Here is a 107,862-nt window from a genome sequence, read left to right on the forward strand (position 1 = left end):
AACTGTCTATTTCTTCTATTTTACTATTCCTGCATTTATGCAGATGCACATTATAGAATGTTATTCTACTACCTGTTGACCGAAAATAAAAATTGTTTCTCCAAGCCCTAAGTCTCCTTCCTCTCCGCTGTCAGGTGGCCCTGCTGCTCTGGGCAGTGCCCTCCTATGCAGGCAGCCAAGGCCGGTGCATCATCCCCAGATGCTGTGTACCAGCGGTCTCGTGGTACTCTGGGCAGCTGGCTTTGTTACTTGACTGGCCTGAGGGCTGCCTTCTAGGTGCATGGGTAGGACATGAGAACCAGACGCTGTCCTGTGCTGCCTGGACACCAGTCTGGCTGGGCTGAGCTGCTTGAGGGCTCACAGGACCACAGCTGAGGCAAACTATCCTCTCCAGATCACACTACCCCAGACCAGCAGCTGCCACCTGAAGTGGCCAGCGTGTGCCTCCTCCTGCCCAGCTGCCCAGCCCTCACACCACCACTGCCCACTGCATCCATCTCAGAACTAGACTGGGGCCTGGGCCTGAATCAGGATGTGATGTCAGAACGCAGATGAAGTCCAGGGTTTCCCAAGATGGACAGCATCCCCGACAGTGGGCTCAGACTCACAAAAAGTTCGATGCAGTGAACTCCTGACAAACACAGGAATAATAAATTTATTATAAGAATCATATAACAGAGTAGTGCACATATAAAAAGGGGGAATTTCTTTTCATCAGAGTGCGGCCCATTGCTGCCCAGTGTGGCAAGTGCATACTTATGGCAGCATACTGAAGGAAGCCCAGACTCCTGGTGGTAGACAGAAAAAGAATATGGTGTTCTGAGGCTGTGGGTCCCAGTGACAGTCTCTGACTAACCACTCATGTCTCAGCACTGACACAGCCCTTCCTTCACCCAAGAGTGGCACAGGAATGTCAAGGACAGCCCCGACCCCAGCTAGTCCTCCTCAGAGCACTATGAGGAAACCCGTGGAGCTGAGGGCCTGCTGGTGGCCTGCTGGGGCCTGCTGTGCCCCAGATTCACAAGTACCCCTGTGATGTGCCCACATGCCTTCTGAGGGCTGTGACTAGAGAAGTGTGTGTATAGTGAGGGTTTCCTGTGTCCTCCCCATTCTCCAGACACAAGTACAGTGGACTGTGACAGAGATGCTTAGATGGGACCCGAGTTCTCATGCTGCTGAGTGGACAGAGTCCAGAAAGGCCGTGGAAGTGTGGGGCCTGACTTCTGGAAGAAACCAAAGGAAAACCTTCCTGGGAACAGCCCAGGCCCTTACGCAGCTAGCTCCACAGGTACCTGGTCAATACTGCACAAGCACGGGGAGACATGTGCCAGGTCCCCAGACAGAAGGTGGAAGCGGGAAAGCTAACCTAACCCAGGCCCTCTAAGCCAACACTAGTAACGTCTGGTAGGCGGTGTGAAGTCTGCAGCCTGAAGGGCCGCCAGCAGTCCTGAAGTTCAAGTCCGCTAGGCAGCCGAGAGGCAGGCCTGATGGATGCTCTGGGCCCAGGTGTTGAGCAGGGCTGTGACCGAGTGCTTGTTGGGGAGCTGCAGCAGCCTGGAGGTCATGCACTGGTGCACTGACTGCAGAAAGGGGTTGGCATCTGCAACACAGCGGCAGCCCTGAGTGCCGAGCCTGGCGAGGCAGCAGTGGCCTGGCCAGCTCCTGCAGCACTTCTGGGAAGGGGCGCCACCCCTCAGTCCCCTGAGCTCCACGGTGGTTGGTGCGATCTTCCAGCCACACATTCGCATGGGGTCCGGAGCCCCAGGCGGTCCCTGCTGTGTGCCGGCAGATCCTTAGGTACTGCTCCCACCCCAGGGGCTCTCCTGGGGGCGCTATCACACAGAGGGAGCTATAGGAGCTCCTGCTGGTGGCCCTGGGTCACCTTGTAGAGCTCCAAAGGAGTATCATGAACTTGACTGCCCTCCTCCACTTGACAGGTGCCCTGGAACTGTGGGCAAGGGGCAAAGGACAGAGTGGCCCTTCTATCTCCGGGCAACTGCTGTCCAGCCTGCCCTGCCCACTGGGGAGATGGGAGGCGTCTTTCTGCTGTCTGCCCAGAGATGACCCTGCTGCCTTGGTTTCTCTAGGTTCACCCACCGTACTGCCACTGACGGTCGATCCACATCGGGCTCTGGGCAGGGTAGTCAGCAGGCACACTGAGCTCCAGGGGTGGCACACTAGGGAGGTCCTTGTCATCTGTGACACAAAAACTGCACATGTGACCTGGCCAACAGCCTGGCAAGCACCAACACAATGCTGCCCACCTCATCCATGCTCCTGAGAGGGCTCTCGACCCTCCACAGGCTTCCACCGAAACCTGCTGCAGACCTAGAGGCCTCTTAGCTTCTCAGGCTCTAAAGCCAGGAAACACCTTGTGCAGAGAGGAGCCTGCCAATCGTCTCCCCGGGACCTCTAGCAACCACAGCTACTTTTGTGGAGAAAGACAGATGAGCGGACTCGGGCTGGAGGGTCTGAGGAGCTGGGGCGGGAATAGGAAGTGAGGCTACAGCAGCAGCAATGGCGGCGGAGGCGGCAAGCCGCGCGAGCAAGTGTGACCCCGAAGGCCCTGGAGATCGGCCTCCAGCAGGACGGCAAGGTACCCACTCCCACCCCGGACGCTCACCCAGCTTGCAGATGAGGTGGACGGTGCCGTTGTTGCTACAGTGAGAAGGGTCCAAGTTCACCAGGAACTTGGGGTCCAGCCTGGCCACTTCGCCTTGCAGCACACTGGGGATGCTCTGACGCTCATCCTCCTCAAATCTGCGCTTCCGGGGGCACACCACTGGGGACCTGGAGGAAGAGACCCGAGTGATGTGCAGACGCCACGGCCTCCGGCCTGCTGCTTATCGCTAGGCCCAACCTGGGGTACATACACGATAGGTGGGCCGTGGATGGCCATCATGGCTGGCACGAATGTGCGGTACAGGGAATGGTTGAAGACAGGGGAGCGGATGTTGGCCAGGACTGCGTCTAGGAGTGGCTGGCACAGGTCCTGCTGTTTGGTTGGAAGAACTGGTGGTGGTGGGGGTGTGGGCTAGAGACAAGACAGATGGAAAGGGTCAGTGGCCTGGGCTCAAGGCCTCACCATTCTGAGGAATCTTCCAGACCCCAGGGCCCCCAACAGCTTCTACCCTGGCAGAGTGCAAACAATGGTGGTTTTTTTCTGAATGTATTTCCAGCCTTGCAGCCTGACTCCCACCCCAGTGCCCGCCCTTATCCTCAGGCCGGGGTCTGAACAGAACTGGCAGGCGCAGGGGGACAGAGGTAAGGATTCGGGGCAGAGAGTGACTTCTCCCCTCCTTGCTCCCCCGGGTAGAATTTCCAGGTCAGGTCTAGTCCAGTCCTTGACAGTGTAACTCCTGACCATAAAGACTCCTTCCACAGGGTGGGGCCCTTGGGCTCCGCTCACCACTGCCATGTCGTTCTTGAGTTTCTCCAGGGCAATCTCACACTTCTGCAGGGTCTTCAGGGGACACCTGAGGAGAGGACACATGATCTGACACGGTGGAGGCTAGAGCGGGTGACTCTTGGGTGCTGGTCCCGGTCACCATCCAGGTAGCCTCAGCCACTGGAAACCGTCACAGGAGCCCCAGCCCTCTAACTTCTTCCAGAACAGACCCAGCAGGTCTCAGTCTCACCCGAGCCAGCTCTTGCCCCATCTTGGCCCTGTGGCTTGAAGGATTCCAACCTAAGAGGGCCTGGAGGACTGTGTAACTCCAATAGGCCCCACCCAACAGTGACTACAGACCCTGGGAGAATCCTCCTGAAGGACAGCGGAGCCTAAGGTGAGCTCAACTGACACTTGGTGTGGAGACACATCCATGTGCAGTCCTGAGCACTGCTGTGCACAGCACCCTGCGGCCGGTGGGCAGAAGCTGGAAGCCGGGCAGCCCAGGGTCAGCCATGAGCTTCTCATAGGTCCCACGGGTTCATCTTCACAACCGTGCACACAGCCGCAGCCGGGCCGACACACACACGGGGTGAGATGCAGCAGTCCTCCCAAGGCCGACTCAGCCAGCCTGTCATGGGCAGCTGAAGGCGGGGCCAGTACAGAACAGCACCTAGCACAGCGGCCCATGAACCAGCTATGACAGGCATGGGTGGACGTGTGAGGCCCACGAGGCCCTGAACAGGGTGGAAGGTGGGTGCTGGGACCGTGTAGACAGGGTTGACGTTTCAGCACACACCTAATGGTGAAGTCATCCGTGCTTCAAGTATGGCCCACAGAGTGCTGGGCTCTTTGTACACCCACATTGTCACCAAGTCTTGGGGACCCTCTGTGAGCTGTGGTACAGCACAGTCCTGCCCAAGGCCCAGAGCAGCACTCACCGCTTAGAGGGGTCAGTGAGAATGTCCAGCAGGCTCTTCATCTTACTTAGGTCCTTTTTCCTGTCTGGGAAGGAAGGGGGCACTCAGGAGCAGGCCCTGGAGCCCTGGCCCGCCCCGCCTGGGCCAGCTTACCCTCATTCTTGTCGATCTTGTTGATCATGCGTCGCAGGGGCTCGATGTACTTGGACAGCTGCTTCAGCTTGTCCAGGTACTGCTGCTCCTCGGCCTGGCTGGAGCCGGCTGGGCTCATGACCGAACTGGGGTTCACTGGGGGGACAGGATTGGTAAGACGGATGGCTACAACCTGTGGGCAGGTGCCACAGCAGCTCTGAGGATCCCGTGAGACCTCTACACAACTTGAGACCTTGGGAGGGGAAGGCGGAGTAGGCACCTTGTAGACTTGTCCACCCAGCCCAGGCCCAACTTACCAGGGGTGTTTAAAGGTCCAGGAGAGGGGACGCTGAAGTTCTGTGGGGTGCGTGCTGTCACTGGGCTCTGAGAAGGCTGTGGTGAGGGGCTAGGCAGGAAGCTGCTGGGGGATGGGGCAGGGCCGGAGCTGCAGCCAAGTAAATAGAAGCAGGTCTGAGCCCAGAACACCATGCCAGCTGAGGCCAAATGGGGTGAAGGGAGGATGGGGCTCGTGCGCATCCCCAGCACCCTACCTGACATTGGAGTTGGGCTGTGAGCCCGGCTGTGGGGATGGCTGCGGGGGAGGGGGCATCGACTGTGGGGTCTGCACCTGCTGGCCCGGTGATGGTGAGGACAGCATGGCGAGGTTGCTCTGGCTGACCTGGAAGTGCAGAGACTTAGCCGGCTCCATGCCACACACATCCCAAGCACCCAGTGCTCCGACGTCCCATCTTCTCCGCCCTTCTTCTCCTCAAGAGCTACACACCCAGGCACAAGCCCCTCCTCTGGGTTCACGTAGCACGTGGTATCCAAGGGGCAGCCTGGCTCCTTGGTGGGGCCCATGAGGATTTCAGGGTTCTGGGCTGGGACAGCTGTGGTAATGGCCTGCTTCTCAAGCATTGGTGTGTGAGGAGGGAGCTGTCTGGAAACATTCTCTGAGAGTCAGTGAAGACTGGAGACAGTCATCTTCCAGTCTGACTCTAGCTCCAAGGACAAGGCCTTGGACAAAGAGGCTCTGTGACCGGTGCGGATGCTGGAGGTGCTGCGGAGCCCCATGCGTATCTGCTAGTACTACACCGACTGCTAGCGCCTCTGGCTGGCCTAGCAGAGCCTACCTGAAGGGATAAGTGAGTTGTATCGGAGGCCCCTGGGCTCCGAGCAGCTCTGGCTTAGAGGCCTGGCTCTGTCCAGGTGTCTGCCCTCTGCCGTCAATGCACACCCGGACAACAGACACAGGCCGACTGCAGCGCCCTGAGCACCAGGGCCGCCGACTGCAGCTTAGGACTCCAAGGACTGAAAACAGAAGGCCGCAAAGGGCGCAGGGTGTACGCGCCCCACTTCTCAGATGGAGAGACAGCTGCCCGTTGGTCTCTTGCTATCCTGGGACACCCTGGCGGCCATACCAACTCAAAAGGCCCCAAGTACCGGGGAGCACCTCTTTTACCCCAGTCAATCACTACGCACCAACACCCCCACAGCCTGCTTCTGTGGCTCACAGGCCAGCCAGTTCTGCAGACCAAGTCAATCTGGTGCCTCTCCCGGTTTACTAGACACCGATGTCCATAGGGGCCACACCTCCACACCTTCCCACACCACCTCTGCCACATCACGAGGATTGCTAGGTAAAGATTACTGTGTGTGAGTAGGCTCCTAACTTCTCAGATTGGGAACAGGCGCAGATCCACCTCGGAAGATGATTCTTGCACTTCTCATCTGTCCACCCACACTGGCCAGGCCAAGGACAACATGGGGCCTGGCATGGTAGCCTGCTTGGCCATCTCAGAACCACTGACTAAGCTCACAGACCCAAGTTCAGTTCCTAGAAACCACCTGGAGCAGCTCACAACCACCTATCAATCCAGCTCCAGAGGACTCAATGCCGCCTTCTGGTTTCTGTGGGCATTGCCCTCACATGTACAAACCCCCACACAGATACACACACATAAACACATAATTAAAAATAAAACCTAAAAAAAAAAAAGTGTGGCCCAGACAATGCTGTGACTCTGTGTCCAAGAGCAGATTCAGGCTCTGGCTGCTGGGCACCCTGCCTTCCTCTGAGCAGATTCACCCTGACTTAAGTCAGAGTGGGGCTGCGTGGACACCACGCAGGTCTTTCCTCTGAGCATCCAGCATACCTGTGGTGCTGGGCTGCATTAGGAATCCAGGGACACCAGGGCACGTATAGGTTACACAGACCATAAAACCTGCTTGGAACCAACCATGTCCTAGCAAAGTCCCAGAACCACCCCGTTCCATGCAGACTACAGATGCTACCAAAAAAGGCTGTGGGCCAAGCAAGCCCTGCCCTGTTGGCCAGTCTTCCATACAGTGGGTTCTTGCCCCTCCCATGTTCCCAGAGACCCTGGAATCCCTTCTCTTTCTCTGTCCCAACCGCCCACCTGCACTTGACACTGGCTGCAGCAGCTAGCCCTGGTGGCTGTTCCTTAGCTACAGTTTACTACCTGCCACAGTTCGGTGCCCAGAGGGCCACAGGACTGGACAAGGCCACACAGTAGGAAGAAATCTCACAGTTCATGTCCCACCTTAACACTCACACTCGGGCACAGGACACACGCTTCGATACCTTCTGCCTTTGTTGAGGACACAACAGAGGTCAAAGCAGCTATCCCAAGCTATAACACAGCGGTCTATGACATGAAGGAGCAACAGTCAGTGGAGCATGGGGATAGAGAAGCCTCCAATGTACAGAAAACCCCAGGACCCAGCCAAAGGGTCATGCCTTTGGGGACAAGAGGGTCTCTCTCCTGTTGGGAAGCCTGGACACCAGTGTCATGATTCTCCCCCACCCCCCAATATGGTCTAAAAACTTTCTCTTCAAGAGTGCAGACTGCACTCAGCCTATTTACACACAAGGCTCTTCCGGAACTACCTGCGCGACATGTGCCCCAGCAAACTTCAGCATTTTACCAGGTCTGGAACTCCCAGAAGACGACCCAGTATGGGGTCAGCCTGGATTCTCTGGCTGCCCCCGGGCAGGGCAGCTGGCAGGCCCCAGAGGACGGGAGGCAGAAGAAAGATTTCTAACAGGAAGGAAGCCAATCAAAGGCGCCCTTTCACCTGCATAATTAGGAAACTACAGCCCCTCCGAAGAACCTTCTAGGAGTCAGAGCCAAGTTGCTCGTCTTAGGCACCAGATACCCCCTGTGCAAAGGAGCAGCCCAAAGACCATCTCGAGTCAGAAGTGACCTAGCAAGGAGCAAAGGTGTGGGGAAGAACCAGAGAGGGTTGCTGTTCCTTGGCTTCTGCTGTCAGGGAAGGGGCCGGGGGGGGGGGGGGGGGGGATGGGACGAAGGAGACGGGACACGGACGCTGGCTGTGCTCTCAGGTCACATTTTTAGTCCAGGGATGGGCATGTCACAGGTGCTGACAAAACCCACAGTGGCACCTGAGGCAGAGCTTCTGATAGACCCTGGCACACCATCCGTCACTTGCATGTTATAGGCAGGAACACGGCGTGATCAGTGAGGTAACTTGCTCAAGGTCTCACAGGGAAAGCCCAGGCACCGTAAACACAGCGCTTCAGCAATGGTGGCAGTCTGCTAGGGACAGCACGTGGAACTACCCAGCATGGCTGGGTCAGAAGGAAGAACCTGGGCAGATGCTGAAAAAACACAGGAGGTCAGAGGGACCACAGTTGGGGAGGGAGGCTAATCAAAAGGGCCACAGAGAACCTAGAGACAGGCTTTTCTCCACTGACCTCCCTCCCTTAAGTGTTCTTGGGGCCTTTATCCTCTGAGCAAAGCAAGTAAAAATGAATGTGCTTAAAAAAAATAAAAATCAAAATCAAACAAGCTGGATGGTGGTGGCGCACACCTTTAATCCCAGCACTGGGAGGCAGAGGTAGGCCGATCTCTGAGTTCAAGGCCAGCCTGGTCTACAGAGTGAGTTCCAGGACACAGAGAAACCCTGTCTCAAAAAAAGTTAAAAAAAAAAAAAAATCAAACCAAAGCAAAGCACCACCTTGCCTTAGATCCTCTGGCCACACGGTACTGCTCCAGATTCCTACAGCTGTTGCATTTGTCTTCAACACATGAGCCCACAGCTGTGTGGACATGTCCCCACCTGCTAGCACTTCACAGGAGGATGACAGGTAAGTCTGGGTAGACTTAGGTTGGCATCTACCAGAGACAGATAGCTCAGTCAATCAAAGCACAATGTTCTACGAGGGTGACCCAAGTTTTTGTGTTAGCCTTTATCTGTTTTTCTCTCTCCCTCACTTCCTTGCCTTCTGGGTTAGGAAGTGCTATGATCCTAAGTCCTACTCAGGTGACAACTCAGGAGCTACCTCGCAGTAGGCGATGGAGAAAGGATGAGGCCCAGGACAGAACCTGTTCCAAGAGATGCCCAGACGGGTTCTGTCACTCAGGAGAGCGCAAGGCCGTCAAGAGCAGCAACAAAAGCAGGCTGAGGGCTGCGAGGAGACTCTCCTGACAGGACCTGAGTCCCGATCCTCAACACGCTACCTCCCAGCCCCTTCCACTCGTGAAAGGAGCTAACCCTTGAATTCACCTGCCACAGTGTGAACGAAGATGGTTCTATGCACAAAGAACCTTGCTCAAGCTCTGACATACATCACATCCTCAGTACGTCGGGACCTTTTGTTTCTACAGAAACAGTCTTCTGTTAAGTCATTTATCCCTACAATTCCACCTTACTCTGAACCTAACGACCTGGACCACACAACTCAACAGCAGTGAGTACTTCCAACGTGGCCAGTACCATGGAGGATCTGGATGCTTGGTGGGAACTAAAGCTGTACACAGTTCTACAGCACAGGCAGCGGAGTCCTAGAAAGCCACATTGTTTGTTTTCCTTTGAGATCGAGTCTCATGTAGCCAAGGTTGGCTTCAAACTCACTTCAAGAGTTCTAACATTACCGCCACTCTCAATTTTATACATGTAGCTTGGTGATCAAACCCAGGGCCTTGTGCATGCTAGGCAAGCACTCTGCCAACTCGAGTACATCCCCAGCCCATGTCACCTGTTTATTTGATCATGAAAACAAAAGTACGACAATTTTAAAGCACAGAAAAAGCCCCTCAAGAAACTTCAGCAAGAGCTGAGCATGGTGGTGGTACAGGCCTTTCATGCCAGCACTTGGAAGGCAGAGGCAAAGTCAGGCAGATCTCTGAGTTCAAGGTCAGCCTGGTCTACAGAGTGAGTTCCAGGATGGCCAGGGCTACACAGAGAGACCTAGTAGGTAGCTACACAGGCTACCCTGTCTCAAAAGAAAGACAGACCAGCAGGGCTTGGCCTCAAGCAAAATTTAACACTTGTTTTACTGCTTTGAAAGCCACCATGAAGGAAGTCACTGACAAAGAAAAGAGGTATGTTTCATGAAGGGGCTCAGAAGAAACCCAAGCTTTTGGGCCGAGCCCTGTACAAAGCCCGATCTGTAAATACCTGTGCTGTGGGCTGTCCGCCCAAAGAGATGGAGCTTGACGGGCCAGCAGACATGGTGGAGGTGGGCGGGAACCGGGCTCTTACGTGCATCCCGCCTTGGGCCAAGGCTTCAGCAATCATCTTTGAGGACAGAGGGACAACAGACAAGGTAATTGCAACAAGAACTGCAGTGCATGGCGGGTGAGGGTGTGTGCAGCCTCATGGAGTGGGCAGAGGTGAGGCCCCTTCAAATGACCCAGACGTGGGGGGGATGGGGGGCTTGAGGACACGTTCAAGCACACATCTCTAGGCTCAGGGAAGCACCAAAGTCGAGAGGTACCAAGAATGTAAGCCAGACTTTCTATTCTACTAGCCAGAGTCCTGTGGTGGTTGTCCTGGACACACCTCTGAATCACAGGCACAGCACACCCTACGGCCAGACTGCTCAGATGGCAGTTTAGGGAGACCAAGTTCTTGGGACAAACTTGGAAAGAGGACATGCCAGCCAGGCTTGCCCAGAGCAAAGCTGGATGGCACGGGAGCAGTGACCTGCTATTCCAGCGTACCTGGAGCCCACGGCACACTCACCTATCTGGCCTCCTGGGGATGCTGGTTCTGGAAGTGTGGAGGAATGGGGGGGGGGGTGGCAGGAGAGCCTGGGGTTCTCCCAAGGAGCTTCCTCACTAAAGATGAAGGGCTCTCCACAGGGACATAAAAACAGCTGTAGAGTCAGGAGCTTCGGGGACCACAGAAACCTTTCCCTGGGTCAACTTCTGTTTCTTGATTCACACAGCCAGCCAATTGCAGGCTGTCACTGTCACGGCTTTGGGGCTGGCTGTCCTTACTGTGTTCTGAAGTAAGGATGGAGCCCAACCTAACTCCTGGAAAGCAAGGCCTACATGCAATCAGCATGTCACAAACTAGAACAAAATAACACAACCTGGTACAGAAAGTAGGACCTATCCACTAAGACAAACCAGACCAAACCCAGTAACAGATGTGAGAGGATCACTTCAGCCCAGGAGTTAAGGTGGTAAGCCCTCGGGGCAGGGTGCTATTGTAGATGATTCAATCTGTGCAGCAGAGAGAGCTGGAGACAAGGCTCCAGGACAGGCCTGTGAGGAGGACCCTGGGACATCACACACAGGAGGGAGGGGCCGCAGCAAGCACCACAGAAGACTCCAAAGAGAACATGGAAGAGCCAAGAAAGGCACAGCCCTCACCACTCCTGCCACACCAACCCGCTGGTCCTGAGGGGCTGTCCAACCAGGGGTGCTGTCCTGAACAGCCCCCCCCCCACCCCCAGGTCAGGGGTGGACAATGTTCGAGGGCCCTCTGCCTGCACTGGGGGAGGAGGAGATAAAGGTGATTGATTTCAGGGTTCAGGTAGAACTGGGGGGTAACTTAGGGAGGTCAATTCACGACCAGTGGCTACAGTGCCATCTCAGCACTCCTTCCAAATGAGACCACCTAGAGGAAAGCCACGTGACGTGGGAGGTGCCACCTGTCTCCAGAAACAAGAAAAGCCATAAGGAAGGAAACATTACGGACCTTCTGGCTGGTTTTCTTGTTTATTTATTTTTTAATATTTTAAAGATTTATTTTATGTTTATGAATTTTGCCTACATGTATATATGTGCACCATGTACATGCCTGGAACCTGCAGAGGTCAGAAGAGGGCATTGGATTCCCTGAAACTGGAGTTAAAGATGGCTGTGAGCCATCACGTGGGTGCTGGGAACTGAACCCAGGTCCTCTGGAAGAGCAACAAGTGTTCTTAACCCCCAAGCTGTCTCTCCAGCTCTATTTTATTTTTAAGGATTTTTTTTTTTTATTTCCTGTGTAGAGTGTTTAGCCTGCATGTATGTCTGTGTACCATGAACATGCAGTGTCCTTGGAGGCCGGAAGAGAGAGTTAGTTACACACGGTTGTAAGCTATACATGGGTGCTGGGAACCGAATCCAGATTCTTAACAGCAGTCAGTGCCCTGGCTGGTTTTCTTTATGAAGAAATTCTGACAAGGAGAGCTCATTTTCTTCCAGGCAGAAATCCAGGGGCAGGCACTGTAAATATTCGTAGGATCAGATGAACAGCCACCTAGTGCAGCTTACTGTCTCCGATCCTTTCTCTACTTCTCAATCCACTGCCACCTGCAAAGGAATTCTAACAAAGACAGAGAAGTCAGCCTGGGTCCCCGCTGTGGCCACCGTACAGGGGGCCGAGGGACACAAAGGCCTCTGGGTCAAGGTTTGGTCAAAGGTCAATTCTCAGTCAGTCATACTGTATGTGCACACAGGACAGATGTTTGTCCCCTGAACTGTCTCAGTTTGATGTGACTAGAACACAAAGTGAGGAGACCAGTGCACAGGAAATAAAGACAGTCTCTGCTTTTACAGTGGACCCCAGGAACGCCACTGAAGGAGACTTCATCTCTGCCAGCAACACGAGCATCTTCAGATAAAGACGGATACAACAAACAGCACAGGGCTAGGATCCTTCCAGAACACTCACTCCAGGCCAAGACTTCTGACACCACACCTGCCACCTGTCACCAGTAGACTCTTACCAGGATACTCGGCTACTGAGGGCACACTCCAGGAATAGAGCATGGACTCCTACTCAGGGCCTCCACACCAACAACTTCCATAGGGCTGGGTGGTGGCCTGTTTTGTGGCATGTGGTAGTTCACATGCATAAAGCTGCAACACATGGTTTTTTTCTTTTTCTTTTTTTTTTTTTTAAAACGGTTGAGGACAAGAGTTTTATTTATTTTTTTTTTCATTTTTATTTATTTATTTATTTTTCTATTATCAGCTTGACACAGTACAAATTCTTATCCTAATAGTGAAATATTTCATTGAGGCTTGCCCAGTGATTGAGTAAAACCAAAACTTATTATAAGCCACAGTCATCCTTGGGTCACCCATGCTATATATATAGCCTCCCTGTTTCTGTGGGTTGCAGTCTGATTGTTCTTTGTTTTATATCTAGAATCCACTTATGAGTGAGCACATACCATGTTTGTCCTTCTGGGTCTGGGTTACCTCACTCAGGATGATTTTTTCTAGTTCCATCCATTTGCCTGCAAATTTCATGCTGTCATTGTTTTTCTCTGCTGAGTAGTATTCCATTGTGTAAATGTACCACATTCTCTTAATCCATTCTTCAGTTGATGGGCATCTAGGTTGTTTCCAGGTTCTGGCTATTACAAATAGTGTTGCTATGAACATAGTTGAGCATGTATCTTTGTGGTATGATTGAGCATTCCTTGGGCATATGCCCAAAAGTGGTATGGCTAGGTCTTGAGGTAGATTGATTCCCAATTTTCTGAGAAACCGCCATACTGATTTCCACAGTGGTTGTACAAGTTTGCATTCCCACCAACAGTGGAGGAGTGTTCCCCTTGCTCCACATCCTCTCCAACATTGACTGTCATTACTGTTTTTGATCATAGCCAGGGGAGAAGAGTTTTATTGTAGAAATGAGGAGAGAACAGCCAGAGTCATCTGGAAGGGTCCAGACTGAACCCGGCCATGAGGAGAGAGAAGGGAAGAGGGGGAGAAGGAGAGGGAGAGAGAGAGAGGTGGAGGGGGGGAGGAGCTGAGGACCAAAGTGAGCCAAGAGAGAGCGTGGTGGAAATGGTTGGTTTATTTAGGAAAGAGAAGCTGGGTTGGTGATGTTTAGGATAGGAGGTGGAGTTAGAAATGTTGGGAGGAGCCACAGGTATTGAATGAGCCTTGTCCAGGATTTCTTTGGCACCATTCATTATTATTATTAATATTATTATTAATTACCATTTATTACTACTACTCTCTCTCTCTGTCTCTGAGACAATTCAGGGGACAAACATCTGTCTCTGCTGTGCTGTGCAAGAGCCCTCAAAGCCACCCTGTAACTCACTCCTGAAAAGCTACCAAAATACTCCAATAAGGCTGCCCAGGAGTCTCTGCCTGCAGAGGGTGCTCTTTGATCTCGAATCATAAGCCTTTAGAAGCTTGGTTGTGGGCTGAGGCTCAGTGGCAGAACACTTGCTTACCATGCTCCAGATTTTCTTTTTGTTTTGTTTTGTTTTTCAAGACAGGGTTTCTCTCTGTGTAGCCCTGGCTGTCTGGGAACTCCATTCTGTAGACTAGGCTGGCCTTGAACTCAGAGATCTGCCTGCCTCTGCCTCCTGAGCGCTGGGATTAAAGGCGTGCGCCATCACACCTGGCCATTTTTTTAAACTCTTTTTTTTTAAACTTGCTTATTTTTATATTATGAGCATTAGTGTTTTGCCTGCATGTATGTCTGTGTGAGAGTGTTGAGTCCCCTGGACTGGAGTTACAGACAGTTGTGAGCTGCCATGTGGGTATCAGGAACTGAATCTGGGTCCTGTGGAAGAGCAGTCGGTGCTCTTAACTGCTGAGCCATCTCTCCAGTTCCCAAACAAATGTTTTTAAAGCTCATTTCTCAGGTGGTACTACTGGACCAGTGTGTATAGAAGTGATGGTGTTAATTGTCAATATGATGGTCTTTAGAATCACCAGGGAGACAAGTTTCCAGTATTCCTGTGAGGGATTATCTTATTAGGTTAACTGAGAGGAGTGGCCCCACTCCCTGGGCCAGGGCCCTGAACTACATCAACAAGACAACAGAATCTAAGCACAAGCATCCATTGCTCTCTGCTTTTGTTTTGTTTGCAGTCAGGTCTCTCTCTGTAGCCGGAAGAGGTCTGGAACTTACTATGTAAACCAGGCTGGCCTTGAACTCAGAGAGATCTGCCTGCTTCTTCTTCCAGAGTGCTGGGATTAAAGTGTCCAGCACACACCGGCTGCTCACTGCTTCCTGACTGTGAGGTGCTGGGATTAAAGTGTCCAGCACACACCGGCTGCTCACTGCTTCCTGACTGTGAGGTGCTGGGATTAAAGTGTCCAGCACACGCCCGCTGCTCACTGCTTCCTGACTGTGAGGTGCTGGGATTAAAGTGTCCAGCACATGCCCGCTGCTCACTGCTTCCTGACTGTGAGGTGCTGGGATTAAAGTGTCCAGCACATGCCTGCTGCTCACTGCTTCCTGACTGTGAGGTGCTGGGATTAAAGTGTCCAGCACATGCCCGCTGCTCACTGCTTCCTGACTGTGAGGTGCTGGGATTAAAGTGTCCAGCATACGCCCGCTGCTCACTGCTTCCTGACTGTGAGGTGCTGGGATTAAAGTGTCCAGCACACACCGGCTGCTCACTGCTTCCTGACTGTGAGGTGCTGGGATTAAAGTGTCCAGCACATGCCTGCTGCTCACTGCTTCCTGACTGTGAGGTGCTGGGATTAAAGTGTCCAGCACATGCCTGCTGCTCACTGCTTCCTGACTGTGAGGTGCTGGGATTAAAGTGTCCAGCACACACTGGCTGCTCACTGCTTCCTGACTGTGAGGTGCTGGGATTAAAGTGTCCAGCACATGCCCGCTGCTCACTGCTTCCTGACTGTGAGGTGCTGGGATTAAAGTGTCCAGCACACGCCTGCTGCTCACTGCTTCCTGACTGTGAGGTGCACTGCGGCCAGCTGTACCAAGCTTCTGCAACCTTGACTCCCACCGCTGTGGACTGGACCTTGAAAAACTCCTTCTCAACTTTCTTTTGTCGCAGCATTTCATTCCAGCAACAGGAAAAGTAACTACTGTAGTATACAACCGCAGAAACTGGAACATGGGTCCCTCCTCTCTTTGATGTCCCAGTCGCCTCAAGTGGCAGCTCCGATCCACCACATGCTCCCTGTCACGATGCCTGCCCCAATACTGGCCCGAAAGCAGTGGAGTCAAGCAGCTGTAGATGGAAACCTCCACATCTATGAGCCCAAAATCAACCTTTCCTCTCTGTGCCCATCATGTCAGGTACTTTACTACCGTGACAAAAAGCCAGCTAACACACATCGTGGAAAACGTCATCTATAAACTGCACAGGGGCTGGGGATACAGATGATGGGGTGCTTACCTAGCACCCAGAAAGCCCTGGCTCCACCAATACTGCATACACTGAGTGTAGTGGTGCATGCCTGGAATCCAAACACACAGGTAGAAGAAGGTGGATGAGAAGTTTAAAGTCAGCCTCAGCTACATAGGAAGTTGAAGGCCAGCTAGGTCTTCCTGAGGCCAAGTCCAAATAAATGAATCTGCATAGACAATACAACCTCAGTGATATGAAAATACCAGAAACAACACACACTGTTTCCTGCTCTGGGTGCTTCTCTTATACCTCTCTCCAGGCATCACACTTGGTTGAGGTTCATACATCAGAGCACTACAGCCCTTTTCCTGACACTGAAGCAACCTGGATCTCAAAGATCCCTTGATTCCAGGGCCCTTCCCTTCAGGAGGGTCTATCATGCCCAAGCCACCCAGCCATGCTCCTTTCCCCATCCCGCCAGGACAAGGCCATGAGACCAGCCAAGTGGCCCCATAAAACTGTAACTTAGCAGCAGGTGAATACAGAAGGTGGGAGGAGAGCGAAGGGGCCAGCAGGAGACAAGTGATCCGGGAGGAGAGATGGGGAAAGGAGGAGGAGGGAGGTGAAATAACAACAAAGATGTCTGAAAAGACATAAAGAATCATACTGTTAACTATTCACCTAAACAGATAAATAACCAGCTAACCTACAAGCTAATTCTGTGTGTAGATATGCAAAAGTAAAATAACACACACAACGTTTTAATGAACTTTTCTCATCAGGGCCAGCAGTGCTCCCTTTAAGATGTAAAGACCATGCTAAGAGAACCCCAATAGTAGACATGAGAAGCCCTCTTTTGAGTTGTTGGCCAGGGCTGTCCAAGAGACTCCCAAAATATACAGCCTATTGCTGTTGCCCTTGGTTCCCACCCCCGTCCCCCGCAGGGGTGGAAAATGAGCCCCTATAGCTGAAGACACCATGCAGTTCAGAAACAGCCCACAACCTGATTGGAAATGAAATGACCGGCCTGCCCGCTCCCTGAGGACTAGCTTTCACAGCACTAGAAGACACCATGCACCCTCCTCCAAAGAGGAAGACAACAGACAGGCCTGCCTGGCTATGATGCCCATGAACCGTCTCAAGGACCAGCACGGCAGGATGCCCCTGAGGGCAGCAGTGGCACACACACCATAGTAACCAACAGACTTCACAAGAGGGAAACCAAGCCTCATGGGAACCCAGCCAAGTGTGGGCTACATCCCTCATCAAGCAAACTTCTCTTTCCAAGAGAGAGATCATTACAGAAAACGACAGCCAATCAAGACGCAGAGTTGTGCATCTACAAAATTCTCTCTCACCTAAGGCTCAGGGAACACTGCAGAAAAATGGACACAGATTGTAAGAGCCAGAGGACCAGGGAGTCTGCTGTGAGATTGTGTCTCATCAGAAGCTACATCCGTAAAGTCTCACCAAGATGACACCAATGAGCATCCAGAGTGCACAGGAAAAAGCCTATGAAGTCTCAACTCTACACAGAGGTGACTGAGGAAAGCTGGAAGCAGGAGAGGAGCTCTTCCCCAGGGAAAAGTACACCAACTGGTCATTGAAGGCTAAATGATCAGCCCCGGAAACATACAAGTAACATTATATGGACTGAATAGGTTATATTTAGAAATATATATTTATAGACATACATTTATATATACACACATATATATGCATGAAATAACAATTAGTTAAAAAAAAAAAAGAGCTTGTAATTATATTAATCTCAAAAAGAAAGAAAGAAAATCAGTGGCAGGACTGACTCCTGAGACATCACATTTGGACTGAGAAACACAGAAACACAAGGCCCAAAGAAGGCATTGAAGGCAGGTGGAGGACACTTCTTAAAACACTGATAGCACAGTCCTAAAAAACCAATCCACGAGGAAATCAACCGAAGCAGTGATCACCCTCTTGACTACCAGCTAAGACAATTTCTCGCTGTCCCACTCGATCAGAAAGGACCTACACCTACCTTAAGCTGCACCTGTCACTCATCTCCCCCTGGGGTAGAGGAGACACTGACACTCAAGCTGTGTGCTCCAGGTGACTGCTGACAGCTGGCCACGCCCCCACAGTGGCAGGGCAGGGCAGGGACTGAAGGAAGCTGTGCACTTGGCACAGGCTGGCTATGGAGCACTAAATACACATGACCACACCTGCTTCTGGTGGCTGATAAGACACCCACAAAGCTAGCAAGAGAGGATACACACTTGCTCCAGCAAGAAGCCAGCAAACAGTCAAACAGGCCTGCACCTGTGGCATTGCTGTCCTCCCATGGCTATCCACTGTCCTCCCTTCTTACTGAGCTGAGCCAGCCATGCAGAGGTTCATAGCTTCTGAATCCCAGGTCACCAGAGAGAAGGTGATAAAGGAACAAGAAAGATGTCTTCCAGCAGCAGGGCAGTCACTGTGTCGCCACACCGTGCTGACTCTCAGCCAGACCTCTGCACATCAAAAGGAAGGAGCCACCAGAAGCCAGAGACACACAGCAGTGATGGGAAATGGACTGTAACCCCCAGGTGCTCAGATTCCCCAAGCACACACGGGAAACCCATGGTGTTTTCACACAGGGTCACATGAATCTGAGAGTGCAGGTAGCACAAGAACCCTGGACCCAGGTGACTTGGTACAGGGATGAGAGAGGGTAACTAAACGCCTCTCCTCGGGGACCACAGCTGTGACACTGAGGATCAGGAAGGGCTGTCATTAAGAACTCCTCCCCAGTGTAAAATGATGTCTGACACATACATCCTGACCCAGGCTGTCATCTATCTGGACACTGAGTTCATCTGGCTCATGAACCTCAGCGCAGGCCTTGAGAGGGGACACAGGGTAGTTCTGGTACTTTCTGTGGACAGGAGCCTTGCCAGAGTTCTAAGCTAAGCTCCAAGTCAGGCCTCTCAGGGTGCCTGCCCACTTGCTGGGAAGAATTGTGGACAGCACAAAGACGAAGCCGATCTTTAAGACAATTCACAGGGACCCTAGATGTCCAATTCCTCAGACACCAAGAACAGCTAGCCCAGGCCTCCTGCCCACCGACATCTGATGTGCAGAGAATGGGCATGAACTGTCAGTGACAGGGATGCTGGAAACATTTTCCTCACACAGCACAAGCCCCTGAGGGTCGCAAGCCCAGGATGCTCTCTCCCTGTTCCTGTTGTGGCACAGGCCAGAGCATAAGATGCCACCGTTCCCGTCACTTTCTAAAAGAGCTGCTGTCCATCCCAGCTAGCTGTGCTCTGAGGCTCCAGTGGAAGCTGACAGAGGATGGAACTTTGAAGCTTTCCTCTCTAAAGCATCTCCTTCAAACGATATGAAGGAAGGAGGATGAGGGTACCCAAGGAGAAACGGAAACAGCACACACCAGGCAACGAGCAGGTCCCAGCAAGTCCCAAGAGAGAAGCCATTCTGTGCGTGTGCGTGTGTGTGTGCGTGTGTGTGCAAAGGATAGAAAATCCCTATACTTCACCACCGGAGCCTCTAATGAACCACAACTCTCATCACAGAGCTTTATGCACAGGCAGGCACACACCTGCTGGTGACTGCAGAGACCCTGGGCGCCCAAAGCCCGCCCTCACCTGGACGCCGGGAGCTACCATCTGGGCAGCCTGTGCTGTCTGCACTGCCGCCTGCACCTGCTGCACCTGGGGCTGCACCTGCTGCTGCACCTGCTGCACCTGGGGCTGTACCTGGGGCTGCACCTGCTGCACCTGGGGCTGCACCTGCGGCTGCACCTGCTGCTGCACCTGCTGCACCTGGGGCTGTACCTGGGGCTGTACCTGCTGCTGCACCTGCTGCACCTGGGGCTGTACCTGGGGCTGCACCTGCTGCACCTGGGGCTGCACCTGGGGCTGCACCTGCTGCTGCACCTGCTGCACCTGGGGCTGTACCTGCTGCTGCACCTGCTGCACCTGGGGCTGCACCTGCGGCTGCACCTGGGGCTGTACCTGCTGCTGCACCTGCTGCACCTGGGGCTGCACCTGCTGCTGCACCTGGGGCTGCACCTGCTGCTGCACCTGGGGCTGCACCTGCGGCTGCACCTGGGGCTGCACCTGCGGCTGCACCTGGGGCTGTACCTGCTGCTGCACCTGCTGCACCTGGGGCTGTACCTGCTGCTGCACCTGCTGCACCTGCGGCTGCACCTGCGGCTGCACCTGGGGCTGCACCTGCGGCTGCACCTGCGGCTGCTGGACCACCATCGGAGCACGGACCTTGAAGGAGGAAGGAAAAAGCAACTTGGAACCTGCACAGAGAGCAGAGCACCCACTACCTGCGTGGGAGCCTTGAAGAGCGGAAGGAACTTTCAGAGCTGGCAAGATGGCTGAGTGGTAAAGGTGCCCACTGTCCAGCCTGATGACCTGAGTTTGAGCCTTAGGACCCGTGTGGTAGGAGAGAACTGACTCCCGAAAAGCTGTCCTCTGACCTCGACACTCAAACTGCGGCACCGCAGGAAACCCCCTTCCCCTCACCAAAAAAAAAAAAAAAAAAAATTTTTTTTTTTCTTTTTTAAACAAGCAGCCTCTTTCTTGGGATGAGGGATGGGACTGCAATGTCACCATGAGCTATGATGTCCATACTATTTATTGTCTGACCACACGGGGTGGAAAGAAATATCCCACACCAGCCTGCCTATGAGTTGGCAGAGCCAAGTCCCACTCTGGCAAGAAAAAAGCCCTCCCGTGCACACCAACCACAACCACAAGCTAAGCAACAACTTCCAGAGCTGAGCACACAGCCTGCCTGCTCAGTCCGTAAGAGCGACAGTGAGAGCCCAGACTCCATGAAGGAAAGCAGGACAGCCAGACGGCGGACGGCTTAGCTGGAAAGATGACTTCGGGGGAGGGAAGACAGGAAACACATGTAACTGCGGGGTACCATGTGCAGATACCACTGCACGTACAGGGCAGGTCCCGGCCAGATGCACAACGGGAGTTCCTCCTTAGATCCCCAAGCTACCTGGCCCAATCTTGTAGGCACCATGTCAAGGAGTGCACAAGGTTCTGGTCCCAAAAGGCTGGTTCCAGGTAGTATGTGAACGACTCTACCTGCAACTCACAACCCTTCCAGCTGACTCTCCTTTACCCTGACATTCAGTTCAGGTGGGATCTCGGTCCTGATGTCACTCAATGAATCACAGGTAGCAAGGCCACAAAACCCAGAGATCAGAAAACATGCTCAAACTGCTTTTTTTCATGGCAACTAGTTTGGCTGTCAATAGTCTGTTTTCTGTAAATGCTATGAGATTTACTTTATATCGAGGTGCATATGAGGCAGGAAATAATCAAGTTTTACATAAATATTGTCTCAGAAGTATGGTAGTGAGGAGGCTAAAGGGCTGGGGCTGGAGCTTGGTGGTAGAGCATGTTTAGTTTGCATGAAGCTCCCAGGTTCCAGCCCGGCACCCACAGGAAAACAAACCCACAGAAATGGACAAAGCGTGCCCTCCCACGTGGTGAGGCTCCCTCTTAATCGCACCACGTGCACCAGACATGCCACCGGTACTGCTGACCACTCACAGCACCAGAGGAGACGCAGCTGCTCTGCCACAGGCATCGGGTACTCACAAATTTCAGCTGCTGCTGGGCAGCATACAGCATTGGTCCAGGGAGGCCTTGTGCTTGTGCCACCAAAGGCTGGCTTTGTGACTGGGGTGGGGGCTGTGCTGCAGGTTGGTTCTGAGCAACTGGGGACTGCTGAGCCTGAGGTGGTGGCTGGTGATGCTGAGGATGATGCATCTGCTGCAGCTGCTGGGGCAGGGCCTGAGAAGGGGGAGGCTGTGGCTGCTGCATTGGTGGCTGCTGCATTGGTGGCTGGGCCTGCAAAGCTTGCTGCTGTTGCTGCTGCTGTTGCTGCTGCAGCTGCAATTGTGCCATCCTCTGCAGTTGTTGCTGTTGTATCTGAGGACAAAATAGTAATATCCAGTTACTAGTCAACAGCCCCAAGGGGGCTAGCCTTGACCCCATGAAGCTTGGAGTAAGTGAAATGGACACAGCCTTCACCGCCTCTCCTAATGGGAAAGTCAAATTCAGGACTCAGCTCTTCACACCAACAGTAGCTGTTTCAGACCTAAGAACAAACCAAATGTGTTCTCGTGTCCTGGCCACTAAAGGGTGGTTCACAACTAACACGATTCAAGTGACACAGGTCCAGGAGAAGGTAATGAAGAATAGGCACCGTCCCAATAGCAGACAGGCCTCAAGTTCAAGTAGCTACAGTTGCTGTACCTCTCCAGACAGGCTCGCTGTCTCCCTCCTGGTGGTCAGCAGTCTGACCCTCATGAGGGTGACTGTAAGGAACATGTAAGGCTAAAGATTACCAGTCAGCATTGGGAAAGGAGAGTCCAAGGCCAGAGGAGGCCAGAAGATTGAGGAAGCCTCCTTGGTCTTTCTTCCTCAATCAACACTTGCTAGGAAAATGGATGTGAACATATCTAGATTCTGACTGCAAGCCACTTCTGACCAGCAGCACTTCTAGAATGACATACTGATGCCCTGCAGGACACTAGCTAACAATTTTGATTCTGCACCCAAACACTAAGAAACAAAACAGGAGTTCTAAGTGTCCTCAAAAGAAATGCCTGTTGTCAAAGTGTAGGTGAGCCCCAGCATCCACTACATACCGCTCTGGTCCTGCACTTTGCCTGGGCAAAACAGTAGAGCTGACCCTGGTGGTGTGAGTGAAGAACAGGAGAGAACATGAACATAGACACACAGACAGACAGACACACACACCTGGTCCTGCACCTTGCCTAGGCAAAACAGTAGTAGAGCTCGCCCTGATAATATGAGAGAGGGGGACCTGGATCTGAGGGCCTGAGAGCAGGAGCACTGGCCCCGCCCCTTGCTGCAGGCTGCACTGGGTGGCCTGGCCAAGGCAGTGCTGGAGAGCTCGCCACGCCCGGGTAGTGACGATGAGGGAAAGCTGGCGGGCTGACCAACCCAGCTACCACCCAGGCTCAGAACCAAGGCTGTGAGTTGGCCCACCCCAACATCCACCTCATCTATGAGCTGCTGGAGCATGTGAAGGGGACGAAGCTACATATCCAAAACATCAGAATCTCCATGACACAGGACATCAACAGGACATCAAAGAGGAGCCCCAGTGAGAGCCCATTATTAGTGGTGTAGCAGAAGCCAGAGGCCTCGATCCAGACCAATGACTCCAATGGCTCCTGGCAATAAACACTTGCCAGTAAAGATGAATGGACTAAAGGGTACACAGTGTGACTCAATGGCCCACACTACAGCTTCACAACAAGATTCTTTTCTTTGTTTGTTTTCTTTTTTTGTTACGGTTGGTCTTTGTTTTTTCTTTTAAATTTACTTTGGGGGGTAGATTGCAAGGATAGAGGGAGGATTTGAGGGGACAGGGAGATGAGTGGGATTGGAACGCATGATTCAAAATCTACAAAGAATCAATAAAGTTAAAAGAATTTTTAAAAAAAGGGGAGAAAAGAGAGAAAGGTGCCAACAACACAACTTAAGCGTCCCGAGTTTGGAGTGTCATGAGTTTGGAGTGTCTGCCTCCCTTCCTCCTTCTGCTGGCTCATATATGCTATAGACCCTGCTCCACACAGCGGGTTACGGTCCAGAGTCAAGAGCCCATCTGCGAGGCCTTCCTCCTGAGCCAGGCTCTACTTTTGCCACCTGTGGGGAAGCCCATGCAGGGCCAGCTTAGCCTGCACCGAACACCTTGGCTGACGCTTGCTCCTAGGTTCAAGGACTACAGGACTAAGGACAGCAGAGCGACAAGGGAACTTGGTACCTGTTGCTGCTGGCTTTGGTGATGCAACTTAATCAGGTGTTGCTGCTGCTGCTGGAGATGCTGTTGCTGCACCACTGCTTGGAACTGTTGCTGCATGGCATTCTGTTGTGCCTGGAACTGCTGCTGCTGCTGCTGTTGCTGCTGCAGTGCTGCCTGCTGTTGCTGGAACTGCTGCTGCTGCTGCTGCTGCTGCTGTTGTTGCTGCAATGCCACTTGCTGGAGCTGCAGCTGAGCTGGAGAGAGCATCTACACTTAGGCTGCGCCACCCTGAGGTGTCCCAGAGCAACATGACAAGGAGGGCAGTGACAGCCATTGCCTCCTGAGAGAGCTGCCTCTGGCTGCTGGACACTGTTCTGACTAGAGACACGTCAAGCAGAAGCTGCACTTGTACTGATGATGGGAGTTAGCCTCATGACTTACTCTAACAATCCGAGAAAGAAAAGGGCCATGAGTCTCTAGGGTGGACAGGGGACTCAGCCTTTGGAAAGCAGTACTATACTATTATCTGAACACGTCACACAAATGTCATTAGGAATCAGGTGTGCTCTCCTTTTAAAGGTCACTCAGGCTGTGGAAGGTCATGAGCCGCACGGCATTTTTTTATTGTACTCCCAGATTTGGTCTATTCAGTCATCAACTGGTAAACACTTGGGAAACTTCCATGTCTGAGCTACTGTGAATCCTGATAAGAACAGTCGGTAACCGTACAAGATTTTTTTAAGGTGAAACTTCTCCTGGAGCTATGACAACATTCTAAACTGATTGGGATGATAGCTGTGAAAGTGTGAATATACAAAAAACCAATACTAATAGTGCAGTGAATCTTGAACGAGTAAATTGTATTAATAAGAATTGTATTTTGCCAGGCGGTGGTGGCTCACGCCTTTAGTCCCAGCACTCAGGAGGCAGAGCCAGGCAGATCTCTGTGAGTTCAAGGCCAGCCTGGTCTACAGACAGAGTTCCAGGACAGCCAAGGCTACAAAGAGAAACCCTACCAAAACCAAAAATAAATAAATAAAATTGTACTTCAATAAAACTAATAGAAAAAAAAATAACAGATCTTTTGTATACTTAGCCCAGTGATATCATTGTGTAAAATTACAAGATCACAACCAGATCTGGATGGGTCCAGTCACCATCCCTGCAAGAAGACACTCAATAGTTACAACACAAGTATCCCTCAACTGTTACCTCCCACTCAACACCTCCCCTTAGGTCTCACATGTTGGAAGGAGTATCAGCTCCCAGAATTGTCTTCTGACCTCCCCCTAAAATAAAATATAACTTTTAAAAATGTAGTACAGAATCAAGAGCCCATCTGAGAGGCCTTCCTCCTGAGCTAGGATCTACTTTTCCCTCCTATGGGGAAGCCCAAGGAGGAGGACTAGCTTAGCCTTGCACCGAACACCTTGGCCGACACATTTAAAAACATTATTTTTAAATGAGGATAGTATGCACTCGTTGTGATTGGAGCTTACCCATTCCCACGGATCCGGTAACCCAGGTGCAGTGGTACTAGTGACGGTTCCTTCCTTCTACATAGTATGGACCCTCCTAACAGGACTATCACATGGGTATAAGAGCTGAGGGAGAGCAGGCCCAGGCTATTATAGATAACACTATTAAGGTTTGCATATGGAGTTTTTATGCAAAAGTTCATTCCTCTGGGACAAACGCCCTCAGGAGTGTGGCAGCTGAGCTACAGGCTTTTTTTCTCTTTTTTCCAAGAGTTTCTCTGTGTAGCCTTAATTGGTCTGGAACTCTCTCTGTAGATCAGGCTGGCCTGGAACTCACAGAGATCTGCCTGCCTCTGCCTCCTGAGTGCTGGGATTAAAGGCGTGTACCACCACTACCCAGCCTAGGCTTCATTTTTTTAATATTTATTTTCAGTTATGTGTATGTGTTATGAGTGTATGCCACATATGCCCACTGAGGCCAGAAAAGAGCACCGGATTCTCTGAAGCTGGAGCTACAGGTGACTATGAGCTGTCTGGTGTGGGTGCTGGGAACCAAACTCAGGTCCTCTGGAAGATCAGGAAGCACCATTAACTGCCGAGTCAGGTCTCTAGTCCCTGAATGCTTATGGTTTATTCACTCTTACTTTATATGTATTGATGCTTTGCTCACATGTGTTTGTGAACCTCGTGTGTGCAGTGCTCACAGACAGAAGAGGGTGTCCAACCCCTGGACCCGGAACTACAGATGGTCGTTAAGCACCACATGGGTGCCGGGAACTAAATCTAGGTCCCCTACAAGAGCAACCAGTGCTACTAACCATTGAGCCATCCTCCCAGCTCCCATGTGCTGGACTTCACATTCTCATCTGAACACACCAAGGACTGGCTCCACCACCAGCACTGCTGTCAGTTCCTTTTAGACACTGTTGGTAGGTTCGAGAACCTTTCCACTTCTCTTGTGTTACAGACTTCTCTGATACCCAGGAAACATATGATCAATTATAATACTCTGAAATTAATGAGGCTTACTTCATGGTTATTTTCATAAACATTTATTCCATCCTGTGCTTAAATTATCATTATGTCGTTTGAATCCTTTCTAATATATGGCTCAGTGGTTAAGAGCTGCTTGAATTAAGGACACCATTCACACCCCAGCATCCATGTGGCAGCTCACAACCACCAAAAGCTCCAGCTGAAGGAGATCTGATGCCCTCTTCTGGCTTTCATAGTCACTAGGTGATACATATATGGTACACAAATATACACGCAGACAAAACACTCAAACACACAAATAAAATAAAACAGAAAATATATTATCTAATGAACCAGTTTTTGTCTCCTTAACTAGCCATTACCAATGGGACTGGGGTAATTGTCTCCTCCATCTTTTTCATCTATGTTCACACTTCTCTGGGTCTTACACTTCCAGGTATGTCTCTTAAAATGTAAAAGAAGTATTACAGTCTATCTTTTATAGAAAAACTTGGGGATGGAGAAATGACTTAGCAGTTAAGAGAACTCAGCTGCTCTTCCAGAGGACTCAGGTTCAGTTCCCAGCACCTGTGGTGGGTAGCTCACAACTGTCTGTAACTTCACTTCCAGGGGATCCAATGCCCTCTTCTGGCCTCTGTGGACACACACACACACACACACACACACACACACACACACACACACAATCTTAAAAACAATCAAAGCGAAGTTCCTTTCATTAGGACTAACCCTGTGCACCCTGCCCTTCTCTGTAAGTTGAATGTATAGGACATGCACACTAGACAGGCACTCTTACCACTGAGGCCTTGTCTCTCATTTTTCTAAGCTTCTGCTTTTTTCTTCTGTTTTAAAGATTTATTTTAAATTGTGTGTGTGTGTGTGGGGTTGTACATAAATGCAAGTATTTGCAGAAGCCAGAGGCATTGGGTCCCCTAGAACTGGAGTTACAGGTAGTTGTGAGTCAGTCCATATGGGTGTCGGAAAGCGAACCTGGGTCTCTTCAAGAGCAGTACGTGTTTTTAACTGCAGTGCCATCCTTCCAGCCTCTGCTTTTTCAAACTGCAAGGATCTTTTTGGATAATTGTACTGGACTTTATATGTTGTTTGGCTTGTTTATGGCTTTTTTTTTTTTTTTTTTTTTTTTTTTTTTGGTTTTTCGAGACAGGGTTTCTCTGTGTAGCTTTGCGCCTTTTCCTGGAACTCACTTGGTAGCCCAGGCTGGCCTCAAACTCACAGAGATCCGCCTGGCTCTGCCTCCCGAGTGCTGGGATTAAAGGCGTGCGCCACCACCGCCCGGCATGGCTTTGTTTTTTACTCCATTTTTCCTATTGCTTTGAAATTTATAACTTACTTCTACTGTCTTATGAATAGTTTTCAATTTATTACATGTCATTAAAAGTACAAAGCTTGCTAATAAACTCTCTAATTTTTACATTGATTTAATGGGGGGGCACACGCATACCCCAGCACACACGTAAAGGTCAGAGAACAACTGGTAGAAGACAGTTTTCTCCAAAATGTGGGTTCTAGAGGTTAACCTTGGGTCACCAGGCTTAGCAGTAAGTTCTTAGCAACATTAAATTCCTTCCCAAGTCCCCACCACCACCAGTGCTAGGACTGCGCAGGGCTCGAGGACCTCAGGGAGGCGCTATACTGCTAAGAGTGTCAGCAGCTTCTACTTCTGGTACGACCTCTGACCTAGGCTGTGCCCTTTTAGGGACACCGGCTGAAGACCTGAACTGGGCTAAATGACATAGGAGTGCCTGCAGAAGGCATCAGGAGGAGAGAGCAGGAGGCCACTGGCACCGACTTCAGGTGAGCCCAGGAGGCAAGGGCAGAGACAGCAGGATGCAGAAGTGGAGAACCACTTCAGCCTTCACCTAGAGCCTCGGGCAGAGCAGCCCCTGGAAGCTGAAAACAGGATGTGGGCCAACATCAGACTGGAGAGGGGGTATGAACAGGATACCACAGCCTCTCCACTCAATGTCTGCAGAATAATTTATTTAAGACCAAGTCTTAGGAGTGGATTACAAGACAAATTGCAAATCACAAAAGCATTCCAATCCCAACATTCTAAAGCAACCTCTTGCTATAAACTAGCAAGTAACAGCCAGGATAGGGGCACAAGCTTATAACCTCAGCAGCACTCGGGAGGCAGAGGTAGCAGTATTGAGCAAGTTCAAGGCCACCTGGTTTACACGGCAAGTTCCAGGCCAGCCGAGACTATATAGTGAGACTTGGTCTCCAACAAATAAATGTACCAATGTAGCTGACTGCAACTTAAGTCCCATCCAGGGCAACTGCATGCAGGAATCAGGGCATGTCCTACAGAAGGTGTGAGGAGGGCGAAGCACATCCGTCAAGAGAGGAGAGCCCAACAGAGGAACGAATGACTGCAATGCACAAGCAAGACTGACCACGGGACAGTAGCAGCAGACACCCACAACCTCAGTGGCTCCCGTGTGGGCACAGGGTGCAAAGAGTATCAATCATCTGTGTCCACCAATCTCAGCAAATAGTTTCTATTTCACTAATAGAACACAGCCTTGCCAGGCGGTGGTGGCACATGCCTTTAATCCCAGCACCTGGGAGGCAGAGACAGGTGGATCTCTGTGAGTTCAAGGCCAGCCTGGGCTACAGAGAGCATTCCAGGACAGCCAAGGCTACACAGAGGGACTCTGTCTTGAAACACCCAACAATCAACCAAACAAACCACAAACCTCCAAATAAGCAAGTCTCTCCGCATGCTCACAGCCCCAGCTAGGAAGGCCAGCATTACTCACTCCTCTACGCTCAGAGAAGGCTCGGCTTTTCCTCTGTATACCCCGCTATCCAGGACAGAGCTATCTGGTGCTCCTTGACACTTTTCCCAGTAACACTTGGAACACAAGAACAGCATGCAGTGTCATCTGCCCAGGAGTACAGTACTCACTCTGTGGAGCTGCTGTAGATACCACAGCCATGCCATGAGGGGCCATCCCAGAAGTTCCAGGGGGTGGCTGCCCAGAGAGGGGCATTGGCTGTCCCATGGCACCAAGGCCACCCATCCCGCTCAGGGACTGTCCTGGGCCCCGAGGCGGCATGCCAATCCCAGCTGCTCCTGGAGTGGGTCCACCAGTGAGGCTCTGCAGTGCATTCATGGGGTCTGTGGGAACACAAGGGCATGGTGTCTGAGGACGAAACCCCAACCAGGCAAACTCACAGGTAAATGGCTCCTGGGGCACGGATCCCCTCCCTCCTATGTGTTTATTTGGCCAATTCAAACTCCCAAACAAGTAGGAGCCAGAGGCCTGAAATTCCCCCAAATTCCTGGGGTACAAGACTCTGGGTACTGCTGGAACATGAGCCTCAGGACCAGGGAACATACTCCATGTATCAGCCAGCCTGTGCCAGTCCCACTGCTGGGTTACAGTGGAGCCCTGTGATGTGCACAGCTTCCCTTCAGGTCACTAGCGACCAGACCCTTCTTCCCTGTCCAGACCTCCTATGGGATAAGCCCACAGCAGACTCCAGAGACACAGAGTATGAGACTCCTCTTCCCAGCAGGCAGGGAATACGGTGGCTACACGAGAGCAGAGAGCACTGGCAGGCTGACAACCGATGCCCTATTTTTTGAACACCACTCCAGCACAGACATGAGACCAGGAGCAGCTCACCAGAACAAGTAAAGGAATGTGAGAGGGCTCCCTCCACAGAGTGCTGAGGGGCAAAGCCATGCCCACTAAGCCTCAGGACAGCAGGTGTAGGTCAAAGGTCAATGGCTGAGAAGCCAGATGCCATCATCACAGCAGACAACTGCCTCTACACAGGCTGGTCATCTGGCCACAGAACTGGGTGGCGCCCACTGAGCTTCTGCTTCAACAGGACAGGGGCCAGGCATTCCCCAGGCCACATGTTCTTGACCAGCCCTGGCTGCAGGTAGGGAGCCACCCAAGCAGAGGCACCTAGAGCGCCAGGTAAGCCACAAGGCCACACAGTCGGCAGTGCTAGTGCACACTTTTTTTGGGGGGTGGGGGGTGGGTTCTGCAGACGGAGCCCAGTACCTTGCACATGCTACATAAACACTCTCCACAGAACCTCATACCCTTCTCTGACAGGCTGAAGATCAGCTGGCCAGAGAGGATCTGCAAACTCCATTATGACAGCTCAGAAGGCAGAACTCAAGAGTTCAATTCAACGAACACAATTCCCCTTATATGATAAACCTTGATATTAAAGATTTCTGAATTCACAAACAATTCTGTAACTTAAGAAAGTGAGTACACCGGACGGTGGTGGCACACGACTTTAATCAAAGCACTCGGGAGGCAGAGGCAGGCGGATCTGAGTTTGAGGTCAGCCTGGTCTACACAGCAAGTTCCAGGACAGTCAGGGCTACACAAGGAAACCCTATCTCAAAAAACAAAAAACAGGGGCTGGTTAAGAGCACTGGTTGCTCTTCCAGAGGTCCTGAGTTCAATTCCCAGCCACCACATGGTGGTTCACAACCATCTATAATAGGATGTGATGTCCTCTTCTGGCATGCAGGTATACATGCAAAGCACTCATATATAAGATATAAATAAATTAAAACAACAACAACAAAAAAGTGAATACAGTTCGGCGTGTGGGGTTGTATATCTTTTGTCCCAACACTCCAAGAGGCAGAGGCAGAGCTCTATGAATTTGAGGCCAGCCTGGTCTATATATAGTTCCAGGACAGCCAGGACTACATAGAGAGAACTTGTCTCAAAAACATGCCCCCACACCCAAAAGAGAAAGAAACAGAGGCAGTGAATTCCCACAGCTATTATCTATGACATATTACTATGGGTTATTACACTAAAATGCCACAATACAATGGTTCCTCTAGGAAATGTACAAAGCCTTCTAAGTTTTTATGATCTTTCTGCTAAATAAAACAAGATGGAAAAGCATTGGTAACTTCAGTCTACAAGAAAGCAAAGGGTGAAGAAGACCTGGGACACAGCTCATCAGCTGCCACTCCACTTGAGATCTTTGGAACCTTCCAGTCCAGTACGTGGTTGACACTCTCCCCACCCCACCCCCCGCCCCTCCATGCAAGGCATGGACTATCTCATTCCTGCCATCCCACACTGGAAAACTTACCACTGACAGAAGCTTGTGATTTCTTGTTATCTACAGAGAAACACAAACACAAAACCCCAGTGTAAACAGTTTTGCACACACACACATCCCTGAACAGGTCAGTTCTGCAGGTGTCTGACCAGGGGTCATTTGCTGAACTGAACTGACCATGCATAGAAACAAGGCTGACAGAACCTAGAGCCTCAGTCCCAAGGAGCTGCTGGTACTCTAGTGAGTAGTGAGGAGATGCCAACCCAGCACTGCTGCGCACAGACAGTCTGGGAGCACAGGGCTCCACCTCAGTGAAATGTCCCCAAGGCTAGCACACCCCGAGCTTAGCAACCCTGGGCCTTTCCTTTCTTCCAGGTCCAAAGTCACAAAGAGCAGTGACAGGAATCCAGGCTGGGGCTAAAAGAACAGCGCTGAGGACTGGAGCACCTCCACTTTCAGCTCACTCCAGTGTGATGTCATCTCCATTTTCTAGGTGAGGGAACCGAGTTTACCGACCCAGTCCCTACGAAAGAGGAGTCCTAACAATTGGTGGCCCAGGGCCTCCTGCTTAGTCCTTCCATGTGAGTAAGTGGGCTGTGTGCATCCCAGGATACTATCCTAAAGAGCTGGGCATGGAAATCCATGCCAGGATATCCAGCTGCCTACTCTCCAGACTTTTTCTTCTCCTAAGTACCTAAGTACCTCCCAATACTCCAAAAAAAAAAAAAAAGCAAGATTGGTGAAGTCTACCTTGCTGGCCATTCTGGTAAAGACTTAGTGAGGAATTGGCCTGGAGTGATGGTTCAAAGGTCGTGGCTGGCTAGTTTTATGCCAACTTGACACAGCTGTCGATTTTTTCTTTGGGGGGAGGGGTTTGAGACAGTTTCTCTGTGTGGCCCTGGCTGTCCTGGAACTCACTCTGTAGACCAGACTGGCCTCAAACTTCACAGAGATCTGCCTGCCTCTGCCTCTCTGGGATTAAAGGTCTTTGCCGCCACACTTGGCTAAGAACGCACCATTCTGGCAGAGGACCGGAGTTTGGTTCCTAACACCCACATCTAGCAGCACACAACTGCCTGTAACTCCAGCTCAAGGGATCTGACGCCTCTAGGCTCCATGGGCACCTGCACTCACATGTGCACACTCATACAGAGATACACACACACACACACACACACACACACAATTTAATAATCTTTTTTTAAAAGTTAGTGTGGAGTAGCCGGGCATGGGTGCACACTTTTAACCCCAGCACTCAGGAGGCAGAGGCAGGCGGATCTCTGTGAGTTCAAGGCCAGCCTGGTCTACAGAGTGAGATCCAGGACAGCCAAGGCTACACAGGGAAGGCCTGTCTTGGGGAAAAAAGAAAGGGAAAAAAAGTTAGTGTGAAGTAATTATCACTGAGCATTGGAATTCACAGTGTCTCCCCCCGCCCCCCCCCCCCCCCACTGCTCTCAGTGACCTGACACCAGAGACTGGACTGCCACTACAACCTGCACTCTGCCCCCAACCTGCCCATCAAGACAAGCCTGTCTGGGGCTTACACAGCTGTCAGCTGGAACTCGGTGCTCACCAGCCCTGGTGCCTCTGAATCAGAGGGGACAAGAGTTGAGGTAAGGGGACAGCAAAGAGAAGGAGCGGGGACTTGGGGAACTGACTTCAAAAATTTCAGTCTCATAGAGACATACAGTTCAGGTCTCCTAGGATTAACAAAATCAACTTTTAGGGAATAAAACCCATTACAAAGTAAACTGCTCACTTAAGAACTACCCAGAGGCAAAGGGAAACGTCATAAAAGGAGTGAGAACAAAAGCCCACTTCAGATCACTTTGGGGCCAACATTTCCATAAGTCAAAACGCACATTTTTGAGGCTGAGGCCTAGGAGGGTGAGGAGAAGCAGTGAGGAACATCCCAGAAACATGTGATGTCCTAACTCAGATGCTAAGGCCTGCCTGAGAGTCCCTACCACACAGCCACAAAATACAGCCCCTCAAAGAAGCACAATCACCCCAAAATAGAAACTCTTACTTACGAATATCTCGAAAATGGATAATGAGTCGGGCCACAAGGGAAAGGTATTCGTCCTAAAAGTGAAAAACAGGAAGTACTTTAATCCCAAACGGAGAAGCAAAGGCATGTGACTCCCCCTTGTCACCCCTGATGGCCCAGCCATCCAGCTGAGCTGCTTTCTACAAGCCTTGGCCTCTGGAACTGCCTGAGATGGCCACAGCCACTCACCTGACTTGGCTTCCTCTGGAATCCACCTCTCACAGGGAGGCTGTCAGTGATCCCCTACTTAGAGGAACAGATTAAGAAGGGTGTAGAGAGCTTCCACCCTGACAAAGAGAGCACTTCAGCTAAGAAAACCCATTGCAAGCTCCTCTTATCACAGGGCAGTCAATGTGTGTTCACGTGTGGTGTCCAAGGACTTGGCCCAAAGTCTCAAGGCTTGCACTATTGATGTGTTAGTCCTTTTGCTTTTTGGAACAACACTGTGGTGGCCTTTCCCCTGCTGGTGAGACGGGTATTTACACACAAATCTGTGTGTGTTCCAAAAGAGAGATATGGTCCTTCCTTCTTCTCCAAAGCCCTCTAGAACTTCCAGGATGACTGAGGATGCTCTTCTGTTAGCTGAACAGAGAGAGAAAGAGCAAAGCCCCTCTCAAATGTGAGAGCTGAAGACCACTGCCTGCAGAGGCCTTTTCTCTGAGCTGTTCTGTTTCTGAAACTGCCCAGTGAGGCATCTTCCACTGATGTCTTCTGTGTATCTAAGGACACTCCTGGGTTTTCTAGCGAAATAACTACTATGAGTCTACACCGAGGCATAGAATAAAAGAGATGCCTGGGTTAAAGTCTCATGCCCTCCCTCTCTCCCTCCCTCCACTGAAATGCCCACTCTGTCAGCACGGAAGTTCAAGAGCAAAGCCCTAGTGTCAGCGGTTTGCACGAGCTGTTCTCCAAAGCAGTCCTGGGACTGACAAGGTGACGAAGGAGAAGACAGAAGAAGAACACAGACTGAACGAGCATAGAGCCCTGTCCGGTTAGGACTGTCTACAGCCGTCATCCCTCATGAACTTCCAGACTCCATTCATCGCCCGTCTCCCAGTACACAGTATGATGAAGGGGAGCTGGGGAAATCTGTCCCCAAGGGGTGGGGTTAGACAGTGGGAAAGGACGCACGGCTGGAACAAGGGACACTAAAGAGGCTCTGTCAACACCCCTTTCCAATACCCCATCAATTTCTGACCGAAAGGCAGTCTGTCAAGGGAGGCCTGGTACCCAAAGTACGCTCCTGTGGTGAATGGGGAATAGGGATGTTTGAGGTCAGAGTCAGGAATGGAAACAAGATGGCCGAGGTCCAATGGAAGAGACCCTAGGGTCAGGCAGGTGCATATGTGACTTTCTGTTAAAGACCTACACTGTTTTCTCCTGTGATCTTTAAAACAGTTTAGCAAGTTTTTTTCTACTACCATGAAAGACATGACTGGAAGAAGCAGGTTCCAGAAGGAATGACCTACGCTTACTCAGACCCAAGACACAGTAGACGGAGCACAGGAGTACATCCCCAAAGTCTTTTCCACATATAGGCTGGGACAGAAGATCCAGTGCCTGGGGTCAGGTGTGTAGACACATCATGTTGAGATGACCAGCACCACTTGTGGCCTACTAAGTACGACAGTCATCAAGGTCCAATTCAGCTTTATAGACCAGGACAGAGGGGTGGGGCACAGAGAGCAATCAGATAGAGGACTTTCTCACATGCAGAGCATATTTTATGCCTCTCACAAGGGCTGGTCACCTAGGAACATGCTGGGTGTGTGGGTAAGCTGCCAAAGAGACTTTCCACAGGAGACTTCAGCTACTGTCACTGTGCCTTTGACTCCAAAGCTTAGCTGCCATTTGCTCCTTGGCTGCTCACCATCAGTGGTGGACACTGGTGGCCAAACTGAACTTCCCACAGGAGTGAACGTTCCCATCCTCTGTTTGAAAAGAGAGAGTATGGCCCTTCTTTCATCTCCAGAGCCCCTAAAATTTCTAGGATGACTGAGGAAAGAGGCTGAGGGGCAGATAACTGCCCTTTTCTCTCTACTCCTCCTGCCCCGCTCATCATCACAATTTCTTATGTTCAGGCTGCATCCAAGGCAGTTTATGAGACTATAAACAGCAATCCCATAACCAGAGTAGACATGTCTAAAAGGTACAAGGTACCAGGCCCAGGTCTAAAGACTTTACATGTATTAACGCCTTTAGTACTCCCAACCACCAACTGATACAAAGATGACTAACACTAGCTAGTTTACAGAAAAACACTGAAAAGGCCCAGGAGCAGCTGGGGATGTGGCTTGGCAGCAAAGCACATGTGAGGCCTGAGCTCATGCACGAAAACACCCCACACACATATGACAGGAGAGTGTGGGTGTCATCCTCACAGGCTTTCAAAATACCCATCAGTCTTGCAGAAGGAACAAACCGCAGCAGCCTAGAATGAGCTCCCACAAGACATGAGAAGGGAAATGCCAGTGTCACCCGGCACTCTGCCCAAGGGCTCTGAACACAGTCACTCCCATCTGCAGAAGAAACGCTAAAGGTCAGATTAAGTCATAGGAAGTATCAACTATCAGGAACTAGGCAGCAAACAGCCTTTCCAAACATACCGTGCTATTGGGTTGCACTAAGAAACCCTATCAAGCTTTCACAACTGAGAAAATGCAAGAAACCAAAACAAAAACTCAAAATTCAACAGAAACAAATGAGTATCAAGTTGTTGGCAGAATACTATAGGAAAAAAAAAAAAACAAAAACAAAAACAACAACCCATTTTTAAGTGGTCCTCTTCTGTAGAGAAGAAAAAAAACCAAAACTGCATCAGTCCTCAGTGAAGAACATGGGTACAAGCAAGGCTGCAAAGGGATCTTAAACTTAATAATAACCACACCTGGTCACTAGTGGAGACTATCTGCCAATGACAGGAAAGGCCAGGGGACTCCTACATAACACACGTGGTTCCAAGACGCTTTCAAACAACTCTGCAGGGCCAATCTCAACTGAAAACACAGAGGGAAATTATGGAGCTTTATTCATTATTTCAAAAACATGCTGGCGCATGCCTTTAATCCCAGCACTCGGGAGGCAGAGCCAGGCGGAGCTCTGTGAGTTCGAGGCCAGCCTGGGCTACAGATTGAGTTCCAGGAAAGGCGCAAAGCTACACAGAGAAACCCTGTCTCAAAAAACAAAACAAAAACAAAAACAAAACAAAACAAAAAAAACCAAACCAAACCAAACCAAACCAAACAAAAAACAAAACAAAACCCAAAAACATGCTGTTTCGTAGTTCTGTCCATAAAAAAAGCATGAAGCAAGGCAGGATAGTGAGTTCAAGACCAGTCTGGGCTACGAAGTGAAACCCTATCAAAAAAAAAAAAAAAAAAAAAAAAAAAAAAAAAAAAAAAAAAAAGAAGGAAGAAAGAAAGGCAGGCAGGTAGAAAGAAAACAAAACTAGCCAACTATAAACATGTGTGACCCTTCAAGAGAAAAGAGCCATGGGACCCAGAGACCAAAGCCTCTAGATCGGTAGTCATTTATTACACCAGACCCGGGACACTAATAATTCATCACAGTTTACCAATTATTAATATCTTATCAAAATGCATACAAAACGCAGTTCTTTGTGACTGTTCTACTTCACACACAGAATGTCTATCACGCTATTAAGACTCACTCTGTGGTAACATGAACACTTCATACTTTATACAGCCAAACAATACCACCAGATATGGACACATTCTACTTAACTACCCATCAGTTAATAGGCATTTGGACTGTCTCTATTTGGGGCTTTAAGAAAAGTTATTACTTTAGTTTGTGTATAGGTATTTTGCCTCATGTATGTCTGTGCATCATGTGCATGTAGTGCCCAAAGAGGCCAGAAATGGGCTTCAGATGCTCTGGAATTGGGGTTACCACTGTTGTGAGCCAACACATGGGTGCTGGGAATTGAGCCTGGATCCTCTGGAAGAGCAGCCAGTGCTCTTGACCATTGAGCCATCTCTCCAGCCCCTCCACTTCTGGCTGCTATGAATGGTAACATGGACATATCAGCGTAAGTTTTTATCTGGATGTTTTCATTTATGTTAAAATATACCTAGGAATATATACATAGAGTGTTGTTATTCTTTGAGAAATCACTATACTGCTCTTCATAGCAGAGGCACCATTTTACATCCCTCCCAGCAATGTCTAAGGACTCTGATTTCTCTACATTTTGTTAACACTGCTTCTTGTCTTTTTTGCTTTATTTTTAGATGGGGGTCTTGCTATGTTATGCTCAAGTGATCCTTCTGCCTCAGGTCCCAAGGAATAGGAACTACAGGTTCATCACTACCAGCTATAACTCTTTTTAAATCACAGCCATCATAACAGGTATGAACTGGTATCTCACTGTGGTTTGGTGGGTTTTGGTTTTGTTTTTCAGGCAGGATCTCACTATCTCACTACCCCTGACTGGCTTGACCTTATGGCAATCTTCGTGCCTCAGCCTCCCGAGTGCTAGGGTTATAAGAGTGTGCACGTGTGTGTGATCTGTATGTGGGCACTTCGTGTCACTGCACACATGTGGAGGTCAACTTCCACGAGTCGACTCTTTCACTGCTTTTACCCCGAGCCACCTCACCAGCCTTAACCATTAGCAGTGTTGAATCTCCTCATTGCGTCTTGGCCAGTTTGTACCTTCTTTTGAGAAATACCGATTCAAACCCTTTGCCTATTTTTAGTGTTGTTCCTCATCACATATCACTTACATTTTCTGAGTTGTTTTTCAGTTTCTCCATGTGTCCTCTAATGCAGAGGTTTGTATTTTAATTAACTGTACGTACACGCATGTAGGTAGACATGCTATGGACACGCAAGGAGAGGTCAGAGCACCGCTTGCAGCGCCGGGTCTCTTCTCCCATGGCGGTGGCAGGGCCAGAGCTTCCGGAAGCTGCTCAGGCAGCAGTGCCTTCCTTTCCTGCGGAGTCCTCTCACCAGCTCCCAGGGCTGGTTCTGATGAGGCCAGAACTGGCTGCTGTTTCTGCTGCTTGGGCTTCTGGAGTTACACCAGAAAGCTGCTGCCTATGGCTAGGGATGCAGCCCAGTTGACAGGACAGAGCATGCCTCTATGCACAAAGCTGAGGCTTTAATCACCAGCACAGCACTGCAGCCTGGGCGTGGTGACACAAGCCTGCCATCCCAGCACTCAGAAGGTAAATGCAAGAGGTTAAAAAGATAAAGGTTGAGGCACAGGGCCTGGCCAGGTAGCTGGGGAGGGGGTTGACAGAAGTGACTGTCCACGAAGATGTGAAGTCATTTCTTAAGGAAATGTCCTCTTTAGAGTTGCCACAGCAGCCAAAGAACACTGGGCAGCAGGAACTGGACTACAGCAGATACTGTCACCAGTCCCTCTGCTGATGGTTGCTTAGACTGCTCAATAAACACCCTAGACACAGAACGAGTAAAATGCACAGGCTTTTCCTAGTTGATGAGTATGACTTGGAATTTGGAACTGTTTGCTGTTGGCTCTAAAACAATATGAAACCAAACTGTAGCTGTAACTAACCAATGAGATCTGTATGTGACGGAACCAATTACTAGGAACTACAGGAGCGTTTAAGACACTGTCACCATTACTGCTGCCCTAATTAAAAACAGAAATTTTGGTCGGGCGGTGGTGGCGCATGCCTTTAATCCCAGCACCCCGGAGGCAGAGCCAGGCAGATATCCGTGAGTTCGAGGCCAGCCTGGGCTACAGAGCAAGATCCAGGATAGGCACCAAAACTACACAGAGAAACCCAGTGGGGGGCGGGGGCGGGGAATCAACAGAAATTTTGGACTTAGTTCCTTGGCAGCAGGAAGAACACAGACCACACCGTAAATAAATAAATAAGTCTCTTATCAGGCTTGCACAAACACTGACCTACGTACCTCCCTCTTGTGCTTTTTTCCCTACCTCTACTTCTCTTTGTGAATGCTGGGATGTCTAAGTTGTTTTCTCTATGTGTAACTTGTGGGCTGGGGCTTAGATGGAAATGGATTGACTGTGTCTATGAAATTATCTGTCAAATATGAACAGTCTCAACCAGAACAGAGTAGATACGTAAAAAAATAATTGATTTTCCATAAAGGACCTTTTTCATAGATAAAATGACCAAATTAGAATGATACTAGGAAGGGGGGGGACTAGCCCTTTAAGGAATGAGAACTTAGCTTAGTTAGTCTCTTTAAAAAAAAAAAAAATGTTGGCCAGGCAGTGGTGGCGCACACTTTTAGTCACAGCACTCAGAAAGCAGAGGCAGGCAGATCTCTGTGAGTTTGAGGCCAGCCTCGTTTACAAAGCGAGATATCCAGGACAGCCAGGACTACACAGAGAAACTGTCTGAAACATATATGTGTGTGTGTGTGTGTGTGTGTATGTATGTGTGTGTGTGTGTGTGTGTGTGTGTGTGTGTGTGTACACATACATACAGCACTGGTGGGGCTAGCCTGACTTACTTAGTAGACCAGGCTGGCTTCAACTCAAAGAAATGATCTACTTCTACCCCAGTGCTGGGATTGATGGTGTACACTACCATGCCTAGCTTTATTATCTTAAATTTATGCTAACAGTACACACTATAAAGAACCTAACAAGCTGGGCAGTGGTGTTGCACACCTTTAACCCCAGCACTCGGGAGGCAGAGGCAGGCGGATCTCTCTCTGTTAGTTCAGGGCCAGCCTGGTCTACAGGAGAGAGTTCCAAGACAGCCAGGGCTGTTACACAAAGAAACTCTGTCTCAAAAAAGCAAAAAAAAAAAAAAAAACAAACAAAACAAAAACAAAACAAAACAAAACAAAAAAACCCAAAAAAACCTAATGTATAACTTTAGAATTAATAATTCTAATTCTAAAGTTATCCTCTCTCCATGGGATCCTTTGTCTTGTATTAAAATTCTTCGTATCTTACAAACACAGAAAACTAGCAAAGTGACTTGTGGGTCTAGCATGGAGAAGTAGAGTAGGGTTGGCCTGGGTTCAACCCTCAACAATGGGGTTGGGGGGTATGACAAGAAACAGACCGTTTTAAAATTACCTTCACCTAGTTTCTCTTCCAGTCCCAGGCACTTCGGGAGCCTTGGGTTGCCAAGTCCAAGAACCACACCACACACAACCAATCCCAAAAATGTCACAGAAATGGCATCAAGAAACCCTGGTCACAAGGACACAAGTCTCTTAAGAGGCTTGACGCCAAGTTCCTAAGGAACACGTGCTTTGCCTAGAAGCCCCAGGAGGGCCTGAGGAAGACGCAGGCCAACAACGCAGAGGCCATCAAGGCCCTTGGGAAGCCCGAGGTGGTCAAACCCAGGATGCCAAAGGGCCCCACCGCAAGCTCAGCCGTCTGGCTTTCATTGCTCACTCCACGCCTGGGCAGTGCATTAGAAGCTACGTGGCCAAGGGTCATAGGCTCTGCCAACCAAAGCCCAAGGTTCAAACCAAGGCAGAAGCCTCAGCTCCAGCTCAGGCTCCCAAAGGTACCCAGGCCCCTGTGAAGCCCCACAGAAAAGGTTTCTGTCTGCCAATGTGAAGACAGATGGACTGGTGTGACAAACCTACACACTTGCAGATGATCAGGACCCCATGCTGTTTTTACAAATAAACTTGAGGAAAGATGTGTTAAAAAATTACCCTCACCTTTGCCTCCTATTGTTACTCGTCTCTAAAGAAGCTGTAATCTCTCTGATCTTATTTTATTTTTAATTACATGTGTTGTAAAGGGTGGTGCCCCAGTGCAGTGCCTGCAGAAGCCAGAAGAGGGTGCTGTGTCCTGAACCTGCAGGCTTGCCAGGATTTCAAGGAAAGATCATTCCCTTCCTCCATGACTTGACTTTCCAGTTCCTCTCCTTCCTCATTCTCCTCAATGCTCTGGAGTACGACCTTTTAAATCTCTTTCACAACTGTTCTAACAGAGCCTTGGAAACCAGAGCAGGCACAGTGAACCTGGGGTGCCACGGTACCTAGGGTAGGAAGGTTCTCACTACAACCGCAGGCACCTACCTCTACGGGGAACAGCGGGTAAAAAGAGGGCAAGCAGCTGTCATTAAAAATAGACTTTTCCAGGTGTGGTGGCGTGCACCTTTAATCCCATGACGTGGGGACAGAGGCAAGCTGGTCTCTGAGTTCCAGGCTAGACAGAAGCTTCATGGTGAGACCCTGTCTCAAACAAACAAACAAACAAACAAACAAACAAAAAGGCAAAAGAATAGACAGATAGATTAGTCAACACTGCTCCTACAGCAGTTCTCCTCCAGTTAGTCGGGGCCTACTGGTGGAGTTAGGGATTTAGAGACGGCTTCAAAAGAGATCACTGAGGCACCACTTGTAAAAATCAACGACCAAGGCAGAGTGAACTGCACTGGTGAGGGGCTGATGAACCTCTGGGTACCTCCTTTGGGAGCTAAGGTTTATTCATCAGCCACTAGAAAGCTCTCTGGAGATGGCTACTCTGTGGTGGAAATGCAACCGTCACTGGACTCCCTGCCCACACAGGCCACTGATCACACCAAAAGGCAGAGGCAACTTCCCTTCCTGACCCGCCACACTGGCCTTAGACTTCCTACATACAAAAGATGCTCTAGGACTTGAGGACTAGAAGTTCCAGCTCTTCCTCCAGAAACACAAACATGACACAACCAAGTCTCAGCTATGTCATAGTGATGCCATGTGAAGGTCCTGTAGTAAAAGCCACATACAATCATGAGTGAAGCCTTTAATGGATCTTCAGCCCGGCCCAGTCCGGCCCAGCCCGGCCCAGCCCGGCCCCTACAAAAGCAGTCACAAGAAAAGGCAGAAGACAGACAGTAGAAGTACCCAGCTAGACAATTCCAACCACCTCAACTCCAGACCACAGACCCAGGAGAACTAAAGGGTTATTCCTTTAAGCCACTAAGTTTAGACTGGCTTGTCATGAACTAAGACAATAAACAAAGCTGAACCAACAAAACTTACATTTTAGAAATAGCTGATGGATTCAACTAAATTTTTTTTTTTTTTTTTTTTTTTTGAGACAGGGTCTTACAATGTAGCTCCGGCTGTCCTGGAACTCACTATGCAGACCAGGCTGTCCTTGAACTCACAGAGATCCACCTGCCTCTGCCTCCTGAGTGCTGGGATTAAAGACATGCACCACTATGCCTGGCTTCGATTAAGTCTTTACCAAAATTCCTTTAACTGTAGTAGATGTCTTTAATCCCAGCACTCAGGAGGCAGAGGCAGGCAGATCTCTGTGAGTTTGAGGCCAGCCTGGTCTACAGAGTGAGTTCAGGACAATCAAGGCTACAGAGAAAGACCATGTCTCAAAACTACAGCTCAGTGGTAGACTGACTGCTCTGACTGAGTCTCTGACACCAGCAGCACCACTGCAAAACAAATACAAAGGACAAGCTAACCAATAAACTACCCATCTCCCAGATACCTGCAAATGAGATGATCTATGTATCAAATATATAAACTACCCATCTCCCAGATACCTGCAAATGAGATGATCTATGTATCTAATATATAAACTACTAAAAAACATCCAAGGATAAAAATGGACATCTCACCACAGAATGTTTACAGATGGATGTCATTACTGACCAGACAAAAACCGATCAGAACCACAGTGATGGTACCAACGGCTGCAGTAACAAAGACAAGGACAAATGTGGGGGGGGGGGGACGGACACAGAGCCTTGGGCTGCTGCTGGACTTCAAGCGGTGCAGCTACTTGGAAAAGTTTAATAGTGCCTGAGTCAGAGACTCAAACCCCAAGTATGTAGGGAGTTTTTGTTTCCTCAAGAGAAATGAAACAAATCTACATAAAAACTAGTGAGTAAAGTAATTATTCATGATAGCCCCCAAAATGAAAACAACCCAAATGGAGACTGATTACACCAATATACAGAAAACGATGTTAATATAATTCAACAAAGAAAGAAATCAGGGACAGTCATGATGGCACATGTCTTTAATCCCAGCACTCAGAAGACAGAGCAGGTCATATCTCTTGAGGCCAGCCTAGTCTACTGTTATGGAATATTATTATTATTATTATTATTATTATTATTATTATTATTATTTGGTTTTTCAAGACGGTTTCTCTGTGTAGCTTTGTGCCTTTCCTGGAACTTGCTTTGTGGACCAGGCCTCGAACTCACAGAGATCCGCCTGCCTCTGCCTCCTGAGTGCTGGGATTAAAGGCGTGCGCCGCCGCCACCACCACCCGGCATGGAATATTATTTTAAGGTGTGTTACATTTGTTTATGCTGTGGAACATGATACAAAGATGTGTTGTGGTTTTTTACATTGCATTTGTTTAACTTTGTGAAGCTGTGTTACTGTGCATGCCAAAAACACCTAATGGTCTAATAAAGAGCTGAATGGTCAATAGTGAGGCAGAAGAAAGGATAGGTGGGGCTGGTGGGCAGAGAGAATAAATAGAAGGAGAAATCTGGGAAGAAGAAAGAGCAAGAACAAGGAGAGGAGGACGCTAGGGGTCAGCCACCCAGCCACACAGCCACACAGCCAGCCATGGAGTAAGAGTAAGATTTACAGACGTAAGAAAAGATAAAAACCCAGAGGCAAAAAGTAGATAGGATAATTTAAGTTAAGAAAAGCTGGCAAGAAATAAGCCAAGCTAAGGCCTGGCATTTATAAGTAAGAATAAGCCTCTGTGTATTTATCTGGGAGCTGGGTGGCGGGCCCCCAAAAGAGCAAAGAGCAAAAACAACCATGAAATCTTGTCTTGAATAGCAGAATCAAGTATGCACTACAGCATGGTTAATGTATGAACCCTGACAAGATTGTGCTAGGTGAAAGAAGTTGCAAAACTCATTACGATTGTGTTTATAAGCAAGGCCAAAGGGGAAAACCCACAGCAATAAAGCAGGTGAGTGGTGCTGTGGCTAGAGGGAAATGGAGCAAGACTGCTAATGTGTATCAAGCTTCTGTAAATATTATAACATTGCATTGCAGTAACTGTCCACATGACGCAGAATATCCTAGATGGCTGAACTATATACCTCAAATGGGTGGATTTCGGTTCCTTAACTCAATCTCAATAATGCTTTTAAAAGAACAAATGTATGTCATACCCCCAGAGAGCAGTCCACAAGCTCTTGAAACTTGTCCTTCCATGTACATGTAAACAGAAACACACTTCAACCTCACTTCATGTCTGCCATTTCTGCATCACTTTTTTAATGGATTATTTACTTTTTTAATGGATTTGTTTATTTGTTTGTTTGTTTGTTTGTAGATGGTCTCACTTGTAGCCCTGGCTAGCCTAACTCAATATGTGGACCAGGCAGGCCTCAAATCCACCTGCCTCTGCCTCCTAAGTGCTAAAGATTAAAACCATGCACCACCACACCCAGCTTTAAATTAAAATTGGGGGGCGGGTAGGGGTGGAGATGGGAATGGGGCGGAATGGGTAGCTAATGTGCATGAGAGTGTAGGTGCCTGTGGAGGCCAGAAGATCCCATGGAGCTGGAGTTTTGGCTGTCATGAACCAGCCTCCATGGGTACTGGGAACTGAACTCGGGTCCTCTTCAAGAACAGTCTGGCCCGTCATTGCTGAGCCGTCTTCCCACCCCGCTGCTCCACTTCTAGCCTCCACTCCTGAGAGCTAACAAATTAGGAGAAAGTCACCTACAGGCCATGGTGCTGCACCGGCCTGGAAATCCTTCTACCACCTCCACCTGGGAAGGAAGTTCCAAGCTCACTCAACTTTACCAAACATTGCCCATCTCTCTGAACAGAGGAACCAAAGAGGAATGGACCCCTGTGCATCAGGGAGGTGTTGGCTCCAGGAGCATGAAGCCAGCCTCTCCTTCATAGGAGCAGTGGGATCCAAGGAGCTCCGTGTAGGAATCGCAGGGCTGACTACATACATCTGACAGGGTCAGAGGCAGGACCTGTAGACTCAGTGCCCATCCAGGAGTCTTGCCTACTCCATGGACACGGGAGGTTCCAAGTGCTGTAGTGAAGCCAGCTGTATCTGAGATCAGCAAGCAAGCACTCCCCCTCTCCAGGATCCACGCAGAAGGGCTCACTTTCAGCAACTCTCCCCTCCTGGAACTGCTCTGCTGGGGACTTTGGCCAGCAGGGTCTTACCCGGGTCTTGGCCTTCAGGAACACATGACTCTCCATATCCTTGCTAGATTTACTGTGGGCCACACCAGCTTTCCTCATGGCATCCTCACTGAAATACAAAAGAAGAGATATTTACATACACTAGCAGGTCTCCCCTGTAGACAGGTGCTGTCCCGGGCCAGCCAGCCTGGCTGCGTTCGGGAGAGGAATGAAGGGAGAGGCTCTCGGCAGAGCAGTGGCCAGAGCTAACCAGAGTAAGGGCAGGGCCAGGAGAAGGGGGACAGGAAGGTGATTACCAGAAAGAAGAGAAGCCCCTGGGCAGGAAGAACAAAGGGACTGCCCCAAGAGATTGCTGAGATCATTGTTAATTAGACCTCTGATTTCTAGGCCTCTGAGTGGCCTGAGCCCCTACCCAGCTCTCTGAGTACAGCGGGGCTGCAGTTCTAGACTCTTCCCTGTAAAATGAACAGTCCACAGATGTCACATCCCATTCCCCCAAAGGCAAGAGTCTCTGTGGAGCAATTTCATGTTTTTCTAACAGGGCCAAAGAGACCAGCTCCAACTTCTACTTACTGAGAACAGGAGACAGTTCACACCAATATAAAACAACAATAAAGTATCTAAAATACATTTTATACACAGATATAAAAGGACTATCCTAGTGAAGGTTCTACTTCACACTATGAGGGGCCAAACAGAACACACACTGCCTCCCTCTACCTGTACATACACATAGAAAGAACAGGTACGAGGGCCTGGAGAGATGGCTCAGTGGCTAAGAGCACTTGCTGCTCTTTGAGAGACCCGAGTTTGATTCTCAGCACACACATGTGGCTCACAACCACCTGTAATCTCTGTTTCAGGAAATACAACATCTTCTCTGGCTCGAGGGCGCTGCATGCATATGCACACATTCATGCAAGCAAACCACTCTTACACATAAAAGAGAATAAGTGTTTTCTAAAAAGAAAGAAAGAACAGGTATGTATACGTTAGAAAGAAAGCAGTGTGTTGAGTAAGCGGGGCCTGGGGCCTGGGGCCTGGGGCCTGGGGCCTGGGGCCTGGGGCCTGGCTCTCTGCTCTGCCAGCAGCCTGTCTTCTTGCAGCACTGTGCTTGCTGGTAAACGAATCAGCAAGTTGGGGGCTCTGAGCTGGAACTCAGTCAAGCTGGTACTCCAAAGCATTCTGACCTCCAAAACACAAACCACCTCAGTCTACTTACTGAACAACAGGTGTGTGGACTACAGCACCTCGCCTCTGAAATCACAGGAAAAGCCCACGTAGGAATATCGATGATGAGATATACCGAACACATCATGGGATGAGTGAAACGGCTCAGCATATTAAAGCAGCGGCCACACAGGCCTGACAACCTGAGTTTGATCCCTAGAACCCAGAAAAGGTGGGAGGAAAGAACTGGCACCATAAAGCTGACCTCTGACCCCACATGCATGTCATAGCACACGTATACCCTCTCTATCCCACACTAGTTAATAAATCAAATTAAATGTAAAACATCACATTGCTAAATCTACTAACAGGCATATCTGAAGTTCTGGCCTCCTCTATCTATTTCTGAAGCTCTGGCAGACAAGATGGCAGCAGCAGGTGCTTGCTTGCAAGGTGTGGAGCAGACATATGAGAAGAAAGGCCCCTGGAGCCACAGAGACATGCCAGTGGTGAAGTACAACAGCACCGACAACCAGTCCACAGGAAGTGTAGGAACAGACGCAGGCAGGAGCAGGGCCACAGGAGACCCAGTGCAAAGGGGCCGAGGCTGCAAGGCTTCCACACTGAGATGGAAAAGCAGACCTGTGCTTCCCTAAATAACCTGTAAGCCCCACCTGCCCAAGGAGCAGGTGACTTCCTGGGATTCTGGGAGTTGTAGTTCTCGAAAAATAATGACAAAGCTTCATGGGGAAAGTACGGTGGCCTATGAGTTTTGTCCATAAAAGCCCCAACAACACAAGTCACAGGGCCACTCAGCTGGAAGTTCCAGGGAGTACTTCTGACCAATTTCCATTTTGGTCAGTATTTAATATTTTAATAAAAGCTTGCTTTAATTTGGCCCAAAATGGTGGAACTGGTTTTTCTCCAGAGAATCTCAGGATTAACACATGCCTCACCTGTGTCCCCAAAGCCCTATCTGTTCCCTTTCTGCCTTCTGGCAGGTATAAAAAAGGGACCGAGAGGTAAACAGCCACAAAAAACTCAGTAAGAATTTTGAGGTGCAGAACAGTCTACCAACACCAGGACCCAAGGGAGGGCGGCAAGTCACGGACTTGCAGATGAGCAGCACAGCCAGAACACTGATGTGGCCACAGGATGTGGGGAGCAGGCACAGGAGTCTGGGGGACACAGTCACACATGGGCTGTGGTCAAGGAAGGCCAAGCCAGGCTCCTAAGAGGGCTCTCCCACACTGCCACCAGTTACTTTCCCTAGAACCGGTCAACACAGTCCAGCCTTAGCTCAGTGAGAACCCGGCAGCAGTGCCCTGCAGTGAGCAGAGATCCAGGCCATAGCAGACTGTGTCAGCTTTGAGACAGACAACTAATCACAACCAGTGACCTGGACGGAGAAAGGTGCTTAGTGAGCAGCAGGCAGTGTCCCAGCGACATCAACTTAATGCACCTTCCCAGTGAGAAATCACTCTGAGTACTGGGGTTCATAAAGGAAAGAAGAGGAGGCTCTTTAGTAATAGCACATGACTGGTCCTGGCTAATGCACCAAAGGGAACAGAAAACCTTCCCTGCTTCTGTAGGCCTTGGGCTTAGACATTCCACGTACACCGTCATCCTTAAATCCCCCTCAGGTCCCGTTACACTCTGAACAACTTAAACAGAGAGACTGTAAGTCTCGCCACTTGGGCAGACGGGAGAGTAACACCGCAAGAGACAAGTGCCAGAATTCTTTCCTACGTACATCAACGTTGTTCTTTTCAAGTTGTTACCCAGGGTCAGAATTATATCAGAAAACATAGCAAAACTGGGCTTCTCCTGAAAAGAGCACAGGAGGACTGACTCACTGGCAGATCAGGACTTAATAGTGGTTGAGACCCTTTGCTGCCCCCTTGAGCTGCCCTTTAAAGGCCTGCCCTTTGATGTGGGGATGGGCCTAGTGGCCTGTTATGGACTTCAGTCATGGCAGCATTTTCTTTCCTACAGTTCCTAACAAGCCTGGTCAGGGCAGGGTACTACTTAGCTTCCAGTAACAGTGGAGGCAGCGTTCCTCAGCATCCATTTTATTACTTCAAGTTTCTTCTGCATCATCAGATGCCAGGGTGAGCTGCTGAGGGTGAGCTCTACCCTCCCATCAGAGTAACATCACATGATACAGAGGGCATGGGAACTAACTGTTAGAGACCCAGAACTGAAGGCACATCAACCTAGCTGGGAGCCAGATAATCCTATTCTGACAAGCTGGAACATACTGGGGGTGAGGGGTGATGACGTGAACGCACACCACGCCACATGGAAGGATACAACCCCAGCTGGAAGAAGCCAGGTCTGCTGTGAGCCTACAGAACATCACCACGCTCTGCCAATCTTACATCCCATTCACGGTGCTGGCACAGACAGTCTCTTCATATTTAATAAAGCCAGATGCGAACCACATTTTGAAATGTTTTTGCTTATTTCCAGTCAAGTACAGTGGAAGGCAGCCAAGCACTTGGCCTTCCTCTCCATGCACTTTGCCCCGACACACCTCACCCCTGCAGGTCTTGGGTGTGGCCTGACTCAGTCCTCCCTTACTTGTAGACCACAGGTTGGCAGAGGCTATGATCAGGTATAGTTAGCCCTGGAAAACCTGGCTGCGATCCAGCCTTCTGATCACCCTGAAAGCCTGGCCATCTCCCCACCCCACCCACAGAATGCTTTCCAAGCACTTTGACACATACAGCCTCTTGTCTCTCTTGGGGCCTGACACGAGGCCCCTTCTCAAGTCATCCATCATCCTGTTCTGGCCACAGCTGCCTGGGTGTCTGGTTTAGAATGGACTGATCAATCATTACAGGCCCAGATCTCCCTTCACAAAAAGGCTGGAAGGTGGCCTGACTTCCACAGCTGCCCTTGAAGCATACGTCTATCTGAAAGGCACTGCCTGGCACTGCCTAAGCAGCAGTGAGTGAGACAGAGAGAAACCCTGGGGGGACTTGGGATTGCAGCACAAGTCTTTAATCCAGTGGTTCTCAACCTAGGTCATGATCCCTTCAGGGGTCACCTAAGACCATCCTGTATATCATATATTTACATTATGACTCATTAACAGTAGCAAAATTATAGTTATGAAACAGCAACGAAAATAATTTTGTGGTTGGGGTCACCATAATATGAAGAACTGTATTAAAGGGCCACAGTATCAGAAAGGTTTGAGAACCACTGCTTTAATCCCCGCACTTGGGAGGCAGTGGCAGGTGTATCTCTGTGAGTCTGAGGCCAGACAGGTCTATATAGTTCCACAACAGTCAGAGCTACACAGTGAGACCCTGTCCAAAAAAAAAAAAAAGAAGAAAAAGAAGAAAACAAGTCAGAGATCCTAACTGTGCAGTGAGATGGCATCCTTTAATAAAGTCCAGTGCACAGCAATATTATTGTCTTCCCAGATGAGGTACCAGTGAGTCCCTGCAGCTCCTTCGGACAAAGCTGTCCCCACATGAACTGACTCATCTTGGGCATCCTCAACAGTGGACCACCCTCCCACTCCAGCACAAAGCGCCCTCCCCCCCCCCACGGCTGTGCTAAGAAGCACAGGGCAGTCTCTCCCACTCTTCTTCCCTGACCCCGCCCGACCCTTCCCATGCCTTGTGCTTAGGGCCCTGGTCATCACCCAGGGACCCGCTCAGTTCGGTCAGGACTCTTTGACCTCACTCTCTTCATCACGGCCCTCTACCCGGCAATGCCCGGCGGCTCCTTCCTTGTCTGGCCTTCTTTCACACTGAGGGAAAGGGTATCAACTCCTCTGGTCTCCTCAAAGATTCCTTTCCCCTTTGGGTGTCAGATTCACCATCCTGAGCTCAAAAGACAGCAGCCCCCCCCCACACCTTTTTTAAGGTTTATTTTTTGTATGTGCTTTTGTTAGTGGTGGTTTTTGAGACAGGGTCTCTCTATGTAGTTCTATCATTGAGCTCACTGTGTGGACCATGCTGGCCTCGAATTCAGAGATCCTCCTTCCTCTCATCTTGAATGCTGGGGTTTCCTGGCCTTGGCTTTTGTTGTTTGTTTTAAAGATGTATTTATTTATTATGCATACAGTGTTCTGTCTGAACATATCCCTGCAGGCCAGAAGAGGGCACCAGATCTTGTTACAGATGGCTGTGAGCCACCATGTGGGTGCTGGGAATTGAACTCAGGACCTCTGGAAGAGCTGCCAGTGCTCTTAACCTCTAAGCCATCTCTCCAGTCCTTGCTTTTTGTTTTGTTTTTGTTGTTGTTGTTTTGATTTTGAGATAGGGTTCATGTAGCCCAGGTTGGCTTTGAACTCACTATGTAGCTGAAGATGACCTTGAAGTTCTGATCCTCCTGTCTCCCTTGCCAAGTGCTAGGAATTTCTGCCCACACCATCTTTATCCAGGCAGACTCCTGGCCAATTACTACCTGTGTATACAGTCTGTTCACCCACCCGGAAGAGAAGCACACAACTGCATGGGAGATCCCTCCCCCGAATGTTTACAACCTAAACCACCAGTAACCAAGTACTAGAAGACAACGAAGAAGGCGTACACAGCACCAGGACGGCAGAGGTTCTGGCAGGCCTGTCACCAGAGATGGGTATTAAAGGTATCTGCCACCTTTTCACCACCATCTGTCAAGGAGCAAAGGAAAGGCGTCCCTTTTGTTCCATGCATTTCTACCTTCCTCTTCACAATGGTAGACCACTAGGGACCTACTCTTTGGAAAAGCCCCTAATGCCACACCTAGAGACTATAGAAGGCAGGTCCCAGGAAAAAACTACAACGGACGGAGAACCCAGTAGCAAGAAGCCCAAGGTTAACTGTGCTGAGACACTAGTAAAAAGACATGGGAAGAATTATCAACAAGTATAGAAAAGCAACACCCCACCTGCCCGAAGGCAAAACCAACTATCAACAGCAGTATGCCTCTGTGCACGGTGCACTGTTTGTGTAGGCATAAAGTGTGAATGTTCATTCCTGATTCACTCAGCCCACACTGGGAACAGAAGCAGAGAGAACAGAGTGCAGGGCTACAAAGCAAGTCTGTAGACCATTCGGTAACTGATAAGGAAGCAGCATGCACGAGTTAGTGTGAATACAGGCACATGCCAGAGGACAAGGGTCAAAGGTGGCCAACAAGAGCAGAGGGCCAATGACGTTTGCAGTTCATATGCAGTTTACATTTTAGGGGGCTGGGAGGTGTCTCAGTAGGTAAAGCACTTGCTGCACAAGCATGAGGATCTGCGTGATGAGGGTCTGGTGGACCCAGCACCACACAGAACGCCAGGTCCAGCAGCACTCATCAGTAACCACAGTGCAGGGAGTTTGGAGTGGCAGATCCTGGAGCCTTGCTGGCCTCTAATCAGTCAGAGACCTGTCTCAGGAAATAAGGCAGAGAGCTCTGACGGAAGAACATACCCGATGTTTACCTGCAGCCTTACACCCCCACCCACACACCCACACACCCACACGAATAAGAGAGACAGTGTCTCATTATGTAGCCTTGGCTAGTCTGGAACTATATCTACTATGTTGACCAGGCTGGGCTCAAACTCCACTAGAGATCTGTCTTCCTGCCCCTGCCTCCCAAGCACTGGGATTAAAGGCGTGTGCCACCATGCCCAGTCTAATACATTTATTTATTAATTTATTTAGTTTTGAGAAAGAGAGAGAGAGAGAGACAGAGACAGAGACAGAGACTAACTCACTATGTAGACCAGGCTGGCCTTAAACTCATAGAGATCTGCCTGCTTCTGCCTCCTGAATGCTGGTACTAAAGATGTACACCACCACAAAAAAATTTTAGTCATTAAAAATTAAATTGTCTACTGTGGTGGTCTGAATAAGAATGGCCCCTATAGACAGGTGGTGGTGGCACATGCCTTAAATCCCAGCACTCAGGAGGCAGAGGCAGGTGGATCTCTGAGTTCGAGGCCAGCCTGGTCTACAGAGTGAGTTCCAGGATAGCCAGGGCTACACAGAGAAACCCTGTCTTAAAAAAGACAAATACAAAGTTATTTGTGGTTAAAAATCAAATCATGAAAGCTGACTGTGGCGGCTCAGCTTCTCATCTCAGCTCCGACCAGTGACTGAGGCCAGCAGTCTGCTCCAGGTTCTCCTGGACTAGAAACTGAGATACAGTCACTAACCAATAACCGTGAATTAGTGAGTTAGGACAGCTCACACCTATAATAGAGGACACTTGGGCAGCTAAGGCAGGAAAATTAAAGCAAGTTTGAAACCAGCCTGGGTTACAGAATGAGACCTTGCCGGGCGGAGGTGGCGCACGCCTTTACTCCCAGCACTCGGGAGGCAGAGCCAGGAGGATCTCTGTGAGTTCGAGGCCAGCCTAGTCTACCAAGTGAGCTCCAGGAAAGGCGCAAAGCTACACAGAGAAACCCTGTCTCGAAAAAACCAAAAAAAAAAAAAAAAAAGAATGAGACCTTGTCTCAAAAAGCAGGGAGTGGTGGTACACTACTCTAAAGACAGCATTCAGGATGTAGAAGCAGACAGACTTCAGAGTTCCAGGAGTGCCAGGGCTGCCATGGTGAGAATCTGTCTCAGGAGGCGGTAGGTAAAGAAGGACTAGAGAGATGGCTCTGTTGTGAAGAGCACTTTCTGCTCCTATAGAGGACCCACGTTCATTCCCAGAACCCACGCAGTGGTTCACAACCATAAGTCACTCCAGTTCGGGGACCTGAGGCCCTCTTCTGATCTCCGTAAGTGCACTTGGTGCACAGACATACACACAGGCCAAACACTCATATATACAGAATACAGTGATTTTTAAAATGCTCATAATGTATCACAGACACAGAAAACTCCTGGGGCTGGAGAGATGGCCAGAGGTTAAGATTTTGTACTGCTCTTCCAAAGACCAAAGTTGGATTCCCAGCACCCATGTTGGGTGGCTTACAACCACCTGCAACTCCAGCTCCTGGAGATCTGACACCTTCCTCTGGCCTCCTCAGGCACCTGCATGCACAACCTCCTGAAATATAATTTAAAATAAATCTTAAAAGAAAAAACTTCTTAAGGTTTAAAGCTAGTTCAAAAACTTGGAAATCTACTTGCTCAGTATAAATTAAAACGTCTTTCTGTTCTTAAGAGGAAAAGTAAATGCCACAGAGAACTCCACAATGAACATCAGCCACTGTTGAGGAAAATCTGATTCATTTTTCTTTCTGTGGTGCTCAGGATGGAGTCCAGGTTGTACATGCTGGGCAAGTGCTCTCCCTCTTGGCTCCATTCTTAGCTTATTCACATTTCTAAACCTTCCTGTGTCAGCTAAAAGACATGAAACTTCTCTTCTAGCAACAAACCAGGTCACAGAAGAGAAGCTGGTAGGGACTTGGAGGGAGGCAAGGCTACCATGTCCACACTCTTGAAAGGGACCTTCTAGGTCAGCCCCAGTGCTTCCCTACACCCCAGAGGAAAGGCCTCTGTCCTTCCCACACAAGCCTGGCTCTCATCTAGTCTCCTGCTTCCTCGGGGTCTTTAGAGTGCCAGCAGCCAATGTCACTGCTCACCTTCTAATGTACAGCAGCAATTCCCTGCCCGCGTAGCCAGGTGGTCTCACCTTCCAGGGAGGAACTGGTGAGACATCAATTGTTTGGCCACCCAAGGAAACACCCGGGCTCTTAAACCGCACAGGTAGCTGAGGCGCATCTGCCAAACTATAGCACAACGTCTTTCTTTATCAGCAAACATGCAGTCAACAAACATTTGCAGGTTCCCTGACTTTAGATTCATTTATGTGGGGGTGGGGGGTGGGGGGTACACATCTGTGCACACAGAGGCTAGGAAGAGTGTTGAAGTCTTCAGAGCTGGAGTTACAGGGGTGCTTGTGAAATGCTCAGCTTGCTGAATGGGTGCTAGGATCAAAACTTCCGTTCTCATAATTAAACAGGAAGCACTCCCAACCACTGAGGCATCTCTCCAGCCGCAGGTTCACAAGACAAAAATAGCCTATTTCAGAATTTAACTATTTGCCTACATATAGGAATGGGTAGTTTGGACTTGAAGAGAGCGGAGACTTGCACATTTTCTCTTCACACTTCTCTCGGCTGCTAAACTCTCCTCCTCCTGCTCCTCCCAGGAAGGCCAGTGGGTGAGATCAACGAGGGCTAGCCTCAAGAACAGCCAGCCTGCCGCCCTTTAAACTCTGAGCTGGCTCAAATGACATGAGCTTCTGATATTTCCAACCTGTTGGTTTAATCTCCAAAGAACTAGACAAGGGAGTGGTGGTACACACCTTCAGTCCCAGCACTCAGGAGGCAGACGGACCCCCGTGAGTTCATGGTCTGCACAGTGAACTCCAGGGCAACCAAAGCTACACAGGGAGACCCTGACTCAAACACACACACAAGAACCATGAGCTGGAGAGACCCTTTGACCTCTGCTCTGATGTCAGCCTGGGGTCCAGAGCATCTCAACCGCCACCAAGCAATTACACAGCACTCTGTCAATATGGTTTTGTGGTTCTAGGACAAAAAGCCCTACCTTTAGAGATCAGCACTCAGCTAAAAATCACATGGCATCCTGGGTGTGAGTTAAAACAGCCCAGAAGGGAGTAGACAGTGAAGGTGAAAGAACACTGGCCATATGTTGTTACCTCTCAGAGGAACTGGAAATGTTTTCCTATTATCTCTACCTCTGGAAACGTTCAAAAGTCCATGGAAGAACTTTCCCCAAAAGAGTATTAAATCCTATGCTCATTTTACGCAGGTGGAGGGCTATGCATAAGTCTATGCCTCTTGTGAATGGAAGCTGTGGACACACAGGGACAGCCAGAACCAGCCCAGGCAGAAAGAATAGCCTCAGGCAGGGAAAAAACTACAACTCAGAACCGGACTCAGGAAAGTCTCTGTGTGTGTGCCTACCAACATAAGAGATATTCAGTCGTGTGTGTGTGTGTGTGTGTGTGTGTGTGTGTGTGTGTGCGCCTACCAACATAAGACATTCAGTCATATGAGAAGCACACAGGTCTACGGGAAAGGTATCCCTATGTTAATTATGGCACAACTGGGCAGAGAGATTACAGAAACACTTTCCTGTTTTTCAAATTCCCTATAATGTTATCTGGCAGGGAGTGAAGTGCTACACCCAAAATTCTGGCTATACTGACCAAAACAGGAGAGAGAGAGAGGCGGGGCTGAGGAGAGAGAGGCGGGGCTGAGGAGATAGAGGCGGGGCTGAGAAGAGAGAGGCGGGGCTGAGGAGAGAGGCGGGGCTGAGGAGAGAGAGGCGGGGCTGAGAAGAGAGAGGCGGGGCTGAGGAGATAGAGGCGGGGCTGAGAAGAGAGAGGCGGGGCTGAGGAGAGAGGCGGGGCTGAGGAGAGAGGCGGGGCTGAGAGAGAGGCGGGGCTGAGGCTGCTTCCACAGAGCCACTTCTCTGAGGCCAAGGCTGCAGTCTGTACCCCTCGTTCCATAACCCTCCCCTGGGAAAACAAGCAGAGGAGACTCACTAAGGCAGGGCGAGCTTCTGAGGTACTGATGGAGCAGTCGCTGAGAGGCGATGAAGCCTTGACTACCTATTTGCTTTGCTCAACAAACAGAACCACTTGAAGGGATCCCTTACTCCCTTTTGTCATAAGTGGTTTTTTTCTCCAAAAATTAAAAACAAAATTTTACTATGTATGCGTGGAAGGGGAGTGAAAGGAGAGGGAGACAGACAGACAGACAAATGTGGGGTGTGGAGGTTAGAGGGTAACTTTGTAGATTTGATTCTTCCTTTCTCCTTTATGTGAGTTCCAAGGATCACAACTCAGGTAGTCCTGAACCATTCAGCCCATTTTTAACAATGATAGGGCCTAGTTTTCCAGCAGGCTCATCCTATGCCCCTTTCAGAAGACTGCGTCCAGGCCACCTCTCCGCACCACCGCCGCTGGAACATTTCTCCTTGAAGAACTGGCACTGGCACCCACAACACAAACCACCTTGCACCCATCTCTCAGAATCCACACAGCATTAAGGCTTTCTCTGCAGGGTGGGTACCTGACATGTGTCTCCCTTCTTTCCTCCGCAAGTGCATGTATGCAACCACACTCACGCATACACAAGTACACACACACACTCACCAAATCCAACCCTCTGTCCTTCACAGGCTTTCTCCTGAAACCATCCTGTCTAGTCTGACTGCCACTGTAGCTGAGAGGGTCTCAAACTTGGCTGTGTATTCAAATTGAAAAGGCCGCTTGCTTGCTATAAAGGCAGAGGCTATGAAAACACCAGGTCCAAGCATCAAGCGAGGAGTATTCCCTGACACTGCTGCACATATAAACTGGGACCACTTAAGAAGACTGCTCAGGACAATGTGCTAAAGGCCACGTCCCAACACAGCTGACTCCATTCCAACATCCACAGAAAGTAAAGTAACCACTGTTAGGTTCTCAATACCCACATAGCAGCTTACAACCACAGGAATCCCAGTTCTGGGGACCCGGTACCCTCTTCGGGCTTCCATAGGCACCGAATGCACATGGTGCACATATAAACTTAAAGGCCACACTCATACACATAAAATAAAAGTAAAAATAAATATTTTAAGGGCAGAATAGAAGCCCAGGCATGGTGGTAGACACCTATTGGGCCAGCACTCAGTAGACTGGGCTACACAGTAAGACCCTGTCTCAAAAAGAAAGAAAAAAAGAGATCTGGGGATGTGGACCTGGTGGGAGCATGGTTGCCCAACACACTCAGTTCCCAGCCTGTCAATCCTACACGCAGGAGGTGGAGGTAGTAGGTTACAAGTTCTTAGTCATCCTGCCCAAGTGGGTGTTTTGAAAAAAGAATCATAAATAAATAATTTTTAAAGAGAGCCATATTCATTATAGGAGATATCCTCAAAAGTAAAATAATTAAAGGGGAAAAAGAGAAACTAGTTGATAGTTGAAATGAGCCTCTCACTCGGGAACAGTAAATTCAATACCTTTGGCTCTCTAGGAGCAGGTGTCTATTTGTTTATCCATAGAAACCTAATAAAAGAGTTTACTCCCCTTAGTTACTATCTTTTTTTTTAAAGGTAAGACCTAGTGTGTAGCCCAGGCTAGCCTTGAGACCCTGAAATTGCAAACAAGCACTGGAATTACTGACACATATTTCTCCACACTCAACAATGGGAAGATCTCAATTTACAGGCTGGACTACTTAACAGAGCCAGACGGTGGTGGTGGCAGGGCACGACTCTAATCCCACTGCTGGGAGGCAGAGGTAACAGGTGGATCTCTGAGTTCCAGGACAGCCAGGGCTACAAGGAGAAACCCTGTCTTGAAAAACCGAAACAAAAGCAAACAAAACCAAGGGCTGGAGAAATGGCTCAGTGGTTTAGAGCATCTCCTGCTTACAGAAGACCGAGGTTCCGGTTCTAACACCCACACAGTGCTTACAATTATCTGTGATTCCAGTTCCAGGGGATCTGACACCCTCTCTTCTGGCTTTTGAGGGAACCAGGTGTATACTCAATGCACTTACATACATGAAAGCAAATACTCATACACAGAAAAGACAAGCAAATCTTTTTTTTTTTTTTAAAGTCAATGTTTTTTAATGGGAAAAGGGGGACTGGAGAAATGACTCAGCAGTTATGAGCACTGTCTGCTCTTCCAAAGGACCTGGGTGGATTCCCAATAGTCACATGGTGGCTCAGTTCCAGGGGATTTGACTCCTTCTACTGGTCTCCACAGGCATCAGGAGCACAACTGATAAAAAGTCACATGTAGCCAGGCAGTGATGGTGCATGCCTTTAATCCCACCACTCAGGTGGCAGAGACAGGCAAATCCCTGAGTTCAAGGCAAACCTGGTCTACAAAGCTAGTTCCAGGACAGCCACGGCTACACAAAGAAACCCTGTCTTGAAAAAAAAAAAAAAAAAGCACCACTTTAGAAATTGGCGAGATGGCTCAGAGGTTATGACTCTTGCAGAGGCTCTAAATTTGATTCCCAGCACCTACATCCAGCAGCTCACAACCACCTTTAACTCCAGCTCCAGGGGATTCTAGCCTCTAAGGGCACCTGTATTCTGTGTATACCCATGCTTACCACACCCACACACACACACACTTAAAAACAAGAATAATCTTGAAAAATAAAAGAGCTCCATTCCATGATGTAGTAGTGAGCATCCTCACTCCACCAGGGTCTGAACACCCTTGGATTATATCTTGGGAAGAAATGGCTAAGGAAATGAACAATTTAAGAGTACTAGAATAGTGTATTGCTAGATGGTTCATCCTCATTTATGTATCCCAAGTTGATTTAGTTGGCTGACCAACATCTTCATGCGTTACTTCTGTCTTTACTCAAGCTAAGTACCCAACAGTGAGCCCCAGCACCACATCCCAACAGGCCCACAACAGTGTTCATGAAACCTGTGTCAGACAGACTCAAGAATCCTGTGCATTCTAACATTCATGGCCAGACAGGAATGAATGCTAATTCCAAAAGCATTCATAATGTTCCTACCCTGCAGAGTTAGGCTGGTAGGAAACAAGCCTTCAAACAGTCTGTAAACTGCCTCGTCTTCACTGACTTTCAGGGACAAGGGACAGGACAGGAGGCCCAGTGTCCTGGAAGAAGAACTGCCCAGCTCAGCCACAGGAAGGATGGGTCTTTCAGGCAGAACAAGCAAGGCACACAGCAGTCAAGGAAAGAGTTGGGTTCATCTGAGGATCCACAGGCAGCCTGGTTGGATATAATGTGGAATGAGGGTAGGGCAGGCAGGTGCAGGCCCTGGAGGAAGGATGAACGCTCAAGAGTGAAGTCTACAGGCAATGGGCAGCCACTAAACACACCCTGGGTATCAGAACAGCTAAAGGGAGAACGTAGAGTACAAAAAAAAAAAAAAAAAAAAAAAAAGGACATGGGGGTCTTTGAAATGTCCTGCTTGGTTTTGTGATTTTTAGCTGCCCATTTTTAGTTTGGAAAGTTCACAATAATTACTTAAAAAATTCCCCTTGGGTATCTAATTGAAACTATTAGCCTAAAGAATGCTTTAAGGTGATGACTTCACCCCAGCTAGGGACTGCAGCAGGCAGAAAATAACGTGCCCACAGTCCCCAACCTCAGAATAGCCAGCATCATCTTCAATGAGCCACAGCCTTAGTCACCATCAGGCAACAGCTGAAAGATCTCTGATCAGAAAATTAATGTAAGTATGTCAGCTCTAGTAGGTTCACAGGAGGTCAAAGATCATCAGGAACTTAGGTGTGGCGATGGTAATCCCAACACTAGCAAGGTAGAGAAGGGAGGACCTGGAATTCAAGGCCAGCCTGGGTTGTTTGTGTGAGACTCTCAACCTGCCTCCCTAAAGGAAAAAAAAAGGCATTAGGGGTTCACCCTCCAGTCTCCTAAGGATCTATGGAGAACTCCTGACATTATAAATTGGAGACTCAGTAGTGGCAGGCTCCTGTCTAAAAGCTTCCACTGCACTTGGCTGGAATTAAATTTGAGCATCCCCTTACCCAGTTCCATGACACAACCTTACTCTCCCAGATCTTCAAATGCTGTGGGATGATCTGTATGGCAAATGTGTTGCTGATTGGTCAATAAATAAATCACTGATTGGCCAGTGGCCAGGCAGGAAGTATAGGCGGGACTAACAGAGAGAAGAATTGAGAGAACAGGAAGCTGGGTGAGGGAGACACTGCCAGCCGCCACCATGACAAGCCACATGTGAAGATCCCGGTAAGCCACGAGCCATGTGGCAAGGTATAGATTTATGGAAATGGATTAATTTAAGCTGTAAGAACAGTTAGCAAGAAGCCTGCCACGGCCATACAGTTTGTAACCAATATAAGCTTACTTGGTTGGGTCTGAGCAGCTGTGGGACTGGCGGGTGACAAAGATTTGTCCTGACTGTGGGCAAGGCAGGAAAACTCTAGCTACAAATGGCGCCCAACGTGTTGGCAAGAGTTTCCACCTAAAACCTGAGAAAAGATTCTAAAACGGAGCTAAAAACAGCTTCCTAATTGTCTCTCTCAAATGAGCGGCAGCCTGCGTGTTTGAGCTACTATGGCGGGTTCTTGGCGTGCATGCTCGACCTGCAGTATGGCGGGAATGAGGCCTCTGCAAGTGGCACATTAAGCTGTGTGGTGGATTTAGCCTTTGCTACTACAAAACAAAAAAAGAGGTTTCTGGGCTACATGCTGCTTTGATAGAAGCATAGACCCACTATTTCTGAGAGTTGATGGCTCCCAGAGCTGGCGGAAAATGTACCACCGCCATATTGGGAAGCTGAAGTGGGCGGAGCCAGCAGCCATAGCGCCAGCGCTGTTTCAGGCTTAGAAGGCTGCAGTTTAAAGCAATAGGCTCAAGCTAATATAAAAAAAAATAAGCCACGTAAAGATGGCTACCACACAGAGAATCTGGATTATGTTCTCTTTGATATTCGTAACTGAAGAAAAACATTTGATTACAAAAGCTGTTGAGTTATGCAAAAATGTATATTTTAAAGGTACCTTGACTTCAAAATTTGGATGTAAGGATATGTTGCTTTGGAAAGGAGGCTCTGCTTTTGTTTCCACAGAAAGCCAGAGGCTACGGATTTGTTCCAGATTAAGATACATCAGGTTTGACCAGCCAAGACCCCCTGAAAGGTCTCCAATGACACCATGGCCCAGATGATCCAACGTCCAGAACCATTTCAAGGCAACTGGCTCAGACGATACACCCTCATGGACTACTCCATAATCCTAAAATATTCTTTGTGTCCCCATAAGATACAGCGCCCCCCTCCAGCAGGAAGTAGTAAGAGAAGCTACGCCCAAATTCCCAAATATACCAAGCTGACTTTGGAGATGTGTAAAGGTTAAAACCTTCCTTTTTAAGAAAAGAAAAGGGGAAGTGCTGTGGGATGGTCTGTATGTCAAATGTGTTGCTGATTGGTCAATAAATAAATCACTGATTGGCCAGTGGCCAGGCAGGAAGTATAGGCGGGACTAACAGAGAGAAGAATTGAGAAAACAGGAAGCTGGGTGAGGGAGACACTGCCAGCCGCCACCATGACAAGCCGCATGTGAAGATCCCGGTAAGCCACGAGCCATGTGGCAAGGTATAGATTTATGGAAATGGATTAATTTAAGCTGTAAGAACAGTTAGCAAGAAGCCTGCCACGGCCATACAGTTTGTAACCAATATAAGTCTCTGTGCTTACTTGGTTGGGTCTGAGCAGCTGTGGGACTGGCGGGTGACAAAGATTTGTCCTGACTGTGGGCAAGGCAGGAAAACTCTAGCTACAGGTAGTTTGCCTTTAACATCACAGTATGGTCCAGCCAGCATCCATCTGTAATACAAAGAGTAACTAAGAGCAGTGAGCTCTTCTCTAGGCCTGCCTCCTCACCTTACAATTAGAACAAGTCCATCTGGCTCTGAGCATGGTGGCAGTCCCATGCCTACAATATTAGCATCTCCAGACCAGTTTAAATTACCCAGTCTACCCACTGATATCCTAGCTCAAAACCAAAAATTTAAAAAAAGGAAAAGAAAAAGAAGGTGCATGAAGACAACATGTGCCAACTCAACACAGCTGGGTATGGTATAATTGGTTCAAGGCCAACCTCTGATACATAATGAGTTCAACACTAGCCTGGGCTGCATGAGATCCTTGTCTTTTTTGATTGGTTTTTTGAGACAGGGTTTCTCTGTGTAGCCCTGGCTGTCCTTGAACTAGCTCTGTACACCAGGCTGGCCTTAAACTCACAGAGATCCACCTACCTCTGCCTCCCTAGGGCTGGTAATGCTGGGATTAAAGACGTGTGTCACCATGAAGAGTGAGACTTTGGTAGAGAGAGAACAAACACCAAAAATCACTGGCAACTCTCTGTCTGCCCTGGCCTCACAGTATGCACTCCTTGGCCTTCTGACATTTTACCAGGACACTAATACAGTCCTGCCTTTCCCCAGCTGCAGCTACCCCTTCCTGCATCTGTTCAGAAACATGCTACACTGAAGAGTACCAGAGACAAAAGCCTCAAGAGGAAGATGACAGACCCAGACATCGGTCAGCAGGGGAAATTTTCTCTTGACATAAAGTTTATGATCATTTTGAATATATTCTATCCGTTTTTATGTTCTCAAAAACAGTGCTCAGTTTATCAAAGTTCTTACCTGGGAGGGGAGGAGAATAGCACAGCAGGAAAATTAAGATTAGGGAGCAGGCTAGGAAGAGGGCCCAGTAGGTAATGGGCTTGCTGGAAAGCAATGAGGACCGAGTCTGAGATCTAGCACCTACGTACAAAGCTGGATGCACAAATATGTAATTCCAGACCTGGGGGGCGGGGCCGGGGCATAGAAAGAGGAGGATCCTTGGGGCTTGCTGCCAACCTGTGTAGATGAATCAGTGAGCTCTAGATTCATGAGAACTTGTCTCAAAAAATATGGTAGAGAAACTGAGAACAGTATCAATTTCTGGCTTACACACATAAACAAAGAGAAGTAACTGATGATGTCCTTGCATTCACTCACTGCTTATGTATTTGCTGTGAACCTACTTGGTGTCAGGCATGGACAAGTCAGGACAGACACACACTTGTTTTCAAAGAGCCTGAAGACCAGGGACACGGAAACATGAACCAAAAAATCCCACAAGAAAGCCCCACAAAACCCTGCTTAGGAGGATCTAAGAATAGTTTCTCTCCTGTGGTTGTGCAGGAAGTATAGATGCCTCATTAAGAATCAATATGAACCAATCAATCATTTCCTACCTACTCTCCTCCTTTGGGTTTCTTTAGATGTCACTGCATCAAACTACCTGGGCTTAGGGAGGCCACCTTCATCAACCCAAGTCATAGCATCTCCTATCACTGTGAGGTCCCCAGACCCTACAAAGCTTGCACAGAAGTCACTTCAGTGTCCCTCCCAGTATCCTTGTGAGACAAACTAGTGTCATTTCACAGATGAGGGACCTGATCAGAAAGGTCAAGCAGTGCCAAGGTCACAAAGGCAATGTGCAGAGGAGGGAAGTATTCCAGTTTCACAACACATAATCCATGGTTACTGTAAAGGGGAGGTTGGCCAGGTGGACCCAAAAAAAACACTGCCTCCTGTACTCTGCACGCTGCAGAGGACTGGAGTTCCCCGAGAAACTAAAAAGGGCTGAATTAAACCTACCAGAAGGTGACTCACTTTAGATGAGGGGACAGGGACGGATCCTAACTATCTGACACCAAAGCAGACATGGAAAGGAAGAAAGCAGCTCATGACAACAGTGGAGTCCATCTTTAGTCACAATCTTCTGAATACCCTAAATACTTAGTAACCATTGTTTTGAAGAGACAGTGGCTAGAGGTACAGATCAGTAGCGGAGGATATGCTGGGCACACCCAAGACCCTGAGCTCAATCTCCAGCAAGTAAAACCAAAGAAATAAAGGAAGAACTTTGAATGTTAAAGTGAAAAGATCAGAGAAGCTGGATCACAGGGGAGCTACAAAAAAATAATCTAGGTTACAGGACAGTGGATGGCCTGCTGATGACATGGGGCTACAGGCTGTCTTCATTTGTGCGACCTAGGAAAGGCTGGAAAGGTAGACATAGTGGAAGCTAAGAAGACTAGACTCCCAGTTAAAATTGTCAAACTTGCTTTTTCCTCAATGAGAGATGTTTCCTCTCCACTGAAAGTTCCCAGAACCTTCTCAGTGTTTCCGTAGCTCCACATTCCCCAGCAACCGACAACTGAACCCAGGGCTTCCTGGGGACTACATGAATGATCTCCTATTGAGCTACTCCCTACAACCTTTGATGTGCTCACCCAAATGTGGTAGGCAAATGTTGCCCCCTCCACAAAGATACACAGGCCCTGGGTTTTCATTACTCCTCATCTATTATAAATCACTAGAGCTTGAAGCATTTCCCAAAATGGCCAAATTTAAACAACAGCATAAACAGTGGAAGAAGTCGGAACAAAAGATATGTAGATCAGTCCAATATAAATCCTCTTAAACTCTATGAACACAAGAAATCAAGTCACCAGCAAAGCCAACCCTGGAGAGAAAACAAGCAAAGCGAAGAAGTGAGAGCACCCAATGAGCTCGCTTAGTTTTTTTGTAAACTTGACACAGGAACTCTGTAGCCCAGGCTGGCCTCAAACTCAGAGATCTGCCTGTCTCTGCCTCCCAAGTGCTGGGATTAAAGCTATGCACCACTACAGCTCTCCAATTTTTATTTACTTTTTATGTTTCTGAAGATGTTGCCTGCATGTATAGAAACACACCAGTTTATGCCGGGTGCATGCTCAAGTCAGAAGAGGGCTTTGGATCCCTTGGAACTGGAGTTATGGATGGCTGTGAGCCACCAAGTAGGGGCCTGAAATCAAACCCTGGGTCCCTTGCAAAAGTAACAAGTGGTCTTAATCACTGACTTGAGTCATGTCTCTAGCCCCTCCTGCCCTGGTTGAGTTCCTATCCTGGCTTTCCTTGATGGTAGGGATAAAGTGTAACATGAAATAAACCCTTTCCTCCCCAAGTTGCTTTTTGGTCACGGTATTTTTCACAGCAATAGAAAGCAAACTAAGACACCTGCTTGCTCTTAAAAGGCAACCTTTGATATGCTCACCCCAATGTGGTAAGCAAATGTTGCCTCCCTCCACAAAGATACATAGGCCCTATTCCCTAGAACCTGTGACTATCCTTCTCCATACCTCAAAAGGGACTTTACAGATGTGATTAAGGATACATAATGTGGCATTATTCTAAACTGACCTGTGAAATGCAGAGAATGTTCTCCAAGCTGGATTTGGAGAGTGTCAGAAAAACCAGCCAACGTTAGAATAGGCCACAAAGAAAGCACAAGGTACAATCTCCAGGAACACATACTGACCCCTGGCGAGTAGCCAGGAAGGAAAGCAGATACCTCCGTCTTACATGTTTAAGCAGTAGAATTTGGCCAGCACCTTGAATGGGATTGGAAGGTTCTGCCCCTAAAGGTTCCATCAAGAAGTGTATATCAGCTGGGCAGTGGTAGCACACGCCTTTAATCCCAGCACTCAGGAGGCAGAGGAGACAGATCTCTGTGAGTTCGAGGCCAACCTGGTCTAGAGAGGGAGTTCCAGGACAGCCAGGGTTATACAGAGAAACCCTGTCTCGAAAAACCAAAAAAAGTGTATATTGCCAACATCTAAATTTCAGCCCTGTAACTAACACTCACCAAATCTTACCTGAGCCTCTGACATAAAGAAATGACCAGCACTATCTTACAGAGGTAGAGGGCACCTCAGTTCCCACAGGAAGCTGCATTATGACACATCAGTACACTGCAATCTTCCCCCAGACCTCAGACACTTCCACACACACACACACACACTGTCTGTGATGACAACTGACTACTCCAAATCTCTGGGCTTTCCCAGAGAACCTTGCCCTGGGGCTCAGATCACTCCTAAGATTTAACTTAGATATATCTCAAGTGTGTCAATAAAGCACTTGTGGGCTGCAGACTTGGCTCGGAGGTTAAGAGCACTCAGTGGCTGCTCTTGCAGAAAATCCAGGTTCAATTCCCAGCACTCACAAAGCAGCTCATAACTCCAGTCCCAGGGGATCCCACACCCTCTGCTGACCTTACATGGCACACTTACAGACAGGCAAGCCAAACACTCATACATATAAAACAAAAACAAAACACTTGTTTGCTGAACTGATGCAAAACGGTCCGAGGTTCTTCTGAGGTGGTACCAAGCCACTGATCCAGTATCCACTCCTTCCTCTGTCCTGATGCTTCCTTCCTTCCACACTGCTTCACCCTACCCCCTCCATCCTGTAAGTCACCGATGTGTCCACACATCCCCCTCTCTCTGGAATCTGTCTTCCTCTTTCAATTCCCTTCACCTAACATGGGCCGTCAGAATCTCTGCACTGTGTCTTCTACAACCATTCATGAAACCGTATGATGGACAATGATCGAGCACCGGGAATGTGAGTGAAAAAACAGAACCCCCATCAACCCCTCCGGAGCAAAAAACTCCCCAAACTGCCTCTTGGGTCCTTAATTCATCTCCAGGGACTCAGGGACCTTCCCAACATTAATGCTGGACCACCTCAAGGCAGATCACATGTAAAACACAGGTACAAGTTGTTTGCCCAACACCCCCATCACTAACCACCTGCTCACACTTATGCCTATCTCCTGGACTATTTTGCTCCCAAGACCCAGAACCCTCCACCTACAACAGTCCTTCACGATGACTTCCCAGTCATCTGCTGGGAATGGTGGCCTGTCACCCTCCTACTTTTCTTTCTAGAGCTCAATCTGTCACTAACTCTACCAGGCTGCTCCAGTCCTACTCACCTAACACTTCAGCACCCACAACACGATCGAGCATTGACACAACTGTACTATCTGTTCCTTTACCGACAGTACCAACCCTCAGGGAAAAGGCTGTGCCACAAGCAATTTTCTAAACGCTTCCGGAAGCTCAGTAAAGCGTTAAAGTGAAACAAGCACCCAGCAGTGCTCGGTGAGCAGTGGCACCCTAGCCCTTCATTCCCTAACCCTCCACATCTGCTTCCTGCCACAGTTCGGCCAAGTTCACACACCTTGTGGAAGAGAAAAGAACACTATTCTCTGTCCCCACTGCCCACAGCCCAAACACCTACTAATCTTCCAATTTCATCTTCCATCCACCCTCCTCCAACTCATTGATGTGGCTTTTGTTTTTTTGTAATAAGCCGCGCGGTACCCCTGGTAACTCTTTGGCTGCCTCTTTCTCTTTCTGTATTCAGTGTCAATCTAAGCAGAGGAAAATTTGCACTCAAGCACACAAATGACGAGGCGGCTCAGGACGATGACTCACTAGCCAGGGCTGCTGGGTTTGCAGAGTCCGACCCCAGAAACACTAGCCAGCAGTCCCTGTCCGCCCAGACAGGCCAGGGAGACTGCAGAAGGACCCCCGCACGTCCCCGGCGCCCAGCGGACCCCGCAGGTTCCCGCCAGCCAGGGTCGACGGCGGGTCCAGCCCTGCCTCACCCGCCCCGCGGGGAAGGTCCGACCACCCGGTCCTCGCCCCCGGCCACACTCACATTTGGCTGACCAGCTTCTGCCGAAAGGCGGCACTACGCCAGTCGGTCTCCTGCCCCGAAACGTCCATGCCCGTAGCCCGCGTCCCTCCTCGCCGCCGCCGCCGCCGCCGCCGCCTCTAACACAGCGCAGGCCCGAACGCGGAAGCCGAGCGATCCCGCTGCCGGGCCACGCCGGAAGTACCGGGAGGTTATGGGAAATGGAGTCTCGCGTCCTTATATGTATGTGCGCGCTATATGAGATCTACTTATATTTTGTTGTCAGTGTTGAGGTTGGCTAATTTTGCTGTTGGAATAATTGCTAATGGATAGTACTCTTTTTCCTAAATAATGTTATAATATTGGAATTTTAATATCTAATGTAACATATATGTACATTTTACAGTTATCAAGATAAAACTAGTATTGCCACTAAAAAGCAATGTTAGATTTAAGATCTCTGCTCATTGAATCATTAAGTTCAATATTCAAGAGAAGCTAAGCCAGGCGGTGGTGGCGCACGCCTTTAATCCCAGCACTCGGGGAGGCAGAGGCAGGTGGATCTCTGAGTTAGAGCCCAGCCTGGTCTATAGAGCGAGATCCAGGACCGCCACAAAAACTACACAGAGAAACCCTGTCTCAAAAAAAGAGAGAGAGAAGCAAAAGTCAATTTCTATTAATGCTTTCTCTGTAGTTCATATTCCTTACTTCTTAGTGGTTCATCTCTTAATACAAGGCATTTTTAGTATTTTGACCTGTTAAGTGGTTAAGTGTTGACGTGCTTGTGTGTCTTGAGTTCACCTTTCAATGTTTACATGATTTAAGTTTAGAGTAACGATTATAAGGTAATTACCCAATTTTGTAAGTCTCTGTTTTCCCAAACTATATGAAGGTCATCATTTAAGAACTTTCTTTGTGCCGGGCGGTGGTGGCGCAAGCCTTTAATCCCAGCACTCGGGAGCAGAGGCAGGAGGATCTCTGTGAGTTCGAGGCCAGCCTGGGCTACCAAGTGAGTTCCAGGAAAGGTGCAAAGCTACACAGAGAAACCCTGTCTCGAAAAACAAAAAACAACAGCAACAAAAAGAACTTTCGGGCTGGAGAGATGGCTCAGTGGTTAAGGGCACTGGCTGTTCTTCCAGAGGTCCTGAGTTCAATTTCCAGCAACCACATGGTGGCTCACAACCATCTGAAATGAGATATGGCGCCCTCTTCTGGCCTGCAGGCAGAACACTGTATATATAATAAATAAATTTAAAAAAAAAAAAAAGAACTTTCTTTGTCCCAGCACACTGGAGATAGACACAGGCAGGTCTCTGCTGAATTCAAGGCAGCCTGGTTTACATGGTGAGTTCTAGGGCAGTCAGGGCCTATGTAGAGAGACCTTGTTTCAAAAAAGCATCCATTTGTTTATTATTACAGAAGAAAGCGTTTGGGAAAGGGAGGTTGGTTTTTTGTTTGTTTGTTTGTTTGTTTTGTTTTTGTCTTTGGAAAAGTCTTAAATACATGTGGGTTAAAAAACAAGTGTAATGAACCTTAAAAAGAAAATTCAAAACTGCCAAGCATGGTGGTACAAGATTTTAATCCCAGCCTTTGGGAGGCAAAAGTAGGCAACAGGTATGTTCAAGGTCAGCCTGGACTAGGATAATGCAGGTTCTTTATTCAAATCTTAATGACTAATCTTAACTCTCATATCACACAAGAGTTCCAAACCAGGCTAGGCTACGTACAGAGAACCTATCTCAAAAAAATTAAAAATAAAGATAAAGAGCAAGACAAGGGACGTGGCTGTGCTGGAGCCGGGGCCCACTGACCCGTGACCCCCACGCCATGCCGTAGTGCTGCCGTGTCAGAGAGTGGAAAATGTGCTGCACCCCACCAAGATCTCAAGGATACTCGGTGAAAGGGCAAGAGGGAGCTGCTGGTCTTGGGCAAAACCAAGTTCCTCGTGCCCGACCACGTCAACATGACTAAGTTCATCAAGATATTTAGAAGGCAGTTACAGCTCAACAATAATCAAGCTGTCTTCCTCGTGGTGAACTGGCACAGCACGGTGAGCGTGTGTGAGCCTATCTCCAAGGTGTATGAGAGTGAAAAGGGTGAAGACCGCTTCCTTGTGCATAGTGTTCACCTCCCAGGAGACATTCAGATTGGCACTGGCTGTATAAAACTAGAACAATGCCTAATGTTTCTTAAGCCCTGACCACCAGGGAAAAAAGAGACTGCTCAGCTCACCACTTGCGGATCAGGACATAGGTGCCCACCAAGGGTGTTAGGGACTGCTTGTTGGCCAGAAACTGAGCTCCATAAAAATGCATTCAGCTTGTGAACTCATCTAAACTAGGCTATCTTGTGTTAGAAGGCTAAAATCAAAGTACTTCACATCCTAAATTGCCAATAAAACAAAAAAGAGTAAGTTCACATGGTACAGTGGTTTCAACGGCAGCGATTTGCCGATAATCCTGCCCACCTTGGTAATCTGGCCAAGGCAAATGCAGGTTCTTTAATTCCAATCTTAATTGCCAAAATTAACTTATATCACACAGTACCCAATAAAATATATAAACATATGTACGTGGTTACAGAATGAACACAAATTCAGCAACAACGTAGTTCAGGACGTTTCAGATGCGGGCTATAGAAATGCAAGAGAGTCTGTCTATTGATCAGATAACAGAACCAAGCCACTGTCGAAAAACCACCGTTGAAGTAGCTGCTGTTGAGGCCTCAGGAGAGTCAGGGTTGAGGAGGGAAGTTGTTATCAGCTACAGATACAGAAGCAGAGTCAGGGACCAGACCATGGGGCAGGCGGGCAGAGGCACAAGGAGGCTACACCCACTGAAGGGGACCAAATGGAGGCAAAATCCCCAGGAATAAGCAGGAGCTCCACCTTGACGCTCGCTTGGGTTATCAGAGGAGCTGCCAGGGCCGGGTGTTGCTGTCCCTACTTTATAGAGTTCGAGTGAGGGAGTGGCACCCTTTGGTTGGTTTGACATGTTCAATACATTCTTGAGTCTGATTTCTATAATATGATTTTAATATTCCCATATGCCTCTGCAGTCTCAATTCACCTGGATAAACTTACAGAATGCACCCATTCTACTCCCAGCAATAAGTAATTTATCAGTCTGCACTTCGTGATTGACATTATTTACTTATATATTACATGATGGATGTTATTTACTCATATATTACATGATAGGCATTATTTACTTATATGTTACATGGTAGATGTTATCTACTTACAAGTTATATGATAGGCGTTATTTACTTATCCACCCAGGAGCACAATCCTCCACCCTCAAAATGAACTAAAAAACAGCTTGTGAAATGGAAACTCTCAGGACACAACACAGCCTGAAAACCACTATTTCACACACTAGAGAAGAAGAGAATAGGGCATAGGCTGAGTTCAATACACATAAAGTTGGAAGGAGGGAACCAGTTCCACAAAGCTATCCTCTGACTTCATATGCATACCCACACATAAGCAGACTGAATAATAACAAATCTGTTTAAACTTTTCAAAATGTAAGTAATTAATGTACAAAATACATTTACAATTTTTTTTCTAGTCACCTATTAACTATATGTGCTGGTTTGTCAATTTGACATAAACTAGAGTCTCTGGGGAAGGGAGAATCTCAGTTGAGGAATTACCTCCATCGGATTGGCCTGTGGGAATATCTGTTGGGTATTTTGTTGACTGATGATTGATGTGGGGGGGGCCCAGTTCACTGTGGGCCGTGGCACCCATGGACAAGTGGTCCTGGGAAAGTAAGTAGTAGAACAAGTCATAAAAGAACAGGCCAGTACGCTGCTTTCCTCCATGTTTCCTGTCTCTGTTCCTGCATTGAATTCTCTCGATGATGGACTGTCATCAGGATGCGTAAGCCAAATAAATCCTTTCTTCCCCAAGGTGTTTTTGGTTGTAGTGTCCACAGCAATAGAAAGCAGACCAGCACTAGATCATCAACAGTGATGTATTACTTTCCTGTTGCTAAGATAAAATACCATGACCAACAGCGGTTTGAGGAAGAAAAGGAAGGCTTCTCTTGTACTTTACGGCTCTGTTGGGATAGTCTTCATGGCAGGGAAGGAATGGTATCAGGACGGAAGCTGGCTGATCACACTTCATCCATGCAGGAAGAAGAGAGAGAGAACAGGAAGTTGAGCAAGGCAACACACTCCCAGTAACTCCCTTCCTCCAACAAGGCTGCACCTCCTGAAAGTTCTACACAGACCACCAACTGGGGACCAAGTTTTCAAATACACACACCTATGGGGGACATTTCTCACTTCAACTACCATAAGCAGAGAGTCATACAGATGCTGAAAAAAACCTGTTTTCAACACAAAAATTACAGCTCTCACTTCAAAGGGAATAAGAGAGTTTTGCGAAGAATTATACTAACAGAACGGAGAATGTTACGTAAATCAAGACACTTTCAAATATATTGGTGGAGATGTCAGAAAGGTTACAGCAAAGCAGACGTGCTCCTGCTAGAGGGCTGGGATGCTGTCTGGTGACATTCTTAGTCCTGTTGGAACACGAGTCCGAATACTCCAAAAGGATTTACCTAGTAGTCGCAATTATGTTAGGTCAAACAAAGAACTTTGTAACAAATGGCTATTTGTAGTGCTAATGATGCCTGGGATAAAGCTGGCTCCTGACATAAAACATTTCAATTCTCCTAAGTTATTAAAGATTCCATCAATCTATCAGTCTTTTAAAATCTCTAACATAGATTTGGAATATTTTTCTGGGAACATCTGTTAATCCCATTCAGGTGCTTGGCTCTTAAAGCATTGTAGTGGGTAGATATGAGCGATTGTTTGAAAAACAATATTGTGCTTTATAGAGTTTTTGCCTGTTAGAGTCCTGGAAAAAAAATACAAGATGATCTGAAACCTGAGGATATTCACTCATTATGTGCTGACATTTTTTAATTCATATTAGCAGTGAAGGAACAGAGACACTTCCGTACATATCATACCTAGTGTCCTGAGATGTTGCCCTAATCTTCTAGGGACATCAGCTTAGGTCCAACAGGGTTTTGGGGTTTTAATGCAGAAAATAATTCAGGGCCAGCAACAATGAAGCATACAGTTGGAGATGTTAGTAAGCATATTGTAAGATAGGATTGAGCTCTCAGGAGAAAGTAAGGCACACTCCCGTGCATGGGTGTACACTTCTCAGAAAAATTGCAGAACGTAAGACGTAGCCAAGTGTGCATGGGCTCCTCGAGAGAGTCGAAATGAATCGTCTACTGAGTATTGGGATGGTTAATATTGATCATCAACCCGACAGGATCAAGAATTACCCAGGAGGCGAACTTCTGGGAATGTCTGTGAAGGAATCATATTGATTGGGCTAGCTTCTGGGCAGGCCTATGAGGGACTACTCAAGTGGGAAGACCCACCTTAACTGTGGCCGCACAATTCTGTGAGCTATAGTCTTGGGCTGAAGAGAAAGGAGAAAGCAAGCTAAGTGCTAACACTCACTGCTTTCTGTTTTCCGACTGCAGAAAATAAAACAAAAATACAAAGAACAGCTGCCTCAGACTCAGGCCACCAAAAACTCTCTCACCATGGCAGATGACATCACCTTTGAGCCAAAATAAACTCCTTTTCCCTTAAATTGCTTTTGTTAGGCTCTTTATATTACAGTAACTGAAAAACTAAAACCATATATATCATTTTGGTGACTGGGAACTTACTTTTTTTTTTCTTGAGACTGGGTTTCTCTGCTTAGCCCTGGCCGTCCTAGAACTCACTCTGTAGATGAGGCTGGCCTCAAACTCATATAAATCCATGTGTCTCTGCCTCCTGAATGCCAAGACTAAAGGTGTGGGCTACCACAGTTCTTTTTTGCAACCTTTAAGATGCAACATCAAGCCAGGCACAGTGTCTCGGGAGCCAAGGTGGATGGAATTACAATTCACTAAGGTAAAAGTAAAGTAAAGTAAAACCACGAGTAGTTGCGTTGCTCAAGAAGTTCAGCACATGTCCTTTCTGTAATGATATGTTGTGCAGGAGGCCTTGGTGGGTTTGGACAAGGTGTCTAGGAGTGGGTGAGATGCACCATGTGGGTAGTGGAAAGTTACTCACATGGCAGACATGATGTCCATGTGGCAAGTTTATTTTGGTGGGAGAGTAGAGGGAGTGGAAGGAAGGAAAAGGAGAGAGAGATAGAAAGAGAGAGAGGAAGAGAGAAAAGGAGAGAGGTGCACACTACCTCTGGTGAGAGGGAGGAAAGTGAGGGGGAAGGGATTTTTCCTCCTAAAGGGGATTTAACATAAGATGACATCAGGACTCAAGGTGGGTCTCCAAGGGGTGGGTCAGAATACTAACATTTCTCCATTTTAATTATTATAAAAAGGTGAGTTCAATAGGAACAGAAGGAACACTACCAAACTCTTTTTATGAGGCTACAATTACCCTGATACCCAAACCACACAAAGATGCAACAAAGAAAGAGAATTACAGACCAATCTCCCTCATGAACATTGATGCAAAAATACTCAACAAAATATTGGCAAACCAAATCCAAGAATACATCAAAACAATTATCCACCATGACCAAGTAGGATTCATCCCAGGGATGCAAGGGTGGCTCAACATACGAAAATCTGTCAATGTAATACACCATATAAACAAACTGAAAGAAAAGAAACCCACATGATCATCTCATTAGATGCTGAAAAAGCCTTTGACAAAATCCAACACCCCTTCATGATAAAGGTCTTAGAAAGATCAGGAATACAAGGAACATTCCTAAACATAATAAAGGCAATTTACAGCAAGCCAACAGTCACCATCAAATTAAACGGAGAGAAACTCAAAGCGATTCCACTAAATCAGGAACAAGACAAGGCTGTCCACTCTCCCCATATTTATTCAATATAGTACTTGAAGTTCTAGCTAGAGCAATAAGACAACAAAAGGAGATCAAAGGGATACAAATTGGAAAGGAAGAAGTCAAACTTTCACTATTTGCAGATGATATGATAATATACATAAGTGATCCCAAAAATTCTACCAGGGAACTCCTACAGCTAATAAACTCCTTCAGTAAAGTGGCAGGATACAAGATCAACTAAAAAAACATCAGTAGCCCTCCTATACACAAACGATGAAAGGGCTAAGAAAGAAGTCAGAGATACATCACCCTTTACAATAGCCACAAATAATATAAAATACCTTGGGATAACACTAACTAAACAAGTGAAGGACCTTTTTGATAAGAACTTTAAATCTCTAAAGAAAGAAATTGAAGAAGATATCAGAAAATGGAAGGATCTCCCATGCTCATGGATAGGCAGGATTAACATAGTAAAAATGGCAATCTTACCAAAAGCAATCTACAGATTCAATGCAATCCCCATCAAAATCCCAACACAATTCTTCACAGACTTGGAAAGAAAAATGCTCAACTTCATATGGAAAAACAAAAGATCCAGGATAGCTAAAAGAATCCTGTATGATAAAGCAACCTCTGGAGGCATCACCATCCCTGACATCAAGCTCTACTATAGAGCTATAGTAACAAAAACAGCTTGGTACTGGTATAAAAACCGACATACAGACCAACGGACTCGAATTGAAGACCCTGACATTAATCCATGCACATATGAACCCCTGATTTTTGACAAAGAAGCCAAAACTACACAATGGAAAAAAGAAAGTATCTTCAACAAACGGTGCTGGCATAACTGGATATCAATATGTAAAAGATTACAAATAGATCCATATCTATCACCATGCACAAAACTCAAGTCCAAGTGGATAAAAGACCTCAACATAAATCCAGTTACACTAAACTTAATAGAAAAGAAAGTAGGAAGTACTCTTGAATGCATTGGCACCGGAGACCACTTCCTAAATATAACACCAACAGCACAGACCCTGAGCACAACAATTAATAAATGGGACCTCTTGAAACTGAGAAGCTTTTGCAGAGCAAAAGACATGGTCAATAAGACAAAAAGACAGTCTACAGAATGGGAAAAGATCTTCACCAACCCCACATCTGACAGAGGATTGATCTCCAAAGTACATAAAGAACTCAAGAAACTAGACATCAAAATACTGAACAATCCAATTGAAAAATGGGCTAAAGAGCTAAACAGAGAATTCACAAAACAAGAATCACAAATGGCTGAAAGACATTTAAAGAAATGCTCAACATCCTTAATTATCGGAGAAATGCAAATCAAAACGACTCTGAGATACCACCTTACACCTGTCAGAATGGCTAAGATTAAAAACACTAATGACAGTCAATGTTGGAGAGGATGTGGAGCAAAGGGAACACTCCTCCACTGTTGGTGGGAATGCAAACTTGTACAACCACTGTGGAAATCAGTATGGTGGTTTCTCAGAAAATTAGGAATCGAACTACCTCAAGACCCAGCCATATCACTTTTGGGCATATACCCAAGGAACGCTGATTCATACCACAAAGATACATGCTCAACTATGTTCATAGCAGCATTATTTGTAATAGCCAGAACCTAGAAACAACCTAGATGCCTATCAACTGAAGAATAGATTAAGAAAATGTGGTACATATACACAATGGAGTACTACTCAGCAGAGAAAAACAATGACATCATGAAATTTGCAGGCAAATGGATGGAACTAGAAAATATCATCCTGAGTGAGGTAACCCAAACCCAGAAGGACAAACATGGTATGTACTCACTCATAAGTGGATTCTAGATATAAAATAAAGAACAATCAGACTACAACCCACAGAACCATGGAGACCATATATATATATATATGTGTGTGTGTGTGTGTGTGTGTGTGTGTGTGTGTGTGTGTGTGTGTGTGTATATAGCATGGGGGACCCTAGGATGACTGTGGCTTATAATAAGTTTTGGTTTTACTCAATTACTGAGCAAGCCTCAATGAAACATTTCACAATTAAGATGGGAATACATACTGTATCAAGCTGATAATAGAAAGGTGGATAAATTGATTAATTTGAAAAAGTGAAAAATGAAAAAAAGAAAAAAGAAAAGAAAAATTTGAACTGTTTAAAAAGGAGCCAAACAAACATATTTTGCTGGAGTAAAAAAAGGGGGAACTGGGGACTCATCATTCCTCTTCACATTCTATTCTTTCCCTTGTTTTATATATTTTAAATTTTTTATCGGTGGTTTCTGCTGGAGTATCCACTGCAGATAAGCACTGGAGGTGTCCTGTTGCAAATCACCCTCTGGAACGATGGAAGGACCTTTCTACTAGCACTTGGAGGAGATCTGATCTGGTGTTGGTGTAGGCCTGGGGTTCTGTTTATGTCTTTCCTCAGGACAATGAGGTTCCTCTTTGGATTCCTGAGCACTGTGTGTGCCCTGTGACTGCTGCTGAAACCCAACATGACAGAGACCTATTGGGCCTTAATAAAAAACTCTCCAGTTCTGATGCCAATGGGGATTGAGAGCCCAATATGGCCAGCTTTGGCAAGCATTAACATTAGCCTAGGAACTGTAGCCATGCTTTTGGATTCTCTAGAAGAGCTGCCAGCCTAAGTTGTGCTGGGATCAAGAAAAATGAGCCTTGGCGGTTCTTGTTCCTGGAGCTGTATCCATGCCAGTGGATGTCCACACGCTCCAGAAGAGAATTTGACATTGCTGCTGTCGTTGTTGCTGTTATAGCAATGGCGGCCACCGCTGCTACTGTTTCTGGGATTACCATTTCATAATTGCTTACTACAGCTAGCACAGTGGAGACCCTGGCAGCAAAAGTAGCTACAACAGGTAATTAATCTTTCATCCTATTGGGCATGGTAAATTTAATTCAATAGTTATATACATTTCGATTGGCTTTGAAAATTACAAATTTATACACTCAAGTTCCATTTGCTTTTGGGATACCATCTTGCGAGGACTCCAATTTGCAGTAAGGCTCATTATGGAAGGGAATGGCTCAGTTGCCTTTAGCCTACTGGCTATGGATGGGATAGGACTTCTGTTGGTCTTTTCTGTGTTGAACACACAGATTGCAGGTCCAGTGCCACTTTGAGATCTTTGGCAACAGTTAACTCTACAGGCTCACACACGATTGAGCCTGTATGATAATGAGTATTCAGAGACGGGTAATACCTGGGGGGCACTCACCAACCTAAGACAGAGCGTCTGTGTGGCCTGGGCAGGCATCTCCATGATGGGTAAGGTGACCTGCTGACCTAAGTCAGAAGCTCATTTTTTAGTAAAAGGGGGACCTGTAGGGCCCTGGCCCCCGTTTTGGGTAACTGTTGCCTTGCTTGCTGACCTTGACCTTGATATCCTCCCTATGCTAATTCCCTGCCGGGTTCCACCCTCCTGAATGCTTAAGGGAAGTTCCTTGTCTGTGTATCCTGCATAATGGGCGTTAACAGCTTAGATGCAAGATTGTAAAACATCGAACTTCTGCCCTCTGGGGTTCTCCCATTGTGTGTAAGCCTGTATTTAAGACCTCTTCCCTCCTCCAATAAGCAGCGTTCAGCATTAAAAAAAAAAAAAAGGTGAGTTATGGATAGCAAGTGTGTGTGTGGGGGAATGACAGCACTGAATTCTTGAGATTGCTTGCTGCTGACAAGGGGCGATGTGGGAAGGGGAAGTTGGGAGTCACACACAGCGGAGGTGTAAGTGCAGAAGCATTCAGTTGGCTGTCATCCTGGAGTCCTCAGGCGTCTGTTCCTTGAGGGAGCTCAGAAGGCATGTTACAGTATTTGCCCAGTTGGCATCTTTGGTTGGTAGTTGGCATCCTCGGAGCTGGTGCAGGGGCTGGTGTATCTGGAGGACCCCCTGTGGGTTTGCTTTGACATGAGTCTGGTAGGAAAAGTGAAATTACAAAATATGCTCAAAAATGGGTGTGGTCAAAATGGGCTCTGAAAACTGTCAGTTTTCATCAGGCCAGATTTCTTGATACAGTAGAGGAACTTTTCCCAGGAGACAACTGGAACAGATTTACATCTTGGTGTCATAGCAAAAGGCTATGGCTTTGGGTTAAAAGGCATGAACATTTTCTGGTTTCAGCCCAGTGAAACACATCTTTAAATCTATAACCGGAGGAAATTTACTGAATGGAAGTGGTTGAGTGAGTGAAGGAGGAGGGAGGCTTCCCTAAACATCGTCAGACCTGAGAAGGATGTGTAAGTGAACAGAAGTGAGACAGCTTTCCTGTCTTCATATAAACAAACCAGGATACACTGAGAGCAGTCAATAGTAAAAAGTTACATTGAAATCTGTTCTGTGAGTTTATCTGATCCAGTAACAATGTAAATTGTGTCTAGACCTAGTAGTAGCCCTAGGAGAGGGAGGCCTGTGAATTTTATACAGAGAACTGAGAAGGCAGCTGAAGCAAGGCCTGGTTGTCAGATGGAATTAGAGATCTGAGAAGGATAAATCATATTTGAGTGCAGACCAAGCAGCTTTCGAAGCTATTAAAAATGACAGGGACCAGTCCATACCCAGGTCTCCACATCGTTGGAGGCAGAAGTATCAGATCTTCAGCCACCAGGCTCATAAATTGGGAGCTTTTCCTGTGGAAGAGGAAATAGAGAAGACTGATTTTATTTCTTATTTTGTCTAGGCAAAAGGGGTGTAATCAATTCTCCAATGTCCTGCTGTTTGTCTACAGTCTGAGCCAGGTCCTGGTGCCAGGTGTCACATTGGGGCGTCTTGCCCAGAGGTCAGCATTGCCCTCATCCAAGTGGAGACATCGTGGTGCCTCAGACTCTTCTTCAGAGACCTTTGGTCACCACTAGGATCTGGGAGTCACTGTCTGATATAATAAGTTTGGGGGTTTTTTGTTTTGTTTTTTGGTTTTTTTGTTTGTTTTTTCGACACAGGGTTTCTCCGTGTAGTTTTGCGCCTTTTCTGGAACTCACTTGGTAGACCAGGCTGGCCTCAAACTAACAGAGATCTGCCTGCCTCTGCCTCCTGAGTGCTGGGATTAAAGGGGTGCACCACCACCACCTGGCTATAATAAGCTTTTTGATCAACATTTTAAATGTCATATTCTGCAGATCTCTGAGCATTGGAGGGTTGCCTGCCTATTAGGTATAAATGGCTATCAGCTTACAGTCTCCAATATGTTAGGAGTTTCCATAAGGCAGGACTTAGTGTCTCCTGAGAAGGCAAAGAAGAGTGACAGGGGAAAGATCTCAGGGCTGAATGGGAACAGGAAAAAAGAGGCTTGTGAGAAAAGAACCCTCTTGAGGGACCAGAAACTCCATCATTGATGTGATATATCATGTACCCTAATAAACTTTCCTGAGGATCAGAGGACAGAGCCAGCCACTAGAGTAGACACAGAGGTCAGGCAGTGGTGGCACACACCTTTAATCCTATCACTCAGGAGGCAGAGATCTGTCTGGATCGCTGAGTTGAAGATCACACTGGGCTACATGAGATTGATCCAGTCTAGGAGAGAAACAGAGCCAGGCAGTGGTGGCACACACCTTTAATCCCAGCACTTGGGATCTTATGAGTTGAAGATCACACTGGGCTACATGAGATTGATCCAGTCTAGGAGAGAAACAGAGCCAGGCAGTGGTGGCACACACCTTTAATCCCAGCACTTGGGATCTTATGCCTTTGCTTGAGAAGCACACATACCTTTAATCCCAGGAAGTAATATGACAGGGCAGAGAAAGGTATATAAGGCATGAGGAAATCACTCTCTTTAGGCTGAGAACTTCATAGAGGTAAGAACTAGTGGCTGGCTGTTCTGCTTCTCTGATCTTTCAGCTTTCACCCTAATATCTGACTCTGGGTTTTTTATTAAAAGCCAATCTAGATTCGAACATCTGGTGTTCAACTTGTAGGGCACAAATTCACCAAAAAGTTGCTTGCCTCTGACCTTGCAGGCCCCGGCTCAGGCCTGAGCTGCACACATCTGGAGTCTCCACCCGACGTGGCCAGAGTCCCTAACGTGCTGGCTAAGTTTTTGTTGCAGCCTATCTGCAGCAAACTACAGAGATTTTTTTTGAGACTCCAAAAACCACAGGAGTTGGCCGCTTTCTCGTGTTCCATTGTGCAGACGGCTGGCTCTTTGGCTTCTCTCCTGGTGGGTTGTGGGCTCTCCCTGGATCGCCATCTTGGGCTGCCTTGAAACCCACTCGGTCTTATACTGTTCTATGCAGAAGCAGTCAGCCTCACATCTGAATCATCATCATTGTTGGCAGATTTGGAGAGACAATTGGGATTTCTTAAAGGGAGAAATTAGTTTAAAAAAGTATTTTTTCCCACATTAAAAATGGAAAACATTTTTACAATGGAGGGAATTTGGTCTCTGTTTGATAATACAATTGATGGCCTGAAAATGGAACAATTAAATGAAAGAATAATTAATGTAGATGGGATTTACATAATGTCAATTGTAAATATTATTTCTTTGATCATTTTTGTTTTATCATTTAAAAAGTTGGTTAATATGAGTGCCAAGATAAAAGTTTTAGAAAAACTTGTTAAAACAGATCATAGAGGTATTCAGACCCAGACAGAGGAATTTAAAGGTGAACCTATCTCAGCATTGTATTATATGGTTACAGAGAAACAGCCTAAGGCTTTCATCAGCCAACCTTAATCTATCTGGTAACCTTACAGGAACTGCCAAATGCTCAAGGCTGTGTAAGAGTTGACTGAACTCCTGTGCAAATGTTAGATTTGAGGAAATTCAAATAATCTATAGTGTCATATGGTATGCATTAACCATTTGTGAAGCAGATGTTAAACTGATGGTCAATTTGTAATAGAATTATCCCTCAAGACTGGAAAGATTTGGTTACAGCTGTCTTAGAAGCTGGTCCACAATTACAATGGAGGACCTGGGGGAAGGATGAGGCTAAGACCATTGAACAAAGAAATAGGGCTAGAGGTATTGAAATATTCCAAGATCAACATCTTGGAGAGGGAGGTTATGCTAATGTAGAAAGACAATATCTATATGATGACCAGATTCTGGCTTTATGCTGAATCACGGCCTTGAATGCTTAGGACAGAATTGAAAAAGTAGGGGAAAAATTGAGTCATTTACTAAAGTTATACCAGGCCTGAAAGAAACCTTCATGGATTTCTTACAAAGGCTGCATTCAGTAGTAAGTAGAATGATACCAAATTCAGAAGTTAGACAGATAATAATTGAATCTCTGGCTTCTGAAAATGCTAATGCACAATGCAAAAGAATAATTAGGCCATTAAAGATAAGATCAGCTCCCTTGGAGGAATCTGAGATACAATTAATATAGAATCTCATGACCATGATGATGCTTGGATAGGAGAGGTGATTTCCAGAGGTTTGAAGAAAAATAGTAATGTCTAATGTTTCAAATGTGGTAAATAATGTCACCAAAAAGGGGCTATAAACAGGGTGTTCCTAGAAACATGTTTTTTCAAGGAACAGTGACAACAGAATGCCCCTCCCTTCTGGTATATGCTAAAGGTGTGGTAAAGGCGGAATAAGGATTGTAGATCAACAAGGGACAGACAAGTTAATCCTTTGCTTCTGCCATTGGGACCTCCCTGAGGGGCCTCTCACAGGCCCCCATGACAAATTTGGTTCAGCCCTTTCCTGCCATCATGGAAGAAACCCCTTCCCAGAGCAATTAAAGAACCAAATGCCTGTTGAAAAAAACCGTACTGCTTGGGGTGATAGAACAGCTATAGAAGAGAGAAAAAACTTTGGGAAAAACCATAAAGTGAATTTTTTGGCAAACTTCTATAAACAAACAAAGACCAAAATTAAAAATATGAATAAATGATGTTCTCATTGAAGGTCTTGTAGGCACAAGTGCAAACATAACAATAATTGCACCAGAATCTTGGCATCCAAATTGGTCTCTTCAGGAGGTAAATGCCCAGCTTTTAGGGATTGGAACAGTATCTCAAGTGAAACAGAGCACAAGATGGGTGGAATGTATAGGTCCAGAAGGACAGAGAAGAAAATTAAACCTATATGTGGCTAATATAACTATGAATTTATGGGGACATGATTTATTCCAACAATGGAATACCCAGATTAACATTCCTTCAATCTCAGGAACAAACCATAAACTAATGCATGTTTCTGAGAGAAATATTAGATGGCATTATAAAGAACAGTCACTGGCCATCCAGGTTGTACAAGAACAGAGCACAACAGCTGTTGATCTAACAAAGATATCAACAGCTCTACCTTTAAAATGGTTAACAGACAAGCCTATATGGGTTCAACAATGGCCTTTAACAACAGAGAAACTATAGGCCTTAGAACAGCTAGTACAAGAGCAGTTAAATGCTCGGCTGAAGAAATAACCAACCCTTGGAATTCTCCAGTATTTGTTATTAAAAAGAAATCTAGGCCGGGCGGTGGTGGTGCACGCCTTTAATCCCAGCACTCAGGAGACAGAGGCAGGCAGATCTCTGTGAGTTTGAGGCCAGCCTGGTCTCCAAAGCGAGTTCCAGGAAAGGTGCAAAGCTACATAGAGAAACCCTATGTCGAAAAACCAAAAAAAAAAAAAAAAAAAAAAAAAAAAAAAAAAAAAAAAAAAAGAAAGAAATTTGGTAAGTAGAGAATAATAACAGATCTAAGATCTATTAACAAGGTAATTCAGCCAATTATTATGATCAATCCACGTGAGTTTATTAAATGGGCAACAGAATTTATTATGATATAAATTGAGGAAATACACTCACGAATACAGAATGGAGTAGACAGCAGAAGTCATCCTCTGATCTGACCAGGAGCAAATCCAACTCTCAGGCAGGAGCACGGAGAAGGGGCATGTGACCCTTCTCCAACTCCTTATAAGAGGTCATGTACAACAGCAGGAAGCACTGCCTCCTTTGGGCCATATAGCCCAAGGTCATGGGCAGAGCAAATACCACTACATTTCCCCTTTTCTTCTAAATAAGAAGGATCTAATCTTAATGCAAACTATGTACAATTAGAATGATTATCAAGTATTGTCCAGGAAAAACAAAGGGTAATAACATAAATAAAAATGGAACTATAACGAACAAGCATAACATCAAACAAGAAAGACATACTAAATGTCCAGAACATGGGTAAATAGCAAATTCCCGAGATTACTCCAATAGCTGTCCTGTCTTGAAGATTCTAACTCTAGCACTAATATGTTCTAGCTAAGATATTAGAAGATTGTAACTGTAACTATCTAGTCTTCAGCTCCATCAAAGCCCTGAGAAGGAACATAATAATACCCGAGAAAACAGAAAATCCAAGCAAACAATTTCCAAAATCCTTGTGAGAATAGACGAAGACAGCTGGTAGCCTGGACAGTCATCTAAAGTTTCTCAGCATCATTGGAGCAACCAATTGGGCTACAGGCCTAGAATATCTGACAGATCATTTTCAGAAGCAGGAATTTTGAAAAACCATCTTACCCTGTCTTGACAGAGTTCAGTAGTCGCTTTTCCTTGTGTCCTGCTCATCCAGAAAGGACAGCGTTCATACTGTCAGCAGTGGAGGAAAGGGCAGTTCTTTGCCCAGCAGGCCATTTTGTGCCAAGGAGAACAAACTTCCAAACAGCAATGTCTCAGAAGCCCAACATTCTCTGGGGAACAGATCAGCGCTGCCAGGAGCAATCATGTCTCATGTCAACAGAATTCTAAGTTATCAAAACATTTAAATGCCATATTCTTTAGGTCTATAAAGTGTTTGAAGATTACCTATCTATCTGACATATGTTTCTGTAAATCTGGAGAACCTAACTAACATAACTATAGAAATAACAAGCATGGGTGACTATAGTTCTATAAATCTTCTCTACTTAAAAAACTTAAGGACTAAGGCTTTACATTAACAAGATAACAATGTGTATGCAGATGTACTGTATAAGGACAATGACCTCAAAATTGTGACAATATAGAAAATACCTAAAACAGAAGCAGGAATGTATAGTGAAATATGCAAAATGACAATAATCCTAAATATGTATCAATATACAAAATATCCTAAACAGAGGTAGAACACACATACAGTATGACAAATATAATATTCACATTTGTATCAATATACAAAATATTTCAAACAGGAGTAGGAATATGTGTACAATACAACAAATATAGTTTTGTATTTTGTATCAATATATAAATTATCTTAAATAGGAATATAAGAATAGTTTACATTTTTATCAATATAAAAGAATCCATATCACTGCAAATTATCTAAAGCTGATATTTTACTGAATTAGTTTACTAGTAAATACAATAATCTACCTTAATATCCTATACCTATCCATTCCCCTTTTCCTTTTATAAAGGAGAATACTGAGTCCAAATTTTATTGTTCCATCCCAACCCTATAACCATCCATCCATAACCATGAGGAAAATGAAACATTTGGGAGAGGGGCATTGTTTTCTTACAGTTACTTTGTGCTGTTTAGGGGACGATGGTGTCTCTGTGGGGTTCTGTAAGAAAGCATAGATAGTTAGGTCTCAATAGAGTCCGCAGCCAGTCTCAGTAATGGATAAGATTGTTTGAGATTCTGGCTAGAAGTGTAGTGTGATGGACCACCTCATCTTAGAACTGTCCTGAAGAGTTTTCAGTCCAAAGCTGATCATTGAGTAATGTTCTTAGGCATAATGGCATCTTTCTGGACCTAGTAGTCATTGTTGTGGGGCCCCATCTTCCTTCTGGAGACTTCAGAGATTGCTATTGGGAAGATTTATTTTCACTCTGGAAAACTTGAACATTATTAATATCAAAATGGAAAATTTGGATTTAAAGATAACATGACATGTAAGGAAGGATTCTAAGAAATCAAGAATAAGCATGGAGAGAAATAGAATCTTGATAACAGTGGTCCTTAGATTATTGATTTTCTTCTGTCTCACACTAGTTGGCTCTTCTGATATGAGACAGAATCTCTTAATTTTTTCTTTTATCAGCATACTTGGGTTTAGAGGAGTAGAGAGCCACATCCCAACTCCAAAGCCAGTTTGATTTATAATTGAATTGGGACCACAACTATTCTAGAGCTAAAGAGATATTGATGTTAGGCATTGAGCTATTACCCTGTAGAGTATATTGGTACCAATAGGTCCTTCCTTTAATGTGGTAGATGTCTAGGTGTCCAAGGCCTTATGATTTCTTGAAGATGGGTATTTCTATTATCCTGTAAAGACAAAACAGAATCCTGCCCCAACCCCTTTTTGTTGAGTTTTTCTTACAACTTATAGAGTTGTCACATCGGTGGATGAACTATTACTTATTCTCATCAAGGGATTTTTCCTGTTTGAAGCAAATTTTTATTAATTTTGTTGGTATCCATAGCTTTTCCTCTCCTGTAGAAACAAAAACAAAACCACTTCCCCAATTTTAGGACATATCCTGGTTTCTATCCCAAGGTCAACATATCTTTGAAGTAAACTAGTTGGTTTAGCTCAGGAGTTTTTCCTGTTGTCCAATGTCTCTCCAAAGATGCTGTTCCTTTCTCATCAGCATTGAGAAAATTCAAGATTAATAAAGCATTATGTAATCTGTTTCTAGGAGTCATTGTTACCTATTGCTGTTTATTTAGCATATCCTTTAAAGTTCAATTGGATCTTTCTATGACTGCTTGGCCTGTGGGATGGTGTGGTATATCTGTAACATGCTTCATATTGTAATAAGCAAAGAACTGTCTCATTTTATTTGAAACATATGCTGGAGCATTGTAAGTCTTAATTTGTACAAGTATTCCCATGATGGCCATAACTTCTAATAGGTGTATAATCACAGAATCAGCCTTTTCATAACTCATAGGAGTTGCCCATTGAAATCCTGAATAGGTGTCAATGGTATGGTGTACATATTTCAATCTTCAAAATTCTGTGAAATGAAACACACCCATCTGCCAAATTCTATTTCTTTGTATACCTTTTGGATTGCTTCCTGCAGGTAATAGAGTTAAGCTATAGAAGGAACAAGTAGGACATTTTTTTTTTTTACAATTTCCTTGGTTTGTTGCCAAATGATGGAGAAATCCTTCTTCAAACCCTTGCTATTTACATGATGTTTCTTATGAAATTCTGAGGCTTTTAGCACATTGCCTATTAGTAACTGATTAATCTTGTCATTATCTTGTGCTAGAGGACCTTGCAGACCCATATGGGATCTGATGTGTGTTATATATATAGGATGTTCCCTATTTCTGATGATTTCCTGTAATTGTGTAAATAGTGAAGTTAATTCTGTATTATTGGGAGTAAATTCAGCAGTTTCAATATGTAAAACAACTCTCTGTGCATATTGAGAGTCAGTGACTATATTGAGAAGTTCCTTGAAGTCCATTAGTATCATAAGAATGGCATACAGTTCTGCCTTTTATACAGATTTGTAGGGGCTTTGAACCACTTTAATTAAGTCTCTTGATTTATAACCTGCTTTTCCTGATTTATTTGCATCAGTATAGAGCGTGGGGACTCCAGAGATTGACTTTTGTGACAATGTGAGAAAGGACCCATTCAGTTCTCTTTATGAATTCTATTCTTGTGCTTTTGGGATAACAATTGTTAATCTCTCCAAAAAAGTTAGTGCAGGCCCTTTGCCAGTATTCATTATCTTTCCATAACAAGGAAATTTCCTCATTAGTTAAAAGTACTACAATTTCTGCTGGGTCCATTCCTATCAACTGGCGAAGTCTTAATTTCCCTTTTAGAATCAAATCAGAGATCTTTTCTATGTAAGTCTTTAATTTCTTACTTGGTATACATGGTAGAAATATCCGTTCCAAATAATATTTTCCCTCTGCATCAAAATCCCTGTGAGGGAATGTCTGGAGGGGAGTATGACCAGAATGTACTTAAGTTCTGGATTCACATGATCTACACGCACTTCTTGTATTTTCTTTTCTACTAGAGCCAATTCCTTCTCAGCTTCAGCTGATAATTCTCTTGGACTATTTAAGTCCTTGTCCCCTTTTAGGGTATTAGCCAAATTTACTAGTCCATCTTCAGGTATTTCAATGATAGCTTGCAAGTTGGAAATGCTTCCTAACAATTTTTGAAAATCATTAAGAGTCTGCAATCAATCTCTCCTGAGTTGTACTTTTGGGGTCTAATTTTTTGGAGGTCTATCTTATATCCTAAGTAATTAATAGAATATCCTCTTTGTATTTTTTCAGGAGCAATTTGTAGTCCCTAGCAAGGCAAAATTTTCTTTACTTCTTCAAACATGATTTCTAAGGTATCTAACTTTGGATCAGCTAATAAGATATCCATATAATGATAAATTATGGATTGTGGAAATTTTACACAAATTATTTCCAATGGTTTTGGTACAAAATATTGGCACAGGATAGGGCTATTTAATATTCACTGTGGGAGGATCTTCCACTGATATCACTTAACTGGCTGGGAATTATTATAATTAGGTACTGTGAAGGCAAATTTTTTTTATCCTTTTCTTGTAGAGGTATGGTAAAGAAACAGTCTTTTAAGTCAATAACTATTATAGGCCATTCTTTGGGTAGCAGAGAGGGCAAGGGCATCCCAGTCTGTAGGGAGCCCATTGGCTGAATTACTTTATTAATAGCTCTCAGATCTGTCAGTATTCTCCAATTACCAGACTTTTTTCTAATAACAAGTACAGGAAAATTCCAAGGACTGGTAGATTCTTCAATGTGTTGAGCATTTAACTGCTCTTGGACCAGCTGTTCTAAAGCTTGTAGTTTCTCTTTTCTCAAAAGCCATTGTACAACCCAGACAGGTTTATCAGTTAGCCATTTTAAAGTTAGGGCTGTTGGTCCGTCTGAGAGTTCAACAGCAGTTGTGCTCTATTTATGTACAGCCTGAATGGTTGGTGACTGTTTCTTATAGTATGTTATAACATTATTCCTAGAAATATGCATTGGTCTGTATTTTATTTCTGAGATTGGAGGAATTTGAATCTGGATATTCCACTGTTGTAACAGATCTAGACCCCAAAGATTCACTGCTACCTTTGCCACATATGGCCTCAGCCTTCCTCTCTGTCCTTCTGGCCCTATGCATTCAACCCATCTCGAACTTTGTTATACCTGAGATAGGGCTCCAATCCCTAGAAATTGGACTTCTACTTCTTGAAGAGGCCAATTCAGATGCTGTTTCTGGGGGGGTTGGGCTGCACGGGCCCTGCAGGGTGGAGAAACTCACCAGCCTGCATGCATTAGGGTTTGGTCACATAAGTAGCCCCAGTGGGGACATGTGGGGCTCAGATCCACGTGGTTGAGACCACATGGCTGGGGGTGCTAGTGAGGCTCACCTGCAGCTAGCACATAAGTCTCTGAGGCTACAGACAGAAGCTACAGGGAGTGTGGGGTCTTTTTGTCACATGGGCGCCACTTATTATCAATCCACATGAGTCTATTAAATTGGTAACAGAATTTATTATGATATAAATTGAGGAAATACACTCATGAATACAAAATGGAGTAGACAGCTGAAGTTGTCCTCTAATCTGACCTGGAGCAAATCCACCTCACAGGGAGAAGGGGCATGTAATTCTTCTCCAACTCCTTATTAAAGCTCACATACAGCAGCAGGAAACACCACCTCCTTTGGGCCATATAGCACAAGGTCATGGGCAGAGCAAATACCACTACAGCCAATGGGCTCTCTAAAATCTGGAATTCCTTTGCTTACTCTGTTACCTAAAGGATGGCTTCTTATAATTATCGATTTAAAAGACTTTTCTTCTCAATACCCTTACAAGAAAAAGAAAAATTTGCCTTCACTGTGCCTACTTATAATAATTCCCAGCAGGTTAAGAGATATTAATGGAAGGCTCTCCCACAGAGAATGTTAAACAACTCAATCCTATGCCAATATGTTGTACAACAGCCATTGGAAGTAATACATAAACAATTTCCTCAATCTATAGTTCATCATCACATGGATGACATTTTACTAGCTGATTCAAATGTAGATACTTTAGAAAGAATGTTTGAAGAAGTAAAGAAAATTTTGCCATGTTAGGGATTACAAATTGCTCCTGAAAAGATACAAAGAGGAGATTCTATTAATTATTTAGGATATAAAATAGAGCTACAAAAAATTAGACCCCAAAAGGTGCAAATTAGGAAATATCAATTACGGACTCTTAATGACTTTCAAAGATTATTGGGAGACATTTCCAATTACAGACCACTATTGGGATAAAAAATGATGAATTGAGTAATTTGTTCAAAACCTTAGATGGTGACAAGGACTTAAAATACTCCAAGAGAATTATCAGCTGAAGCTGAGAAAGAATTGGCTTTGGTGGAAAAGAAAATACAGGATGTACATGTAGATCATTTGGATGCAAAGCTTGATTGTATTTTGGTTATTTCACCCTCTAAGCATTCTCCTACAGGAATTTTAATGCAGAGGGAAGATATTATATTGGAATGGATATTTCTAGCAAATAAACAGAGTAAAAGATTAAAAACTTATGTGGAAAAGATCTCTGAGTTGATTTTTAAAAGGAAAATTGAGACTTTGTCAATTAGCAGGAATAGACCCAGCAGAAATTGTAGTACCTTTAACTAATGATGAAATTGACAAATATGGGTAGAAAGTGAACCTTGGCACAGAGTAATTATTTGGGAGCAATTAACAACAAATATCCCAAAAGCAATAGAATTAAACTTATAAAGAGAGCTAACTGTATCCTGCCTCCCATTGTAGGGAAACACCAATATCGAGAGCCCCTACATTTTATACAGATGCAAACCAAAAAGGAAAGGCAGGTTACAAATCAGAAATTTTAAGCAAAATGGTTGAAAGTCCTTATAATTCTGTTCAAAAAAATCAGAATTATATGCCATTCTGATGCCATTAATGGATTTTTCAGAACCTCTCAACATAGTTATTGACTCTCAGTATGCTGAAAGAGTGGTCTTACATATTGAGACTGCAGAATTTATCCCTGATGAATCAGAATTAACTTTGCTATTCAGTTACAAGAAATAATCAGGAATAGGAATTATTCCTTATATATAACTCATATCTGATCCCATGTGGGTCTGCCGGTAATGATGATATTGATAAACCATTGATAGGAAATGTGCTGGAGGCTTCAGAATTTCACAAAAAAAAATCATATCAATAGTAAAGGTTTAAAAAAGGATTTTTCCATAACCTGGCAACAAGCCAAGGAAATGTCCTACTTATTCTTTATACAATCAAACTCCACTACCAGCAGGATGTAGTAACCCAAAGGGTACTCAGAGGAATGAAATCTGGTAGATGGATGTGTTTCACTTTGCAGAATTTGGAAAATTGAATTATGTACACCACATCATTGATACCTATTCAGAATTTCAATGGGCAACTGCTTTGAGTTCTGAAAACACTGATTCTGTAATTATGTACTTGCTAGAAGTTATGGCCATCATGGGTATACCTGCACAAATTAAAACTGACAATGCTCCAGCATATGTCTCTGGTAAAATGCAACAGTTTTTTGCTTATTACAATATAAAACATGTTACAGGTATACTACGTAATCCTACAGGCCAAGCAGTCATAGAAAGATCAAATCGAACTCTAAAGGATATGCTAAATAAACAGAAAGAGGGTAATAAAGACCCTTAGAAATAGATTACATAATGCTTTATTAACTTTGAATTTTTCAATGCTAATGAGAAAGGAACAACAGCTGTGGAGAGACATTGGATAATGGAAAAAACTACAGAATTAAATCAGCCTATATACTTCAAAGATGTGCTGACCTCAGAATGGAAACCAGATGTATTATATTAGGGATGAGGTTTTGCTTTTGTTTCTACAGGAGAAGAAAAGCTAAGGATACCATCAAAATTGATAAATGTTTGATTTGAATAATCTTAATTAAAAGAGGTGATAGTTCATCAACCAGCATGACCATTCAATTTAAATTAACTTATACTAACAAATGCTTTCATTTGATCAGATATAATTTGCAAAAAGGGAACCTCCTCAAAGTTAGGGTGTTGTTTTTTGTTTTTGGTTTTTTTGGGGTTTTTTTGTTTTTTTTTTTTTGTTTTTGTTTTTGTTTTTGTTTTTTTTGTCTTTCAGGAGAATGAAGGGCAAGGAATCTGAAGAACACTGGACAAATGAGACATCTGAAGAAAAAGGACAAATCATCCAGAAAAAATGTCCCAAGAAAAAGAGTAAATTGGCCTATTTATCCTATATCTAACAGGATAAAATTTCATAAGTCTTCCTAAATGTTTGTTTTTGCTGTTCTCTACAGATACATAATGCAAATGGTCTTTATGTAGTCCCAGTTCATTTAAAAATTAAAGCTGGCTTTGGAGTTAAAGCATGGCTCTCTCCTTCTCTAAATCCAAGCATGCTTGTTAAAAGGAAAATCCAAAATCTCTGTATCATGTCAGAAGAGCCACCTGGTACGGGACAGAAGAAAACCAAAATTAAAGGACTATTCTATTGCCACTAATCTCATAATTCTTTGGTTTTATTTTGACTTTTTAAAACTTTTCTTGGGCTGGAGAGATGGCTCAACGGTTAAGAGCACTTACTGCTCTTCCAGAGGTTCTGAGTTCAATTCCCAGCAACCATATGGTGGCTCACAACCACCTGTAATGAGATCTGGTGCCCTCTTCTGGCCTGCAGGGACACATGCAGCCAGAACACTGTATACATAATAAATAAATAAATCTTTAAAAAAAAAACAAAAAAAACTTTTTCTTAAGGTATGATTTTATATCAAAATTTATAAGATTAATATATATATATTGAACTTTTGTCATGATATTAATGATCATATAGAGTACTAACTAATCCTAGAAAAAAGGCTTCATCTAGCTTCTTGTACATGATTTTGGGTTTCAGTCTCTATCAGTTTTCTGTAGGGAATCATGACTACACCTAACATCAACTTTAAAGTCTCCAAATGGATATGGGGCCCCACAATGACAATTTCATCAGGAGAACACCAGTAAGACGACAAACACCACCCAAAGATTGGCTTTGGACTACAAACTGTTCAGGACAATTTTGAGGTGGCTAGCTGAGGTGATCCAGCCTCATCGACCACTTGAGCAAGGACTTGAGACAAGCCCTGCACTTTCTCATTATGCAGAGACTGGACAAATGATACAGCTAACTCTCCCGGGACTTGACAATCCAAAAGTTTTCTGGGGAAGCACACATGCCTTTAATCCCAGGAAGTAATATGGCAGGGCAGAGAAAGGTGTATAAGGCACAAGGAAACAGGAACTCACTCTCTTTAGTCTGAGGATTTCATAGAGGTAAGAACTAGTGGCTGGATGCTCTGCTTCTCTGATCTTTCAGCTTCCACCCTGATATCTGGCTCTGGGTTGTTTTTTTGTTTGTTTGTTTTTCGTTTTTTGTTTTTTTATTAAAAGACCATCTACAATTTGAACAACACAAGATAAACAAATTGAAGGAGTTTTGGCTTTTGGTATTTCTTAGGAAATACCCACAAGCAGCACTGCTCAAACCTGTGTACTCCTGTGGGCTTCAAGAGAACGCAGGCTGGTCCCACCAGGTGCCCAAGCCTGTGTACTCCTGTGGGCTCTGGAGCTCTGTATCTGGTAGAGGCTAGATTATATTCTCAGAGCACCACGGGTGAGCCCAGGTTGGAGAGAACCTCCTTCATCTAAGTCAGTAGTTCATTTTCCTAATGCTACAGCCCTTTAATACAGTTCCTCATGTTGTGCTGACCCCCAACCATAAAATCATTTTTGTTGCTACTTCATAACTGTAATGCTGCTACTGTCAGGAATAGTAATGTAAATATCTGATATGAGACACCTGTGAAAGCATCATTTGACTCAAAGGGGTCGTGACCCACAGGTTGAGAACTGTTGATCTCAGCCATCTCCTGAAGATTCTAAAGGCTTGGGATAAAACATAATAGAATCATTTGTTGACACTACATATATAAAACCAACTGCCGAAGACACAGCTTGGATATTCTGAATAACTCTCCAAAGCTGTGAGTTTGATGGCTGAGTGTCTGACATACCTTTAATCAAGGTATGGTTGTGGTGTAAACCCTGAAATTAGCTTCCACTTAGAAGGATTGAATGCCAGGGTAAAGGGCATAGTGAACTGGACCAGTATGCAGGTCCCAGACTAGTCCAGTGGTAGGTTTAGATACAAGGCCCCCCTGTTCACAGAATCCTGTATGTCAGTTCTGGAGACATTAAGGGCAGAGTAATTGTTGTTTGCCTCTCTGTTGTTTGAGATTTTTAGGATGTGGGCACAGACTGAGATACTCCACTGGACAAGATAATCCATCCCCCTGTGGGATGGTTTATTCTTGGTTGTCAACTTGGCTATATCTGGAATGAACTACAATCCAGAAATGGAGGGCACACCTGTGATCCAGATCTTGAGGCAAGAAGACAACATGCCTTTGATCTGGATCTTGAGGCTGGAAGGCATGCCTTTAATCTGGGCTACATCTTCTGCTGGAAGCCTATACAAGGACAATGGAAGAATGTTGTTTTTGTTTTTAACTCTTTTGGGGGTGCCTGCCAACCAGCTCCCAAATAAATCACACAAGGAGGCTTATTCTTAGTTATAAATGCTTGGCCTTAACTTGGCTTGTTTCTTGCCAGCTCTCTTTAACTTAAATTATCACATCTACCTTTTGCCTCTGGCTTCTTCCCATTCTCTTACTTCTGTAAATCTTACTCTTACTCCATGGCTTGAGGTATAGCTGGGTGACTGGCCCCTGGAGTTCTCCTTCTCTGGCTACTTCCTCTTTTCCTCCCAGATTTCTCCTTCTATATATTCTCTCTGCCTGCCAGCTCCATATATCTTTTCTCCTGCCCAATATTGGCCATTCATCTCTTTATTAGACCATCAGGTGTTTTACACAGGCACAGTAACAGCTTCACAGAGTTAACCAAATGCAATATAAACAAAAGTAACACACCTTAAAATAATATTGAATAACAGAAGAAGGAGAGGTTCCTTCTTCTTTGCCTGCTTGCCCTCACCTTATCAACACATTCATTCCTTCACTGGCATCGGAGCCTACATCTTTGGGATTCCAGCATATACAGAAGACCACCTGAGACACCCAGCCTCATGGGACTGAGCAACTACTAAATTCTTGGACTTTCTCTTCACAGCTAGCCATTGTTGAACTGCAGCCTGTAAGTCATTTCAATAAATTTCCTATCTTTCTTTCTTTCTTTCTTTCTTTCTTTCTTTCTTTCTTTCTATCTATCTATTTATCTATAGAGAGTATGTATATATAGAGAGATTCATTCCATAAATTCTGTGACTCTAGAAAACCCTAACTAAAACACCCTGTCATATGAGACATAAGGAGTAACTTATCTTTTCTATAGATAAAGAGGAGGTTATTTCTTGGTTTGGCCTACATGGCTAGAGATGGCCAGGCCTATACAGCCAGAGGCAGTACCAGCAGTCTTATTTCTCATGCATCCTGTGTTAGTCAGGGTTCTCTAGAGTAACAGAATTTATAGAATGAATATGTATAGATGAGAAGAGGAATTTATTAGACAGACTTACAGGCTGTGGTCCAGCTAATCCAACAATGGTTGGTTATGGTCCAAGTATCTAGTAGTTGCTCAGTCCACAAGGCAGGATGCCTTAGCTGGTCTTCAGTATATGCTGGAATCCTGAAGAAGTAGGCTCTAATGCCAGTGAAGGAATGGACTTCCTTGTCAGGGTACACCATGTAGCATGGGTTGGATGAAGAAATAAGGCACTCCAAGATGAAATTTTAAGGCCTTTGTGGCAGCAGGAAAAGTTCAGCCTCTCTGATGGACTGAACCCCAAACAGCTGTACAAAGGCATATTTGTTGATTGTTACACAAAGTAGCATACCAAGGTCCCTAATCTAATGTCTTACTGAAGGAGAACATCACATGTCCCTATGACTCTAGTCTTTCATTATGTATCATTTGCAATACACAATAATACAAGAGCCTCAGGTGTGCTTGAGGTGTCTTGTGACGTAAGTCATGGGATGGCTGCATTGCCCCTTCAGTAAAACAATTCTACAAATCACGAAAACAATCACTGTTTTCCACAAGGATTTTTCAAGGTCAAAGTACTTCTAGAAAATAGCTGTTCATTCTAATGTCTACCCCGACACAGTGACTCTGCTAAATTCCTACAGCACTTCCTGGAAAGGCAAGAACAAGCAGGCAAAGAACAAAAGCTTCCTTCTTCCATGTCCTTACATAGATTTCCAGCAGAAGATGTGGCCCAGATTAACTCTGGATTAGAGATCTGTATTAACGGTGTGTCTTCCTACCTCAAATATCTAGATTAGATGTAGATCTTCCTACTTCAAATTAAACAGAAATCTCTCACAGGTATGCCCTCCATTTTTGGGTTTTAGTTGATTCCTCTGTAGTCAAGTTGACAACCAAGAAGAGCCATCACAATCCTTGACCTTAAATGAGGCTAGTATGCAACTTTGGAGAAATTGTGTCCTATTCAAAAGAACCTGTGCTCCACCCAAGGGAACTCTTGAGTCTGAGATTTTCCTACCATGCAAGTATATTGTAAATTTAACCCATTTTACTAATTCAGTCTTTTGTTTGTTTGTTTGTTTGTTTGTTTTTTGAGACAGAATTTCACTGTGTATTCCAGGCTGGCCTCAGACTTAGAGATTTACCTGCCTCTGCCTCCCAAGTACTGAGATTAAAGATGTGTGCACCACCACCTACCTGCTAAACATTCAGTCTTTTATGACCAATTTTTTTTTCTCTTGTGACTCTTTTTTTTTTTTTAAATGCCAAATGCTGTTTATTGAAGGAGGGAAGAGGTCTTAAATACAGGCTTACAGCACAATGGGAGAACCCCAGAGGGCAGAAGTTCGCTACCAACGTTTTTACAATCTTGCATCTAAGCTGTTAACGCCCATTATGCAGGATACACAGACAAGGAACTTCCCTTAAGCATTCAGGAGGGTGGAACCCGGCAGGGAATTAGCATAGGGAGGATATCAAGGTATGACCAATTTTTATGTACCTGATTTTGAATATTAATTTATATTAAACAAACTTTATGTTTACTTTTATCTTTCTTTTACCTGCTTTAGGCCTTTTTTGACAACATATGGCAGAATACTATATGACAGAGATAACAGAAGACTATATAGGACATAAAAATTGATCTCTCCCTCCAAGCTTGTTTCTGTAAATAGATTGCGTTTGTACTGAGAATGACCATGTAATAGATTATTAAAAAGTTATATAAAAGTTGCAGAAAGATGGCAGAAGAAAGAGATGCTTGGTCTGACCTTAGGTGGGACCATGTTTATTTACAGCAAGAGGGAACTTTGTGTCACAAGCGTGTGCACACAGCCAAAGTGCCCATAGGAGAAGAAAAGATGAAGCCCCTTACAGGGGCAGAAACAACTTCTGCAGTCCACAAGGGAAGCTGGGAAGTGTAGTCTTTCAGCAGGAAACTATCAGTTTCCTTGGTGCAGCATTTGAGAATGCATCTTGGAACACAGGCTCATATATGTTAAATCGAGTATTTTACATATAATTTTAATTCCCTATCCCCTCTGATACAGGATTTCACTATATAGCCCTGGCTGGTCTGGAACCCACTGTGTAGATCAGGCTGGCCTTGAACTCACAGAGACCCACCTGCCTCTACACCCCAAATGCTGGTGTTAAAGGTATGGATCATCACGTCCAGCTATAACTCCAGCTTTCAAATTTTGATAAAACTATAACTCTTGTACACAAGTTAAAAATAAAAGTTCACCTGGGCCTGGTGGCCGATGACTACAATCACAACACTTGAAAGGTTGGCAGGAGGAATTCACACAAATTTAAAGCTACCTTGGATTACAGAGTGAGTTACAGGTCACCCTAAGCTGAAGAGTGAGACTCTGCCTCAAAACAACCAAGGAGAAGAGAAAGAAACTAAGAAGCGGACTTATGGGTTGAGTTCAGCTAGATCATGGGCACTTGCTGACCACGCACAGAGCCCTGGGTTTAACCACTCCCACTGCAAAACCAAAAGAAACAAGTTTTTTTTTTTAAAAAAAAAAAAAAAAGAATTTTGGATTTTGTGTGAAAGAAAATGAGTGAAATTGTATAAAGGAGAAGGAATTTCAAAACAGGATGATGAGATTTTCAGAGCAGTTTTTTTCAATGTCAAGCATGAGGAATTTGGACAAAGCCTCTAGGATCATGGTCAGGAGTGGCAGTTGATTCAGGTGTGGGCCAGAGCCATGTGAGGCTTAGTTCTTTCCCAGACTCGAAGAAAGAAAGCAACACTGAACAGGAAGCCAGTCCTGAAAGATCCCAGTGGAGAGGGCAGTGTTCCTGAAAGTCTCCAGTTGTTCCTTGAGGCCACAGATTTATTCAGCGCCACAGACAGGGACTCCGCACTGGAGACAGACAGCATGGGAAGTGAATAAAACTGAGGACATGACCATTCCTAGGCATGGTTGAGGAAAAGGTTTATTGTAGGTCTGAGGGAGAGAACATCCAGAGGCATCCGGAAGGGTCCAGACTGAACATGGCCAGCAGAACAGACTGGGGCATGAAAGTGTGTGTGGGGGGAGCAAGAGACGAAGAAGAGAAGAGAAAGGAGAGTGGGAGCCAAGAGGACCGAGAGAGGGTAGCCAAAATGGATCAATCATACAGGAAAGAGAAGCTGGGGGAAGGGAAGGGAAGTCCAGCCCCTGGATTGGAGAGGTTTAGGAGCAGAGTGAGAAATGGTGGGAGGAACCACAGTTACTTAGTGAGACTCCTCCCGGTTTCTTTGGGACCTAACAGTGGGGCCTCTGAAGAGAGGAAATCAGAGCCTCTGGAGCAAGTGGGAGTCTCTTCCTACACCTTTCTGAAGCTGGGGAGGGGGCGGGGCGGGGCGGGGCGGGGCGGGGAGGGGAGGGGTGGGGAGGGGTGTCCTGCACAGCACAAGCAGGATTCGGGAAGTGGGTGAGGGACAGGGTACATGGTCACTAGTACCCCATTTATTATAAGCTCACCTCTCTAGGTAAAGCCCTTGGTACTCAGTTATCTGTGAGCTAGGGACTCACAATGTCGTAGTAGGGTGCCTGTGGATACCTGGGAGAGGGGAGGGCTGCTGCAACAGGTATTATAGCTTGGCAACAGCTGAATGCTAACCAGGGATACTAGAGAAAATAGTAAGTTACTTGTGATCTCATGTCCCCTAGCAGTTCTATTCTGTTTGCTAAGTGAAGCTTAAGTCTTCCAATAGTGACAGTGATCTGATTCCTGCAGAGTCATTCCTAAAAGCACTGGTTCTATTTTTACAGAAGTGGTGTGACTGGGTGTGGTGTTGCACTGCACTCAGGAGGCAGAGGGCCGGAGGATCTGTGTGAGTTCAAGGCCAGCCTGGTCTATAGAAGGAGTTCGAGGACAGCCAGAGCTACACAAAGAAATCTGGTCTCAAAAAAACCAAACCAAACAAACAAAACTCAGTTAAGACTGATTTATCAACTTGTCAAGACTTCAGAGGTTTGTTGTTAGCATATTTAAAACAGTATAATTTGGGAAAAAGCTTCCTGGTGTAATACAATCCCGGGAGCATAAGGAAACATACTTACATCGAAACTTGACTCAAGGTACACTGAAGCGTTAATCTAATTAATCTTATCAATAAAAAATTGGGAGTCAAGTATTGGGGTAAGAACTTGAAAGATCAGAGAACAGGGAGCAGCCACAGTTGCTTCCTACCCCTACTGTTCCTCCATCCAAAAGGACCAAAATCCTCTCTCTGCCCCACCTTATCACTTCCTGTCTCCTTTCTGTCTACAGTCCTCCAAACCTCTATGGTCAGGTAGTGGCTCACTCTGCCCTCTGACTCCAAGTAAGCTTATTTGTCAGAACACAATAAAATATCACATAATAGTACTTGTCATTTCTTTGAGAGAGGCAATCTGTGTTAGCTTAAGGGCCTAGGGACGGTTCTGGCCAGGTCTCAGTCATACAGACAGTGTGCAGGTCATTTGGGCTATTAGTCACCTCAGTCCTGGTTGTAGGAGCTTGACATGGCCTGGTTCAACAGATAATACAGATCACCAAGCTATTAATCACTTCCAATTCCCAGATTTCTGGAGGGAAGAACAGGTTTGTTTTTTATGTCTTTCCCATTTGTATTAGTCAGGGGTCTTTAGAGTAACAGACAGAAATCTGAACTTTTGAAGTCGTAGTATAACAGTAGCATAGAGAGGGGAAAAAATCTGAAACCTTTTAAATTTTTTTTACACTTTAAATCACTTCCTTACCTTCACAACTTGTATATACACACCCTAAAACATTTTCTTTGACCCTCACAACTTACATAAGCTTGAAACCTTTTCTTTTTATCTAATCATTACCATGAGACACAGGCGCTTGATTGCTGAGTTAGAGGGCTGTTAGGCTTGCTGGTCTTATTACCCATACTGTCGGTCAGTTCAGTCACCCCAAGGCCAAAATAAACCAATTTACACAGAAAGTAAAACAACAGAAAGAAGATGAAGAGCCAAAGCACCCCCATTTCAAGCAAGCCCCTCACCCCAGCTGGAAACAGGCTTGAGTTTAAAAATTCTCAGAGCTGCTGACATAGGTCCCAGGACAAAGTCAGGATGTTTGAAGAGCCATCTGGTAGCAACTGATTGACCACAGAATGCCAGAGGTAGTCTATAAAGTTTGACAAACAACCGGTTAAAACTACAAAGTAAGATAACACAGAAATTTTGAAAAGCCCCTAAAACTTGAGCCAATCAGAATTGTACCTGTATTAGAGCCCCTAACTGATGTAACCTTGTGGTTTTTGCCTTTAAAACCTGAGCTTGCAGAGGGGCGGGCACCTCTTCCAGCCTCTACTGTGTTGGATGGCTTGATGAGGTCCCTGCCGAGGCTTGAACTGCTTCAATAAACCTTGCTTTTGCATTTCAGTGAGTTCGTGTCTCTGGTGGTCTCTTTGGGGGTAACAGAGGACCGTAGAAATGAAGCCAAAGACAAGACAAACAGGACATAAAACCAGACCAAGAACGGCAGGTGGGAGGTGGGACATCTCGCTTTTTGCCCTGGGTGGGATAATACTGGGGTCCTGTCGAACCCCCTCTACATCCCAGATAATGATTCCACAAAACAGAACCAAACTATAACTCACCAGGAGGCTGTAGATGCTTGCTGCTCTTCTCTGCACGAAAGTTCACCCCAGTAGTCTGCGAACTGAGGGCAACCCCAGAGAATTTGGGTGGGTGGTCTGAATCTTGCTGGGATTCTCCAGAAAATGTTAATCCCAATGGCGAGAATAAGATCACTGCCATAATTTGAGCCAAATTTGAAGCAAGCTTGATGTGTTTTTAAAGATTTATTTATTTATTATGTATACAGTGTTCTGCCTGCATGTATGCCTGCATACCAGAAGAGGGCGCCAGATCTCATTGTAGATGGCTGGGAGCTGCTATGTGTTTTGCTGGGAGTTAAACTCAGAACCTCTGGAAGAACAACCAGTGCTCTTAACCTCGCAGCCATCTCTCCAGCCCTGCAAGCTTGATTTTTATTGGGGTGCACCTAAGAGCTGGCCAGAGACTGCGTCCTAAGTCAGGTTAAAGAAAGCAGCTTTACGGGGTAGGGATTTAGCTCAGTGGTAGAGCGCTTGCCTAGCAAGTGCAAGGCCCTGGGTTCGGTCCTCAGATCTGAAAAAAAAAAAAAAAAAAAAAAAAAGCAGCCCTAAATCCATCTCTTGAGCCCCCTTTAAGGAGTAAAATCATGAGTAGTTTTACAGGAGGGAGACAACGGGGCAATAAGGAAATTTAAAAAAAAAACTTAAAAAAACCATATGGTCACCCACATGTGATTAGCGAGGGGTCAGGGAAGGTAAGCATATTCTCAAAAACAAATCAAGGTCATGGTTTGGGGAAGGTCAGTTTCCAGGAAACAGAAAGCAGCTCAACTCTCACAGTAAATAGAAACTTATTTTTAAAAATACAGCACAGTGTCTCCTGTCTTCAAAATGGAGTCAGGCAGGTTCCTTATATGGTGGAGGAGAAGGTTTACTGTAGATAAAAGGGAGAGCATAGCCAGAGGCAGGGACATCTGGGAGAGTCCAGAGTGGACATGACCCGGATCTGGGCCCTGTGAGGAGAGGGGAGAGCCAAGAAAGTACCAGGTAACCAAAATGGCTGGGTTATACACGGAAGGACCGGCAGCCCCTAGGCTGGAGGAGTGTAGGGTGGAGGTGGGGCGCCCCACCATATCCTATAACGGGTAGGGACTGAGGGAAGCTGGGAGAGCCTGGTGGCCAGGTCTGCTTTGATCTGTTAAATAGGCACCTCAGTCAGTTAGCCTGGGTTTGAGCCCTGACAAGTTCCTTATGACCTGAGGCTATCACACACCAGAGACAAAGCTGACCAAGAAAGATGGTGCAGAGATGGTCTGTCCTTAGGGGTAAAGGACTTCTTAGGAGAGTCAGCAGTGCTACACACAATAGAATGGGGCCCGGAAGAGGCAGGCTTCGGTTTTAGCAAAGTGAGTTTTGTTCTTACAGGTTCCTAAGGGAAGAGGGACCAGGGAGGAGGGACTAGGGAGGCCCCTTAGCCAGGCTTAGCTGATAAGTAGTATACAGTATGCGCCTGTGGTCAGGTTGTCTGTGACTCCTGGTGACTGAGTTGGGGCCGTGAGAGGGGTCAGAAGGGAAAGAGTCAGCTTTTTGTGAGAACTTTGAGAGGAGAAAGGCTTTGGGGTCACAGCAGGTGACCTGTCACACATTTCCAGGGGAGAAAGATCTCAGGGATGTATGTGGCCTGGTTTGTGAGCTACAGCATCTGTGAGCTAAGACAGAATGTTCCAGGGAGGTCTGCAGTTCCCTCTGCTCTCTACCCCCTCAGAAGTCTCAGTGTGTATGTTCACAAAGCAGGAGAACTTCAATGGCACGAGGAGGTAGAGCAGTCAAGAGTTTACCATGGGAGTGAGCAAGGGAGCGGTAGTAGACGCTAGAAAAGTCGGGTCTGGCCAAGCCAGGCAGCGCCAGCATCCACCCTAGTGTGAGGGCCTGGAGGCCATGCTACCTGTAATGTTAGCAACAAACCAGAGACAGGGGTTGGTGGAGGAGACAGCTTTATTGAAGTGCAGAATGAACACTGGATTAGAAACAATATGCCTCAGAGGACAGCCTTCCTCCTTTTGACAGAGGTGGCAGAGCCCTGTGCTTACAGAGTTCTTCGTTCTCTCGTGTAAGTTCCCAAACGCCAGAGCCTTGCTCTATGTTTCCTTTGAAACTATTCTTCAGGTTGGGTTTCCTGTGTCTCTTATTAACAACCAAATTTTAAAGATTTATTATTTTTTAAATTGTATGTGTGTATCTGTGTGCCTGCACACGAGTGTGGGAGCATGTGGGTGTCCAAAGAGGATGCTCAGCCAGAGCAGTCTGAGCTTTTAACCATCAAGTCATCTCTCCCAGCCCTAAATATACAATATTTTCTAGTGAAAAATAGGAATGAGAAAAGGGAAGGTGTCACCCAGGAACTTAGATGTGAGAAAAGGTTGATTTTGCAAGTGAGTAACAGTCACAGGTGAGTTAGCAGGCTTTGTTCATGTTGCATATCAATGTCCAGCTAAGGAAAGCTTGTTCTTTCCTGTAAGACATGGAGCCTTCTTCATAAATTTATTATTAGTGTTGTTGTTGTTGTTGTTACTTTAAAAAAAAAAAAACAAAAACAAAAACGTAGCTTTGACTGTCTTAGAGCTCAGTATGTAGACCAGGCCGGCCTCAAACTCTCAGAGATCTCCCTGCCTCTGCCTCCAGATGTGCTGGGATTAAAGACATGCCATAAATTTATTTTTATCTTCTCCCTTTAGTCTATTCTGTTATACTGTCAGGCATGGGATTCATATCTCCCTCCTGTTATCCCTTCCCAGGGTAGACTAGGAAAGGGGCAAAAAAAAATTTTTAAGCCTCTTTTTATCAGGAACTCAGTCTATTATAATCAGATATATAACACTGTGGTAGTTTGAATGAGATGTCCTCTGTATTTTGGGGCATTTGAATACTTAGTTCCCAGTTGGTGATGCTGTTTGAGGAGGCTTAAGTCTTGTTGGAGGAAGTGAAAAGCGAGCCTTAAGTTTCAAAAGCTACTTGTCCTTCCCAGTTCACTCTGTTTCCTGTTTGTGGTTTGAGATGTCAGCTCTCAGCTGTCTTGCTGCCATACCTGGTACTTGCTGCCACATTTCCCTGCCATGACAGATTCTTATCCTTCTGGAACTGTAGGCGAAATAAATCCTTCCTTCTGTAAGTTGCCTTCGTCATGGTGTTTTATTCCAGCAATAGAAAAATAACTAAGGGCTGGAGAGGTGGCTCAGAGGTTAAGAGCACTGCTTGCTCTTCCAAAGGTCCTGAGTTCAATTCCCAGCACCACATGGTGGCTCCCAACCATCTGTAATGAGATCTGGTGCCCTCTTCTGGCCTGCAGGGACACATGCTGTATACATAACAAATAAATAAATCTTTCAAAAAAAAGAAAGAAAGAAAAATAACTAAGACGAAGATGCATGAGTGTGGATTGAGGTTTAAGTACCCTAGAGTTAAAAAGCTTTCTAAGAGCAAGGGTAAGAGCACTCTGTACATGCTTCCACTGGAGAGGGGGTCTTGAGTGTGCTTCATCTGACTTAGCTAGCAGGGACCATTAATACCTACTTGTACCTTATATCTTGCTTTTTGGGGTCCTCAGCTGGCCTATCTAGGGTAGTACTTTTATTCTCTTCATATCATGACCATTATCTTTATACCTGTTTTAGGACCTTGAGCTGCCCAACGCATTGTCTTTTTATGTCTTATTTTTGAGGGTCTGTTGATCAGTTCCTCACAGAACCAACCTCCATCCTAACAGTAAGACCAAGTAACTTCCTGTAACTGTTATTAAAAAAAAAATCCCATTCTCTCTTGTTATAATTTAAAAAGAAGCAGGTTCCTGGAAGGGGCTGACACACACACATCACCCTTCAGAAGAACTTTACTGTCTGATGAGGCCGTCAAGGGGACAGCAGGCCTAGGTCTAAAGAGGAGCTTCCTTAGGTGACGCCACTGTGTACAGCATGACAGAGGGCCTGGAAGAAAGTGACTCATATATTTTCAGGAGATGCCAAAAAGTTCCACACCATGTGGCTTAGCCTGGCCTGGCCCACACGCCAAGAGGCATCGAGGCAGGTGTTAAGTAGTAGCGTATATTTATCTTGTAGTTGCAGGAGGGAGGAGGCTTTCCTTCCCCACCGAGGCCCAGAGTGCTCTGTCACAGCAGACACCTGTCAATTCTTTATCCTAGGGGACAGATTGCAGGAGGCATGATATGATTTCTGGCAGAGATAATGAGGGGCAGCTAGAAGGTCTGTGGTCTACCATTTCCCAAGGGTGCCTTTCTCTCCTAGAATGTATCCACTGCATTTCTGTCACTTTTATCCGTGTATTTTCTTTAATAAGTTGTCTTTAATCTTTCCTATATCTGTTCTAGCTTGGCAAACACTTGAAGATCTCTGGATGATGTTGCTCTCCAATAAGACTGACGAGATAACTGTTGTAGTACTGTTTTTTCCTCTAGATATAACATGACATTTTGGAGTAGAGATTGCCTGTTAGCTATGGTAACTAAAGGAGCAGAAAAATACAGCTCAGAGGTTAAGAGCACTGGCTGCCCTTCCAGAGGACCTGAGTTCAATTCCCAGCAACCACATGGTGGCTCACAACCACATGTAATGAGATCTGGTGCCCTCTTCTGGCATGCAGGCATATATGCAGGCAGAACACTGTATAATATATAAACAAATAAATAAATCTTAAAAAAAAAAAAAAAAGGACTGTAAGTCTCTCACCGGACACTCTAGTTATTCCTTCTGGCCTTCCTCCTACGAACACGTGATCTTGGGAGATTCTAGAGTATATAAGAAGTGGAAGATGAACTGAAACTGGGACTTCATGACGCAGTTTCCATGAGGTCATCATCAACGACAGGGTGGCACTTTTAAGTGATACAGTTTTTGGGGCCACCCTATAAATGACTCCTATAAATAAGCCTAATGAACACACCGGTTCATAAACATGGATTTCGGTGGAACCCTTACTTTGGTTTGTCATTGGAAGTTTCATGAAAAAGAATGGACACACATTACCCTTCAAAAGAGCTTTATCGGGGGGAAGGGGTCCTAAAGGGGAGTTTCATGAAAAAGAATGGACACACATTACCCTTCAGAAGAGCTTTATTGGGGGGGAGGGGTCCTAAAGGGGAGGAGTAGGTCTTCAGGTCCAAAGAGGAGCTTCCTTAGAAGAGATATACTGTCATGGCCATAGGCAGCCATAGTGGGTTCTTGAAGGGTGTCGTGTGACAAAATTTCCTGGGAAGACAACACACGTCTACTCACTCCAGATAGGGATCTTACAATAGACCAAAGTACGGGTACCACCAAAGTCCAACTTGGTGAACCGATGAGTTTTATTGGGGTTACTTACAGAAATATGGGTGAGGGGTTACTTACAGGAGCAGAAATGACTCAGAGACAGCTGCATCATCGACCAGCATGGGTGACAGCTCACACAGCTGGGGACCTGGCCCAACTGCACAGCCTGTGGAAGGTGAGCAGACTGCAGGGTCCTTCCCAGTCGTCTCAGTTGGTCTAAATCTCTTCCAGGTTTCTGCTTTGTTCAGGCAGCTGCTCTGGTCTGAGTCTACTTTGCAGCTTTCCTCTTCTGAGAGTCTTTTGTGCGGCTCAGCCTCACCTGTCTGAGAGGGACTTTCAGCTTTTATTGTTTACTCTGGCAGGGAGGGGTGTTGTGTGATATTTTGATTGTGTTCTGACAAATAAAGCTTGCTTGGAGTCAGAGGGTGGGGCCAGCCACTAGCCGACCAAAATTAACCATAGAAGTTTGGAGGACTGTAGAGAGAGGAGACAAGAAGTAGTAAGGCAGGGCAGAGAGAGGATCTGGACCCTTTTGGTCGGAGGAACCACAGAAGTAGGAGCGACTGTGGCTGCTCCCCCGCTTCTCTGATTTTTCAGGTTTTTATCCTGATATCTGACTCTTGATTTTTTATTGATAAAATTAATTAGATTAACACTTCAGAGGGGTCTAGTGAATCTGGTCAGTTTCAGGGACTTCTTGAAGCTATTTTAAGTTTTTATTTTTATTTTTTTTAATTTTTAATTTAACCTTCCTGCTTAAGGATCTTCTCTGAAGGATGGAATGCTTCAGTCTTTAGGAAACTGTTGTACGACAAAGGGAAAGAGAGAATCTTCCCTTCAAATCCAGAGACCAAAGGGAGTTTAGGTTTTTGGGGTGGGAAAACATACTACATAAACTAGTTCTACAGCCTGGATTTAGAGATCTCTTCCTATTCTCCTGTTCCCTACTTCTGGAACTTTCTCGTGGGTGATTGGGTATATTTTATCCCCTTCTTCTAACTCTTTGTTGTCTCTCATGCCCATGTATTTGCTGATGGTATCTCCTTACTAGAATATTTTGATCACTATTTGAAAGTGTTCAGTGCCGGGCGGTGGTGGTGCACGCCTTTAATCCCAGCACTCGGGAGGCAGAGCCAGGCGGATCTCTGTGAGTTCGAGGCCAGCCTGGTCTCCAAAGCGAGTTCCGCAAAGCTACACAGAGAAACCCTGTCTCGAAAAAACCAAAAAATAAATAAATGAAAGTGTTCAGTAACACAGCTGGAGACACCTGCTTCAGGGAGCCTTAATGGGTGAGAATTGTACCTCCATTGGGTGCCTCTTTTCCTAGAGGCAAGGTCTATTCTCTGGGTAGTAATTGGGGTTCACCTAAACCAGCCTTTCTCTTACTTATTTTCTTCTTCTTTCTTCCCTCCCTTTTTTCACGAGGAGCCACGCTGGCGACCGCATTCCTCTACAGTGCCTTTCATTCTCTACACTGCAACTACAGTGTGAGCCCCCACGACCTGCTCCCATCCGTAAGAAGGCTCTACAGATCTGCTCTTGGGTGTTGCCACAGGTATGTGCCCCTGGAGTGTGGTCCTCCTGGAGGTGAGGCAGAGAATGTGGGTGCCAAAGGACTCCTCAGGGCAGGTAAGTTTTGAGATTGGGAACCAGGTTTAATCTAGGGTCTCTGAAAAGAAGAAAATCAACACTTGTTCATAAAGCCTTTGCTCGTCTACTCTCTCCACAGCGAACATGGGGCGGGGGACCTTCTAGTCCGTCTAAGGAAAATACAAGGAGAGGAGAAAGAAGGGGAGAATGCCTGGGCCAGTGAATAAGGAAGTGAGGAAATAGGTGGCAGAGGGAGGAACCCAGACAGTAAAGGAAGGAAGGAAAGGAAGACAGAATGAATGAGGGTAGGAGCGACTGAGAGAGGGCGGCAAGGAAGGAGCGAGGGGAAACAAGTGAATAAGTGATGAAGAAGTGAATGAAGTAATGCGGGGAGGACGAGGAAACGAATGACTGTGGAAAGGGGGAAGTGGATGGAAGAAGGAGGAATGAATGAGGTAAGGACAGTAAGGGATGAGTAAATGAATGCTTGGAAACGGGAGTGAGTGCCAGGAGGCAATGAGTGAGATGGTAA

The 107,862-nt window shown here is 46.3% G+C and overlaps 2 protein-coding genes and 1 pseudogene across 7 annotated transcripts in view; 2 read left to right on the forward strand and 1 right to left on the reverse strand.

Annotated features, from left to right (window-relative positions):
* Window positions 1–98, forward strand: part of Ccdc74b (coiled-coil domain containing 74B) — a 4,653-nt gene extending 4,555 nt beyond the window's left edge. Inside the window, 1 exon segment of the mRNA XM_059277451.1 lies at window positions 1–98. This exon segment is cut by the window's left edge and continues 268 nt beyond it. The gene's annotated coding sequence lies outside the window, so the exon portion shown is untranslated.
* A 913-nt stretch (window positions 99–1,011) lies between these two features.
* Window positions 1,012–67,591, reverse strand: Med15 (mediator complex subunit 15). Of its 6 annotated transcripts, none has more exons than XM_059276923.1 (19): window positions 67,443–67,591; window positions 45,287–45,374; window positions 33,156–33,207; window positions 31,153–31,182; window positions 28,976–29,188; window positions 23,591–23,823; window positions 21,391–21,723; window positions 20,005–20,037; window positions 19,405–19,482; window positions 9,886–10,005; window positions 4,992–5,119; window positions 4,758–4,885; window positions 4,462–4,596; window positions 4,330–4,393; window positions 3,410–3,476; window positions 2,874–3,034; window positions 2,624–2,790; window positions 2,098–2,196; window positions 1,012–1,600 (listed from the first exon to the last, which is right to left on the reverse strand). In XM_059276923.1, the coding sequence occupies exons 1-19, from the start codon at window positions 67,508–67,510 to the stop codon at window positions 1,464–1,466; spliced, it is 2,334 nt and encodes a 777-aa protein (XP_059132906.1). In that variant the 5' UTR covers window positions 67,511–67,591; the 3' UTR covers window positions 1,012–1,463. The 6 variants fall into 6 exon arrangements, with proteins under 6 accessions (XP_059132906.1, XP_059132905.1, XP_059132909.1 ...); XM_059276922.1 differs by having other exon boundaries at window positions 19,405–19,455; window positions 19,957–20,037; XM_059276926.1 differs by lacking the exon at window positions 28,976–29,188 and having other exon boundaries at window positions 19,405–19,455; window positions 19,957–20,037.
* Window positions 35,311–40,718, forward strand: LOC131922834 (large ribosomal subunit protein eL29-like; annotated as a pseudogene).
* Window positions 67,592–107,862: the final 40,271 nt, after the last annotated feature.

The sequence above is a fragment of the Peromyscus eremicus genome, chromosome 12, assembly GCF_949786415.1.
Source record: "Peromyscus eremicus chromosome 12, PerEre_H2_v1, whole genome shotgun sequence".
In the NCBI taxonomy this organism is placed as follows: Eukaryota; Metazoa; Chordata; class Mammalia; order Rodentia; family Cricetidae; genus Peromyscus; species Peromyscus eremicus.

Excerpts from the sequence above, each read along its gene's own strand:
- Med15 (XM_059276922.1), bottom strand. The coding sequence starts at position 67,510 with ATGGACGTTTCGGGGCAGGAGACCGACTGGCGTAGTGCCGCCTTTCGG. Across the intron at positions 31,183-33,155 it reads TATCCATTTTCGAGATATTC|ATAACAAGAAATCACAAGCT; the intron begins GTAAGTAAGAGT and ends GTTTCTCTGTAG. Across the intron at positions 10,006-19,404 it reads TGGTAGCTCCCGGCGTCCAG|ATGATTGCTGAAGCCTTGGC; the intron begins GTGAGGGCGGGC and ends CTGTCCTCAAAG.